Genomic DNA, 135,661 nt, shown 5'->3' with positions numbered 1-135,661 from the left:
ATGTTTAAAATATGTGACGAGATTGGTAAGAATAATGGCGTGAGTAGTATCTTCTGAGTTCTGAGTGTAAAAATGCAGGCCACTTGGTGGACTTAAAAAAGAATAATGATGACATGCAAGACTTTATAAATCATATAAGCGGTTGTAATTTGCTTTTGCGTTTGTGATCATCAAAGTGCAAGTGCCTCATCACCATACCAGTCCCCACATCCTACACCTTCCAACCAAACCCTTGTTATGTGAGAATTGATGGACAGTAACATAACCAATCATCAATCATGCTCACGCATCACCATTGGAGAGGACCAAGGACCCACTTGAAGAAAATTTGAGCTTCTAGATTTGTCTTAAAAAGAAATAATTATATTGATGATGATCATCAATAATCATCAATCGCTTCCTTTGTAATCCCAAAAGGAAGCTTTTTCAGAATCCCATCCTTCCCATCTACACATACGGACGAATAAATCTAATTACTCTAATTAGTTTGTTTTAAGTTATAGTCACTTCATAAGTGGGACCAAAAGCAAACAAGTTTATGGATTATATGTTCTCTTGTCACAGCAACTTTTCCTAGTTTATTTTTCAGACGCACGACAATATTCTTCATTAGGGTGAGCTCTTAATTTCAATTTGTAGTAGGGGTTCAATTTGATAAATATATTCTTTACAATAAATCCTTCTTTCTCCTTTAGGTCCTGCAAATTGAAACAGTTTTAAACTCTTTGATATGCCGCAAATGTGACTCCAGAAGAGGCATATATTCATCTAGAATTGAATCACCCAAAATATATGAAGCACAGATTCAGGGTATCTCAGATATCATGATGACATGAGAGATATGGACATGTTGTTTACAGGTAACATTTCTAATTCTACTCTGACAATGATCTATGTGATGTCCATTTTCTTGAAGTACAATTTTTTACTTGAACTTTTTTAATTTGATTTGTTTTGGTGATTAATTTAGGAACCTGCCACGAATGTCCATGATAAGTTGCGTGTGCTATCCCACTAACGAAGAGCAATACAATATGCTTCTGCGATAGTGCTATCCATTAATTATATGTTACAATCACCAGTCAGGTCGAAGCTGCAGGAGGAAGATGATCCGTTTAATTTAAAATTAAATAAAAATAATTTTGACAAAATTAGCTTTAAATTATTAAAAACAATATATATATCTAAATAATTAAAAAGTACGGAAATTAATATTTTAACTTTTAAACAAATAAATTGGACGTTCAAATTATCTCATATCAACTTAATGGACGGTGGACGCGCCATTTAGGTCAATCCTTCTCATCTCCTTCACCATTCATTAGTTATTGCAAAGTGCAAATGATAAATAAATCCACCGGACCATATTCTGTAGTGCATGTAAATCATATTAATTGATCCTGGGAAAGTTTGAAATTGGAACATGGAGCACCTCTCTATTTTCAAGTTCGAAATGCTCATCATGACACACAAGACATCAACTTGTGGAATTAATGGAGTACACAAATGCAGGGACAATTGCATAGCGTAGAGTCATAGGTTTGAAACTTAAACCAGCAGTTGAAATAAAACTGGGTCACGCGTCCAATTTGAGAAATTGCTTGTTGAGTAATGAATCCCAAACATGTACCACGTGTGTTATAAAAACTGGGATCGCTATTATCTGAATTTAGTAAATTTTTTTTTTTTTTAAGAATATTGTTGATATAATATACTTTCTGCTGAAAATGAGCTGGTAAATATATTTATACTATTTTTAACTTAAAAAATGCATATTATTATTTTTAAATTATTTTCGTTCCATCATTAATTATGAGATTGAAGTTAGTTTTCTTTGTCTCCTCTTTTTCTTGCATCTCTAATTAAAAATAATAATATGTTATTGATGTAAAATTTCCTTTTAAATAGTAACATTTGTATTATCCTTTGTCATTACTTTGTTGAGATAATTAACACTGTATTCTAATTAGAGACAAGGAAAAGATACTACTCAGTATAATTTTGATCCCGTCACCGTGTTGTCTTACTACGTAATTCTAAAAGTTAAAGTTTCGAGTGGTTTTGAAGATAGCTTACCTCAAAATATTAGTATACTGGGTGAGAGATTTGACGTCCACAATTGCCTTAATTACTCTATCGATATCAATCTTGTGATAATTCTTTGTATTGATATTTTATCTGATAATATTCCTTTATATATTGATAATTTTGCTCATCCATACTAGCATATATATAGTATGTAGTATCTTAATTTACTCTATAAATGGCTCTTTCTGCTCTCCAACTCTTAATAACATGCACATGCTAATTGTTATAAGTATAACATAGCCCATCTCAAAAAATCAGTGTAATAGATTACAAAGTTTCATAGCTTAATAATATCAGAGCTGATATGGCTTTCCACAGATCAGTAATGAGTGCCCTCCCAATTTGGAAAAATAATATCATATTTAAATATAAAATCCTCTGTGCAAATGCAAGGACACGTACTTTGTATAACCCAAAATAAAAAAAAAAAGGTTGTAAGTAAGGAGTTTATGTTAGTAGGAAAGAAGAGAAGTACAAACTGCAAAGCAGTGCTAAGATATATGTGTACGAGTGCGAGGCATCAGAACATGTGGTGACAAAAATGTGCTTCCTCGTTTCCAATTTAGCATTGGCCAAGCCAATTATGGTAAACCAATCAAAGCATGAAAAGGTAGGGCTTCTTTCTATACATTAAAAAACAAAGGTCAGGGTATCTTAATTTTTTGTGGCACACCTAGAAAGACCAAAGTTTTAGTCATTTTCTTCATCGACATTAGAGAAAGCCAACGCTAAATAACATTATCATATCATATTTTATATATTATCTTGCCATTAAATCAGGGTAGTTTGAGCCCTCGAAAAGATGGTTGATAATTTGATATCAATGCAATGTACACGGCATTGCTGTTTTTGTTAATGTTATAACGTAAGATTATCTAAGTCTAGGTCCCATGCAACTAAAATAAAGAGGACATTAATCTGAGACCATTATTCAATTAAACGGGAGTTTGTGTTTGTATAAGAAAATTATCAAGGATGCAACTCTGACAATGCTCAATTTTCTTTGCACATGCTCGTTACTCGGTTTTTCAGTTTGGAGTAATTATTTTCCTTTCTTTTTCTAAGAGATACTTTAATTACACTTTTATTTTCTTATTTTACAAAATATGTTTAAAATATTAATATATGTTATATTTGAGTTTTTTTAAACATAAATAGATATTATAGATTTTTGTCTTCTGTAAATGGTTCTTAACATGATTAATATAAAATTTTATACATTTATTTTTAATCGTAAATTCTAGAAGATGAAATAAAAAATTTAATTAAATTTCCAAATTGATAATATTGATATCTAAAACTTTTTTTTACCTATCAAAATGCTAAAATAACCAATAACACGTTTAAAATTAGTTTCTTGAGACATGGAAAGTTGTAAGCAAATATAAAATATAGACCATTAAGAGTCACTTTTATAATTATTTATTATTATTAATTTTATTTAATTAAAAAATTAAATTATAATTTATATTCATCTTTTAGAGAAAGAAAGTATAAACTTTGAAAACTAAATTATTTTGCAAATCAAAATTACTGTAAAAATTAAATAAGATTTTGTATTTTAAAAAATTGTGAGTTATTAAACAGAAAGTAATTTTTAATTTATGTTTTTGTTAATATTTTGTCTATTATAGATCTAGTTAAAAATTTGTAATTAATTTAAATTTATCGAATGATAAAATTTATGATTTAGCCCATATAATATTTTTAAAAAATTAATTAAAACTTTATACTTAACGAAAACGTAATGAAACTCTATCATAAAGACTCTAAAAAATAATTTAAAACTTAGAAACATTATTGTAAATTTTTAAAGTGCAAAATTTTGTTTTAAATAACTTACATAATTTAAGCACCTATAAATTAATTAATTAAACTTATTTTAAAATAAGAGAAAACAATATTATAATAAACTCTTTAATCTACACCCGGGACCACCTCCATTATCTTGTAATAAACCCCGAAGGTAGAGAGAGAAAGCCCAAGAAGATAAAATTAAGTGCTCTGCCCACAAAATGGTGGCATCCACGTCACTCACAGATCTTTTTGGCTGCTCTGAAACGTTCAACTCGAACAAAGCCAGCCACAATTGTTTATTCCAATCCCATGCTCCAATTTGTCTAATTAATTATTCCAATGAACCCGGTTAAAATAAAAATCATGGGTTTGAATTTAAAATATAGATTATATTTGCTCATCTTATATTTTCAATGATGTCGTAAGTATTGTTAATATTTTATGATATAATCTTATCTTTATCTTAAAAAATGATGTCAACAATATTCACCACCACGAATATAGTGAGTGGTGTTAGTATAAACACAGACAAATGATGCAATATTCCACTCTGCATATCAACTTATCATGTTGTTAATTGTGGTTCACTAATAATATACTGTCCTCAATTTCATATCTGTAGCATCTTTCGAATCACATAGAAACAGGCCAGCAGGCCTGAATTCTATATCCAATTAGAATTCAATGAATTCATTGTTAGTTAGTTTGCTCCTCCACTACACTGAGTGCGACCTATTTTGGATCTTTCTACAAAATCATGTTCACTCAAATTTTGCCTGGAATAATCACCAAAGCCAAAAAAGCTACATATCGGGCTATACTTACTTTTTCACATGTATATATATAGTTGGATTGAATGATTGATTAGCAAGGATCCAATGTCAAATGATATTGGTTTTAACTTGGTTTTAGGAATTTCCAGCAAATTTTTAGTTGTTCACCTCATCGAATCTTTGAAATGTGTGGTAATTAATGGTAAAGACACTGTCAAAGCCGCCACTAATTCTAAGTGGTCCAGTACCCAAAATTAAATTAAATATTTTTTGAATTGCTTAATCATTTATCTATATGTCATTATTATGAAAGAAATTATCGCCAACTTGGTTAAAAAATTTTGCTTATGAAGTTGTTATTTCTTGAAGTATATATTAATAGCATTTTCTCATATCGATTCTCAATACTTCCTATTGTATTTCAATGAAGAATGATTATTTCTTTTTGTGGGGCACCAACATCAGTAGTACTCTTTCATAGTATATATATATATATAAAGAAAATGTTAATATGATAACAGGTATTGTATAGTTCTCATACACGTTTTTAAATTTAATATTCACCACCAACTATTGGTATGATGTCATTTAATTATTCAAACGAATATATGATAAAGTGTAGGTTTTTTAATTACATATATATGATAAATATTTTCAATTTATCTATTTTTGCTTACTTTGTTGAGTTTGTTGCATTGTAAATATTTTTGAGCATTACATTACATCATCCCTTGGAGTGTTTAATTAGTCCATTACAAAAGGAGGTTTTGAATATCATGGCAATAGTTTGGATGATCCACCGTTCTTTGGTTCTACTTTAGTGGATTAAAACCGAGTTGTGTAGGAGATGTTTTAATGGGGATAGCTATTCCTAAAAGACACTATATTCATGTAGAATAATACTAGGAGAATATATAGATTATGTACTAGGATCTTAGTACATTACGGTGCAAGTGATCATCACAGTATAATTTGGACGCACGTGTGTGTTTAACGCGAAACTAAACATACCAAAAATTATGAGATAGAAGTCGAGCTTTGCCTCTTGACGCCAAAAGCATTTCCAATAGAAGGCCAAATAAGGTACCATTTGTACATTACAAAAAACAATATTATTTATTAATAATTTAATATTAAAATAATCTCTAATAGCGTATATTTTTAATAAAATTTATTTTACTATTTGATAATTTTTATTTATGAATAAATATTTCTTTTATAGTTCCTGGCATGAATCTTGGAGCAGATCCTTGCTTCGAATGAACCTAATTTGGATGATAAGTTAGTCTGGAACTAGGGATAGACTTGTTCACACAGTCTTACGGGGGCATCTATCCCCCCTAACATTTTTTCTCTCTCTTTATATATATATATTTCTAAGTAGAGATTAAATATTTTAAGAGTATTTTTTTTCTAATTTTATAACCATTGAATTTTATCAATTTTACTATTTTGAAAAGTTACAGTTAAATTACCATATTATTGAATAATTTGCGTGAAAGTTAAGTGCCCGAGAATTTACTATATTTTTGCAAACACAAAAGGTGTACACGTAGCACATCTTGTCTATAGATGCCTAATTGAAATCAACCCATTAATATTTATTGAAGATAACTTCATTTGGCGCATCCATCAACTTGGAATATCCTATTATTTAATAACCTAAACTGGCCCGACATAATACCACACTACCGCTGCTGGGGGCACCACACACAAACTATGGATGCTTAGATTTGTCTAACAATAGTTTCCATATTAATATATCAATCCATTTTCATTATTATATTTGAGAGAAAAAGGTTGCCTGTAAAACATCTTAACGATTTCCTCCTATATTCTTCAAAGTTTTGTCCCTTCTACTTTCTCTTATGTTTTCTGCCCCGGCCTTTGCAGTAGTCAAGGGACACAACACAGTATGCATCAAAGTTTTCAAGAAGGTTCATGGTTACTTCGTTAACTTAATTCCCTCACCCATTCAAGTTTTGAGTTTCGGTATCATGCAAAATATCACGCATTTGGAAACAAATCATTCGAACTCAATACCATTGATTATTTCTCCAATCCAGATTTCACACATGCATTGCAAGTGCCATTTTTTTAAAGTCAAGCTAATTTTTCTTAATTTTTTTCGCTCACGTTGCATGGTTTCATCCACTTTAGTAACTTGTATTCTGGAATTATAATTTTAGAGAGGGTTTTAGCTACCCCCAATAAAATGTTAAAGACAAAAAAAAAAGCCTTATTATTTTATATGATAATAAATGCTTAGGACTATTCATAAAGGATAATTATATGCAAAAATATATAAATAAAATATATTACACAAATTCTGTCGCTTAGTCTGAACTTGTGTTAGCTTTGAAGCACCTACAAGAAAACTTCATCTCTTCCGAGTTCAAGATACCATTAATTAAATAGAAAAAATTGTCATGGCGATAAAGCAGTGGAGAGTGGAACAGGAGATTACAAACATCTGTCTGATAAGTTCAATCCAACGTAGTGACTTTGTTTCATCACAAATGCTCAAGTCACTAAAAACAATATTAATTAAGCAGTGTGAATGGGTACAGAAAATAAAATAAAATTCCTGAGAGTTACATCGACAGATTGATCGATTACTCTGATTATTTCCATGTAATGGATGACGTCATCCTCCGAATGACATTGGGCCTAGGAACTAGCAATTGACCGAATGACCACGCGGACCACCCATGAACGGTGGATATGCGAAATTGCTTATCTATCTCAACTGTTAAACTGAAATATTTTTAAGAGTTATTTTAAACGAGAGAGTATTTAAAGTGTTATTTTTTTAGTTTAATCTTAATTTATATTTTAAATTTTATAGTTTATTTTTTATATTTCAAAAATTTTATCTCTTTACTTTAATTTTAATTAACATAATAAAATATTTATATAATATATTTTAAGATTTTATTTTAAATTAATAATAACCGTGTAATCTATAAAAAAAAAATACTAATTATAAAATAAAAAGCCCTGATAATTTCTATTTAAGAAAATAAAATAATTTTTTATTAGAAATATATGAAATTATTTAGGGGGGGACACTTGTTAATATTTGATAAACAAAAAGACAATGAGGAGGCGTATATAAATGATGGTGTTGGGTGCATGAGAGATCAACTTCCCTTGAGAGAAAATATTGGAAAATGGTTCAACAGGAAGTGCGTAAAGGGCCATGGACAGAACAGGAAGACTTGAAATTGGTCTCCTTTGTGGGCTTGCTCGGAGACCGTAGATGGGACTTTTTAGCTAAGGTATCAGGTTTGAAGGTGGAGGGAGACACTACTATTAGGCAATAATACAATAGATTATGCATGGAAGAAGCGCCCTTTAACCACCTCATTTTGTTGTAGGTTTGAATAGAACAGGTAAAAGTTGCAGGTTACGTTGGGTTAATTACCTTCATCCTGGTCTCAAACGTGGGAAGATGACACCCCAGGAAGAGCGCCTCGTCTTGGACCTTCACGCTAAATGGGGAAATAGGTTAATTCATTTGGCAACATATGTATATGCATACACATATATGTTGTTTTCTTATATATATATATATATGCTTCTTAATTATATAATATAATATATATTCTTTTTTTTTTAATTATTCACCCTTTATTTCAAATCTAATAAGAGTTACTTTGAGACATGCAGATGGTCAAGAATTGCTAGGAAATTACCAGGGCGCACAGACAATGAGATTAAGAATTATTGGAGAACTCTGATGAGGAAGAAGGCTCAAGACAAAAAGCGAGGAGAAGCTTCTAGTGTTCATTCGTCATCAGAATCCTCAAACAATCATGCAGTGGATTCACATGCTTCCAAAAAAGCCGGGGAAGAAAGCTTTTATGACACGGGTGGTCCTTGTCTCATAGGTTCAACCCAAGTTAAGATAGGAGAGGTTCAACAAGGATTCATCACCATGGATGATATATGGAAAGATATTGATATGTCAGAAGAGAAGATTCTGCAGCCAGTGTATGATGGGCACAGTGAAGAGGGTTGCAACTTCTCTTGTCCACGAGTTCCTTCTCCATCATCATGGGAGTATTCTTCAGACCCTCTATGGGTGATGGATGAAGAAAGCATGTTTTTTCCGATGAATGACCCATATTTTTCTTGCTATGCACAAGACAGTGCATTTCTAACCGGCTAATTAATGAGGATTCTTTTTCCAATCAATATTTTGTTCATATCATATGTGTGCCACTTGTATTAAGAATGTAAGTCTAACATGTATAGCATTGCATCTTTAAGCTTTTGGCAGGGTTCTCCGTTAGTGTGACCCAGCTGTAATAAATCTCGAGCATAACTGTAGTCTATCTCAATGTTTAAGTGCTTTTACTTTCAAAGACATCCAATAGGATAGCGAGTTGGTATGTTTGAATGTAAAATATCAAGCACTTGTTTGCATCTGATTAAGTTTCAATCTGATCTACACTTCTACCAATATAGCTCTTTCGTTTTTTATATTAGTAGATATACAAGAATATGCATGAATAGTCTATGCACCCTCTTCGATCAAAATCATGACATGCGTATCATTCAGATCAACCAGATAAGATAAGATGCATGTGCTGTCACGTGGCCAAAATAGACATTTGCTGATTTGGATGCTTAAGAATAAGCCATGCTTCGCAAAGCAATGAGACAAAATGCAATAATAAATTGTGGGGGCTGAATTTTCAACCTTAGGAAAATAACAATTTTTTCTTTTTTGATCTCTAATTATGCATGCTAAAAGGACAACTTTTTAGCAGAATTAAACTGAGATAAATTAAGATCGAATTTGCATATTAAAAATTCTACCCGCTATTTATGTCGGGTTATTTTTCAAACTAATCCACTAATTAACTTGGTCCAGTTTGATAGTCTTAAATTTCATATTTGAAATATTAAGTATAATATAATATCTTTAATTTATGCATTTTAAATGATTAGTTCTAAAACATTTAAAATTAACAATTTGAGATTGATATATTTGTTTTTTTAAATTATTATCAATGAATCATTGAAGTTAAATTTAATATTTTTTTATCTTAATATTTTTAGAATTCCATAAATTGCACGGATATATAATATATATTTGTTATACAATCGTGATCATTTGTCAGATAAGAAAGATACGAGACATTCAGGTGATTACCGATTAGATATTCACGTTATGTTTTCAATTCAATGGAATATTGTTATTCTTGGATCACTGATCTCAGATTCTTTTAAATAAATATTTTTTTAAAAATTAATCTTTCCTATTATATAAGTCAAGCATTTTTATCTTTAAAATTTTAAAAATATTTTATCAGCCATTAATTTTATAAAATATTTATTTTAATTATTGTTTTATATAAAAAATAAACCATTTTTAAAAAAAATCAAGAGTTAATAATTTTTTGGTTTCGATCGAGTTCTCTGAACCAAGTACAAAAGTTCACAGAAAATTTAAAAATATAGTTAATAAAATACTTTCTTTTGGAGTATATAAGCTTGTTGCTTTATGGATTCAGGTCTTCTGCTAAGAAAATATATGAAGTAGGCAAATAATGGTATATTTATACTGTTGATTTAAATTGAATTATTTTATAAATTTAGTTTACTTTAAATAAGAAATAATAGTCAATGTATTACTTTTTTACTCTTCATATTAGTCACTTTATAATATTTATTCATACTTTATCTATTTATGAGGTATATTAACTTTAAATTTTGATCATCTATAGTTGTATGATTCCATTCCAATTTTGAAACTTTGCTTAAGGAGATTAAGCATGTATTATTTGAAAAATATGTTGGTTGACGGTAACTAATTTTTTTATTGAACATCCGCACAGGCATTTTTATTTTCTTTCACTTCTTCTTTTGAAAAATCGGCGCTTTGCATTCATTAATTTGCATTGTTTAGTGTGGTGTTCCTTGGAAAAACCGACAAAGGCCTAAGCCTCTGTCAAGTGCATCGATTTTCTTCTCTTTCGAAGCTTTATTTATTTTAATTCTTTCACGTAGAGGGTCCTAAATGATTTTACCCAACGATAAAGTTTGGCTAACACTTCGTAGTTTAGAAGAAGAAATGAACACATTTAAAAAGAGATGTTACAAAACTGAACAAAATTCACGGAAATCAACATTTAAAACTAACAATGAAGCAAATTGAAGATAATAAACATAGAACATAGACTACAAACGAAGCTAGAAAAACCCAACCCACTTTCAATTGAAAAAGTGAGGAGTTTGTTTAAAATTAGCTCTAATAATCAGTGGTGGGGAGCTGTTGATAAGTATTTGGGCTAATGAAGAAAAATTGGTAGATAAGAGCAGCAATAGCAGAACCAATGAATGGGCCGACCCAATAGACCCAGTGATTAGCCCATGTCCAGCTTACAACAGCAGGCCCAAAAGAAACAGCAGGGTTCATGGATGCACCATCAAATGCACCACCGGCCAAGATGTTAGCACCAACTATGAAACCAATTGCAATTGGAGCAATAATCCCAAGGTCACCCTTCTTTGGGTCCACTGCAGTTGCATACACAGTGTAAACCAAACCAAAAGTCATCACGATCTCGAACACTAGTGCATTGGCAGCACCCACCCCAGAGGACAGTGCAAATGCAGATGTTTCCTACAACGTTAATGTAACAAACAAAAGACATATATTTAATAAAAAAATTTAGCAAAAAGCTAAAAAGGGCAAGGTCATAATGATGTTGTGTAATGGTAAGTGTTACCAATCCTCCAGTGGCAAATTTAAGGAGCAAGCATGCAACCACAGAGCCAAGCAACTGAGCAATCCAGTACAAAATGCTTCTAAAGAGAGTAATGTGGCCACCAACAAAGGCACCGAATGTGACAGCAGGGTTGACATGACCTCCAGAAATGTTAGCACCAACAGAGACCGCCACAAAAAGTGCAAAGGCATGTGACAAAGACGCTGCTACTAACCCAGATGCTGTTGCTGAACCATTGTTTGTTAATTTATCTGCCAAGGCATAAAAGAGGTCACACAGTACGTTATTACTGCATGTTCAACCAATGCAGAGTTAAATACATAAATAAAATATTAATTTTGAAATCATTAATATTTTATTAAAAAAATCATTTTTAGATGATGAAAATCATGTGTTTAGATTCATGTTAAAATTAGCAAGAATTCATCATGTTTTTAAATACACAAATTGAAAGGGCTTACTATAAGCCATGCCACAGCCTTCTCCAGCAAAAACAAAGATGAGCATTGAGATGAACTCAGCAAGGGCAGCCTTAAGCGCATCGGCTTGGCGGAATTCCGAAGAATTTCCGATGGCAATGTTGGAAATCGGCATCTTCTTATTTTCCCTCTCTCTTGTCTAAGACAGTTTCCAGCTTAGAGTAAAAGCGAATGCCTTAATTCTAGTTGTTATTTTATGTTTTGCTATGAACTTTTGGTAAATGGTTATGGATGTATTATATACTACACAACACTAGAGTTATCGGGGTACGAGGGAGGGACAAAGGACAAGGCATCAAAGAAAATTCAAACTCTTTGCCACCCCTCTATTGTTTAGGGTGTGGTGCCACGTGTACAACATGATGTGGACCAATCACTAATCACCGACCAAGCACTAATCACAGGTCCTTCAATCAATGTCCAACCTTTTGGACCCAATTAACCGACTCTTTGAATTTTAATTTACTGGCCGGTGATGTGGACCGGCTCATTGCTGTTGCCAGGGATTCATTATTACTAAAACTACACAAGTTTCATTGAAAATGAGTTCGTTTTACTTTTCTTAAAATGTTGCTTGATTTGGTGGTGTTAGTGTCCTCAATTGATTTTATGCTAACTTTTACTGTAAGGACATTGGTTAAATAATTATAAGCACAAAATTTTTATTATCAAATATTATTGATGACACTATTTTTCATTATTTTTAATGCATATTAAACCCTTAGATGCATGTAATCTATAGATACAATGGTTTTTGCATGTTTCTCTATTAAATTTTCACGTTTTAAAGAAAGGGATACTGGTTAAGAAATAAAAGATAAAAATATTTTGTTAAAAAATGTAAAAATACACTCCTATATTTTTTTTAATGCATCCTAACAAGACCTTTGAAAAAAATCAAATGATTCAAATAGTAATTTATCTTTTCTAATTTTTTTACCAGAAAGTAAATTACAATGAAGACCACGTGCTTGGTGGAGATGATGAGAGAAGAGCTAGGTATAATGAATAATGATCCTAACAAACGTGAGATATTGGTGAATTATTTTCAAGCCAGCTCCAGATTTAAAAGGTAGGGCATGGCCCAGGAAATGATTGGCTCTTATTTGGTCGTAATGTTGGAGGTATGACAAAGTTGTTTTCCATGAATGTGATCATTCCAAGCATGAAGATTAATCCTTTAAAACGTTGCTCTGAGCAGGAAATATGTAAAGTGGCGCCGCTGTAATATTGCCATGTATATTCTGTCACTGATGGATAATTTTATCACTTTTGTGTCCATAGGTTGAGGTCACTTGATGTCAATTAACGACCATATAACTTTGTTACGTAAAATCATAAGTTTTAATACTCTACGAGTTTCAGTAGTTTTCTTTTTGGATCTTTGACTGCGATATCAGAGGCAGAGGGACAGACAACGTAAGCATTTGTTGTGTGTGTGTGTGAAAATGTTGAATGATTTGTTAAGAGTTACTTGAAATTTAAGCAGGTAATGTGGGAAAAGGTGGGTTTCAGTTGGTTTGATATGAATTCTTAAGCATCTGTCATTTCCACTCATTGCTTGTAATAATGTAGAAGAGATAATTTGATTTGCTTAAAATAATAGTAATAACAAACCTGCCCTAGCTTATCAATTCAACATGAAACACTAATATAATTTCCAATTGCAACTCGTCGGTTTTGTCCAAGAATATGATGTATGAGTAGCCACAAAACACATCTCCAATTGCCACCCCCTATGGCATATAGAGTGTCGTAATTAATTTATGAGCTTATCTGTTTCTTTGTTTATTATGGACGGCTTAAAGGACGATAACTTTAAACCAAGGTTGCATCTTTTTTTTGTTCAGATCTTGCAATTATGAGAATAACTATACTCATAAACAGAAATTAGGCGATAGATATTTCGGACTTTTTCCCTCAGCCCAATAATACAACAAGGAGGCAACAATTTTCGGCAGTGATGACCATAATGTCGTGAGAGTTTTGTCCCCAAACGTTAGCTAAATATGTTTTTTATTTTCCTATCATGCTTCTTTTAATAATATAGTCTTAGTCTCTCTGGCCTACGAGCGCCACCACCTACTCCCAATGCCATATTGATTTTCTGGTTTCATTTTCTTTTAATTTCTAAGCGGAATTACGACGCTGTATTTCCCAAATTAAAGAGTAAAATAGTTTTTTTACATTTGGATGTTTATATTTCTTTCAAAAATCAAACACTTAAACTATTTTCTAGTCAAAAGTTATTTTTTTTTAAGAAAAATATATATTCACAGTATTTAAACCAAAGCTGTTGTAATGTAAAATTACTTTGTAACCTTCTAGTAATCTTATTAGTTATTACTTAATAAATACTAAATAATTTTAAGAATTTACTGAGTATATTGGCTACATATGAATCAAAATTAAACTCTTCTTAATAATAGTTACACCACTATCCGACATGTATCATAGACAATTTCTTTTTAATACTTTCAGTTTGTAAATCTTATAATATATTTTTTTATACTTTTAGTTTATATATCATATAATCTTTTATTTTTTTTAAAATGATTCATTAACCCAAAAAATATTACAATGATTTAGAGCTAAGGAAGCAGGCTACCAACCAAATCAAGTAGGCCTAATGAAGGCGATAAGCTTTAGTTATTAAATTTCAATTTGATCTAAAAATGGTGTTCAAATCCTGCAAAGTCCAATTTTAGGTTAATGCTATGTCAATTTATATATCTTATATCTTAGTCATATCATATATCATAATTTCAAAACCTATCATTTAGGATATATATATATATATATAATAAGATCCACTGATTCTGAATGTAAATTTAAAAAATTTATACAAATCAAATAATTTAACCATTTAAATTTTTTTTTTATTATTTTTTTTATATACTTTTTAAGTATCTTATAAATCTTTTAAACTTACACCTAATGTCAACAGAATCTAAACTAGATCAGCCAGCTAGAAGTAAGAAAGCCTTAGCCTCGGGTGCGGCTCTAGCAACACAATTGGTCAGAACAAGCAACCAAAATAACTAAATATGGCGCACAACAAAATCCCAAGGGATGAGTGAAGAGTTCACAGGCCAACTATCCCCACCCATACAAAAATACAAAAAATTAAGGTATGTTTGTTTTCCTTATTAAAAACAGTTTTCTGTTTTTAAAAATAAAAAATAACATAAATCTATATTACCATTTATTTTTAAAAATAGAAAACTGTTTTTTAAAAAGAAAAACAAACATACTCCAAAAATCAATGCTTCTCCACGATAACAACTTACAATCTCCACTATGTTTACATTCATAGAACAGAAACCATACTCACGATACGTGCTACTTTGATTTTCAAAGCTTGAGCTGAACTCAACTATATGCATCTAGATAATTGGCAAATAATTCATAATAAAAAATAAGCCTAAATAAATTTGAAAATTAAAATCCTTTGCTCACATCTACCCATATTGAATCCAAGCAATTGTCTATCGTGCTTTAATGTTGTGAATTTGATTCTACATTCCATGTCCGATGTCTCTCTCGCATGGATACGGATACCCCCATCATCTTGGATGAAATGTAAGCACATAATAAATAGATAAGTTGATGAAATGTTGAGAACAGAATGCTCGGCATATGCACTCATGATATAAATTGGTTTCAGATAAACTATATCACTAAGAAAATGCTGCCTAACAAAACACCCAAAGGCCATAAAAACATGATTAACACAACTATTTTCCCTCTGGTTAGCAAATTGGCATTATTGCAAAAACAAACACAATATTATCACATCAAAGTCATATTAAAGTGGATCCACTGAACAGAACAACTTAGTATGAATTTCTCAAGGACATTTAAGTAAACAGCCGAAATAGAAATAGAATCATGGTGAGAATGTATACATCTCTCTTTTATTACAATTTGTAAGAGTAAAACAAGCAAAGTTCTGACACATCTAATGCAATGTGCAAAGCAAGTGCAAATCTCCCATTCCAAATTCACCTGAAAAAATAGGAAAAGGATAATGTCCTACTAACAGGATGTAGAAATATGTACACACAGACATGAATGAGAGATGACTAGATTAACAATTGTTAAGATTTCAGACAAGCAGATAATAAATCAAAGTCTATAAAGTTCAAAGAGATAGTCATTAATCAGTTCCTCAGTTAAAGTGAAAATAATGATTAAGCAAACACAATCAAATACAAAATTATTCATATTATTGCAAAGCGATTCCTAGATCATCATCAGATAATTTCAAATGTAAAACACTTCATGATCCCTGAAACCGAAATAATACCATACTTTGATTTTCATGCAAATTATGTCAGAGACATTAACAACTTAAGATGGCCATCAATTAAATAACTTGCATCAATCAGCATGAAAATTGCATGCCCTACATAATAAGACTCAAATTACAATCAAGCTTAAGTTCCATCAAACTTCCATTGTATCATTAAGGCCACAACAAGAACAAGAGCTGAGATTAGACGGCAATGGAGCCGATACAGAAATGGGACCATGAACGCCGTGGAAAATGAACTTCAAGGGCTTTGAAATGCTTAAATGGCCATATGTGAAGTATCAAATGATACAACAACAATTACTCAAATCAACCATGTCAATTTAACAAATATCGTGCCTACACGGAGCAAAATATCAAAAGTTTCAACTATCGATCCTCTTTTGGCACAAAAATTCCAGTTCCACCCTATCGGTTGCTCAGGAAAAATAAAACAAAATAAAAAATTTTCAATGTCGGATTTGCTGCACACGAATAACCAGCTACTGTCCCGGATATAAGTCCTAAATTCCAGTGAGATCCAATCTCAAATTTCAACTCCGAGAAGCATATTCACATCAAACAGAACAAAGACAAAGAAGCGTGAAAAAAAAGCAGCTAGGGTTTGGTGAGTGGAACATTACCTCTTGTGCGCCTGAACGAATTTTGATTTTTTGGCATCCTCTTCTGCCGGGAAAAAAAGCGCGATGGAAATCAGAATCAGAACAAAAATTAAAGCTAAAAAAAAGGAATCGAGATGGAGGTGGATTTACCAGAGAGACCCAGGGAAAACTTGGTGATTAGGGTTCCGGTGATGGCGAATCCAGCCAAGAAGGGCCAGTTACGCTTCCATTCACGCTTGAAGAAAACAGGCCATGGATCGAACAACCGCATTTTTCTGCACTGCTACGCCTTCTCCTCTTCTCACTTTCTAACTGCTCCCTGCTCCTCACCCTCGCCCCTCGACTCGGACATCTAATAGCTGTTCTGCTATGCTCTCACCCTTAAACTCAGAGGCCTATGAACGGCCCAACCCAAAATTACTGTCCTAAAACAAGGCCTAGAATCAACCCAGGCCCAAAACTGTTATGTTTGTAGCCACTGGGCCTCATGCATTTTCCCCTTTTGGTCTAATCCAGATTCAACAAACAAACAAAAAACAGAAGAATTTTAAGATATATTGACAAGTTTTAAATTTTATTTTTAGATATGTTTTTATAATCACAAATTTTTTACTTCAGTATTATGTACATTAAAATTTTAATTTTTTTAAATTTATTGAATTTGTAATTTATTGGATAATACTATGAGTTGTATGTGTTTCAAGAATATAACATAAATTAGGAGTTTTGGACCAAGTAAAATACTATAAAAACGAAGAAGGTGATGTTTTAGTTGTGGAGGATGATATCAAGAAAAGATAGAAGATTTATTTTCATAAGTTAGTTAATGAAGGTCGTGATTTTATTCCACTTTTGATAGCTTGAATATCATAGGACGGACCAAAATTATACCCTTTATCAAATAATTCAGAAGCTTGAGGTAAAAAAATGAAAACAAAAAAAAAAAGACATTGAAGAGGAAAGATGATGACAGGATAGGTTAATCAAATATGGAAAGGTCTAGGAAGTGTTGGGCAGTAGTGAGAATAAACTTGTGATGTTATGCATATGTGAGTGTTGGGTATATATGCCAACGGGAAAAAAACTAGTCTATCAAAGTGTCTTGTTAAAACAAATTAGTTAACAACTGGCAGTGGATTTTTAAATTCTATATTTTGTGTAGAATGTGTATGAATTTCACAAGATTTAACAACAATGCTCCAACTTTCCCTTTTATACGGTATAAATTGATTTATAAGTAAAGATTTAAACTATAAATAACATTTTTTTAATCACTTAAAAAAATATCCCTTGATAACTCATAGAGTAGTTGCTCATAAATTTTATATTCTTGATTTTTTTAAATCCTCAAATCTTGTCTTTCCAGTTGTAATTTGTCAAAGATAAAACATATATATTGACCATCATGTTGATTCAAATAATAAGAAATTTGATTCCTTTGAAGAACTGTTTCGAGTGCGTGCGATATTATATATAACATAATACGTTAAGTGTATTTTAATGTGATATGATCGATATAATTAAAATTAATTACTTTAACTCTTATTTGTAAACATATTAAACTTCTAATAACTCATATCAAATATGGAAATAAATCAGGAATTATAAGATAATACGGTAATATTAATCATAAAAACTAATATAAAATCCTATTACTTTTTTTAAGATATAAAAAATTATAGAATATTTTTATATAATATATAAAAGTGAAAAATACATTATATTGCATTATTTTTAATTTTTTAGGTTACTTGAACTAACTTAATCTTTTTTGAATTTTTATCTGATTTAATCTATATTTAACTTAATCGCGCATTTGAATGAAGAGTTAAGTTTACTATTATTAAAGATTTATTGTATACACAAAAATTTAAACATAAAATTTTACTTAAATAATATCAAATAGTTTATCATTCGAACCAATTTCTATGGATAAACAGAGATTTACTAATAATCATTCTTTACTGTGTTCAAAATTTTATCCCAAAAGAATATCCATAGTCTGAGCAATGATTAAACATGGGGAACAAAGGCGTCTAGTTGTCTCATCATATGTGATTATCATCAGCTTGATTGTCGTTCTCTTTCTTTCCTTCGTTTAGCCCCGTTGATCCCATTTTCACCTTCACACAACCTTTGGCAATAATCATCCCCAAGCAAGCACACACTGTCGGAAATGATTATTGGTGGAGCGTTAAGTCCACCACGTTGCCTTTCTCTTGTTCAAGTTCCAGTCAATTATTGTGATATGCATTAAATAGTGTATACTCTTGACTAGTGAAGCGTCCAAAATAATTGCAATTGAAATTACTCTCTTATCGTTTAATGAACATGATTTGACTTCGATTTACTGTTCTCCCTTAAGCTCCCCTCACCTTTCTGCTTCAACTTTTTGACGATTATGATAAGGGTCGTGCTGTGGACCATAATCTATTCCATCATTTTCTATACGTATATTTATGTTGATATATATAGGTATATCTAAGTGTCTTTTGCAAGTTCCGTTTCTTCTTTTGTGATCTTGGAGTCTCAAGAAGACGCTCATGAAACGTGAATACACACTCCAAATTTTTAGATAGATAACTACAGGTTGAATAGAAAAAAAATGTAGTTATTGCACTTTTATTCTTCGTTAATAATTTTTTTCCCTCTATTAATTCAATGCTTCTAATTAATGTTTTCCGTGATATTTTCTTTTCTAAACAAAGTGCATTAATTTTTCATTTTCGTTTTCATACTAAATTACTTTATGTTAAGGGAACAACACCATATTAAAATCTCGGCTCTTTTTCTGCCGCCACCCACCTACTCATTCACCAACTTGTCTCCACGACTACGATATGCAGAGGATTCTCCTATCTGCTGGTGACGCCATAAGAAGATGTATATATAACTTTGATCATTCTGCATGTGCTGTCCAAATTTTGGACTCGCAAGCCCTGAAAGCTTTGATATTTTTAGCTTTTCCTCCTTTCTTGGGGTTGAGTCAAACCAAACTCGAACCACCTTTTTGCATGTATAATTATGGTCAAATAAATGTTGAAAATGGACCCTTGCCTTTGCCAAAGACATTGACTGTTAATCCGTTACCAATTTACCTTTTCAGAATCCAATGTTAAAGTAATCGCTTCTTATACAGACTATGGCTTGATTGATTGGTTGGTGGCATCATAACATCTATTGCATTTAACAACCCGCTTTTCAACATTTTAATTAACTCAAGATATGCATGTGGTCTACTCTAGGAGACAAATATTCTTCTTTAGGGGTAATGTGTTAAAGTGTTTGTAGACTAATTAACAAAGAAATTGTACGAATGGATGGTAAAAATATGGTAGCGGGGAATAAAATCTTTAACCACAATACAATTTATTTAATTATCAAAAAGGTGAGGCGAGAAAGATAGATAAATTGATGTGAAGCTTTTTTTACTTTGTTTGGAACGTCTCCATCGTTTCTTAAACGCAAGTGTAACCTAGAGTTGCAGACCACAACTGCAAGTTGGATTCATTTATTATTGTGTTACACACTGCGCAAGTCACCCATGTCCCACATCCGATAGTGATTTCTGCAGTTGTGGTTATCTCTCTTTTCCATCTAGTATTGCACCATCACGTTATCAACATGAAAACTCACAGTTGGAGAGAGAAACACGAGCCCGTAGCCAAATGATATTTTTGTGCAACGGGTCAGCCCATTTTATGAAGAAATATGCATAAGTTTGGGTAAGATATTTTTATTAGTTTTTACATAATACTCTAGAATTATGTAAAGAAAATCAAAAGTATATTATTAGTAAAAAGATAACTGTTGGAAAAAGTAAAAAGTATTGTATAAATTACTTCATAAAATAAATAATTATATCTTACATAAAGTAATAAAATTAAGGTATCATATTAAAAAGTATGTTGTTTTTTATTTACATCTTTTATATGAGGAACAAAACAGTGGTTGCCTAAGCCTGCACGTGCGTGGTGGCACAATGAACACGCCAAGCGTCGCGCGAGAGAATGTTCATGCGAGGGTCGCGGGTGTGTGAGGAAAACTGCTTTTGCTGACTGGATTTTCCCCAAACGTGTCTCATCATCGGGGCTCCCACGTGACTTATACCTAATCGCCATGTGCTCTCCCCCAAATATACAGCCTCGTAGGCTCATACTGTTTCTCAACCCACATTATAATTATAATGATAAAGACAACGTTGCGTACAAAATTCGGTATAAAGAACCATAATAATATGATAGAATAATCCTTCACATTAGTCCTTAACTTGTATAAATTAATCAACGTATTAAAATGATAGCGTAACATAGGACAAAACTCTTGTACCCAATGTTTAAACTCAAGTAAGCGAACGAGTGGCTCCAGGTGAGATTGAGAAAAATATTCCATCACAGTTAAGACTCGTCACATATGCTTTTGTCGTTTTGAAATTTTCGTATTCATCGTTTTTTAATTTTATCTTCCATTGAATAATGAAACTCTCTCCTATTTTTACGAGCAAGCAATGGGATTATATGCTATTCACGTCATGCTTGTTTAATTTTAATGTTCTTTCATCTCATTCACTTGTATTTTCTATTTTTTCATATTGTATTTCCATTTTTTATTTTAACTCATTTCTTATTTAGTAGAATATTAGAATATACATATTTAAAGAATGTTAAGCAATTTTTATATTAATTTTAATTATTTTTTTATGTACACATTTATTTAAGAGTCTTGGTGTTATGAAAAGAAAAAAGAAAATTCTATGATAACGTAATTATAGTTACTATACAAACCAGTTGTTATTAAATAATATTTAGTTTGAAAATTGAATAATTTTTTCATTTAACTTTATAATAAAAATATATTAAAATTATGATAAGATAGTATTAATAAGTTTTATATATAATTTTTTAAATGTCTTAACAAATATTTGTGCACAGCTGAGTCGACAGGTAAAGTCGTTACCCGTTGGTGAGGCGAGCACTGAGAAGGTAAAATCAACCGGTCTCCACTTTTGAGGACCATTCTTCTAATTCAGATGGATAAAATTACAACGATGCCCCTAAATGAATCTAACTTCTAAGCGCAGTTATCATATTTCATATTCCATAGCCCCCATAGGTTTGCTTTCCCACTACACCTCCCAAGTGGTTACGTAATTTAATGGATTGTTAGGAAAAGAGTAAATAAATTTTATAAAAAAGATATTTATGAATAATTTAATACGAAAGGAGTAATAATATTCATGTCTTATAGGACTTAATTTTAAAATAATAATATGATAATATAAATAATAACACTGTAATTTTAAAAAACTAAAGAGGAAAATTATAAACAACAGTATTATTAGTATAGTAAAAATAAAAATAAAAAGCTAATGATATTACAAAACTGATTAATAAATCATAATTTTATAATATTGTATATATTTTTTACAATTAAATTTTTACCATTCATGATTGTAGTGTTATATATATTTTATAATGTTATAGAATAAATAATATTTTATAACATTATATATATATATAATAAAAAATAAAAAAAGAGTGAGACTTTTTCCAACAACAATGCAAGGTCACACGACAAATAAATGATAAAGTGAGAAGAAGCATAAAATGAACCTGTGTAGTGGTGTAAGCATTGAAATAATACATAAAAAAGGGGGCCAAACCATCTAAGTTTGGTAGCAGTGCATGCCACACTAAGAGGGATAAGATGAAACGAGAGTCCAAGAGCTAAAAGAAAAAAACTTACATCGATTTTATGCTCTTAAGTTTCCTGGAAAGTTGAATAATTTCCTCTGTGCGGCTATGCTTCTTCAATTTTTAGTTTTTTTTTTTTAGTTTGTTATCATATTTATAATTTTTAAAAAAATTATATATTCTTTCAAGTATAACAGTCCTAAATCTTTTAATATTTTAAAATTAAAAAGATTTATATTTTTATAAATTATTAATTTTATTTTTTTATTAGTATACATCTAAGTGTAATAATTATTTTATACATGAAAGTACAATTTATGTTCTTTCAATTTATAAGATAATGTAAAAATTAATATATATATATATATATATATTTAAAATTCAATCATCTTTACTGGTCTAAAATTAAATTTTAAAATGAATAACAACACTTACTTGACCAACCCAACTTACAATTAATTTTACCTATTTCATTCTGCTGAGTTCGGGTAGGTCTCTGTTGTTTGCTTCTCCTTGATAATAATATGTTACTATGAGGACAATAATTTAGTAAGCTAAGATGACCTTCGGTGGTGCACACCTGACAGAGCATAGACTCCTAGATTGCTTGCACATGTAATCACGGACAGTGCATGTGAGCCGCTATTAGATACATTGTATAGAGATGTGTGACTTCTAATTAACAGCTTTGTCGCATGCAACTTTATTATTTATTTAGTGATCTTGGACTATTCCTTCTTCAACCAAAACTCACAGTTGCCAAAATTCTCATTAAAATATTAGCGCGTCTCATCATATATATACTTATCTTTTATTTTGACGTTGAATAAATATCCATTGCAGTCTCTTAAATATTAATTATTTTAGTTTGAATTTTGATAAAATAAATTTTTTTTAACTTTTTAACAAAATAACAATAAAAATAAAATAAATATTTGTAAAAATTTAGATATAAGGTAATAGTTTTATAAAGTACAAAAAAACATGATTGAAAAAGAATATTTACTACATTTGAACATTTTAAGTTCAATTGCATAAACAACACACATATATGGCATAATTAAAAAAAAATACACACACTATAGGCATGATATAATTGCGTTTTTTAGTATATTTTTTGTTTTTATTTACTTGAAGAATTAATTCCTTAATTTGTATGAAAATACTGTAGTTCACTAATAACATAAAGTATATGTCGTTGGTGTGTTTTAATTTTCAACAGAATGGTTTGATAATATGATAAATTGGAAGAAAGTTTAACGCCTAATAATGTTTTTCTTCTGTTCAGCGGTGATCTAAATATTCGTCATATTTATAGTATTGATAATAAATGAATGAAGTGGGTATCTTCGCTTAGATTATAATTTAGAAACAATATACTATTTTAAGCGTTTGATTTAAATGGAAACGACAAAACATGGTAGTGTGCCGATGCGGTTTGTCGGGGATTAATAAAAAAATTATGGCTTTTGAACAAAATTCTTGATCCACGTTCGTTGCCTTCGGTAGAACTCGGAACAGGGTTTTCTTTCTCATCATGTTGTTTTGTGTCTATAAATTAGAAAAAATGAGAATACGGGGAAAGTGCAAATGAAAATAAAATTTTGGCTGATAGTAAGTGCTTCATAATTGCCAATCGAATTCAAAAAGTGATTCTTATTTGAGATTTTTTTTTCCTTTTGAAAAAAAATGAGAAACAAGAATAAAAATAAAAGTTGACTTCAGTGAAAACAAGCCTTATCGGTTTATCCTTAATGTCTGTGAGCCAGCGTTAAACAACGAATGAAAATCCCTGCTTTTTTGGCCTTCGAAAATATGGTGGCAGCAGGTTTCGGCTCTCTTAATATAGTATGGAAATAATTGTTTACACAGACAACAAAAACTTGGTAAGTCAACTGTTAGATGGTTGAGTTCGAACTGAACGATCATGTAATGATGTCACACGAAGATGGAAAACAATTCACAAAAATTAAAACAGCTAGTTATAAAATCTGTGGGTTCTGTTTTATTGCAATGTGTTATCACTCATTTACATGTTATCCCATGGTTGTGTGCTAAATTTGAATTTAACTTCTCCAAAATAAAATATTCACTTTTAAAAGTAAAATAATCAAGAATTATAGACATTGATCGAAAAATAATTGCCAAAATTATGTATAAATATATAAATTTCTCGTTTTAACGGAATAAAATCTAATAAATTTAATATTTTTTTTTTGTATTTTTACACGTGGTGAATAATTGTAACAAAAGGATTTTTTTTTAAATTTTTCGAATAAAAAAGATAATTTTTAATATAATTTAAAGTAATTATATCTTTACATTTATTTTCTCTTTCACATATTATTCATTTCTCCTTTTTTAACATCCATCACATATTTTATTTTCTCTTATTTTGTATTATTTTTCTAACTTTTTCTTCTTATGCTCAGACTACTAACCTTCACTTTAAAGATGTGAACAAATTATTTTCATAATATCAAAGTATTATTTTGAATGGTTTCATAGTTTGTTAATTTGTTTTATTTTGAATTTAATGAGTTATTAATTTGTGTGCTATTAGTCATCTTATATATTAAAATTTAAACTTATCTACAAGCAGTACTCGTGATACTAAAGACAAACGAATCTTCAAGTTTTTGCGAAGTGAAACAGAGTATATATACTTTTTGCTAGAGGTGTCTAAGTACTAATTTATCGTGAATTAACAATCAGTTCAACCTATCAAAGTGACGAGTTAAGCTACTCTTAAATTAATTAACTAAAATTGAGTTGGTATGATTTGACTTATATATAATTAAGCCAAGTTATATATATATATATATATATATATATATATATATATAAAATACATTACCAATTAATACATGTTTTATTATTATTATTATTATTATTATTATCTTTAAACATTTTGACTCACAATTTAATTTACTGTGACCAATTACTATTGGGGTAATTTATTATAAATTAATTTGACAATAAATTAACTCAATCATTTACTTAGTCAAATTTGATCATGGATGGTTTAAAAATCTGTCTCATACGGCAGCAAAGTTAAATGCCTCCCCTCCCTGATATAAGAGTTTTTCCTTCATACAGTTTACTTGATAGATTCATATCATAAGCACGCAATTGTGGAAATTATAGGAAATTTAGGGGTATTTATGTAAGTTTGTGCAATATATCAAAGTAGGAGATAACGCGTTCTTTTTTCTTTTTACTAGATCCCTATAGAATCCTCCCTATAAAGTCTAGAAAAAGAGGGGGAAAAAGAATAAAGAAAGATGTTATTTAACCTTTTAGTCACACCGACACCTCAACCTTTACTAATAAACTAAAAACACAAAAAATTGTAATTTATTATTTTGTTGTTGTTTTAATTAGAGGGCCATATATAAGGAAAACTTCACGTAATTAAGTAATTGATTGGCCACAAGGACAGAAACAATAAAAGGGACACGGGTCCTAAAATAGTGGGAGAATTTTGGGGATTTTCAAATCATATCACCGAATAGAAAATGGAAAGTGGTAACTCCAATTTTTTCTACAAGGAAGGTTTTGGCATTCCTTGATTTTTCATTGATATGGTCAAGTTTCTCTGGATCTTGTTGAGAAAGTCCCCACTTTCTCTTAGTACTCTCCCATCCCATCCCTTTGTTTTGTCTCATGTGCACTCTTTTTTTCTCTATAAATAAGCTTAAACACCCAATCCTCAAACCTCCTTGCCCAACACTATTTTCCCCATATTCTCTTCTCTTTTTCTCTCACAACACAACATGGAAGATCCCTTGAGTTCCATTTTCAATTATCAAGAGGTGGGTATTGCATAGTTCCTTTCCCATCATACTTCATCTTTACTTTGCTCTCTCTATCATCCTTCACTACATCTAATAATTAATAATTCTTTTTCCTTACACGACAATTGCATTCATGTTTTTCTTTGGGTTTGTTTCGATAGTTATTGGTTTAACATTAAGGGGTTCATAGTACATTGCCTTGTTCTTTATTCACCTCTTTTCCTTCGTTACTAGCCCACGAAGTACAGTGTTTTCCCCACTTCTCACAATTATGATTTTAGGTACAGATTCTTCGGTGCTTCTTCTGTCTTTCTTGTGGATAGATGGTATTTCGTATTCTTTGAACCTCTTGCAAGAATGACATGTCACGGAAAGATTATGGAGATGTATTTCTCGGCGTTAATTTTCAGGGCCCGACGTCAATTCTTGCATTAAAAGTTGATTTCTTATTTTATTTTCTGTTCATTCTACCTTTATTTATTTTACACAAATATCTTCTTTAAAAATAGTTTTTTATTTTTATTTTTTCTTCTTTTAGAAGAAAGGATTCATCTTTGACCCCCTCTTCCCGTTATTTGTTTACCCATACTTAAACAGTTAAACCTATATTTTTGCTGTTTCTAAAATCATTATTTTTTTAAAAACATTTTGTAGCAAAGAGCCCGTGGGTATCAATTTTTTCCTTAAGTGATCAAGATTGTTGAAATATTTTTTTTTCATAATTTTAATTAATAAATATTTTAACAGCATCACTCTCTATTTTTCTTTTCTTATATATTACATTATATTATTTTTTTACCTACATTATTTCTCTCCTCTCTTCTTTTCTTATTTTTTAAGTAGGTGTATTGAATATTTTTTAAATTCTTAGTAAAAAATAATATATTAATGTATTGTTGTTTAAGATTGTTCAAATATTTATAAATGTTTTTTTATTAAAAAATAGTATTTAATATATTTTATATTCTTAAAATAATTAAAAAATATCACTTTTAGTTGTTTGTTCTTACAATTTAGATTAATTTTATAATTTTATTTTTTCTCTAATTATCACATCAGGTTTACTTATCACATTTTATACTTCCATCTCATCTATACGAAATCATTTTTCTTTTTTCTTTGGGTCCATAAGAATATGTTTTTCATGTAATATTAACATGTAGTAAGACCAAACATCATCCATGTCCATAGGTAGGCCGGTGCCAAGTCTTGCTTTTCAAAGCCCAAATAGTTGATCTTTTGTGTATACACTCCAAAGTTGTTGCTTAGTATTTGGTCAATTTCACTTTTTAATAGGGTCACGGACAACGATCGGTGTGTAACAATGTGCATGAGACATGAGTGAGACTTCTTCAACACAAAATTTTCAAACCCCATAAACTTTTTTCTTTTCTGCAGAGTTCAGAGGACTTGAGGCAGAAGCTCTTGGAAACCACACTTGAACTTGAAACTATGAAGAATGTAAAGGCAGAGCTCCTCAACCTACTGAAGATGGCTTATCAAGAGAGAGACGAAGCCAGAGAACAGCTTCGAAAACTTGTGAAAAAAATTACACCCCCCACATCAAATGTCTTTGTTGATGTTCCACCTGACAATCTCGTACTGGTTCCAACAACAACCAAAGCAAACTCGAGTATAACCGAATCCAACAGTCCCTCACACGTGTCTTCCCCCGTTGATTCCCTTGTTGAGGCAGGTTCTTCTCCTGAGTTTTCAAACATTAACGTTGTTGAGTCCCACAAGTTGGGTTATCTCAACCCTCCTTTGAGTGGCTCTGTTTCCCCTGCTTTGGCTTCTTCTGATCTTGCAACCGCTGTTATTGATTACCTTGCAAAAGCAAAAGTGTTGCCACAAAAGGGTAAGCTTCTTGAAGCTGTGATGGATGCGGGTCCGTTACTTCAAACACTCATTGTTGCAGGGCCACTTCCCACTTGGCGAAACCCTCCTACTTTGCAAGGCATGAAAATTCCACCTCTTATGGTTAAGGATTTTGGTTCCAATTCAAGTACATTGAATTTGCTTCACAAACCAACAACAATTTCATCCTCTGATCTTTCGCCACCTTGTATGCTCAACAATATTAATATTGCTGCTATTTCCTCTGCCTCACGGAGCAATGCGTGGCACGTGTCTTCAAATGCTAGTTGCAAGGGCCCATCGAGGATTCCACAAAGCCAACATCAATATTTGTTATGAAATTTCCCCCTTCTTTTTTCCATTCTGTACATGGAGTTACAAAAGTGATTGGTGTAAATGCATACCCTTATTTTTATTTTAAGTGTCAAGGTGACCATTTTAGCATTAGTTGAAGTATGAATAGTAATCCTTGTAGGAAAATTTGATTTCAGATTAGGTCCATGTTTCTTTAGTTAGCTTATCTATATATATATATATATATATATATATATATATTCACTTATTTCTTTCAGCTTTATGAAAGGACCTTTAAAAATAAATAATTATTACTCTCTAAATTTAATTGATTAAGTTGAACTAAATGTGCTAATTTCCTTTTACTTTTTACTTCCAATCTCTATACTATAACAAAGATGCATAACATCGTATCAAAACTTCTATACATATTATCTATTTTTTTTTATATTAACAATTCTTATTATATATATATATATATATATGTATATTTATAAAATATTTTTATTACTATTATAAATAACAGAATATCAATAAAAAAATAATAGTAAATTCTTAAGCATATATAACGTTGATATCATCTAAAGACAAGACTTATTAGTGAAGTAGCAGTACAATGATATATCCTCAATATTATCTCCAATGGTGCTAGGTGCTACTTAGGTTGATGTGTTCTATGTGCCAGCGCAATTTTCTTAATAATCTGGCCAATAAATTTATAAAAAAAATTGAAATCCCTTGCAAACTGTATGTACGTACCTTACATTTTCATTAATCTCATAAAAATGTCTGAAGAGGCCGTAGACGTATGTTTAATTTTTGCAATATATATGTCATTCCTCGTACTGAGTCAGTGCAACAATCTTACGCGTCTTTTGAATGGACTTAACCGTTCAAGCTCTTCTACAAACTTTGTTACTGATGATTCTATACAGCTTCAACGTGGTAACTTAGATTCCTCGCTCATAAACTCTCTTCCTTTGTGTGAGTTTAAGAAAAATGAGAGGGAACAAATAGCAATTAACGCTGATTGTGCCATTTGCTTGGGGGAATTTGAAGAAGGAGAATTGCTAAAACTTCTTCCTAATTGCTCCCATGGCTTCCATGTTTCCTGCATTGACACGTGGTTTCAGTCTCATTCGAATTGCCCCCTCTGCAGATCTCGTGTCACTCATGATTTTGTTGCTAACCCAGAATGTTCAGTTTCTTTGTACACGTTGCTACAAGGTTTGAGGAGGGAGGATTTCTCCACAGAAAGGGCTGCGCATTTCCAATCCATTCCTTCTGAAAGCCTTCAAAATTTGGAGATTAGACATGAGCCTTGCCCAGATTAAATTCTGTTAGGATGGATTTGGTGCATGCAATTAGAATTGGTTTGGTCAAAAATTTTGAATATAGAATTATAATTCTAATTCTAAATTTAATTTTAATTTCATTTTGAAATATCTAATTTGAAATAGTCGCAGGATTGTATGGAGTTTGAGTAAGAAAAATTAATTCATAAGCGGTGATAGTGATTGATGAATGGTGAGATCATGATTAACAATGACAACAAGAATGATGATAATATAGTTAGATGATATTAGCGGTTAAATATAGTAGCAATGAATGGTAGGAGTGGTAGAAAATTACATTGGTGTTATTATTGACAATAACAAGAATTAGTGACAGATAGGGGGGAGGAGTGGTAGTATAACATGACAGTGAAAATAATAGGTAAGGAGGTGACAATAATGACATTCAGTAATAGGTATGGATGGTGGTGAAAACAGTAGTGATACCAAAAACAACATTGACAGTGTTAGTAACGTCAGTAAAAAATAATTAGCTATACATAATCGAGTAATTTCAAGAATTATAAATCGAAGAGCATGGGTTAGAAATTGAAATTTTTTAATTTTAATTCTGTTAGAATTCTATGAAATTGAAATCTAGAATTGTGATTAATTTTATGAAATATTATATATATTGTAATTACAATTTAATGTCTAATTTAAATTTTAAATCCTAATGTTTTTGTCTATACCAAAGTCATATGCCAAATGGAAACTTAAAATCATTCCTGAAACTTAGTTTTAAAAGTTAACACGATGAAGTTTACAGTCTAACATATTGACACGTAACAAAAGTAGACAAGTTATCATTCATATTTTAAGCATGAAGAATCATTTTTCAAGTATGGAAGATTTGTTTTTTTTAAGAGCATGTTAGAAATGTAATAATATCATTATCAAGCCATCACATAACAAGTCAGTGTGTCTGAATTATAAGCGGTAAAATTAAATTTAAAATGAAGTTAACTTTGCAAACCTAGTTTGCAATGTGTATTTCCAATAAAATGATAAAAATATTGAGAGTAATAATATTACTATAGTTTGAATTGCAATAAAAAGCTGTAAATTTAGTTTTATGAGTACTAGTATTATTGCAATTCAAGCTACTATAATATGTGACCAAATTGTCATTAGACGTTCCTCAACTAAATATTTTACAAAACATATCTATTTGAGAAGCAAAAACAATTTGCAAACCTAAATCATGATGTGGGTTTGAGTTGCCGAACGATAATGAAAACATACTCGAGTCAATAGTCTGTTACTGATAGCTTGCACCCCCACACTTTTCTTTGTTAATCGATAAAACAGATTTCTTGTTTATTTGTTCAGTTGGGATTTTTCAATATGTTTGGAGAGTCATGGTAAGGGGGCCGGAGATGAAGTTGTATCAGATAAATGCAAATGGTTCAAAAATCAACTTTGGAATCCACCATTAATACGTAAAGATCAAATACTGTAGCCATATTTAGTATTTAGTTGATACTTGATAGAATCGAGACTCAAATAGTGTTAAAACATTCTAAATTTTCCTGGTCATCTACAATTTCTTTGGACAGAAGTCTAAAAAGAAAAATGTTTCATGTATTATTAGGTATCTTTTTTTATATTTAAGTATATTTCTGAAATGTATATTCCAGTACCCAGTTCATACAATTTTCCAACATGCAACGAAGACACATCTTTGTTTCGAATATCATCATTAGTATAACTCGCAATATCAAAACGAATCGAGGGAATGCATTTTATTAAATAAGCTAAATAAATAAATACCAACAATCCCAACGTTGTGGACCATGGAAGAAAATATTGACTAGCAAACCGAACTTCATTTCTCCTTCAATCAGTTGACCATTTTACCTTGAGCAAATTAACTACTCTCTCTTCATGTGTTATATACTCAGCATCAATACACAGTGAGCAATTTTACCTTTCATTTTTCCTGAAAAAATACAATTAACTTACAAAAACTTTAAAAGATCAACAAAAATATACTACTGTTTCTCTAAGATAAATCAAATGCACATTATATAGAAAACAAACTTTTTTTAATTTTACCACACGGAATATGTTGTGATCCTTCACAGAATCACCCTAAATAAGGCTCTGATCACAACCCTACCAATTAGTGAACAGCATAATTGAAAAAATAACCAAAATTTCTACATATAGTTCATTTTAATGACTAGAGTACATAAACCTTCAAATGGTCAATGGTAACGGCGTGAATATAAAATAAATCCAAATATATTTCAACGCATTCTCAATGAGATATTTTCATATATTTATCATCCGATATATCTAAGCCTCATCTATGTTAATGGTGCATCAAAAATTATTTCAGTATAGAATTGGTCAAAATGACATGATATGTCCATCTATAATGAAATTTTATCAAAAACTAAAATTGGAATATGATAACGGCCCATTTACTCATCAAATTGGAAATTGTAACACATGCGAATTTAATTCAAATTGAATTAAAATATATCAAATAACAAACCGCAAAATTTATAACTTAACCTTGCTTAAAAAGTCTCCCTCAATGATCACCATAAAAGTAAAACAAACATCTAAATAGAAATCGACACTAATGAAGCCTGGCATTACATTTAGATAATTCCAATCTTGTTTGCCACATCCAAGGCGTCATAATCAGGTGTCAACCTAACGTAGGCCTTCTTCGTGCCGTCAGGCCTGCAACAGAGTAATTCAAACTTAGAAATAATAGAATCTGTTATGTGCAGTTTTCTCAAATAAATTTGTTGTGTCATTTTCATGATATCCCAGTGCACAACATGAGCCCTCTGTCACCACAAGGTGCCAAGGGCCAAAAAAAGAAAAAAAAACACATATATCATATCAAAAGTTGAAAAAGAAATTGCACTATCAAATTTGTTGCCAGTATACCAATGTCATTAGCAAACATGAGTTACAAACCAGAAAATTCATAAATGAATCGCTACATACCTAATCAAGGTGTTAACTTTCTTGGCCTGGATGTCGTACATTTTCTTCACTGCATCCTTAATCTTCTTCTTGTCAGCTCTTAAATCAACAATGAAAACCAAAGTGTTGTTGTCTTCAATCTTCTTCATTGCGGACTCGGTAGTGAGAGGATATTTAAGAATCTGATAGTGATCAAGCTTATTCCTTGGTGGAGCACTGATGCGTGGGTATTTAGGATTCCTATCCTTTTTCAAAGTCTTTGGTCGATGGAATGTAACAGATGTTCGGATCTTCTTCGCCTTCTTCTTAAAGGTAGTTCCTGACTTAACTGCTTTAGCAGTTTTCAAGGCCTGTGCCTTTGGATCACTCTTCTTTGAACTATCAACTGCATTATTACTCACATTACTTACAACATAAATCACGAGAAACTGCATAATCTTCCATCAAATTCAAATAAATGACTGATTCCATTTCAATAATACTGGAACAATGAACCTTACAATTCGAACAACAATTACTAAATCTCAATCCCTACAACATTCATGGAAGCTCTAATATTAATTTTCAGACAGTTGCATTGTGAAGAAGGGTTTGAAATGCCAACACTAATGTGTGTGTGTGTGTGTGAGAGAGAGAGAGAGAGAGAGAGAGAGAGAGAAGGAAATACCCTTAGCTGGAGCCATGGGTGGGCGAAGGGGAAGAAACCCTAGATGTCAAATCTTCGCGTATACCTGAATGAAAAACAAAACGAAACTAAGGTTCGTGGAAGATATTGAACGAGACAGAGAGATAATAAAGAGCAGAGAACCACCTGTGAGTGAGAAGCAGAGGCACCACCGCACCAGCCATTTTTTAGGGTTTGACTCAGCCTTATATACGGGCTACTTATGAAATGTTTGAGTCATGCTCCATAAGCCTAGCCCATCCATATCCAAGCCCAAGACTATGACGATTATTTTTCAGTCCAGGATTTGCAATCCTTTGCAAATAAATATTACAGTTAAAGATACCCGCTTTGACAAAAATCCAAAAAACAAAGGAAATATAACTATGAAGACAAAAAAAAAAAGAAGGAGATATAATAAAACTTTTTTGCTTTATCTTTAGTTTTGTATCAACCATGTTCTCCACAACGGTTACTTTATACTAAGATGATAATAAGGAGCTGAAATCTGGTTTTAACATGAATCGTTCGAACTTTGAAATTAGTCTTTTTTAATCGTTCGACAGGGAATAGGTATTATTGAAACTAGCAGTGTGGACGAAAACAATGATAGAATTGCATTGACAAAAGACTTATTTTATACACAACTCAGGGACCGAGCCCACAGGCTAGCAAGCTTAGCTAATACATGTAAAATAACCGAAACTAAACAACTGATTATAAAAAAATATATATTAATGCACATAAAAATTTATGCAATATTGATAAATTAAAATATATTTTTATATGATCTTTAAATTAATTATTAAAAATTAATCATTTTTGCTGATATAATAATATATAAAATTTTTATATTGTGATTGTATTTTAATTAAACACTAAAAATTTAATTACCATTAAAACGCAGGTAGGTTGAAACATTTTAGTAATACCTGTAACTTTGAATTGGAGTATCTCTAGTTAAAAGTTTGAAACTTTTGAGCAGCAAAGCTGGACGTAAAGTAAACTGAATACAATTTTCACAAATGAATTTCATCTTTTAAATTGTTTTTTTTTTTTTTACAGTATACGAGAGTTGCATTTTGCCTTATTTTTGTGTAGACTATGTGTTCTCTGGTGAGTCTCCGTTATTTACAATTGAATCGTTGAATCCAGGTAGCGATCCTTGTATATCAGACCCATAAATATGACCCATTTTGGTCCTTTTTGTTTCCAAGTAGCGCTTGTTTTCCTCAGTTATTGGCGTCAATACAGGAACACGCCCTACCACTGCCAAACCATATCCTTTAAGACCAATGAACTTTGCTGGGTTGTTGGTCATAAGCCGCATAGTTCGAACTCCAATATCTCTCAAAATCTGCATATTTCATGATTATTTGTCAGTACCAAGATATATATATAGGAGCATCTCTAATGGTTTATTTATAATTTTTAAACTAATCCTACGATGACAAACTTTTTATGGTATGATATGTTGTTTAAGCAATGGTTTCTTAACAAGATACCATACCTTGATGCACTCTAATGGTACATCCTGTGAAGGTGCGATTCTTTATTGAAATAAAGCAAATTAAGGACTCAGGTTGGAATTGCTCTAAGATTAGCTTATTTTGGGAACTAAATTTTGAACTTGAAATATTTCAAGTTACTAGAAGTGGGTTAGACTTGAGAGATCTAAAGGGGTCACATAGAAAAATTGGTTGATTATTATTTAATTTAAAATACATAATGTAAGAAGGGAGAATGATTGGTAAATCTAACCTGAGCACCAATCCCATACTCACGAGCATCAACAGCTAACCCGAGTTCTATGTTTGCTTGGACCGTGTCATGACCTTGATCCTGCAGATTATAGGCTTTAAGTTTGTGACCAAGTCCAATGCCTCTTCCTTCGTGACCTCGAAGATAGACAACTACTCCTCTACCAGTTTCTTCTATTAACTGCATTGCCAAATCTAATTGGTTGCCACAGTCACATCGAGCTGATCCGAATATATCCCCAGTGAAACACTCTGAATGCACTCGTACTAGAACATCTTGCCCATTTCCTATGTTCCCCTACGTATATTTAGAAGAGAACAAGTAACTAAGAGACTATAATTAAGAAGAAATCATTCACTTGGTATATATAGTAATGTAAAAATAAATTGGAGTGACAACAAACATATGAAACTGCCCAATTAAAGTTGTTTAACCTTACTACAAATTTGTCTTTGTTAATAGCAGTTTTGTAGAGAAAATAAATATCATATACAACAAACTAGGTGAAAATTTGAATCTCTTCTCTAGAGAATTTTCTTACCTTTACAACAGCCACATGTTCAGTTCCATCCAACTTTGAGTCATAGCAATATGCTTGAAATAGACCCCATTTAGTAGGCATGCGAGAAACAGAAGTTCTTTCAACCAGTTTTTCTCTCTTTCTCCGATACCTTTAAGCAGCCGCATACAAATGACATCATTGAGTGAGTTTGATTTGCCCATAAAGCATCAATTAGAAATATTAACACAAGAGAAGGAAATCAAATAGTTTCTTAAAGTGAAGGGTACTTACTCAATTACCTTATCAAATCAGTTATTGAGACAATTGGTAAGTTGTATTCCCATGCTAATTTTCTTAACTTGGGCAAAGAAGCTATAGAGCCATCATTCTCACCAAGAAGAGCAGAGAGAACAGAAACTGGAGGTAAACCAGCCAGTGCAACCAAATCCACTGAAGCCTCAGTATGACCTGCCCTCCTAAGAACCCCACCATTTCTATACTTAAGGGGAAACACATGACCAGGTTTTCTGAAGTCTTCTGATTTAGACTCAGGAGATGACAAAGCAAGAACTGTTTTTGCTCTATCTGCAGCTGATACACCTGTGGAAGTTCCATATTTTGCATCCTACTCAGGTAAAACAAAAGAGTTTCACAACATCAATGGCTCTTCGTTAGCTTCAAATCTATGCTGCAATCTAAGTGTGTGTTTGTAAACACATTGAGAAACCTATAAACGAAGATCCAATGCAAAGGCTACAACTAGTAATGTTGAAGTGAACGTGAATCCATAGGCAGTTAAATGTCAAACATGCTATAAGATAATTTGTTATAGAAGCAGGAAAAAAGTAGGCTTCAACACTTTGATGCTTACCACTGTGATGGTAAAGGTGGGGGCAGAAGAATCTTCATCTTCTGTCTCTGGGGACATAAGAGGGAGGTTCAGTCTTTGAAGATCTTCCTCTTTCATGCCAACAGAAACAATCCCTGATCCATGCTTAATCATAAAGGCAACATCATTCGGACTTGTAAGAGATGCTGCCATTATAAGATTCCCTTCAATATCGCCATTTTCATCATCTACCACAATCACAAACTATAATAAAAGAAAATTTGCACTAGTTGTTAGATTAATCCATCATTCTCAAAACATTTATTTAAGAACTGTTTCCAAGGTTATTCATAACACATATACTTAAATACAAACATGTTTATTATTTATATATCTTAACTTATACGTGAGTTTGTTTTATAAAATAATTTTTAAATACAGAGAACAACTATTCCCAAAAATAATCAATACCTACCAGCATGCACGGAGTTCTATTAAATTTATAGGTGTTGATAGAAAAGTTAGACGATTTTTTTTTTAATCCATAAAGTAGTTTTAATTTATGCGAAAATCTTGATTCATGGTTCATTTTATTTTGTTATATGCTTCTATGAATGATTCATAGTGTTGTGTAACGCTGGTATATTTGCTAGAGTAACATAATATATGAGCATAAGACCAACCTTTCCTTGGCGTAGTGCATTAAGAGCGTGTTCGATGGAAGAGTAACCTTTAGAGGGACAATCCGGATCACCTTCGGCATCGCTAACAAAGAAATCAGTGGTTTCGGGTGTTATTTCAGCGTCTAAGGTTCTAAATGGTGCTGCTGAAGAAGATTCGTTATTTAAGGCACTTAAGAGGGAACCATTCTCATTTCTCTTTAAATCACTGTCGTCAAACACGTCTTCTACTCCAACCGCAGAAAACCCAACAGCACAACAAGGTGAGTTCCACACCCTATTCTTCCATAACCCAAGTCTTGCACTCTGATGGGTTGCATAGGATCGATGGAAGCTGTGTTGTGAATAAAAGTTTGAAGTTGAATTCAGCTAAAAGAACAATAGTTACACGAAGAGAAAGGAAATAATACCTTGAGCAAGTGATGACGTGGGAAATTAAAGGATGAGGGAATGAAGCAGAGTCCATAGGTTGAGACTTCAGAAACTGAAATAACATTAATTTGTGTTCTTATTTCATGCAACACACAATATAGAAGGAAAAAAAAAATGGACCGCTAGTTATGGATGTGTTTCTACATGGAACCGTTATCCAATATTTGTAGCTGTACTTTAGCAATGACAGAACCACCACCTTTTGTATTTTTGCTGAGCTTTAACAACGAGTGGTGTGGCCTAGCGGTTATAATTGGTTAAATATTCACATCATTTCCTGGTTTGTTTCTTGCTATGTGAAAATCAAAACAAAGAATAAAATCTTAAATATTAAAATTATAATAAAAAGTCGTCTGTAATAAACGTTTTTTAAAAATGTATCGTACGAACAATAAATATTAAAACACGTACGAATATGGTAAAAAATGAATAGTAAAAATGTTAGTTTATCAGAAAAGGGCTTTCAAGTCGCGGGACTGAAATGGGCCAAAATCCAAAAGATGGGTTGGGCCTATTGATAGAGTTGAAATCCAAATGGTAATGTAAAGCGGAAGGGTTGACAGACCAAAAAGAAAAGGGCTAGTCAAACAAATCAACCAAATCCAAGTACGGTACCGTATTGGCGATTGTGAATGGTGACGTGGCAGACTAATTCCATTAGTTTGGTTTTATTAATTAAAACTGATTTAATCTGACAGAAAAAAATGGCGCAGAAAGCGATGCTTATGAGGCTCAGTTCATCTCTCTCTTCTCTTCTCTTCTGACTTCTGAGTGTGTGACTGAGGTTTTAAGACGCATTTTCTCTCTCTTTCTCTCAACAAAATTCGATGTTGGGGGTTTGATCTCGAAGCTTAGGGTCCCACAGTGAGTTGTATTTGTGGTATGGCGGAATCATCCATCTCTACTGTTTCAGTTGATTCAAGAGACAAGAAGTTGTTGTGGAAAGGGGCATTTGCTGTCACTGGAATCATGGTTACCCTCGTCACCTATGGCGTCTTGCAGGTTTCCTCGTTTTCATTCTTTTCCTTTCGTTTCTCCCTTTTTTTCTGCATTTTCCTTTTTTTTCTTCAATTTCGTCATTGTAGAAATGCAGATTCTTGGGGGGCAGTGAGGTAAAATATTCTTGATTGGATTATTCTCATTTCTTAGTAACCTGATGCTTATTTAGCTGTATAATTTACAATCTAACACATTACTATTTACTGGCTAAATTTTGTTGGAAACTACAAAATTACTGGAGGAGATCATTAAATTAGGAATGAGACTCGCGTGTTTTTGTAATGTTTAATAAATTTTAGCCAATAACTAAAAACGTGTCATAAAAAGTGTATTAGACAGTGTTGCTAGCTTTTCTCTTTACATCAATAGTATGCGTGTGTTCATACAAGTTCGACTAAGATTTCTTTCTTTTGAATGGATAGCAATTTAGTACCAGCAAAATGCGCCACCCATTTAAGCCCGCCAAGCTATAGAGCTTAGGTTTCAAACTTTAGGCCCTAATTTACTTTGAGCATTTTAGGCGACAACCCATTCAGACTTTTCTTGATCAGGTTCGAGCTGTCTGACTCTATTTTAAGTGTAAAATGAGGGTTTGAATTTGGACTTTCTATTTTTAGGCCAGAATAAGAGGCGGCCCAATGCCTGATGTGTAGACCTTTTTGACAGAGTCCAATATTTATCCAGTAAATTATATGTAGATATTTGTTTCTTGCAGGAAAAGATCATGAGAGTACCATATGGGGCAGAAAAGGAGTATTTCAAGTATTCGTTGTTTCTTGTTTTCTGCAACCGCATCACAACATCTGCTGTTTCTGCTGGTGCTTTGCTGGTATGTTATGTATATGAGATATGCAAAAATACTGTCATGTGCATGTGTAGGTTTGATACATCTTGCAGTGTTTGAATTACAACGTAACTTTCTTGTGACTACATTTGTCCTTCATAATTTTTAATGTTTCTAACAGGCAAGTAAAAAAGCGATGGATCCAGTAGCTCCTATTTATAAATATTGCCTTGTCTCGGTATCAAACATACTAACCACAACTTGTCAGTATGAGGTGAGTGTCATACTTTCGGTTGTAAGCCCATAAGAAGTTGCTGATGTTAATGGTTATAAGTTATTAACCATAATTCTTACTACAGGCCCTCAAATATGTCAGTTTTCCTGTTCAGACTCTTGCGAAATGTGCAAAAATGATACCAGTTATGGTAGGTAGAACTTTAATACAGTACCTAATTATATAAATTTCATTTATGGTAATGACTGGCGGATTTCTATATTCATTATATTATATCATCTCTGGTAAATTCTTTTATCATTGATTTTCACCTGCTCAGTTGCTGCTACTTTTATTGATGAAGAATATTAGTGGTTGTTTTGAACAATGCTCCTTCTGTCTCTTTCTCTGGCCACAATGATGTGTGATTGTTAGTATATATGGCCCCTTTCTTTACTTAGATTGGCACAAATCCACAAAGACTAAAACTGTGAAGTTGAAGTTGAATTTTATTATTTGACCTCACAATCTTGCAACCATTCCTTTCTTAAAAATTTTGGTTGACTGCTTTTCAAATTGGTCACTACTTGACCTGGTTCTTTCTCTTACTCACCATCTTTATCTTGCAGTGGGTATATAAGGGAGGGAGGAAGCAGAATTGTTAACCTTTGCTTGTTCATAATAATAAACTGACCATGACTAGAAATAATCATTTGTCCTCTAGATTCCAAGGTGTAGCTTTAAATATGACACCTGAAATTGATTAATTAAATGATTTCAAAGTTGAAGCAGGCTATCCATGAAAGGGAGAATTCAGTGAGGAATGGAGTTGTGGTGGTGCAGAGGTTATAAAGAAAGTCCAAGAGGATACTATATGAATTTCAAAAGTTCCAGAGAATCTTTTACTAGTGAGTCAAGTTAGTTATGAATGTAAAAGGCTTGTTATGTGTATAACAAGGTATAACTTTTATTTTTGGTTTGAATATTTATTCCAACGACTTTCCTTATATTCTTCTAAATATTAGAGTATCAGAGTCTCTATGTAGTGGAGTCTTTCTAGATTGTCTGTGGAATGATGCCCACCCCTTCTCTGTTTTTCTTCATCCTACAACAAAGTTTGTTCTTGATTCCATGAACTCCATTTCCTCTTTATTGGTTAATATCTTTTGCTATTCTTGCACCTTGAATCTTTACTCCTTCTTTTGTATGTTTTACAGGTCTGGGGTACCCTTATTATGCAGAAAAAATATCAGGGACCTGACTATTTGTTGGCTTTTTTAGTTACCCTTGGCTGCTCAGTATTTATCCTATATCCGGTAATTATTGTGTTTTTGGCCCAAATTATTTTATACTGCTTTATTATCATTCTATCTTTACATGATCATTTTCTATGAAGAACTGACAATGAATATCAATACCTATACGCTACCATATTAGCATTCTTCAGTGATTTGATGTTGCATGTGGGTGGCAGTGATATAGTGTTATTTCATTTGGTAATAAAGAGAACTTTTATTGAGGACATGACAAGAAAGTTGCATGAGTGAGGATAATAACCAAAAGAAGATAACAAAGCTCTTGAATCACCCAGAATCAGTATAGAAACAGTGCTAAGAAGCTATATGCACTATTTTGTCCCAAAGAGCTGGAAGTTGTAAACTAACCCATAAAAATTTTGACATTATGTGCTTAAATGTACCAAAGCAAATAAAGCATGGATCACCTTCACAAAATTTAAGGAATAAAAGTTTCATGAAATCAACTGTTTTGGGTTGTTTAATATCATGACTAACAAAATTTTAAGTAAGCAAAATTTTGTCCTGTTTTGAGGGTAAATTTTACTCCAACTAAGACTAGGTTAAAATTTTCCCAGCTCTTATTTCAAACACTCCTTCTCACTCACTCACAATGGCAAGAGTGCCAACCATGGATAGAAAATGGCTGACGACATTGATGGCCACATCATGGCACTAGCACTAAGGCCAGGCAATGCAGATGATGGGAAAGGATCCCAATCAGTGTTTAAGTCTCAACTAATGGGAATCTAATTCTATTGTTCCAATGAGGAAGGTGCATGAAGGTGGATGCAAAATCTATTGTGGTAGAAGCCATGAATGGAGATTCATCACATTCACACACAGAGAGTTGATGACCTCAATGGAGTGAGTCTCATCTGTACTGAAATCTGTCAAAGTCTATAAGTGTTGTTGCAAAATGCAACTACAGGAAGCTTCTATGGACGATGGATTTAACATGAGTGATATGATTTTTACTTGACTTAAAAATAATGGCCAAAACACATCAAAGAAATAAATTTTCACTCTGTTGATACTTCATGAACTTTTTACTGCCTGACTCTTGGGCTAATTCCAAATGTATATAGAAATTTTGAACTTGTCATTTCACCTGATTTTCAAGCTTGTCATTGAATTCTCTAATCTCTCTGACACTACTCATTATTGGTACCAGAACTGGATCCATTTGACAATTACACAAGTCCAAACACTTCTTTGACAATTTAGTTATTAACTGCAGGGTTGACAATTTTTTTTCTGGTTCATGTTCCATTTACCAAGCATAATATAACAAATATCACTTTCTTACTCTTGAATGCTGGCAGCATTCTTTAATAAGCTAAAATATAGCTTGTGTTTTTTTTTATTGTAGGCAGGAACAGACATAAGTCCTTACAGTAGAGGAAGGGAAAATACAGTTTGGGGCGTTCTCCTAATGATTGGTTATCTTGGGTATCACTGCAGAACTTAATATCTCTTCCTGTGATGTGTGATTTTAAAAATGTCAAAAAGTAAATGCTACTTTCACTTGTTGTGACACGAAAGGTATTTTATTTGTCCAACTGTTCTCAGTTTTGGGGGGAAAAATAATAAAAGTACCGTGCCCACTTAACAATTTGAATAATTTCCTGCACATAATTTTCATTTTCCCATGTTACAAAGTTCAGAGGTAGTATCGGCAACTATATAATCATCTTGAACTGTTTCTGTTGGTTTGACCTGTACTGGTTATTTGAAGCGGCATTATATACTTAAAAACTCATTTGAAACACCTTCTTTGAGACTCTTGTTGAATGCATGATTTTACCAACTTATTTTGTGATAATCTTCAAAAGTAGTTGATGCACTCATTGAATCAGATTCTAATTTTTTGTGTATTAGTTGTGATGGCTTTACAAGCACATTCCAAGATAAGCTGTTTAGAGGGTATGACATGGAGATACATAATCAGATATTTTACACAACCTTGTGTTCTTGTATTCTTAGCCTGACAGGTTGGTTTCACTGTTTCTGACCATTACAATGAAAAATTTTATGTTGAACATTATAACTTCTCATATATTCTTGTCCATTAATGTAATATGAAGATTTATTAGCTGGGGTGTTTGATGACAAAGATTTATGATAGATAAAATTTTCTAGAAGTCTTGGATGGTGTTTGGAAAGCATACGACCTGTACCTAAAGAGTTCAAGATAAATATATTTAATACTATTTGACTCAAGCATTTAAAATGGGAACCTTTGGACTCGTATTTCTTTTCCTTTGTGGACCTTGCTTTGTCTTTTTTAATCAGTTCACAAAAGACTCCCAACTTCAAAATGAATATAAACTATCTTGACAGCCTGTATTCCAAAGTTAGCATAACCTTTCTCTTGACTTATTTGGATAGCAATTTTTTCTTTTTCTGAAATGTGAGTTCTCTTATATTTTGACATCTACGATTCTTTTTGTTTCAACTTTGTTTCTTTTCCAGCTTCATAGTTAAAAATCCATTCTTTGACATTTGAGATTTTTTATTTAGGTCTTGTCTTGCAAGGACATTTAATACCAGCAATAGAGTTTGTTTATCACCATCATGATTGTTTCTTTGACATAGCATTGCTTTCAACTGTAAGCAAACTTCCTCCATCTGTTTTAAATTTTATAAGACATTCTCTGTTTTTGTTTGTTTTAAGATTTTTTTAAATCAATAACAATCACTAATACTGTAATGTTTTCACATTTTTCCCCTTTGACTTCAAAAGCAAAAACTAAAATATTTCCCATTTTCTTTATCTTCTATTTCACTGAAGAAATTTGTTAACTATCGGGTTTCTCAGGTTGCAACAGTTAGTCAATTTTTTATTTCTTACACAATTCGCACTTTTGGTGCTCTGACATTTGCAACCATAATGACCACAAGACAGGTAATTTGCATAGAGAAATCTTATTTTCATTTTCCAGATAATAGTGTATTATTTCAATGTTTTTCATTCTTTTTATTCTAATTTTTGTAGTTGGTGAGCATTATGCTGTCATGTGTGTGGTTTTCCCATCCTCTTAGCTGGGAACAGTGGATTGGAGCCGTAAGACTCACTTTTACCTTCTCTGAATATTATGATGAATTGAGTCATGTTGCACTTGCGCAGTTGCACTATTAGATCACAGTGTCTTTTTGCACTTATTTTGAACTATGTTAGATGGATCAAATCATTTCCTTGATGTTTGATCCAATCATTTCCTTGATGAATATTGTGGCATGCATTATAATAGCAGCACATTTTCAGGTCATTGTCTTTGGCTCCCTTTATGCAAAAAGCTTCTTGAGGAAAGTGCCTCAAAAGACAACCTCCGTCCCAGTTGTTCAAACTGGGGATTCAAATAATTTGAAGGACAACCCGTGACAGAGATGGGGTAAATTTTACTGAACTGACTCCTGGTAATGTCTGAAGTGGTGGGGTGGCTTCAGTTTGAAGTTCAGAGATGAACATTCAATACGATCATGGATAGTTCGCCATTCAGAGTTGGTTTGACTTTAATCCAGACAGCACCAACTGCAACTAGATTCCCGGATTTTGTTATCACCATGACAATAGAGAACTTAAAATGAATTTCAACCCCGCATTTTTTGGTAGGGGACATCAATTATAGACTGACTATACCAAAGGATGTTTATAAATTGGAATGTGTAGAATGCGTTTGTTTGAGCAAAGTTGTTTCTTTGTTCAGTTTTTCAGAGATGTGTAGGAAATAGATAGGTTTGTCGTAATTACCAGGACCCCTTGTTTACTTAATACCATAATTGGCAATTTATTTTATGATGGTATAATATATATAAGCATACTGTGCAAAATTCTAACAAGGGGAGAACGCCGCATGCAGTGATTGGTTTTTTTGCTGCAGAAGAATGCTAGTTCTTGGGGGCGGGGAGTTAAACAATTAGTTAAAATAAACGATAGCGACATGTTAATAAACTTTCTCTTTTTTATTTAAAAAAGAAAAAAGAAAATTAGTTACGGTGATTATTTGGTATTACAACTCAAGAATTATGGATTCCGTTATCTTCCGTAGTAGTGAGAATTGATCATGGGAGGATTGAGCGTGGGAGGAAGAGGGGATTGGGGACTGGGAGAGTGGGTGGTATAGGTGTGAAGATGAAAGGAAAGGACGATGGAAGAGTTGGATATAGAAAAAAAAAAAAAGGAGGGGGGGGGGGAGAGACGAGAATGGAGGTGAGGTGAGTGAGGGAAAAGAAAAATACGAGTTGGGTATGGAGCGGAAGCTGGGAGGAAGAGAGAGAGCTGAAAGTGGTAAAATTTGTTTAAACTAAAAGAATTTTGATAAAGTAAAAAAATTTTATCGTTTTTTTTTATTTTATTTAATTGAGACTATTTTTATTTAAGTAAAAATAGAATTCAACATCTAGTTTTCACTGTAATAGGAGAAAATTCAGGTTCAAATGTTATATGGCATCTTGAACCCACAATTAAATATTAACATTTTCTCTAATAACTTGCATAGATATAATTTTAAGTTAAGTTTTACAAATGATCTCATAAATAAAATCTGATGCATCAAAGTTTCTTAAATTTTAAGATGTTCAAAACAAATTTAAATGTAAATTTTTTTAAAATTTTATTGAAATTTAAGCATACTAAATAAACAATTGTATGTGAACAACTATTTTCTCCCAACGAAATAAACACCTTGCCGATTACGAGCATAGTTGCTTTTGTTTCTTAATTTTGAAAATGTTCTTCAGTGAAAACAAGCTTTCTCCTCCAAATGCAAACCTATAGATTAAAGAATAAAAATGATTCATTTATTTTTCATTAAATAAAGATGGTTTCTACAAGTTACAGCATTTATCCGACATGGATTAATGATTATAACGAACAATTCTTTCTCCACTGACAAATATGTATTTTCATCATTACATTTCTTTTAAACAATTCAATACATAAAATCAATTTTCTACACACAATCTAAATACAGTCTGAGGATTAACATCTCGAGGCAAACAAATATTTTTCATAATTTTCCTGTAGAACAATTTTACACGATCAATTTTAGTTATACTGTCATTTTCACAACTAATCCAAACCAAAAATTTCTTTCTATTCTGAAATTATTACTTTTGACATGAAATGAGCAAGATTTGCAAATGCTAATCTAAACATAATTTACGTCCACTGTTTCCCTACAGATTAAATTCAACTTAGTTTGTATCCTTAATTATCTTTGAATGCTGAAACGACCTTGTTTTTTCCACAACTGGTTCTCTTCTACCCATCCCTTCGTCAAAAACCTCGACTCTTCTATTTGGTATTGTTGTTCTCCTCAGCTAATTCATCTGTTATCCCTTCAGCTAGTGTTTATGGAAATAGAAAAGATGTTCATTTGGGGAACCACTGAAGTATGATTGAACTCATTCAGACCGCAACGAAAAAACTCTCTTACAATCCCATAACACTCGCATGACACCTAACTTTGTTTCCGCCTCTGCAAATGAAGTGCCAGTGGCTTCTGATGGATAGGGTAACCGTGAGCCTTTATCAGCCTTGAGCTCAGAAACATCCACAACGCAGTTGGCTAATTCCTCCAAGCTCTTCCCATTCCACTTGCCTTGCACCTGAAACACCTTTGCTCTGCCAATTTCCTCTCCTCGTGCACCGACAAGCACAACATGTTGTCCAGCTTTGAAATTACCAAATTCTGGAGAACCAATATCAACAAATGGAGCCAGAGAAGGCTCAGGTTTATCACCTGAAGCTATTCTCCCAGGAATTAAAAGATCTTTGCTTGCATGTGATACATCACCTGGACTGTCAGCGTAGTCATAGGACACAGATACCGGCCCTCTTTGCTTGTCCAGGACTGAATTTTCAACATCACCTGTTGCTGCTCGAACATCCCTAGCTGTGCGAGCTAGCCTAGCTTTTCGATTGTTCAACCTGATATGACAAACATGAAATTCCATTACAAATCAAACCGGATACAAATAGATTGACCTAGCTACGATGAACACTGGCAAATTCTTAATATATTTAAGACTTCACAACCAAATAACGTGTCAATATTCTCAAATTGCATTATAATATTTAGGAGACCACTTAATGCTCTTAACTCTTGCTCCATCACCCACGCTTCATTTCTTGACACCAAATATTGTTAAATATAATTACAAGATACATGAGAAATAAGATCCATACCTAGTAATAATTTTGCTTCAGATAAGATAATAAACAAGATTCAATATAATCTTGTAAAGAAACCTTGATATATGACTTGATACTAGATGTTCTACTAAATCACATCTGATATGAACAAATAGTTCATGGTATTGGTCCTGAATTCCTACAAAGAATAGTGTATAACAAGAGGAACAAGTAACAACTTGAAAACTATATGAAAAGCTACATATAGAGGCATACCAATTTTTAAGCTGTGAAGATGTAACATCAGAACCCTGGAAAACATAACGCAGGAAAGTCTCAGGAAAATATGTCAATGAAATATTACTCGAGTGTTGAGTTGCATTCAACATACATGCTTACTTAATTTACCAGCCCATGATTGAAGTGAAGCTGCATTTCGCTGCATATCAGGCTCATCTATGAGTGCTGTCTCAATCAGTGTCACCTGTTCATCATTCATTATTGTTCGCTTTCGTTTTCTCCTATGAGAAAGTTCAATCTTTTCATCCTCTGGATTTTCCTCAACTACAACTTTCTGAGCATTATCAAGATTTTTTCCTTTTGCACAACTAGTGTCTGAACCACTTGTCTCAACATTCTGAGCATCCTTATCCATATCTCTCGCTCCTCCTGATGCTGTTTTATCAGGTATGCATTTGTCTTCTACATGATTTTGCCTATTTTGGCTTTTGCCTTGATTTGTCTCTTCAGCTCTGGTATTATGTTGGTCCATGTCTGGAAATGCAGAATTCTCAGACATTCCCTCCTTGAAGGTACCATCCTTCTTACTAAGATCAGCAGGTACTTGTCCAGTTAAAGGTGATGAGCATCCCCCTGCACTCTGAGCTTCCTACAGGAAATCAAATTTTACTTTACTTCTTAAGTTACTATGTTGAGGACAAGCTACATGGTAACCAAGTAATGGAATTTGTGAATTGTTTTATTTTGTTATTTAACAGTTAAAGGCATTTACTTGTTCTAAAGTAGAAATACTTTTAATTACATTCGTGAAAAAAACACATAGCAATACAATGAGATCATTAAATGTGCTGATAAAAAACAAAGTCTTACAAACACCTGATAATGTTCGTTGATATTGATGTTAGAAAACTTATCCCAAGATAATGACTCCTCAAATTTGCTATCCTGAGTTTTTCCATCAGAATGACATAGGCACGTTTGTGTACAAACATGAAAGTTTGTGAGTGGAGGAGAAAAAGAAATAGACCAGGAAAAGAACAACATTAACAGTTCACACTAATAGACAGATTTACCTGAACCCGATTTTCCCCAAATCCAGTAGAAGTAAATAGTGATTGCAATTCGCCAAAAAACACTCTGCCAACAATTTACAAAAACATCACCAATGATAGTATAATGCTCGATCTTAGGAGCTCAATGATTAACAGAACATATGCTTAACAAGGAAGATGAAGTGGGGTGGAGGGGAAAGAATGAGAGAGAAGTTTCCAAGAGCATATTTATTGTGAATAGTATAAAACTGAATTTTTTAAAATTCCTATTTGCTTTTTATGTTTGGTCGATCCCCACCATGTGAACTTAATTTTGAAAGATAAAAAGTTATCATCAGCATGGTGGTTATTCTATTATTTCTTCTTTCTTTTCTCTATAAATAAATTGAGTAGATATTTAACTATTTGAGATGTTAAAATAATATTTTTATTAGGAAAATGTAAAAAGGTAGTTTTGTAGTGTCCTAACTGGATTGAAGCTAATAAATAGTATGTATAAAATGGTACATAATCATATACCACAATCAGGAGAGAATGTCTCCTAACTTTTGCTAATCTGTCCACAGGACATGTAGCATACAATGATAAGGAAGATTCCCTGACACCATCTTGGGTAGACAAAAAGCTCTCCTTTTGGAGAAATAAAACAAAAAACAAACACTTCATTTCAATATAATTCTTAAAAATACTTTTTCAAAATAAAACCAAGGCACTCTTCCTCAATTAGCATCAAAAATCTTTTTCAATTTTAACCAAGTGGCATAAGGAGCTGCCATTAATGCTGTAATGCTCATGCATCATATATATATGACTGATACATGAGTGACCATTGAAATGACAAATTTAAAATCAGTCATGCTAAAGTCAAAGTGTCAAATGCTCCAACAAAATTTAAGAGAAATATAACCTTAAAAGTTGCACGTCCTCCACATTTAAGAAGTTTGGAATCAAAGACTCTGCATGACTCAACAGTGAGCCTACACGAAGTAAGGTACTTGTAAGAAATTAGCCATATATTGATCATAATTCCACAAGAATAATTATTTGAGAACAATCATTACAGAGGTTTTTGCTTGCAATGGTAGCTTTAGGAGCATCAGAAGCAAGAGAAAACCCAGGCAGCAAGTTAGATAGATCCATTTGCAAGCACTCCAGGACCTTGAGAACAAAAAGGTTCCTCTCCTGCTCTGGTGATTAAAATTACATACACCCCCCCCCCCCCCAAAAAAAAAAAAAACAAGGAGAAATGATATGTGGAAATGCAGATATCTACAAAAAAATTTGGCCAAAAAATGTATGGAATATTGACAAAGAACCAACCTTCACATATGTTGGGAACAAAACAATGAAGATTTGCAAAGAACTTGACAAATAATGATGTCCTTTGATGTGCATAAGAAGCCTTGGGCATGCTGTTAGGGATCAGGTTGAATTCCAAATTTGTAGTATTTCTTACAACCCGTGAAGTATTGTCCAAAATCCATCCAACTGCAGAAAATATATCATATTCAAGACTTGCATCCTCCTCTGTCTCTGGGAGATTAGATGAACACCAACAAGATAAAAAATCTCCATGGGAGAGTGAAACTATTGCTGTCAGAACTTTAGTCTGAAATCAGATGCAAAGGAATTAAGGAAACAGTCAAATTCCAAATCAATGATGTACATTTGACAAATCAAAGAAAATGCATATAATGCATTGGTTACAAATGAAAGATAAAACAAGAAGTGAATATGTTATGAATCCCACATTGAGTAGAATAGGAAGTTCAATATTGTGCTTCAGTCATAATATGTTAGTATTTGTTTTGAATCAAATTCAGAGTAAAGTAAACAAAATGGAATGATGCTACTACTACATAAAACTGTTTTTAAGGCATGTTGGATGCAAAGTCAGCAACATTAAAACACGTAACTCTACAATATAAAAAGAATCGACTTACAAAACAAAGTATCATGTAAGATCGAAAGTTTGAATCATCAGAGAAGATGTCAGCTAGACGCATCGCATTGAGCTGTACAAACCCCATGGGATGACTTCTGTCAGTAGTGAGATGTCCAGGATCCCTTCCAAAAGCTTTCTTCAACAAGTCAAACACCTACATCATTCCCAGCATGTAATAAGAGCAAGCAATCAAGACATTTACGTGCTTAATGACACCAATGCATGCTGCAGGCCTACATGGAACAATGTCAATTTAAATATTTCCTGAAGAACCTGTACTTCTACTCAATAATTCATATTAACATGTTATTAAGTACTCATAAATCCAATCCCAGTTATTAATGAAATGATGGGAATAGCAGAAAAAGTTAATAAGGTAATTTTCAGGCAGCAATTTTAACTAGTTATTGGCAAAATACCACTAAATTGCAGCCCTTTGTCTTCAACAGTTTGCATTTCAAGCCAACAGCAGAAAACTAACCTCTAATGCAACAGATTTAGCCAAATCTAAACTTTGTGCTGAGCTGGCTACTTCATCAAGATAAGAAATGCTTTCTGCTTCACACAAACTCAGCAGCTGAGTAAAGACAATAGTATTAGTTTTGTAATAATAAGCATAAATTATAGAGTATATAAAAGAGAAAACCCTCTGTTTAGTCCTCCAAAGTTACATGCATCACCAAGTTAGTCCTTCACAAATTTCTATTACAAAATTATCTCCTAAAAGATTTAAATTGTCAACACATTAATTTTCTTAGGAATTTGTCACCCAATTAATCTCTCAAACTTGATATATCACCATATTAGTCACTCAAAAATCTAAAACATCACCTAATTCATCCTTAAGAAGGACTATACAGAAACAACAACAAAACCTTATCTCACTAAATGAGGTCAACTACATAAATCATACAATGCCATTAAGCTTTATCAAAAAACCAAATTTTAATTAAAGACTATAGTGACAACAAAAATTCTGATACACTATTTTAGTGACAAATTAAATATTTTAATGACTAATTTGGTGATAAAATCGTGAGTCCTAAAATTGTAACCAATAAAAAAAAAAACCTTTGAAGGATTAATTTGATGACCTAAATTTTGGTAACCTCAAAGAATCAAATTGAGGATTTTCTCTACATTAAAGTTAAATGAAGAAATTTATAGCAAATTCTGCCATTGGACTCACGATAGACAGTATTTTAGCTTTTAGCCTAGAAATAGCTGCCATGATCCTAGTTGGAAAAGATGGCTGAATGTGTAACTTTAAGATGGATTGAGCGAGAAAAAGAATGCTTCCCTTTCCACATAATTCCTGTAAGTGAATGAACACACATGAACTCATGCAGTTAAATGTACGTATAAAGCATAGTGTCCTATCAATGAACCAAATTAATGAAAAAGCATTAAGTGACTATGTTGTAGGTATCCAGTTTGTCATATGTAGTATCTGGCACCTAAAACTCTGACTTGTCCATCTAACAGTATCTAGCTTCGATCGTACAACACATTAACTTGGGAGTTAGCAGATTAGTCAACGTTAAAACAGAGTGACAAAAAAAAAATTCATGAAAGAGTTTGGAAGCTAGAACTCCGAGCATTTTGTGAAAGAGTTCTCAAACGGTCAAATCTACACGTATTCAATTTGTGAGGAGAATAATAGTGTATATACTATTTAACTTAAATATGGGCATAAGAGAAGCTCTTTTGATCAATCTTACATATAGAAATAAGAACATTATTATTTGTATAGCATTAGAATTTCTAATTCAGAAATATTTAATTATAATCCTCAATTTTGATCTATCTAAGAAAGTTGTTGTCTATAGAATCCTCAATTTCTGTTCAGTTTAAATAAACAGGTGAAGGATATTACATGTGTAACAATGTAATGTTTGACAGAAAAAAGTATGAAGAATATTTTAAAAAATCTAATAAGAAACAAGCCCACGAAAAAAAGAGGTACCCATAGAGGTAGGTCACTGTTCTGTTTTAGAAAGCTATGCTAATTATCAACAGAGGTGTCAAGGAGGTATACCACCAAACAGAGAGAAAATTTCATGGTTGAGCATTTTTATCCACTTTAAAATAATTTAGTAGTGATGCTAGAGAAAGATAAAGCTACTCAAACAGTAGAGAAGATCGGACAAAATTTTGTTTGATTAAAAAAAATAGAAGCAAAGAAGTGATACAGAGGAAAAAGGATACAGAATCCTACTTAGAGAGATTAATAGGAAAACCAAAAATCAACAACCAACAGAATAAATAAAAACATTAACACGAGATCTCCAGTCCATCTGTAAATCATGTGCCAAGCACTATAATGAGTCAAAATTGAGATGCTGCTCCATTTTTGGTTGTTTTACAATTCAGGATGTGAGAAAAGAGTGGTTTTGAAGAAGAGTAAAAAGATGTAAACATGTAACAATTTTCTTTCTTGAGACAAAGTATATTCACATAACTTTTACTTGAAGATTTATCAGTGTAGTGTGGAGTATCCAATTTTAATAAATTATATTGTGATTGTGAATGAGAGGGACAAAGGATGAAACCAGGTTTCCATGCAGCCCTCATCTCCTATCCAACTTTAGAAGAATTTCCTCATATATAAACTTAGGGATATGGAGCCCCCTCTCGATGAGTTGCTCCAAATTTATGAAGAAAGGTCGTTTGGAAACCTTATTCTTAAGCAGGCGCTCCTTAAATAATTTTTGTTGGCATAATGACTGAAGAAATTGCAGAGAAGCTTCACACTGCTGGCAGAGATAATAAGCTGCTTGTTCAGCTGTAAAATTTGATTCCATTGAAATATCTTCATGATACACTATCAATGTATTCTCCAGACACCTAACAACCATGCGAACTGCTCCAAAAGCTGCATCCATAAATATGTCAACCTGTCATATAATTAACAATTAGCCATAAGACAAAAATGTATTATCAGAAAATAACATTGACTTACAGAAAATGCCATAAGAAATAGAGATTGTTAAGAGGTGTATTTGTTAGATGTAATAAAATCATTTGTGTGCTTTTACCCAACAACTTAAGCTTTTGGATAGTTGGTTCATAAGAGAGATTGTATGGGAAAAAAAATTAGCTGCTGGAAAAAATTCTAAATGCATGTAACAAGTTTTAAGCAAATGCTACTTAAATTTGTATCATGTCCTTTTCAGGGGTAAAAATCATTTTTTCACACCCAAAATTCCTTTTTTAAGTGTTTTAAAAAAATTTAAATTTCATAGACAAGTGATATTTAAGAAAAAATTATTCAAAATAGTTGAGACAGTATAAAAAGTATGAATTTATCAAATAGGACAAATGGACACTAACAGAATACTGTTTTTGAATCCAGCACCTGTAGCATTGGGTGGAGGTGAACTTGTACCTTAGGGTGCGCAAGCAATACATGAACAATATCGTGCCATTGTGTTGATAAAAACCCTGTTAATAGATATAAATTGCATGCTACAAGAGTTGAATGCATAAGGTGCATATGACTAAAAGCATGGTATTCCTGCAATATGAGTGTAAATCTCAACATAGATAGAAAACATAGAAGATCAAACTGTAAAGAACCCGACAATGAAAAACCTGTCTGTAACCACCAAGAATAATTAGTGTGTAGAAAACCAAGTCAATCAGCTTTTCCAGCATTTTCACATCATCTAGCAAAATCTGTAATCATATTCCCATACAGAGATCGAAAATCATTGTGTCACAACAATTTTCAAATTAGCAAATAAGTAAATAAATGTAGGAGACCTCAACAGGTTATTATTTTGTGAAAAAGTGACATGCATAGGATTAAATATGACCCCATACTGGTATGCACTGTAAAGAAATTAATGAAATAAAAATAAATATTCCATCCAGAAAAAATCAGTTACCTCCCTCACCCCTTAACATTTAGAATTTAAAATATATACTATACAACCAAAGTTACCACTGAATTTACTCCTACCTTTTCTCTAAAATAGGATATCCCAACTATAAAGAGAGTCAATTGATGACCAGCAAAGCATTATTTAGTACACTATGAATTCTGTTCAAACTATAGAGGTGTTTCAATAAGTATTATTCTTCAACATTTTCATAACATGTCTTTGCCGCACAAGGAAAACACAAAAAACCACATCAGAAACAGAATAGGATAAATGTTAACAGGCATTACTAATATTAACCTGCTCAAATTTAGCATTTCGGAAGGCTAAATCACACAAGGAATGCAAGAGTCGAATGCCGCATAACAAGTATCTGAACATGGCTTCATCTGTATTAGATGACATTAGAACTGTAGTAAGGTGCAATGGAAGAGATCCCGCAAGCTTTTCCATATCAATCTGTACACATTACAATAAGAAATAACAATCTGATAAAAAACAAGATATCAAATAGTATTATGATGCTGAGTATGAGACAACCTTCAGCAATGATCCTTTTCCAGTAAGGTAGTGAATAGTGAAATTTTCAGCATCTCTCAATAATTTATTAAGTTCCATAGCAGTAACCCCGTGCAATTCCTTCACTGCTGACATCAAGCCTATTGCCTGTTCAAGTAAATAAATAAAAATCATTCATGCTACAGCCATTCAGAAGGATAATGGGTGAAAGGAGAGTCTCATGAATCCAAGTTATATTTAGGTGGTAATACTTGCCTTTGCAGCACTGCTAGATGGTTCTTCCTTGGCAATCCTCATTCCTGAGAATCAGTAGGAAGACTGAAGAAGCAAACATTATTCAAATGCGATAGAAACATGTGAGACACATACATAGCACAAGTGATCAAATTGATGTGCACAACATTGAATCCTAAGATAATTGCTAATTTTAAACTTTGGAATAGAAGGTGCCAGTTCATGTCAACAATACTATATGAAGAGCTGCATATTGATGGAAGACAGTTCTTGCACCTAGAACAAGCTAGTATTTCGAAGGAAAAAATGTATCAATAAAGTACAAACCTTTTAACAACTTTTTACTGTTGCGTATTGTATAGTCATCAAAACAGATTTAGCTTCCTTTCCAAAAGGTAACATATATGTGCACTACAAGTAATTCTGAATTTGATCTTGGTCTTCAGTATGCAAAGTTATAAAGCAAGAAACATTATTTGCAAAAAATAAAATAAAGTTGCACAATGCATGTAGTAAAGAGATTTAAATCAACAATGTAAAGCAATATATCGATTCCTTTATGTCTAACGATTACAACCCCTCCTGGAAAAATCAGCAATCATATATATTTTCTCAAGATATTTAGCATTTATTCAAGAAAAAGTTTTTATTGGTCAAAATTTATGCAATGTTATTACAAAGTTTTTTTTGGGTATACCGAGGTTATCCTCTAGATGACAGACGGAGACTAATCCTTTTGAGGCGTAGAGATCACTGAAGTGGGTTTCCCATCAAAGTCTTTTATACATACGGCCAAGAATCAAACTCTTGTTGGCATGCTTAACGGACATGACTATCTACCAAATAAATAGATATTATTTAGTACGCAAATTGCTACTATCTGGGAATCTCTAACATGCACCTTAGTGTACCATGAACTTAATAACAGTACTTCTTACATCTTTACCCTGACAAAAGCAAGCTGTAAACAGGTCCTGCAAACCTTTACATTCACATCTTTAATATCATGTAGGAAATAATTTATATCCCTATGCAGTAAAAAAATTCAATCTCTATCCTCTTATGTAGTGTCGCGACTCACATGTCAACATATAACAACAGAATATTCTTAATTTTCTTCAAGAATGAGTAATATGCTGTAGGCCACCTATAGACCATCTTTAGAAGCAATTTCATAAGGAAATTCATTCAATTCTCTTAAACAAAAAATTATATCATTTAATAAACTCTCCTTTGAGCCGACAAAGGATAATCACCTTGTTAACTATCTTCATGACAAGTTCTTATCCCAAGTTTGAATCATGGGGGATTCTCGTTGATAGACGGTCTGAAATCCTACTATAAATCCCTGCTGAGATCAATGGTTTGTGCTGGCCTTGAAATGAGGAGAGCCTCCCCTCGTCCAAAGTCTTCCTTTTTTTTAATGCCAAAAAACCTCTCTTGTTTGGAATAAATTTTAATAATTTACAAAGTTTAATTGAATCCAAGGGCTTTTGGAATGCAATTAAAATCACCGAAATCCAGTTTAATTTCTAATTTTACAATAATACCCTAAGAGCGCCAATAACAACTATATGCTAAGAAGTCCTTTCTAATAATATGTAATTAAAAAAAAAAAAGGAAATATATATTTCAGATTCTAGAAAAGGAATTATGAGGATGGCCTACCTGTACCTTAGAAGATATACGCAATTGAGAAAAACCTCAAGTTGGCAGCAGTGGGAACATGATGTCCAGAGTGTAATGGAATAGGTAGTATTGTTAGGGTGTGAGCGAAACTAATAGCTCAACCTGCACCAGCACTAAGAAATAAGAAGCGTAATTCCTAATCCCAAAGCAAGAGAATAACTAAAAGGACGAGTTATAAATCAAAGTAAACTAAATCCATCATTAAACAATCTCAAAGCAAGAAAGTGAAATGCAAATGCAAATGCAGAGACTCAGAGTAGAACAAGTGAGAAGCATTTTTAATAACAAACCTGGAATGAGCAAGCGAGCAGTGGAGGATACGGTTCAACCATACCTGTTATTCAAGCACGAGAAGGTAAAAAAAAAATTGATTCAGAAAATCAACAGTTAAATTTAAAAAAATGGTAAATTTGGCACAAGCGAAGTGTAAAATTGTTACAGGAAGTAACTCGAGACAAAGAAGTTGGAAATAGAAGAGAGTGGTGGTTACGGAGGAGGGAATTAATAATATAATTATTTAAATTAAGAAAAAGAAAAAGTAGAAAACGGTGAGTGTCGTGTTGAATTGCAAGTTAGAAGAGTTGAGTGAAGAAGTTGATGCGGTGAATGGTGAATGCACTGGTAAGCGAAAAGCTAAGCGAGTCTGAGAAGAAAGGGCCTTACGAATGACTCTGCGTCTATTTCTCCAAATTACAATCGCATTATATTACTGAGCCCATTGTACAACCACAGCCCAGTTAAGTGCCCGATGCAGCTTGTAGTACGGGATAACATCAATGATTTTTTATTTTTTTTTTGGGCTACCCGAATATAGATATTTTAAATTACTGACTATTTAATATTATTTTTATATTGATCCACGTAATAATAACATAATTATTCGTATAAGTTTTAATTTAAGATGAGCGTTAATTAGCGTATTAAAGATATGGAAAAAACATTAAAAGTAAACAAATATATTATCAATGTATGTTTTTAAAATTTTTAATGAATTACGACATAATTTATATTTTTTTTATTTTTAACTAATATTTTAAAGATGTTGATTAGTTAAACTTAAAAATAATATTAAAGTTATCTTCTATTGATATTTTTGGGGAAAATCATTGATAACTATTCAAATATTTTATATTACTAACATTTCACAATTTATTAATATAAATGCCTTGAATAATAAAAAAAATTATATCACAATACATATAAAAAAGGATGAAATAGACAAAGTTTTACAAGAAAATAATAAAATAATAATTACAATTTTATGTATTTATATATAATGTGTAATTTATGAGTACAGATTTTAAAATGATAGTAATTTTAAAAAAACTAAGTAAGAGCACTTTTATCTATTCCTTTAATTGAATGTTAACTTAAATCATGAATTATTTGTAATTTATTTTTAAAATTTTATAATTTTTTTATTTAAATAATTATTTAAAAAATTTATATTTTATGTATTTTTTTATTAATAATGTATTAAATTTTCCGGTACGTAGCTATATAATATACAATTTAACTCCTGTATCATGAAACAAAAAAATATTATGGATAATGATGTGAGTTATATTTTCATTCTTCTTATAAATTAAATTAATTTAAAAAACCTAGCTCTATAAATTGCAATTTTATTATAAACATTAAAAAAGATAATGTTATTAATTACATATTCTATTCTAATATTATTAATGACTCATCTCATTTATGATATATTATATTCAAATTATATTAACCAAATAATAAATGTAGAAATAAGTTAATAGACTATTAATAAAAAAATGGATAGGAAGATATTATTTAAGCCTTGAAACATGTATTTAGTTTTGTTTTATTCCTTTATCAAACAGAGGAAAAAGAAAAAACTTGAAGCTGATCTCTCGTCTCTATCCAATCACAATCCAAAAAATAATGATTTTGATTAGGTAACGATAAGGATGAGTAACGCCAGTGGTCCCGTGGAAGGTGACTGTAACGTTTAAGTGTCACTACAACCCCTCCTTTTCTGTTGTCACTCTTTCACCTATATATACTCGCGGCCCTTTCACGCACTGAGTGTGATATAGAAATTTGAGAAGCCCCTTTTTCTCTGTTGGTGTTTGGTTCCTGAGAATCTTCGGGAAAAAGAAAAAAGAGGAATATGGAGATTGATCTTTCACCCCAGTTGCCCAAGAAGGTTTACGGAGGCAATGGTGGATCTTACTACGCTTGGTCCCCCTCTGAGCTTCCCATGCTTCGCGAAGGGAACATTGGGGCCGCCAAGCTTGCTCTTGAGAAGAATGGTTTTGCTCTTCCTCGTTACTCTGATTCCTCCAAAGTTGCGTACGTTCTCCAAGGTACATTCAATTCAATCCCATTTTTTTAATTTGTTTGATTTCTCTACTCCTTTTATAAAATAATTTTTTAATATTTTATTTCCATCACCGTCGTTTTTCGCTGTATGAATTATTTGTTGTTCTATTTTTTTAAAATTTGTTTTTAGGGTACATGAATAAAATTTCTAGTTTCATTAATATTTGAAGGTAAAATGTCTCTTGTATGAAATTTTATTATAGCTAAATTGACTGGGATTTTTTTCCCTGATGTGCGACGTATTGAATTATTGGGATCCTAAAAGTTCCTTTAATGGGGCTGTCTAAATTATATTTAAATAAGCCCATATTAGATGGAGACATTGTATTAAAAAAAATACTAATAAATACATATTTTGCATGTCATCATCAATTATTTTATGTGAATCTGTATTCTAAGTTATGAATTCATGCTGTTATAATGTATATGTGTGAACTTGTCTTCTTGGTCCAGGAAGTGGAGTTGCTGGAATAGTGCTCCCTGAATCAGAAGAGAAGGTTGTTGCAATCAAAAAGGGTGATGCCTTGGCACTTCCCTTCGGTGTTGTGACCTGGTGGTATAACAAGGAAGAAACTGAGTTGGTAGTCCTGTTCCTTGGTGACACTTCAAAAGCTCACAAGGCTGGTGAATTCACTGACTTTTATCTCACTGGTTCCAGTGGAATCTTCACTGGCTTTTCAACTGAGTTTGTGGGGAGAGCTTGGGACTTGGAAGAGAATGATATTAAGAATCTTGTTGGAAAACAATCAGGGAAAGGCATTGTGAAGTTGGAAGGAAATATAATCCTTCCTGAGCCTAAACAGGAGCATCGCAATGGTATGGCCTTGAACTGTGAAGAGGCTCCATTGAATGTTGACATCAAGGGTGGTGGAAGGGTTGTGGTGTTGAACACTGAGAATCTTCCCTTGGTTGGTGAGGTTGGATTAGGAGCTGACCTTGTAAGTTTGGATGGAAGAGCCATGTGTTCTCCAGGATTCTCTTGTGACTCAGCTTTACAGGTTACTTATATTGTAAGGGGTAGTGGCCGGGTTCAGGTTGTTGGTGTTGATGGCCGAAGGGTTTTGGAGACAACTGTGAAAGCTGGTAACTTGTTCATTGTGCCAAGGTTTTTTGTGGTCTCAAAGATTGCTGATCCCGATGGGTTGGAGTGGTTCTCTATCATCACCACCCCTAAGTAAGTCTCTCTTGCTTCTTTACCTTTTGTTGTTTGTTGCTGTTATACATCAAGTGATACTAACCCTTTATACATTGATATATTTGATTGTTAAAGGCATATTAGCCTCAACTTATGAGAGTTATAAACTAGTTTCGTAAATTATTTCGTGAGTTCTTCCATTAACAGATAGCATGACCCTTTGATTAATCCTTGTGATTCTGACTTTGGCAGTCCTATATTTACCCACTTGGCTGGAAGTTCTTCAGTGTGGAAGGCTTTATCCCCCACAGTTCTGCAAGCTGCTTTCAATGTAGACTCAGGAGTTGAGCAACTTTTCCGTTCAAAGAGAACTGCTGATGCCATTTTCTTCCCTCCACCAAATTAAGATAAATTTTCCATTGCTTGGTTGTAAAGATTCCCCATCACCATCTCAAAATAAAAGCTCCGTATGCTCTATGAACTCATTTTCTGTTGAGGAATAATTAGTGGAGTTACTTTACTGTTTTTAAATATTTCTTTCTTTTCTTTAATTTGGAATTTGAACTTACAACCTCTTCTTATTTTTACCTGCCCATGTTCTTATTCTTTTTTATATTATTCAAGATAGATGCTTGCTTGGTTTATCTTATCAAGATAGAAACAAATCTTTTATTAATCAAATCTGAACATATTTCCTGTTATTTCTTTTTGTTCAATTAGTTAATGTCGTGAAATTCTTTCTAATCAAATTTTTTCTATTTACTCGTAAACTAATGTGGTGAACTAGTTTTTGCATGACGCGAGATGTAACCTGATTACCGGCGTGCATGATTAACGTGAATAATCACTTCAGATTTACGTCTGGCTTGTTTCGACAGAGGAAAGAATATAAAGAGACGGATGAGAAATAAAGTTTGATTTTTAAATTTAATATATATTTATAAATTATAAATTAAATATTATTATTAGTTAATTGATTTTTAATAGTAAAATTTATATATTAAAAATAAATATTCTTTTTATTAATAATAAATATTCTATTATTTTAAATAGAAATGAGTTAAAAACTAGTATTTTTAAAATTAAGAAATAAAATATAAAAATTTTAAAATTAAATTTTAAAAAAATTGAATTCAAGAATTGTAATGAGAACCGATAATAATTTATATAAATATTTTCATTTAAGACAACTTCTATTTTTTTTTTTAAATGAGGAATGGGATTAAACTAAATTGATAAATTTATAAAATTTTATGATTCAAAATTTAAATTAACACCTTAAAAAAATAAATGCTGAAAATAAGAAGTTCCGTAGCATAATGAGGAAAAGAATAGCTTTTAAAAATGTTTTCGTTAGCTCTTAAAAATAATTTTATTTACAATTTGTGACTCAAATTAATATATAGAGACAGGTAAAGTTTACAGCATACCAACATTAAACACGATCCTTTATTATTGAATGTAATAAATGCTTATTAAATGTATGAATTTATATGAATAATAAATTGGAAAAAATAATTATTGCAAAATTGTCTTGGTCCGTTTAACACTTTTACAACACGTAGCCCATTTATGCATAGGCCTTCCTACTTCCTATTTAATGGATGCAGCCTCTTTTGTTCACTATTTTCAATACATATGATACATTATTCCACCTTCTTTTCAGTTGAAGATTTCCTCCTGTATGATCCATCATATATATGATGCGTTAATTACTTTTGTTCGGATAACTAGTCTACTTCAGAGACTCGTTAGCTTTAACTCACAGCTCCTTTTTTTTCATGTACCAATTTTGTTGTTGATGTATACGACTTGCTTCTATTTTATATCGACAATTTATTTTCCTATTCATACCTTTTATAATATTTTTCCTTTACAATTAAGACAATCTATAAAAAAAAAAAAGGTGATATGTGATGAGTAATTATAAAAATAATACTGTAAAATTATGTTATTATAAGACTAAAATAAGTCGTGTGTATATTCTGCGTAATGAATTCAACAGTTCCTCTCTAAATTAGATGCTCTATAACCACCATCATAATCATTGGAGAATTGGAGTGTTTGCAGCAGCTGGAAGATGCTATAAGGAATAAACATGCATGTTGTTTACTAGATGTGAAGGATACTTTCAGCTTAAAATTAATGTAATACTTACTTTAGGATTGGTGTAGTTAATGGCTTAATCCTAATAATGAAGTACACTGTAGTTGGTGTGCTTTACGCGAACTTTTTCTAGCCCTTTTAGCTACTTGTTTGAGTAGGGAAAAAGTGGGGACATGTAAAACTTCTAACACAACATTACAAGAGAGTGTGTGTTGGCTTCCGCGTTCGTTTTCAGCATATTTACGTTTGAGACGTAAAATATATTCTTAGGAGCTTCAAAATTACACACATCAAGATTAAATGGACTTGGAACCAAACATGGTAGAATGTGAAGATTGAAAGTGGAGAGTTAAATTAAATGTTATACCAAAATTTTCGGTCCCTCTCTCGTAGCTTCAAGTAAGATTAAAAAATTTTCAACACAAAAAGTAAGAACAAGGAAAAGTAAAAACCTTCCACGCTTATAGTGAGTTTGTGACAAATGTTACGATTTGTTTATAATGAGATGAGGTCAATCGTTTGATGCCAGTATTGCATTCATGCTTAGGTGTTTGTTTTCAACTTCTTCTTGCGTTTCCCTTTTCCCGCCGTCCATGATTTAGTCAAAGAAATTAAAGCAACCAAATGGGCCTCCTTGGAAAGTAAATTAAACAATCCACAAAATTAGATAGAATTCTCTTCTCTTCCACATAATGCTTTTTGTCCCATAAATTGGTTAGATTGATTCAAATTCCAAATTAAAGCAAAAACAGATGAAACACAAGGCACGAATTAACCCCACCAATATGGCAAAGGCAAAATTGATCTTGAATCATAAAGTGCATTCTGCTCATTACTGTCGTCATTGGCGGATAGGGAGGTACAACATTGAAAGAAAAAGCAAATTGAAGCCATGATAGCACGAAACTTGTCGGAATTGATTCACATCGTGGACCTTCTGATTGAATTGCTATCACCATATATAAGATTTCCTACAATAATCATTTTTTACAGTGAAGTATAAAAACAATATTGTCTAGGCACAAGATTCATTCGACAACCAATTTCACTTGTGTGTCTGAAACACATTAAAAAAAATGTAAATATAACTTTAACTAATACCATTAAAGTATACGTAAATTCATAAGAGTTCAAACTTAAATCAAACATATACTTAGAAATAAACACTAAATAAGAAAAAGCTGTCACCCATCTAACTCGACAAATTAACATTATAAGCTTGATCGGTAATCAAACTAGTAATCATACAAACAGATATATTCCAGCATAGTTGTATCAAACAACAATAGCTAACCAAGAAAGATAATTAAAAAGGGTTGATATAACGGGGAAGAAAAAATTATGCTAATTAATTAATAACTAATGTTAACCATTGAAACGTACGTAGACATAGATAGAAGCAACGGGGACAACGATATTATGGCCATAGCTGTGCATTCTTCACCTTGGAGACACTTGCCAGAACCCCTAAAGGCGTCACGTGTCCGATTATTGTTACTTTCTTTGCCTCCATATCTATACTGAATGATGTTACTCCTGCACGCAGTCAATTACGCAATTAATTAATTTCTTTCATTAACATAAATTTTAACGCTGTAATTATAAAATGTGCTTATTTTCACTCTTAAACGTCTATTACTACTTTATTTTAGATAATTTTTGTCTAAAATAATTTTCTTTTATTTTTTATAAGTGTAACTATATTATGATAATAATATTTAAAAAAGAATCTATATATAAAAGTTACAACGAACATGGAATATATTGGCAGGATAAATATTATCTAACAAATCAAGAAGATCGTGGAAACCATTGCTATTGTTACCCTTTATTGAGCATGTAATCTCACCTTCCATTTTTGAAATGTGTTTTCGAACCTTTCCTTCACAGGCTTTGCAGTGCAATGACACCCTCAAAACCACAACCTGGTTTGGTATAGGCTTGTGTGTCGTAGCCATTGCTGGGATTTTATCAGACTCAGATACCCAATCAATGAAGGGCGCGTCACTGAGGAGATGTGTAGAGGCTGATGAAGCAGTGGAATCATAAAGGTTATTGTTAACTTGAACCGAGCTTTTTCTACGTACGTTATAGTTTTGTTTTTCTGCTGAGCTTTTTCTGTGCTTCTCGCTATAATAAGGCTTAGGATTGATGGGCAATTTGGATGAACAAGTATAAGGGACGCGAAGTTGGCTTTTCCTTCGAACACTGGGGTGTCTTTTGGTGCTTCTACGTACCATAGAATGATTATTCATACCAGAGGTTACGGCGGTGGAAGCAATGGAAGAGCAGAATAGATCCATTATTCCTTTCATGACTTTGATTTGTGTACTGAGAGTAATGGGTTTCTATGCAATGGACGAGTGATGATTTTGAAGAGAGAGCTAAGGGTGTGAGTGTTAGCACAAGATTCCAAGACCTTCTTAATGAGACCAACTAAACTTGCTTTTAATTTTGAACTTAGTTGATGGTGGGAGGAAAAAGGAAATGAGAAAAAAGAAACCATTATGTCCCACTACAAAGTACTGGGCCAGATTCCTTAGGAGTTGTTTAGTTAATCCAGATCATCGAAATTGTATTTTACACAGAATCGAGAGATAAAAATTTAAATTAAAAATTATATTAAATTGCATTAAAAATCATAAAAGGGACACTTTTGATTGATTACAATATTTTTTTCCCAGTTGTTGGACTTTGGATAAGATGTTGCACTCACTTTTGCTGTGACATTTACTAGCGCGAGTTGTCAAATCAGCAAAGCTTCTTTTTAGGGACAATAACTAACTTCATTATTGACACATGATTGTTTCACATTGGGCAATGGGCTCTGTCTGTTAGGGTACTTCTTATGTTTTGAATATGATAGATGAGTGGAAGATCTTTAATTTGAATGGTCAAACGTTATATTTCCACAAAGAACTCACATTAAATAAATAACTCTCGAAATTTTGAAGATTCCCTGCCTTCACACTCAAATCTTGAATTTGAGCATTACGATTAGGCAATCTAAAGGAATAAAGCTGTTAAAGCTGCATATACTGCTGAATTATCGCTAACTTCTATCTTAAAAATGTTATGATTTCTCAAGTTTAAACTTCACCATTATATATAATGAATCATTTCGAAGGCAATTGCAACTTTTGTTAGGCAAAAGGGCATGCATGGCGTATTTATAGATTAACGATTAATTTTACATCTGTTTCCTGTCATTGATCTATATTTTAATCTTGTCAGCCTGGTGAATAAGTAATTTTAATTCATCCACTGAGATCAAACTAATAGCAAGTTTGTGATTCTTTTAGGGCAAGATTCTTTATTTCTTTTAGACAAAAACATAATCAACACACAAAGGTACTGTGAGTGACGTACTAGTGCACATGGATTCTCATTAATTTCTGCGTGGACGTAAAAAGAAACGTACCCTATCTACTTGCAATCGTTCTTTACCGGCATAGGTCCTTTGAACGTCTTTATCTGATCCTTATTTAATTACTTGCTTTAGTGGTGATTCAGACTGAGTTTAATATATAATTACGCTTTAAAAGAAGAGGGACTATGAGAATACAGAGTCCTTAAATTTTCTAATTGTTGTATATTTCTTCCCTCGACCCTCTTGAAATTGAATTTGCCGAGTTTTATTGCTTTAGATTTGGAGAATGTGGAGGAGACATGGAGCTAACTTCAATTCCTTTTATTTCATGGTAATATATTTTAGTTGAACTGTGAAAATAAGCTACCCATTACAAATGGGTTGGCTAATGATTAATAGCATAATTTAGTGAGTCGGGCTAAAAAAGTTTATATGTAATTAAAGGCTATAAAAATAGTATACAAAATAAGTAAAGTTTAATTTTTTGTAAGCTTAATTTTAATTGAATTTGATGGGATTGATTCATATTTAATTTAACCTTAAAATTTAAAGTTTAAACTCTACATGGGTTTAGGTTGACTCATTTTGTTAGCTCTATATCTTAAAATGGTAAAAAAAATATTTAAAATTATTTTTTGGATGTTACTATTTTTTTATGTCACTGTATACCGATATTACAACGTTTAAAATTAGTCATACATGAAAAGTAGCACGTTTAAAAAGAAAGTCATTTGTGTACGGTAAAAAAGGCTGAGCAGAGCTATATTTAAGAAGTCCTTTACGTTTGTCCATTGCCTTGAAGACCTTGTTAACGAGGTCCAGATCCATTGCAGTTTTACCAAAAACAAGGACCAGACCCACTGCATCTTTGACAAAAACTTTAAGGCCCAGATCCACTGGATACGCTAACCGACTCAGCTTTTGTCCTGGATTAGGGTTTTGGGGAACAAAGTAGCAGCAGAACAGAACTATCAGCTAGTTAGTTTCTCTTTCTTCCAAAACGCTTCGCGGCGACACACCAACTTTGCATTTGCAATGGGTATGAGCAAACGTCTATTTATTCAGATGCTTCTTCATCGTAATTTTTTTTCAATAGAATCATGATTTCATGTCTTTTCCATTTTGTTATTGTGATACGCAAAAGCGAGAATCAAGGTGTACGAGTTGAGGAACAAAACGAAAGCAGAGCTTCTGAACCAATTAAAGGATCTCAAAGCAGAACTTGCTCTCCTACGCGTCGCCAAGGTCACCGGCGGAGCACCCAACAAGCTTTCCAAAATGTGCCTTCTCTCTCTCTCTCTCTCTCTCTCTCTCTGAGATCAAACCATGATTGAATAGAAGTGTTTACGAATTTGAATGCATTTGTTGTGTGGATGCAGAAAAGTGGTTCGGCTTTCGATAGCGCAGGTGCTGACGGTGATTTCTCAGAAGCAAAAGGCTGCATTGAGGGAAGCTTACAAGAAGAAAAAGTATTTGCCATTGGATCTGCGTCCCAAGAAGACAAGAGCTATCAGAAGACGCCTCACCAAGCATCAGGTACCTTTCACACTCTTAATTTTAGGGAATTTTATTGCCCAATGCACTCAAATTACTGTTTGTGAATTAGTGCATAGTTGAAATGAGTTCATTTAGTAAGTATGATTTTGCTCATACAATTGCATTTCACTTTGCCTTGTCTCAGCAATAGATGATACAATTGCCTGTTGTTGGGCACCTAACGTGAAAACTATTTGCTAATTTTTGCACTTAGGCTATTCGTGAAATTTTTATCTCGTTGGTGTGATATAATGGAAGATGAATATGCAATTTAAATTTCTATACTAGTTTTGATTTGTGGGGCTCATTATTCACTAGTATGGTTTCAGAAAATGTTGTATATTTACATTTTCTGATTTCACTTTTAAATACAAAATAGCAATTTTGTTTTGATTCTGTTTCTTATTTTTCAAGATTTGTACAGAAAATACTAAAATATTTTTTTCCTGTTTTTATTATTTTATGTACAAATCTTTGAAAGTAAATAAAGGATAAAAAAAATAAAATGACAGTTTTGTAATGAAAAATAAAAACAAAAAATGTGTTTTTTGAAATCGAACAAGCCTTATATTTCCTATGATGTTTGCTATAAAACTATTGTCGTTTCTTGAGCTGCTGAATGTGATTGATATCTCTAGCGGCCTTGTAACGTGGCTGAATGAATTGGCTTTGTTTCTTACAGGCATCCTTGAAAACAGAGCGTGAGAAGAAGAAGGAACTGTATTTTCCTATGCGAAAATACGCAGTTAAGGTTTAATGTTGGATCCAAGTACGGATAATAGTTTTGGAGTCACTTTATATTTGTTATTCGACACAATTTATTTTTTCTGGTCGCTCAGTTTTTATGCTGCATCTTTCTAGTTTTAATCATCATGAAACTAAATTAAAAATTAGCTTGTTTACTCTGGTTTTTCATCAAATGAGGATTTTCAATTTCTTGCATGCACTAGGTAATCTATAATTCTATATTCTTTTGTTTACACGGTTCACTATTTACTAAATTTCATAGATCAGATTTATCAATAAACCTGACGATATCAAAATGATGATAACTTCAATGGCGTAATCTTAAACAAAACGGTACACGTGTCCCTGTTTTCTCATAAGATTTTAAATCCAAAAGTTTAATCGAGTATCGCATCTATTTGTTACCTCATTTAACTATGACTTCGTACTTGTGTTTCGATTTTGGGTAATGAGAAAAATGGTATAAATCGGCCGTTCCAATGGGCTCTCAGCTGAATGGTGTATGAGAGCTCAATTTCACCCGGCCAAGATATGGTGTTGGGCAGCCTCAAGGTTTGACATGTTTCTTTCCCTCGTGTTTCAATTCAGGGAACTGCCCTAAATCTCTCTCTACAAGTGTGATTGTGAAATCGAATGTCACCATAATTGTTACATTATCCAGGTTGAGTTCTGTGAAATTATCCAGGCTAATCTTTGGCCTGATTGGAATTGTAGAGCAAGTTATTCAAAATACACATCTTACCTAGGATCCTGCCTAAATAAAAAATGATATTTGAATTCATATATATACGAGAAATTTAATAAAAATAAAGCAAAATAACCTTAAATTACTACCATCCACAAAGTTACAGGTCACGACAATTCCAAATTCAAAACTCTTACCAGCAGCATCGTCGAAGCTGCTTCTAATTCTAGCAGCACCTGAACTCCCATTATCCTCCCCAAAAGCTCCTTTTCCACTTAAAAACAAATTTATAAACAGCTAAACAAATTAGGGGAGTGTAACCTTGCACATAATCCAAACCAGGAGGGGTTTGAAACTTTCATGTTCATGAGAGCTAAACAAAGATGAAGAAAAATCTCAAAATGAAAAGATTTAAAACTTCAATCTAATGAGTCAACTCGAAATGTGTCAGATTTCTCCCTCTTTTAGAGAAACGGGTTCAAGTAGGACTAGAAAAATGGTTCGATCTTACGATCCTAGCAAAACGAGTCAGTATGATTGGGATCGTTGAAGTAAGAAAACAAATCATAAAATCGTACGTGTAAAATCGAGATTTCAGCTATTATGTTGAAAAGGAATAATGTGTATTTAAACAAGTAGTTATCTTTTAAGAAAATCTATTAATTATCAAATATTCTGCCCTATCTTTTAGATGGAATGAAATTTATAAAAAAGTGAATTTGCAAAACGAACTGTATAACCTTCTTTTTTTTTGGGATAACTTAACATTCGCAGAACTAGGTGAATTCAGAGGTAAATTTTATGAACTTTGCTCTTCTATGATAAAGGTTTTGCTTTGTTAATGGAAAAGAAGATTTCAATTCTTGGTAAAAAAACGTAATATTTGATTTTGTAGAAGTGTACATGTTGTATCGAATATGTTAGAATTTATCTATTTTAATTTCTTTTCAATACTTGCGATCGCGTGCTTAGGAGTATTTATTAGCTGGTTTAAGCTAATGTAAAACATTAAAACCGAACTGAATAAATCAAGAACAACTTTTTTCTATTGAATTAGATTAGATTTTAAATATAATTTTAAAAATTTATATAATATGACTTATCACGAGAAACACGGAGCAATTGGAACAACGAAAACTCAGGGTGCTGATAAGTTTTGTGCTTATATAATAGTGGGCAGTGGCTGACAAATACAAACTATCTCTCATATTATTAATTAATTTGTGACCACATAAATTTCTCTCAGTTTTAATTTTTCCAGCCGACAACTGCAGGAGAGACACTTTTCTTTCCTGCTTCACATCCGTTTCCAATCATTCTAAGAGAAGTCTGCAACCATTTGTGTTGGACAATGAAGTTTGATCAATTTCAATAAGTCACATACTAAGAAATCCTCGTGAGGAAACAGAAGGATGTCTGGATGATATTCATCCCCTGGCATTTTAGCAATGGAAATAAATCACGGTAATAATTTTGTTTCCAAAATTTGTGCTTGTTTTTAGAAATATCTTTGCAAATTTCACTATATATTTACACACTTTATTGTTTATAAAATTAAACTTATAAAAATCATATAATTTATCTCCTCTAAATTTTAAAAATATGCAAAGTGAAAAATAAAATGTTTTCTATAGTTGATTTAAACTTAGATAACAAAAATTACAATACCTCACACTGACGAATATATATATATATATATCGTAATTTTAACTTATACTAATTCAATGATAAATACAATTTAGTTTTCCTAATTTTTATATTTTTTTTACTAACCATTGATCAGTGTGTCACACACTTGGAGTTAAATGGAAAAGGTCAACATAATGTACCTAAAAATAAACTTCTAATTGCTAAAGGAGTGGTTCCCATTAAATTGCAGGTTGAAATGGTTGCAGTTCCCTCTATCTTTTACGTGTGAGGAAGAAAACCCATAATCGAGTTGGCATTACCGCTTCTTCTTCGTCTTCTTTTTTTAAGTAAAAAAGTTTGAATGAGTTATATTCAAAAAGTTTATTAGAGTTAGAATTTATATGACTCAATTTAAGAAAGTACTCACATTTGCCCATCAACAAGGTTCTTATAAAGAGAAATTTTGCATAAAATGGAGTGAAATTGGAAGGACTTCTTATTCAATACATCTCATATTTGAAAGTAATGAAAATTTATACTACTATATCAATCCTTCAGATTAAATAGGCAATATATTGGGCTTATGAATCTTTTCACTAAAAATCATTTGATAAATTTAATTTTAAATTTACCGATCTAAAATTCAGATTAAGATATATATATATATTTGTGTGTCTGAAAATTAAAATATATGTTTTTATCTTAATGAATCAAATCCTAATTATCATATATTTTTAATGTTTTTCAGACATTAATTCTACCCATTAACTTTTTGTTCGTTTAAAACTTTCTCTATAAATGAGTGTTGGATAGTGTTTTAAAAATAGAAAATGGTAATTATGAGATTAGTTAAGAAATTAAAAATAAAAATATTTTATTAAAAAAAGCATAAAATTGTACAAACTTTCAGTATTTTTAATAAATTTTACTGTTTATTAATTATTTAAATCACTGATTAGCATAAAATTTTAAAATTAAAAAAATGATTCTTAATAATATATTCTTATCATATATAAATTTCAATTTTTTTACCCAAATCTTTAATAAAAATTAATTAATTATTCAATGAATATCTTCAATAAATAACTAAATTATTAATTACAAAGTGGACATAATTTCTTTTTCTGGCTATTAATTACATATACGTTGCGGCTTGGCGTTAACCGCCCAAAGCAAACAAACTTGACTACTTAACCTAATTTGATGGGCGGTGTTCGGTAGTAGCCATCAAACATATGAGTTAAACCGCTTTTAATGTCATTTAATCTCATTCTAAAAAGAAAGATAAGAGTTTTAACTTATATACATAAATATTATTTTTAAATAATATGATAATATATTATTAAATAATAATGTACAACTTTTATACAAAATAATAGTTTTTTTTTTTCATTTTTGACCTAGCTAGTTTTTGTTTTCATAAATAAAATAAAGATCCACTGAATTAAAGGTCCTAATCAGTTGTTCCAAAAATTAAACGTCACTTTTCGAGTTTTAGGTGGTTAATTTTCTCTTTTTATAGCATAAGAAAGTATTCAATCTGCAGAATATTGAACCGTTCTTATAGCTCCAATTAATAGGCGAGTAGAACATTCCATTTAATAAGATGTTATCATTACTTTATGTAAGTTAAATTACATATTTAATTTCTATAATTATGCTAGTTGACGAATTAGTTTTAGTTTCAAATATATTTACATTTTACATTTTATACAAATAGTTCTTTATGATTTAATCACCATTATTTTTACGCCGTTAAAAATTTATTGTTTGTTAAGTTATTATCATTGAATTACGTCAAAAAAATATTATGATATAGACTTCATAAATATAAAAATGAATCCATAAACAAATATTAATTATATGAAAAAATACAATGTATATTTTAACTTTTCATATATCTTGCAAACCACGTTAGCTCAAAGCGTTTATTTATAAATTATAACGGTGAATCGACAATAATTATTAATGAATCATTCCTCCCAAAGGCTTTCCTATGAAAACTTAAAAAGTTATTAGCTTCCAAACGATGTGTATCATTCTGACTGATTCATAACATTATTAACACATTATCCCACTTCAAATACCAAATATAACAATATTAGCAATATGTAACTCTGCAATGTAGTTGTTATGATAAATGAATAACAAAAACACAAGTGAATTCGACGGAACTAAAAAGTGGGACTAATTCATTTGTGCTATTGATCTTTTGACAGAGACCAAGTTGAAGTTTGAACTTTTAAATGGAATGAGTAAGACTAGACCATCTATAAATATACCCAACTTCTCGCCATTGTCTTGTCTTTACTCTTCATGCTGTTACGTACGCAGTCCCAGGCCAAGAAAAGCAAGGGTCAAACGCATCTTCACAAAGAAATAGAAAATACCTTCTAAATTATTATATACATACAAGAATGGTGGGTGATCGATCGCTGCTTTGACTTGATCAGAGTGTCATGAGCTAAGCAACTATTAACAAATGGAGAATAATTAAACATTTTTAATGTAGTTTATGTGATTGATTAACTCTTTAAAAATATGTATCGCTAATATTTCTCTTTCAACCCGATAATGAAATTTTTTATTAAAAAAACCAGAAACCTGTAATATATAAAGATCTACAATAAATAAAATTATAATATTGAGTATTATTAATATGATTTTTGATTGTTTATTCAAGTATACGTGATAGAAAAAATCGAAAAGAAAAACACTCTTCATTATACTTAGTACTAGCAACAAGAAGAAGACATGTTGCAAGCTGTACCCTACATGTCCATTGCCCTAAACCGTGGCTCTCTCCATCTTAGAGTTTATGCAAAGTTAATGTCTACATGCAGGGATGAGCAGACCTAGTGATCATCAAACACCCCCAAAATACAAATTGACGCGTTTTGTCCTTTTCGGTGCGTGCTTTCTTGCTGGATTTCAAATATTTAAAATTAATCTCTATCATTACTCAATTTTTGTTAAAAATAAATTGAGCTTTATCTTATCATATACAAAATTTATTTTTAATTTTTATAAAACTAACAAAATTTGCTTTTCATCCATATAAAATATTATTTTAGTTCATACTTAATTTAAACACAAATATTAATTTATTTCTTAAACTAAAAAAAAGTTCAATCACACCATGCAATTCAATAAGTGGGCATATTTTCATTGATTTCACAAACATTGTGAATTAATTAAATGCATGTTTTAGTTTGATGTATGAATTGATTAACTTTAAATTAATTTAAAATGATCATAATGGTCACCATAATAATAGTTATATAAAAGTGGCGCTGGATGATTTTCTTTCACTTTGTTTATTTTCATTCTAGTCCAACGCAACCTTATAGCCTGCGCTATTTTTACTTGCTTTATGTTTGATTAGACGATAGTTGTTTTGGTGGTCTTTAGCACATTGAGTGAAAAAAACCATTTTGATAAAACATAAAATTTCGATTAGAAGTACATTTGAGTAAAACCGAAAGAATGCAATATTTGTGTTTTGAATTAAAAACATCATACTAGAAGTCAAGGCAAAATAATTATTTTTTTATAAATATTAAAAAACAAATTACGTCAACATGCATAAGTTTAATTTTACAAAATTAAATTTGCAAACACCACGTACACATTTAAAATATTTAATTGTAATAGAAAAAGTGGCTGATGAACTGGAACTTTAGTGGTGATCGCAACCTCTAATTGTGTTAAATAAATTTCCTTGGTTTAAAAAGGTTAAATGTAAATCATATTCCATAAATCATTTTGCTTAAATACGAAGGTATATTCGATTAGTGTTTTAAAAATTTGTATTGATTTTATTTTTAAAGACAAAATTAATTTTTAAAGAAAAATAAACACTTTCTAAATATCCTTTTTTTTTTCTTTCTTTCTTCGGTGTCATGTGGCTTACGAGGAAAACGAGTTTATAAATTCAATGAGATTTTGTTTAATTCATGATTTTTATTTTAGGTATATTAAGAAGTAAATGAGTTTATAATACCTCCTTTTCTCTTTTATTTACTTTCTCTTTAAATAATAAAAAAAAGTATACATATTTATTATACAAATATCATTTCTCAAAATAATTTGAAAGCTAGTGGTGTGTTGTGATTGATGAAATCGTGATGAAGGATCCTTCTCTTTCATTCACTGTCTAGTCTACAGACTCTACAAAGGTCAAGGAATCTTCAGCAAATCACGTATATAAATACCCCAAAAAACCAATTGCAAACGCCGAAAGGAATAAAAATAACAACCAGAACGCATTAATTCCAGTGGCAGTTCATTTCCTACCCTCAACTCACCAAATGCCAAAAATGGGACTAAAACACATTTTCTTGTTCAAACCATCCTCACCATTACCACCTTCAATCCCTCCCACCAAAACCTTCTCCGATTCATTAATGGAAGAAGACATTGAAACCGCTCGCTCCCTCATCAACAAATGGGATCCACTTTCCCCTTCAGACCAACTTCAGTGTCCATTCCCTAAAACCCCTCCTCTTTTCAGCAACACACGCCAAGAAGCCAAACAGTACCTTGACGCCGTCAAAACCCTACAGTCCACTATGCAGTGCCTCGTCGCACAGGATTCCTCCTCCGTGAATCTCGTCCAAGCTCAGCTCTTAATGCAACTCGCCATGAAGAGGCTCGAGACAGAGTTCCATCGCATATTAGCCGAAAACAGAGACAATTTGAATCCTGAATCCGTCTCCGCCCGCTCCTCCACCGATCTAAGGAGCAGCGTCTCCGATTACGACGACGATTTTTCCGAGGACGACTTCCGCTTCGCCGCCGCCGATTCAATATCAGCGGTTGCCATGGCGAGTTTGAAAGCCATAGCGGAGTGCATGATTTCCGCTGGCTATAGCAAAGAGTGCGTCAAGATTTACGTCGCAACGAGAAAGTCGATTGTGGATGAGGCACTGAACCATCTCGGAGTAGAGAAGCTTAGCTTCTCTCAGGTTCAGAAGATGGACTGGGAAGTACTCGAGCTGAGGATCAAGCACTGGCTGAATGCCGTCAAGGTCGCCGTCGGTACTCTCTTTCACGGCGAGAGAACTCTCTGCGAATACGTCTTCAGTTCTCCGGAGAGGAAGATCGTGGAGTCCTGTTTCTCCGATATTTGCAGAGAAGGCACAACGTCGCTGTTTGGATTCCCGGAAAACGTGGCAAAGTGCAAGAAAACGCCAGAGAAAATGTTCAGGACGCTCGACTTGTACGAAGCGATCTCTAACAACTGGCAACAGATTGAGTCAATCTTCTCGTTCGAATCGACGTCTTCGATCAGATCGCATGCAATTGCTTCTCAGGTGAGGCTCGGGGAGGCCGTTCGTACGATGCTACTGGACTTCGAAACGGCGATTCAGAAGGAATCCTCGAAGACGCCGGTGCCAGGAGGCGGGATCCACCCGCTCACGCGCTACGTAATGAACTACATCGCGTTTCTCGCCGATTACAGCGACGCGCTCGCGGATATAGTAGCCGATTGGCCGCAACATCCGATGCCGGAGTCTTACTACCGCAGTGCAAATCACGAGGAGAATAATCCGTCGTCGGAGTTAGCAGAACGGATCGCGTGGTTGATACTGGTGCTTCTCTGCAAGCTTGACAGCAAAGCGGAGCTGTACAACGACGTTGCGCTCTCTTACCTGTTTCTCGCGAATAACATGCAATACGTCGTCATAAAAGTGCGCAAATCGAACCTAGGGTTCATTCTCGGTGAGGATTGGTTGACGAAGCACGAGTCGAAGGTCAAAGGGTACGTCACCAAATACGAGCGTGTGGGATGGAGCAAGGTGTTGCCGTTATTGCCGGAAAATCCAACGGCGGAGATGCCGGCAGAGCAAGCTAGGGCCATCTTCCAGATTTTCAACGTTGCATTTCGTGACGCGTGCAGGACACAGTTCTCGTGGGTTGTATCCGACCCGAAACTGCGAGACGAAATTAAAATGTCGATAGCTTCGAAGCTGGAGGCGAAGTATCGAGAGTTCTACGAAAAGAAGCGGGTCGGGTCGGAATCGGTTATTGAGTTCGAACCGTATGATTTGGGGAATTATCTTTGCGACATTTTGTGTGGGACGGGTCAATGTCAATCAGGTAGCGTTTCGTCGCATTCTCTCTCGCCCCCACATAGCTTCAAACGCCCGTGAAGTTGGAGCACTCGCCGGGAACGTCGTGGGCCCACCGTTTTTTTCTTTATTTTTTTTGTTAACACGGTAAAGACAAGAATGTGGCACAGATAAGGACAAAATACTGTATAGGATTTTGTGTACAGTACCAACAAACAAAGACAAAACATTCGTGGCATAGAGATGTCTGCAGAATGTTTTCATTTTAGGAAAAAAAAAATCAAAGGAATAAGTGAATAACCCACCGCAAGGATAGAGGAATATACAAATATCTCACAGGAAAGTGAGGAAAACAAATAAAAAACAAAGCATTCTGTAAAAAATTTTAATTATCACACTTATATTATCCCTATTTTTATTTATTATTTAAAATTTTTCATTTTAATTTATTTATCTATAAAAAAAATCAGCATAATATTGATTATTATTTTTTCTAAATATTTGTACTACCTAAGTAGTATGAAAGTCAAAGGAAATCTACTAATAAAAAATAAAGCAATAAATTTATCAATTAATTTTGATAAAATAAATTGAATTTATTATTCTTATAATTTTTTTAAAATAGATAAATAAAAATAAATATGGTATATTTTATAATGCTGTAGAAAATAGTTACGCAAACAAAATTGTATAATAAGAAACTTCAAATAAATTTAGAATTTTAAATGTGTAAACTATTCATCGAACATTAACTCTATATTCGTGCCAAATAAAAAACGAGTTACGTTATTCTATATTTTCTTTAGCTTTTTCTTTTTCAAAAAAAAAGAGAGAGGTGCATAATTGCAATAAAATTGAAGTTTTCGTGACTTTTATACAGGCCTACGCTAAAGTTTAATTTGACATAATTTAAAGGACTAAAAGAGTTATTAAAATTATCATGATAAGTTTAGGAAATTTATATTTTAGATTCATGTTAAACTTAACAAAAAGGAAAGTGAGAGGAAAGTATACTTGGTATCATATACAAAATACGAAAATATCGTTACTCTTCCTATAAAACAGTAACGGTAAAATATACGGCATGCTAATACATGTATATAAATTAGTGACTATCTCGTGTTTATATGTTTTTTTTTTTTAATTCATTTACATTTTTAAAGGTTAATAAAAAAAGAAAGTGAGAAAAATTTATAAACAAACATAATTAAATTAAATAAAACTCAAATTTATTAAAAGAGTTAAAAATAACATATGATGTTAGTTTATTAAAAAAATTGATCAAAATATTTTTCAAGTTAAGTTTTTTAAATTTAATAAATAAAAGTCAGTATAAATTAAATCAATAAAAATACATTAGTTGGAGCAAAATAAAGTTAGCTAATTTTTTTCAATTTAATCGGTTTTCAATTTATACAAATCCTTCCTACCGCAAACAGTATAGAAGTGGTAGAGACACCAATCACCATTTCCTGTTGAATTTCTGGAGCCAAGCGTAACGGAAGCAAAGTGTGTTCACTACTAAGATTCCATAACTTGTAAACCAATTAACGAAGCTGTGGAAAACCAAACGTAGAAGATCAACGATACTCAATTAAAGTCGTGTTGGGAATTTTGGTTACTTGTTTTCTGTTTTAATTTCTTTGTCTTAAAGAATTGTGGACACAAAGAATGTGCCAAATTCTCCATCTTCGATTTCCGTGTTATTTCATCGTAAATATTCATTGGCCAGCTTGTGAATAATCATTTAATTGTCTATTATTCTTTAATTGAAATTAAAATTTTATTTTAATAATATATTAATCTTTAAAATCAAATTTTATCACATGAATTAATAATATAAAATTAAAAAGATGATATCACACGGAGTGATCAATGCAAAAGAAAGGTATTCCCCGTCTATTTCTACTTCCGTGTTATTTCAATCACAGATGGATAATCAATTAATTGTTTTTTGAGAATTGTTGTTACGCATAATTCTAGCATATTATTAAGTTGATTGTTAAATAAAAAATACTTTTAAGATGATAATTTATAGAAAAAGACAACAAAACTTTACTCGAATAATATCCTTTTAAAAAGAATATCAAACAATTGACATATTTTTAGGAGCGGTTTAATCATCATAATCGTTATTTTCAATTTTGTTAGGAGTATCCGATTACATTATCAGTAGCTCAGCTATACAGTGATAGTATATTTGAGCTTTTTGTTTTTGTTTTTTCTATTCAACAAAAGGCGTAGTTTAAAAGGTGTTCGTTAAGCTGTTTTATTTCTTATTGATTCAAGGCCTATTAAGATACATATAAAAAATCATTGGCTGTGATTTTGGCTTTAAATGTCCTTCATTTGACAATGAAATGCACTATTACAACCAACGAGTTTCACTAAACTTGGGAATTTAAATTTTACATTTGAAAGTTTAAACAACAATCAGTACAAGTCCAATTAAATCAAAACGAAATATAGAAAAAAAAAAAAATTATGCGGTTATCAAAACAAAGAAAAACACCACTATTTTTATTGTAAAATTTATGTTAACCAGGTACTCATTAATTTTTCGTGAAAGTAGATGCATTTATTGATTTAATATGTAATGCATTTATTTGACTATTTAATATTATAAGTATTTTTGGAGTAGACTAAAAATTTTCATGTAACGTTTTTTATTAACTTTAATAAATTAAACATTTGTTTTTTTATAAATAAGATGGGATGCAGTATTATTGGACACAATCCAAACTCACTAAATAGAGAGAAAAATGCCCCAACAAGGCAACAAGAAACAAGCTGGGTCCACAAGGAACAGCTACCATCCATTAACTAAAAACTGGCCCAACAAGTCCATATCATTGTTTGGATAATCAAAACATGGGTTATGATACAAAATAAGCACATGGGCCAACAGCGATCTGGTTCCCTAAGAACCAGCTCGCATGTGTGCCAAAATCAATTCCTAGTCAACATAGTTTCGATCTTGACCATGAAAAAATCAAATCAACGTAGTTTCGATTCTAAAAAAACAAAACAACATAACATAGTTTCAAGTTGTCACTCTAATAGTTAAAAAAATAGCCCAGTAAATTAATGATATTTTCAATTTAATATGATTTATTTGCTGACTAAAAGAATTTAAGTTTTAATTGTCTGAAAATTACATATAAGCTCCCCTTTTATGAGAGAACCGTACTTCATAGGTTAAAAAATCTCTGGAGTCTATGGCGTACCAACTTGGAGTCGAGAGTAGGTAGTAGAATTTTCATTGTGAGGATACTTCTAGATAAACAAGCATTCTTAAATATTTATAGCAATCAATCAGCACCCACTGATAAAAGGTAAATATTTTTATTTTCTATACCCTTCATAAAATTTTAAGTTCCCTTTTTCTTGAAAAAGAAGATAAATATATAAATATGAGTGGTACATAACCCAAATGTATGAGTTTGGTTATACTAAAATTGATTTTGTTTTTAACATTAGAAGGTAAAACAAATCTAATTCAATAAAAAAAAAAAATCATTTTTTTAAAACTTTAATTAGTTTTTTACTGTTTGCATTTATTTGATCAATGTCTAAACGCGTTCAAAGTCATATCTCTTTCTATCCGGTTCCAGGTCCATATTCTACCAAACTGATGTAACTCATGGACCACTACAAGTTCTGTAACTTTCTTATTAAAAGCCGAAGCTATATTGCTTTTCTTCTTCTCGCCTTCATGCTAAAGCTGTCATAATATTTAAGAGTAATAATCTGTAAGAAGTATTGGAGTTATTATACGTACGGACACAGATAATTACTCCTAAATTAAAAAAAAATTGAGCGAGTCTAGTTAAATTTAAACAAAGTTATAAACGTACTTGTGTGTACCATGATGAAAAATTGTATTAATTAAATCAAGCAGTATTGTAAAATCTACACGGATTGAATTTAACATAGAATTAAAATTTCCCCTGCTATTTAAATCAAACTTCTTTTTCTGCTTTATTCGTATTCATGTTACCTGCACATAGCTTTAAATACATGTTAAAGAATAATTGAAGTTTTTTAATATATCTGACTTGTTATCATGATTCTGAAACGACAATTAATCGGTTCCCAAAAAGTGCATGAAACCAAAATTGGCAAACCATTGTAAACTTACATCTAACTAATATATAGTTCGGCTATGCCTAAAATTAAATCAAATGGCATCATTATGCAAGGTATAATGTTTGGCCTTTCCTCAAATTATGTACTAATAGCTCTAATTCGAGAAAATTAATGAATTTATCAAAACTATGATATACTTGATAGCCTCAATCGTTGTTGTTGGATGCACCAAACCAACGTTTCCAACCAACCACAGTGCAAGTAGAAACAGTTGCTCATTCAAAACAGCCACGAAGAAATTGACAAATCAATGAATGAATATGCCACCAATAACTGTTTCTTTCCCGTAACTACCCTTCCATTTCCATCGTTGATTCTAAACCATGTGATCTTGCATTTGCACTTTTTCAAGGTCAAAGATAAAAGAAGCGCAAATTCATTATGATTAAATATTTTTGTCTTAATAATGTTAAAGAATATGAAAAAATATTGCCCCGAAACAAAGTGATGCCAAGATCGTGATCATAAAAAAAGGAAAAATCTTCTAGCAATATTCTTGACACATCTTTGCACTTCACACCCTTCTTTTTTAAGTAGCACAAATTAAATAGAAGGCCGCAATACAACCAGAAAGGGAAAAAAGACTGTGTGTGATCGTGAGATCTTATGAAGTTTTGCATGTGACGGATATAAATATCCCTTTTCTTATCATTCAAATTCATAGTTGCATGATCTTTTATTTCATCTTAAGGTTTTGAGTTTAAACTATTCAGACTTGGACCGAATAGCTTAATAAAGATTTAAGACTGCACTGCCGCACCATGAATCGTTATAAGGGTTTACTCCATGATTGCTATATTATGTTCAATATGAAAAAGTGAATTGAGAGCATATTTACCTTAGATGTGGATTGATGTATACAAGAAACTAAATTGCTTCTTTATCATTCATGACAGACAACGACATGGAAACTCAGATGGAAACAATGAGATTATGGTTGTTTTCTTAGCCACCCCCTCATTAATTTGGCCGATAGTGTTTGGTTGTTCTTGCGCCGCTTCTTTTAAGCTTGCTGCGCTGATTTTCTCTTAATACGATGATCCGTGATTATGTTCTACTGGCTTATCTAAATGATTTTGTTAAGCTGTGTCTAGCTTGTTAAAAAAGTGTTTCAATAAAAATTAAAACATATAATGTTTTTTTATTTAAGAAATTAGAACGACTTAAAGAAAACTGATTAATATTTTTTCTTAATATGCATTTCAAAGAAAATACGTTAATATCTAATATATTTAAATTCAGTTATTTTATATATTTTTATTTAATTTTAATTTTAAATTTTGTATAAGGGACAAAATATTGACTGGTTAAATATTAATTTTATTCTTTGACAAGTGCTATAATAATTTAAGCACGTTAACAATGAATTGGACAGATGCTGAACTTGTAACAGCTTCTACTGAGGTTATTAGATTTAGGGTCGACTTAGATAGATATATGACTTTAATTTTAAGTATTTATTAATCATTATTTTGAAACAATAATTTATATTGTAAATTTAATAACAAAATTTATAATTAAAATAGATAAAAATATTTATTTTTAAAAAATAAAAATAGTTTATAAAAATGATAAAGTATTCATAAACTATTTTAAATTGACTATTATTATATTTGTATATCACATAATATGTAACTCTTATAACTGACAAGACATTATTAAACACAATTTGTTTATCAGGAAAAAAAAGAGCAATAAAAGGGAAAAAGGGTAATTTGTGATAGACTATACGCGCATATGCTAATAAAAGCGTGGTTGGGACAGTGGGGTCATATATGCAATAAACTAAGGAGACATTTTCAACGAGATTTGTACGTCTTGGATGATAATATATTTCGACATCTTCAAATGATTGACAAAACTATAAGCCTCATTGGGTAATCAACTGTTCGGTTCAGAAAGACACGGCATTAAACTTACATTAATTTTGATTTATTTTTGTTTGCATGGCATAGAGTTGACTCTAAATGAAAAGACTACTGAGCCTATCCATCCAACTATTAATTAAGTGTGGATTTAGTTAGGAATTAAAGAGTTGACTGAGACATGTCCCAAGTCTTGATCGATCGATAATGACGTCACAATCTTTTTTTCAAGTTGTCGTGTTCGTAACGAAGAGCAACCAATGGCGTGCGCGTGTGATGAGATCAATATTGCGATCATTTTCAAACTGATCCTATTTGACATATGGAGCCATATATTAACTCGACTTACGTTTGCCACAACTCTGAAAGTTCATGCATGCATGTTATTGAAGATGTTGCTAATTTCTCTTGGGACTTCAATATAGAAAGTGTTTCAAACCATTGGCGGATAATTTATCACTTTTATATGTTTTTAATTTATTTTTATGATAAAAATTTATATATCATATTTTTTAAGAATCAACGTTTAACTAAATTATCTATCTAATTCATTATTTCTAATTAAGAAAATAATTAGTTACGTTGTGAGTGTTTATTTTCAGTCAATCAAGAGGTTGTTTAAAATTTTAAAAGAGATATAATAGTTCTTACATCTATTCATACAAAACTATACATAAAAAAATAAAACTATGCCATCATTTTTGAAAATATGTCATTGTTTATTTTGTTAATTAAAAAATATTAGTTATTTTATAAATTTATGCTTTAATTTGTCTAAGTTTATATAAAAATATATTTTGTAAGAATATTATTCCTTTTTTCAAAATATTTTTATATTTTAAAATATTTATATTTTTTAATTTAAGTTATTAAATGATAATTTTTTATTGAGTTTATTTTTGTAATCTTTTACATCCCATTAAAAAAATTTACCATCAACATAATAGTCACTACTATAAATTCTTCTTTTCTATTTAAGTTATTAGTTAATTCCTAAAATCTGTAATAATTCTATCTATTAATAACTATATTATTAATTACATATTTTTATCTATTTATGTCAATCTTTCTTAACTCTTTCTTTTCCTATTTTCCTATATTTCTAATTTCTATTTTGTTACAATGGATGAAAATGAAATAAAAATGCATTAATCTTGAAAAGCTTTTAAATTTTGGTAAATATCTTAATATTAATTTGTATTGTTTATTTTTAACATTAAAATTATTAAAAGAAGTGTTAAAATAATTAAAAACTATTATTTAATGGAAATATTATATTATATTATTTTTCAAATGTGTGCATTATTTATATATTAGTAATTATATATGTAATTATTTTTATTGCTAAAAATTATATTGGTCAATGCTAATTAATTATTAGGTCAATATTCAAACCTCATACACCGATTAATTAACTAAGTACGGTCAATTCTTACCGATTCAACGTACTTGAACTTGTTACTTGATTCAGCCTTAATACTAATTATAAATTCAAATTCCTACTTTAATTTATTAGTTTTAATAATAATAATAATGATGATGACAAAGACAAGATTGACTTTAATGATAAGAAAGTGGTCCTTCGCATTGAAAAAAAAAAGTGTACGATAATTTTTATAATATTTTTCATAATTATTAGAAAGATTAAAAAAAATAGAGGAGTAATATAAGATGCGTAAAGAAATAAAAACAAATAAATAAAATAATTTTATGAAAATATTTTATGGATATTATAAATTTTGACATGAGTGTCTTGTCTCAATTATTAATTGCTAATCTTTCACCAACAATCACAAATAAATATCACAGTAAAATTATTCATTTTTAACATAATAATGGGACAACGCTCATGATGGTTGACTTAACCAGTAAGATTCAATTGTTAGCATCGATCCAAAGTTTTTTCTTTATTAGTTTTATACATTCAAGTTAGTCTTTATGCTTTATTTTTAATCTTCATATAAAAAAGTTTTAAAATTTTAACTTTTAAAAAATTATATAACTTTTTAAGTAACTTCAATAACATATAATCTTAATCATAGTCTATACATTATTATATAGTTTTAATTTATTATTCTCATTCTCGTGTGTGTGTATATATATATATATATATAAAAAATTCACTAATAAATTACATCTCTAATGGATGATGCTTGCATCCCTTGATGTTAATTGCCAAGTACCTTAACTTAAAGCAGGTCTTGATTTTAACAAGGGATTGTGTAACAAAAAAGAAATTGCTACATACCTAGACAAATTTTAATAAATTGTGCGTACTACCTAGAAGCTACAATAAAAACAAAGTCGTCACTCCCCATTCCATACTATTTGTGTGTTTAAATATGAATCAATCGTGGCTGCATGCTATTTATTTTAATCACAGAAGATATCTCTATATAATGATTTTACGTAAGATTAATGTGTCTTGTGTTCCCCTATCTACCGTATTTCTGCTTCCTTAAATGTGGATAACTATATCGGGTAACCTACTACCTGTGGCCCTTTCACTTTGTTATATGGAAATTCCACAAGTGCTGCAATTTCTTTATTACAGCGTAAACTAGCTGGCTTGTAATATAATATATTCCACCATTTGAAGAAAACTGTTGAGAGAGGGGTCCTATTTGTGGTGTAGAGACTTACAGACTCGGGAACTCATCCCTTACACATGCCCAAGGTGTGACTAGTGCTTCCTTTGTTTCATGTAATAAAAGTTGACACGAAAGCTTCAAAGAGATAAGTTTGTTGGGGGTTGAGCTATACAATAGTGTTGAGTATTGACATTTTGGTCTTAGGCCTCTTCACACGCCCAACTCATTCACCCATTACTCTCACACTCCTTTGTTATATAAAGTACCGTGTACATTTGAATTTCAAACCCATCAAATTCTTTGCAACTCTTAACTATACTCCTTCCATTCTTCCTCTTTCTCTTCCTGTGTCTTTCTCTCCCTCCCTCCCTCTCTCTCTCTCTCTCTCTCTCTCTCTCTCTCACACACACACACACACACACACAAACACTCACTCTCTCCGATGGAGTTCCTCACTTTACTTTATGGTGTTACTATATTGTACTTGTGTTTCCTGATCTGGAAGTTCTTTGATCAGAGAAGGGACCAAGAGTGTTACATATTGGACTACCAACTGTACAAGCCAAGCGATGAAAGAAAGCTTGGAACTGAGTGCTGCGGGAAGATCATTGGAAGGAACACGCACTTAGGTCTGAATGAGTACAAGTTCCTTCTAAAGGCCGTTGTTAGCTCAGGCATTGGTGAGGAAACTTATGCACCAAGTAACGTGATAGAGGGTCGTGAAGCAAATCCCACATTGATGGATGGGATCACAGAGATGGAGGAGTTTTTCTATGACAGCATTGCCAAGCTTCTAACCAGGTCAGGAATTTCCCCCTCACAGATTGATGTCCTTGTGGTGAATGTGTCAATGTTCGCTGCTATTCCTTCATTAACTTCAAGAATCATTAACCATTACAAAATGAGGCAAGACATAAAGGCTTACAACCTCACTGGCATGGGTTGTAGCGCTAGCCTTATTTCTTTGGACATCATTAAGAATATTTTCAAGTCCCAAAAGAACAAGTGTGCTCTTTTGGTGACTTCAGAGTCTCTCAGTCCAAATTGGTATGCTGGCAATGACAGATCAATGATTCTTGCCAACTGTTTGTTCCGGACTGGTGGCTGTGTCATTCTCTTGACAAATAATAGGTCCTTAAAGCACAGAGCTATCATGAAGTTGAAGTGCTTGGTGAGGACCCATCATGGGGCTAAAGAAGATTCCTATAGTAGTTGCTACCAAAAGGAAGACGAGCAAGGTAGGCTTGGGTTTTACCTTGCCAAAAATCTTCCCAAGGCAGCTACAAGGGCTTTTGTTGATAACTTAAGGGTGTTATCACCCAAGATTCTACCAACTAGGGAGTTACTCAGGTTTATGATTGTGTCTCTTATAAAAAAACTGAGGAGAAGTAGTTCACTCAAGTCTTCAGGTATGGGATCTAACAAATCCCCTTTGAACTTCAAGACTGGGGTGGATCATTTTTGCCTCCACACAGGAGGAAAAGCTGTGATTGATGGGATTGGAATGAGCTTGGATCTGTGTGAATATGATCTTGAGCCAGCTAGGATGACACTACACCGTTTTGGGAACACTTCAGCTAGTAGCTTGTGGTATGTACTGGGGTATATGGAGGCCAAGAAGAGGCTCAAGAAGGGTGACAGAGTGCTGATGATAAGCTTTGGTGCTGGCTTTAAATGCAACAGCTGTTTGTGGGAGGTGATGAAGGATCTGGGGAACACAAATAATGTGTGGGACGATTGCATTGATGACTACCCACCAGAGTCCTTGGCCAACCCTTTCATGGAAAAGTACGGTTGGATCAACAATGTTGAGGATGCAAGCACCTTCAAATTTCCTGATTCTCTTAAGTAATGTTATGTTACATTGTGTATCTCATTTTAATTAGGAGAAAAGTGAAACAAAGAATGAAACAAAAATTAAGGTTAAGGCCAAATTTTAATTAGATCTCCTAACAGGCTTCAATGTCACACCATGCAGCTTGATTAAATTTTTCTGTAAACTATACTTATTGTTGATGAATCCCTCACAGGTTCATTACCCAATAAGGTGTGCCGTTGCTAATATGACTCAAGCCTGGCACATTGTTAAAAGGGTATTGTGGTTTCCTTTTCTTAATTTTGATTTGCTTTAATAGGATATGTGATAATACTTTCCCTTTTTTGGTAAATAAAATATTGTACTTCTCTTTTAAAATGTATAATGTTCATCCATTCCTTGTGAACTCGTACAATACACGATTAGTTTTGAGGGGATGTGCATGGATTTCTTTCCTGTATTTATTTATTTTAAGAAAAGTTTGAGAGACAAAATGTTACCCATCACTTCAAATAATTAGCCTTTTTTATAACCAATGAGAGATATTCGTTATTGTCCTTTTAATTTTAAAAAATATTTTTGAGATATAAAAGTATTGATTATCGAATGTTTAAGTAATGAAGCTTGTATTCTAATGTCACGTCATACTTAATTCAAGTTTTGATTACATCCTCCATTCCGGTCAAAGTCAATCTCCTCTAAATCGACAGCACATTTGTCCTTCGTCTCTGTGCAATGGCCGATTTGAATTCGTAGAAAATGAAAGCATGTCTTATGTCTTACGTGCCTTTTCTCAATAAAGTCTGCTATTTTAGTTCAAAGCAGTTTTATGAGATCCGACACTGAGGCAGTGAAAGTTTTCAGACTTGATTAAACGTACGACAATCTCATGTGAAACACACGTGACCAGCTTTTATAATAATCTCCGTTTAAACATAAGAAGGAAAATGAGAAATATTAAATAATTTATTTGATAAATTTTTAAAACGATAAATTATGCAATAAAAAAATTAATTTAAATAAATTTATCCTTAATGAAATACTTACAAAGCATGATATATTTGGCAATATTAATTACAAGGAGAATGTGAAACATACATAAATGGGGGAGAGTTAATGCGAATTCTTTGAAAAGGGAGTAGTTAACACTACGCTAGTGAGACAGTATCCTTGTCACTGTAGCGGGGCAAAAGAAAACTGACAGAAAAATAAAACAGGGCAACTCTTGCATACACCTCAGAAATTATGGTCCCCTTAAGCTTCAATAAGAGATGTTGAATTTACGTTACAAAGTACATTATGACTGAGGACTTGCTAAATAGGTAAAATGCTTGAAATTCGTAGAAACAGAACGTGGTCCCTCTAAAAAGATAGGAATTTGCAAAGAAACCCCAGCTTTTAACGTGTTTCTCTCCCCCTCACTGGTAACAACCACACACCCTTTAGCCAGCGTTACTCAATTAAATCCACCACCATCCTTGAAGGCGTCAATGGGTACTAGGTTTTCGGTGCTGCCCTTCTGGCCCATTCGTTACTTCATTAATAAATTACCCAACGTCAGGTTTTGCGACTCTCGCCTTTAGAAGATTGGGAATGATTATGACCGGTGATGAATTTTAATTATCAATTCATGCTCAATTCATAATCATTTATTGGTACTTAGTTATAAGCACCAGCGTAGAACTAATCTTAAATGTGTCATGTTGAATTAAAACATATTTAACCTTTGTGTTGGATTACTTATGAATGTTCTGTTTTTTAAAGTTTACATATTGAATGTTAATGAAACTTGAATGCTAAATATTAAATAATTGTCGTAAAAACAGATGCAAAATTGAGAAGTGGAATGGAGCATATGGTTCATGAATTGGGTTTGATAATGTTGTGCTGGGAAACATTCGCATATGGAAAAACCATGTGATGGACCCCAGGACTAGACAGGACAGCACCAACTGGCCTCAACAAACATGCATTAAATTTCCAACAGCTTATAAGAATTTACTTTCATAGTTGAAACTGCAGGTTTGAGTTTATAGTGTTTGCCCATCGTACAAGTTTTCAACTGTTATAAGTCACCGCTTGGTGAATTATTTATACTAATATATTGTAGTTAATTGTACCTTGTCAGATTTCTAAATTAAATTTGCACCCAACATGGCCGCGATGATCTGATCATAGCACACATATCATTTGGATTAGTTTCTGCTATATATTACACCATTTTGTGGATGCTGTTCATGTATTCTCTCTCTTTCCTTTCCCTCTCAAATTTGGAAAAACACCTCATTTCATATTTCATTTATCATAGATATTGCTTCCTTTTATCATATAAATAGGGAAAAAAAACCCGTTTATGTCATGGAAAAACAACGACCAATGGGAGAGAATTTTTTTCTATGAATAAATAATAAATAAAAAAATTCATTCCACTAAGCTTTATCTGATTAATGCGTATATCTTTAGATTTGTTGTCTTGAAATCAAAACCTATGTAACCTATTAAAATTGGATTTGATTCCTTTAGAAGGTGGGATTAACTTTAAACAGTAAATGATAAATTATAATTATTGATTAAAAAATCTAGGAGTGAAATTGTGAGTTAAATTTATGAACATATAATAGATCATATGATTATTTAAATTTTAATTGTTAAATTTTCATGTAATAGTCGTATATAACTCATTACTTTACTCTTTAAAATGAATTTCTTCGTTTAAAATAGTTAATTCCAGTATTATTATTAAATAATGCGATGAGTGATTTAAGAGTAGGAAATATACCTTTTAAAAAACATGTGGTGGAACATTACTAAGACACTACCTATTATTAGACAAAAACTACATTTTAATGCTGCTAATTAAAAAGATATGTTCTTCTTTCAGATTATGTATAATTTAAAGAAACTCTAATAAATTCAGAATTTGTGTTGTCTTTGATCTCGAATAACGTTAATAAAAATCAATAATTGTCTTTGAACAGAAAATTATGTATGTAACTAATGAGTATCAAGTGAAGTGTGTGAATATATTTATAAAAAAAATGTAAAACAATAAATTAAAAATTATATAAAATCATTTTAATTGATAAATATTTATTTCAATGGTGATTTACTAATATTATATTATATATAATGTTGATCGAAGTTATTTAAGTTTTGATTAATAAAATTGTGACAATGTAATTTCTCCATTATTTGAAAAACATTAAATATGTATTTAATGTAATGTAAAAGTTCATAACATGCATAATAACAGGAACCAAAACACATACTTTATGAGAAGAGAGAGCATAAAATAACTATACAAAAAAACAAGAACAAAAACTCAAACGTAACCATAAGTGTGGATTTTACAGGATTTATATTCCCTGTGATAAAAACAAGACATACTCGAGGCATATGAGGAACGTGTAGATTGAAGAATGTAGAATTATCCAAGAACACACTGCTATGATCTTGACTGTAATTTTATTATAGGATAAAACGAGGTGAGTTAAGCTAGATTTTTTGGGGGGGGGGGGGGGGGGGTGATGACTTTTTTTTGGAAATCTATAATTTGAGTCTCATTTATTTATCAAATGAAGACCTTTTTTAAGATTTAAAATTTTAAAATTCTAATATAATCTTAGAGCCTATGAAAAATTATATTTTATAATAAGATGTTTTAATTCAATATATAAACCTACTTCTAAATAGGTTAGTAATCCCCAAATTTTATATAAGTAAACTAATAAAGTTTCAAAATATTACATTAAAAAAATCATATAAAAAATAGTTTTGAGGTCAAAATAATAACAATATTACTATTGTTGTATTTAATTATATATAAGCTGACATGCTATGTTTAAAAATAATTTTCAATGACTTATAGCTTAATTATATTTACTAAATAGAATGTTTAAAAATATATTAATATACTTAGAAAATAACATTTAAAAATTTATACTATCAGTACATTTTAATTAAATTCTTTAAAATTTTCAAAAAACAATGAGACATGCTCGTATATATAAATGCATACGTCCGTGATGAATAAATAAAAAACCGCAACAATATCTGAGAGGCATAGAGTAATATGGTCTGACAAATGCAATTAAAAATATTAATGACATTTTTTAATATAAATTTTTAGATATATTTGTTATTATTAATTTAAATTGATAAAAAATTAAGTTTAAAAATTATTTAATAATTTTATATTTTAGTTAAAATAAAATAATTTATTTTAAAAAATATTATTAACACTCTTCAAATTATATAAACATAATACTCTACATGCACTTAAATTGTTTTTACTAGCCCTTTTCTTAAGAAAGTAACAAATATTTGTTTAAAATATAATATTTGATTTTATTAATATTAGTATAATATTATCATAATTTTTAATAAAAATTCCATTTAATAAATTTAAACTAATGTCTTAAAAATATTGATTAATAACAATCATAGTATGTCTGACTAATTAGTTATTATAGATTAAAAAAAATACACACATTAAAAGTATAAATTTTAGAGGAAGAGAAAGTCAACTGCACAACTATATAACGTGTCATATAAATCGCTTACAACAAACTCACATGTGTCTGTCAATTGCCAATTTAAACTCACAATGATAAAACCCAAGTTAGGTACACCATTGTCGTTGTTGCGCCTCATAGGCCATTAATGATAGTAATGGGCAATGTTTTACTCTTTTTTTTTAAGTCTGACTAAAGTAAAATATATTATTTTTAAAATTATATCTATATAACTAGTGACATTATTTATATGTTTATACTTGAATTGATTATTTGTATTTAAGTTAAATAAAAATCTAAAGCTTGAGTACGTCTTTGTTTTAAAATTAATAAAATAAGTAATATTTCAGTGAACAATTTGATTATGAAGAATTAACAATACTCACCATCAAAACTTTTCATGATAATATACTTCAAAAGTTTTATGCAATTAATATTAATAATATACAAATTTATACAAGTAACAATGTTAAATATTTGTTCTCAACTCATTGTATAGTTTTTCTCTCTTTTTTTTTTAATTTTAACATTTGTAAAGTAAGTATTAAAATATTCACACATTTTCATATTTTTTTGTAAATAAAACCACGACAAAACTCGTTTAGCAGTATCTTTTTCTTGATGTGGGTAATTTTAACATGAACTCGATCATTTTGAATTCAATTACAATCTATGAGACTATGACCATTCCAGCAAACACATATTTATAATACAAGTTTAAATGTTATTATTTTTAAAAATATGTAAAAATTTTAAATAAAAATATACCGAATAAAAAAAATTTAAACTCATATCATTTAATAAATTCAACTAAATAATAAGAATATGTTATTATCGTCAACTTCTTGAAATGAAAATTTTAATTTTTTTATAATACTTTATTAATTTTGAAACCTTTGTAAAGGGAACATCAAATTCAAATAAATATATACTTTGTTTAGGAATTTGAAAATGAACAATTTAAAGAGTAAAAGAGAAAAAAAAATTATTTTTTTCCTTCTCCTCATCTTAAATTTAACTTTCAAACAAAATTTTATTAAATACTCTTTAATTTAGTAATTTTGAACATAAATTTTTAAAAGTTTCAAAATTTTATAAAAGTTCTTGCTCATATTTAAAAATTTTCAAATAAAAATTATTATAAAATAAAACACTTTTCTCTTAAAATTTACTCTACAAGAAGTCTTAGCGTTTTAATATTTTAAACATTAACTCTGAAAATTTTTGTAAGAAAATATTATTTCTTAAAATAAAATAATCGGCTTTGGAAATGGAAAGCAGAGCTGCAAGATCAGAGAACGTCATGTTGGTGTAGAAAATGACTTGATTCTTATGAGTTATCCTTCCGAAATAAAAAAACAGAATAACATATTAACATGAAGCATTGAAGCAGAGCAGAATAATGAAAAATTCCCAAAACACAGGTGGGCACCCAATAAGAAGCAGAGGGGAGAATGGTAGAGAATAACCATTAATTTAACAACATATTACTAATTTAATTTAATACAAATAATTTAACAAACAAAGTATTTTTGTGATAATAATTACGATAAAAAATATTATTAACAATATTTTTATTAAATTAAATTTTCACCTTAATAATATGTACTTTCTTTTAATGTCGACTTTTTTTTTGTTTTTGAATTATCCAGGTGAAACCCGTCTTAATTACAATGACACTGGCATGACATGAGCTGTGCGGTCAACAAAGTCAACAAAGTAATAAATGTTTGTAAACCTAGGTATTAGGTAACCAATCAGTTGGCCGAAAGTTAAAATATACACACTTCAAATCTTTTTATCTGTTTCCTTTTAAAATTCATTTATTTATTTTAAAAAATGACATAACATTATTAATTATTATCATTACAATTATATTGTTATGTTTACTTAATTTTCTCTCGTTTATATATATATATATATATATAAATAAAAATATTGAGTGCGTTATTTAGTATGTGTATTATTATTTCAAGTAAATAAATAAATAAAAATAGATCAAATAGATCTCTCGTGAGTGTTAAACACAAAGCATCTTACTGTTGGGAATGGAAACTAACGCTAAAATTGATGTTTGGAAATACGAGTCCTAATGCGTTTTTTTTCTCTCTCTCTCTCTCTCAAATGTGGATATAGATGTAAAGGTAGTGCCCAATATGAAGCCCAGTGGATTTGAAGCTTCTTTATATACCCAACTAACCCACCATTGATCTTTTGACCAAAAATTACGACCCATGGACATTTCCAAATACTAGCCTTGCATAATTTTGGGTCTAATATGGTTTTGTCAACTATTGATTTTGCTCAAGAGAAATATAGTGAGGAGGACACAAAAGTAATAGTATTTAGACCGTTTAAAGTACATTTAACTTAAACGACTATTACAGTTGTGAACTTCAATTTAAAACACTCACTTATCCTGCTCAATCAGTCAATATTAACAACCCTAAAGAGGGAAACAATGGACATCTACCAAGTCAATCTTTTATATTTATCTATTTATGATATGACCGCCATGTTAATTTTTATTGTGCAAATTTTTAATGTATCACACTATTTATATTAGAATAAGATTGTTTCATGGTAAGAGTGGATTTGGATACACAACTTACTCAAATATTTATTTAATAAATAATTTTTAAACAATAATTTATATTATAAATTTTAGAAAATTAACTTGCAATTAAGAATCGTAACTTATAAATTATTTCTCATAATCACTTTGAAGACACTCTTCTACCAGTGACGATAATATCATAGAGTTACGAAACAGCAAAGAGTGGAGTTGTATTATTGAGTGAGGACGCACGTGCACAAGATGTTCCTGTATTACGTTGTACTGGTTACTGTGCTCCTTAATTGGGCATCAATCGCTGGACAAGAACGATGGAAAAGGTATCATTGAAAAGTGTTATTCGGCGGTCTTGTTTGGATGTTTCTTCAATTTTCAATTTAGTGCAAACCTTTATTGACACCCCTTTTTAATCAGTTCAGCTTTCTTGACCTTTTAGCATAAATAAACATGTAGGTTCTAGCAGTAACATACTATTGCAAAGGTCCAAGTGTGACCTCGATTATTGCTTTTTTCACGTTCCATTTCCTTTGATACATTTCGATTTGGATCCTTTAATAATAAAAGCCTTTCTTCCACACAAAGAAAAAGAGCTTCTAGATCTTTTTTCCCTTTCCTCTTTATGTTCCTAGCTTCCATGTTACTAGCAAGTTGAGCAAGTTAATAATTTCATACTCTTTCCTCAATAAATATTTATACGCAGAAGATGTCTTAATTATAATATAAACGGTTAATGTCTTTATTTTATCATAAACATGAAAAAGGACTTTGTACGAAGTGGAAAAAGAATGATGAAAAGGATTCGATATTACGTTTGCCACATGAAACGGTGATTTCATTTCTTATTTTATGTTATGAATGACTTTTTATATGTTTGTTGACAAAGAAGGGTGACGATTACATTAGACGAGCAACACGCTTTATAATTAGGAATTACCACTCCTTGCCAAAAGAGTGAGCTTGGATCAGATTTAAGAGAAAGGAAAAAATAAAATCAAACCTTAGTTTAATTTTGTTTTAAATAATCATTTTGCTTAACAGAATAAGAATGTATACAAATTTAGATTGGCTGAGAATTGGAATCAAGTTATTGAGTTGATTGTGTGTATGCATAATATAAATTTCGTGAATGTTTAATTTATTTCCTTCTTCTTCTGTAGAAATTAAGATTGATCACACCCTCTAAAATTTTGAATTGATAGAATAGGAAAAAAAACATAAAATGAGTTAATATTGTTTAGAATATCTAAAATAGAATAAATTTAATAAATTTATTTTATTTAAACATTTATATCTATTTTTATTTACCAAGAGGGATATTAAGATAAAAACTCTTTAAGATTTTTAATTTAATTATATAATTTCGTTCATATATTATATTAAGATTTTAATATAAGCCATATTTAATATTAAAAAGATAGAAGTGTTTTAATTTAAAATTGAAAAACTCACTTTTTTAAACGTTTTAAATAATTTTTAGCATAAAGCTCTTATATATAATTAAATTTATTGTTATAGGTTATCAAATAAGTCAAACGCAAAGTATTTAGTAGAGTTAAAAAAGATGTAATTGGAACAAAATTGAATGCAAGATCCCGATGTTTTATTTTTTAATAGACACATATTAGCAAAAAAAATAAATTTTAAAAATATATTAAAGAATTAAAACTTACAAATAATAAATTTTAAAATAATAATAAAATATTTTTAAAAAAATTTAAATTTTTTTCATATTTTTATAATTTTGTTATATATATATATATATATATATATATATATTCACATGGGTATGAACACATGTGAAATTACTGTTTTTCAGAGAAAATGACAGAATTAAAATCCAATTTGTAATAATAACGTGTGATGATGACCGTTAGGAATGACGTCTTGAATAGCGTCAGTCCAAAGACTAATACGGAAAAGAAGAGAATAACGATGAAACACAACACTATGTCAAATAAACGCCGTCAGTGTCACGTGGACTGCTACTTGTGTCATATCCAAACAAATCTGCGGGGTCTAATTTCTAGTCCACTGGAAGGAGACTTTTGCAATAAAGTATAATCTAACCAAATTTGTGTATAACAATTTTTACAGTTAAGAAATAGAAAAAAAATTAGAATTTTTACAAATGTCTTTGGAGTCCAGCTTAATAATAACTCAAATAACTGCCGTAGTAACCTAAGCTACGGTTAAAGTAAAATGACTAAAATAACAATTTCGATTTACAAATACTAAAACAATTTCAACACCTATTTAATTATTTTTCTTTATTTTTAATATTAACATCTTAGAATTAAGTTTCATTGTAACAATGCCAGAAGTTGCCAGCTTTCACTTTGCAAGGAAAAAGAGAAAAAAGCGTATAAATATTCGATCACATGGGCTAATATAGGAGTCTGCATGCTACGACCAAACGTACTAATGTACTATAAAACACACGGTCGCTAAAAAATGCTTGTGTTTCAGTAGTGTAATTTTCCTTTGAGTAACATAATCTAATATTATGAACAAAATAAAAGTTCATTTGACAAAGTTTTACCCTATTGTGAGTCACAAAGTAACTCTCAGAAACCGGTGCAACTTAAAAATATACGTATGTAGAGTGGATCATGCAATTATTACACTTAAAGTGAGATTCTTCCTTTTGCACCGCAATAAACACGAAACTAGGCCAATTAAAGTTCATTAATTAGGTTATTCTTGTAATTGACTCATCCGCACACATATTAAAAAATCGAAAATTTTCGTTCAGATATTGGCATTGCAATCATTGCAGATAAATTAATTTTTGTTGTAATGAGATTATTTTCTCTCTTCTAATCTTATTTTTCTAACCTACAAAATATTATACAAAATAAAAATTATAACATTAAATATTACTAAAGCATTAAATTATATTTAATTATGTGATTTGTAATAAAAATTTACTATATATAATTTTTTATTTTATACCATAAGAAATTATGCATGCTATATTTTTATAAACAAAATTATAACAATTAATACTATTAAAATATTAAATTATGTTAAATTATTCAATTATTAATAAAAAATTACTATATATAATTTATATCCTATACAATATTACACATGTAAAAAATAAAAAGAAAACTGGTTTATACTAAAAAAAATCAGAAAATTAGTTTTTTTCCAAAAAAGTGGAATTGTTTTTTTTTTTTGGAACTTGTGCATATTTAAAGAAACGCATCAAACTAATGATTTCGATTTTGTATAGTTTAATTGCAAGCATTACACCTGAAATATGTAAAAAAAAAAAAAAGTTGGCATTAAGCCATGGCATGAACATGATCATCACTCGCGCCCCTAAAATTCCAATTGCGCGTGGTTCTGTTATTTCCGTTTTTGTTCATTGGCCACCACTTAAGGTTTAGCCTCTCTCTCTCTCTCGCGTTCCTTTGTAGCCTTCGCTATATTTGATTCTTAAACATAGTTAATATATTTTTTCTATTATTTTTCTGGTCTAATCCCGACATCATCATTCCTCACAACCTTTGTAAAAGTTGTTCCATTATCGGTGAGCTTGGTGCGTGTATTAGGATCTGCCTCTGATTTAGATTGACATTAAGTTGTTGCTGTTGTTGTTGCTTACATGTGCCTTTCATGTTTCATTTCTTAATCCTTGCTGCTTCTAATATCTTTGTCTCTTCCTCCTGCAAAATATTTTTTTGCTTTTTCTCGGTTTCTCATATTACTTTTGCACACCTTATTATATTATATACACACATATATCTCCTGAATGTTCCTTACAGGGTCTAGTGCCAAGCTCATCATTCTTTCCTCAAAGCTTCCGTCAAAAATCACGTATTCATGGTGGTAGAAGGAGCCTTGCAAAAGGGTTGAGGTTCTTCCTTCAACCCCAGGTCAAATTCATCATCAAGCTTGTTCCTTTGGTTTTCTTTCACATACAATAATTGTTCTTTTTTTGTCTTTTTCCAATTTCTGCTTCCTGGGGTATGGGTTGCTTCTTTACAAGACTCTCTCTCTTTGAAGACAATAATAATGCAATTAAAAACATATCCAGGTGCAATGTTTTTAACCCGTTTTTTCTTATTTTGAGCAGACACAGGCAGAAGAGAAGTATCAATTTTTTCGGAAATCAGAAGAAATAAATAAATAAAATTATAATATATATTGATTTGGATGATCCTCCCCGTTGAGTTGCTGTGGATGAAAGAAGCTAGTGTTGATCTGGGATTTTGGTGAAAGGAAGAGAAGAAGGTTTAAACATAGTAATTGGCATCCAAAGAGGGTTATTTTGTAGGTTAGTGAATGCAAAATGGTGACACCATCTGTGCAGCCAGTAAACACCCCAAGGAAGAAAATGACGAAACAATTGACAGGAAAAAGGGATGATACCCCTCTGCATTCTGCAGCAAGAGGAGGGAATGTGGATGTGATGAAGGAAATCCTTGTGGGAACTGATGAGGCTCAATTGCATGAATTATTAGCAAAACAGAATCAAGATGGAGAAACAGCCCTTTATATTGCTGCTGAATATGGTTACATTGATGTGGTGAGGGAGATGATTCAATACTATGATCTTGCTGATGCTGGAATTAAAGCTAGAAATGGTTTTGATGCATTGCACATAGCTGCCAAACAAGGGGATTTAGGTATGCTTGTTTGCATAGTTTGTAGCTAGCATGTGGTTTTCAGAGGGAATCTCAGTTGCTTTTGCCTTGTTGCAGATATACTGAAGATACTTATGGAGGCTCATCCTGAATTGTCAATGACTGTGGATCCATCCAACACCACAGCTTTGCACACTGCTGCAACACAAGGGCACACTGAGATTGTGAAATTCCTATTGGAAGCAGGAAGTAGCCTTGCAACCATTGCTAGAAGTAATGGGAAAACGGCTCTTCATTCTGCTGCCAGAAATGGACATTTGGAGGTTGTGAACGCCCTTCTTGAGAAGGAACCTGGGGTTACAACAAGGACTGATAAGAAGGGTCAGACAGCACTTCACATGGCAGTGAAAGGACAGAATCTTGAGGTGGTGATGGCATTGATAAAAGTAAATCCTTCATCTATAAACATGGTTGATAATAAGGGAAACACTGCGTTGCATATAACAACCAGGAAGGGTAGGACTCAGGTAAATTAGACTGTGCTTGTCATAATTACGTTAAAATTTACTCACAAACTTAATGCATAATGTGTTCTTTTCTACGTTTGCCTCTCGGTCACTGAAAACTATTTATCCTCAGTTTGATAGTATTCTCTAGTTCCGGAAACAAGCATCTTGAGTTACACACTTAGACCTGTGTGCTTGTTTGTGACATCAAAAGAGAAGTGAAAAGAATCTAGGTTTGGCTCACATTTGGATTGAATTCTGATTTATTATTTGCTTTCTCACATTTGAAGGTTTGCTTCATACAAATAAACTGCTAGCATAAGAGAAAGTTGTAAAGGCTAACAAAATCATTAATAAATTTGTTTGTGCAGATTGTGAAGTTGCTTTTAGGACAGAAGGAAACGGATACAAAAGCTGTGAATAGATGTGGTGAAACTGCAGTAGACACTGCTGAGAAAACGGGGAACCATGATGTGAAAGCCATTCTGCTGCAACATGGTGTTCAGAGTGCCAAGATCATAAAACCACAAGGCACAACAACAGCTACAGCACGTGAGTTGAAACAAACTGTAAGTGATATAAAGCATGAGGTTCATCACCAGTTGGAGCACACTCGCCAAACTAGAAAACGTGTTCAAGGAATTGCCAAACGTATCAACAAAATGCATTCTGAAGGCCTCAACAATGCAATAAACTCCACAACTGTGGTGGCAGTCCTAATTGCCACTGTTGCCTTTGCCGCTATTTTCACTGTCCCTGGTCAATTTGTTGATGACCCAAACAATATTCCTCCAGGGATGTCCCTTGGTGAAGCAAATATAGCCCCACAAGCTCCATTCATCATTTTCTTTGTCTTCGATTCCATTGCCCTCTTCATTTCTTTAGCAGTTGTGGTAGTGCAAACCTCGGTTGTGGTTATAGAAAGCAAAGCAAAGAAGCAGATGATGGCCATAATAAACAAGCTAATGTGGCTAGCTTGTGTTCTTATTTCTGTGGCCTTCTTGGCATTGTCATTTGTAGTGGTGGGAAAGGAGGAGAAGTGGCTGGCCATTGGAGTGACTATTATAGGGACAACCATAATGGTCACAACCTTGGGCACTATGTGTTACTGGGTTGTTAGGCATCGCATTGAGGCCTCAAATTTGAGGAACATTCGGAAATCTTCATTGGCAAGCAGGTCAAAGTCTTTTTCAGTGTCGGCCTTTTCAGATTCTGAGCTACTAAACAATGAAAGAATGTATGCTATTTAAGTGACTAACCTGTTCAGGATTCCCTCTTGCTTTTTTGCAATTTAAAGCACTAGGCCAGATAGAACTATATCCAACTAGAGTGAAACTTCCAATTGTATATATATCTCAAGAAATGGTTAATGTTTATACTTTGCTTAACAAATCAAAATAGTAAACAGTTGTCTCCTTCCGCAAAAATAGATAAATAAATCAGTAAGCGTTTACAAAGAAGTGTTTCTCCAATTGACCTTGCTGAGACTACTTGATTTGTACCGTGTTGAGGTTGAGGAGTAGGTTCAGCCCATAATAACCGATCGTCCTGCTACGACGAGTTTGTCGCTCTTATGGAACTTTTTACAGTTACAGTAATTACTGCAACATTTGTTAAACCATGTATTATTTAGATGTTGGATGCTGTTACTGTGGATAGTCTAGCTAAAATAAACAACCAAATGAAACTATAAATACAGTTCCGTTAAGTTGTTAATCAGCATTTAATACATAATTTCACTACTCACTACTATTCTTAAAGAGGGCAGCGGTGGGTTTCCCGTATGCTTCATCACAATAATCATCCGAGTCGTCGCTTTCTTATGAAGATATAGCCTTTGTTACAGTCACATGGGCATCAAGGAAACCGCATAATGTTAACCACTAATCTACAAATCGCATTCATGCCCCTGGAATGGTTTGCAATATATTAATGAACTAATGGACTCATGCCCGTTCAGCTATTTTTAACGAGAACCGAATCAGGAAAAATAAAAAAGTCGTCAGACATGATGTTTACCTACTAAAGATGTAGTTGTTTCATGAATTAACCATTCAGCTCATTACTACTAAGGTGGTCACATAAAATGTCTACAGCTATCGTGTTGTGTATAGAACTGATTTAGATGATAAGCTAAATATGCATGACTATATCAATGGCATGTGCTGCTGCAGATTCATGACTTCCAGGGTCGTCTTCTGGCACTTAACTGTTTCTTTAATTTGTTTCTGAATTTTGTTGGTGCTAGTGTTATCATTTACTTACATAAGAAACTAACCCATTTTCTTTCCATATTTGCAGGCCACATTCCTCCTGAACAGATTAAGATAATATTTAATGAAAATTACAGGATGACAAATGAAACTCACTTAATAAGGAATAAAACCCATATAATTTCATAAGTTTGAATAAACTTAAGCAATAGTAAAGTGCATTTGAATCAGCGTGCATTTAATTTTAAGAGACAAAAGTGAAGTTTGTTAACCATTAATATGAAACTTTTGAGTAAATGTTAACAAATTTATTGTTATGTACAGGGAAAATCAACTTTCTCATCAATGGCTGCTGATTTTTTTATTATTTATTTTTAAAAAAAACCTCTTTCCTCTCTAAAATGAGCTCACGTTCAAGAGCACATACTAGACACTGCGTCGAATCTATTCTGTGCGCATTGGGCAGACATCCATATCCGCCACTGCCAGACAACCAGGTTATCCTAACGTCTGTTATTTTAACCACACATTATTATGGCTGAGAAAAAAAAAGGGATAACAGCTCTCAAAGCATCAAGATTTAAGAGGATGTAAAAGAAACGCCAAATTGAAGGAACACTGATGATGCAAAATGACTTGCGTCCTAACAAATTAAATCCATAAATAAAAACTTCACATATCAGGTTTTCTTTCCCAGTCAATGTTGAGGCAAAGGCGGTCTCTTTTCCACCATTTCATAATGAAGAACTAAATTATCCTGCAAGAAGGTTGTCCATTAGGCCCAAATAGGACAATTATATTGGAAAGAAAAAAGAGAATGATAATATATAACTTGGGGGGTGCGTGTGCATGTATATGTTCACAAAAACAAACCTTAAGGACTATTTCGAAAGCGATTGGGTCAAAACAGTGGTAAGATCCTCGTTCGTATGTGTTTGTTTTGACAAGTGGCTCCAGGTTGGGAACTCTCATAAACCAAAAACGATGCTCTTTATGATAAAACCAGCCTCGTTTGTAACTGACAGCAACAACCCTGCCTTGTTAATAACCATTGCTTTGATAAAACAACAAGAATATTAAGAGAATAGCAATTTATAAACTCCTGGCAAAATATTCTAATTCAAGATTAATCCCGTGGATGCATGGATAGCAATTTTCAAAGAGTGGTTAATGTTTTATAACTTAAATAAACCACACTCGTACAATTAATTATTCCCAAATTGAAATTTTTGTTGCCAAGAATCCCTGACATATAATAATCCTAAAATAATTCAGAAATAAGTCTAAATAATCCAAAAAACAACAGAAAACAAAAAGGGTGCATGTGAGCGAATGCGTACAGTTCATTTGCTGCATATAGTTGTGCTTCATCTTTGGGCATGCTGCAATAAAAGATCAATTTTACTTAATTGTAATACCAAACAACTCAATGTTAAAGTGAATAAAGATCAGTTTTCAAAGAGCACCTGTAAAATATGTAAAACAACGTTTCCACCGTAAACTTCGAAAAATAACCTTGCTGCATAACAGAGAGACTCAGGCTCAATTAACAAAAATAAGGGCAATGAAGTTATAAAGCACAATAAAGAACATCTCACATGTAGAGCAGGAGGCTGTTTGGCATAATAACATTGTAGCACACTGAACTCTGGATCACCCTTGGCTGGTTCATCAGACCATGGAGACCCAAAAGTTTTGTGAAGATTTTCCGATGAATTCAAATTTAACCCAAGTGTTGTAAGATCAATTCCAAGAGCAAGAGATGTCAGATCAGGATCACTCATCCTGATGACACTTAACAAGCCAAGTAAACCAAATGGATCCGGACTAGATTGTGCAGTTTGCATAGACTTCATGCTCGGATCCCTAAAAGACTGATTTACAGCTGACATTTGCTGAAGGCGGAACTGGGACTGATTCTGGTGTTGTTGATATTGCTGGATAAGCTGGTCATATGAACCCATACCAGAAACCGCATTTGGAGAATTTAGAGGCCTTAGTCCAATGCCAGGAGGTCCACTGGTCTAAACCAAAAACAAGAGTCATAAGAATCTCAGGAACTTGCTTTGGCGGGAGTAAACAATGTCAGTTCAAATGGGCATACCCATTTCAGTGTTCCAGTGCAAGTTAAAAATAAAGAGTTGGATTCCATATAAAAACAATTGCCTTGGTTACAGAATTAGAAAACTCACAGACCTGAGCATGATATGTTGAGTGTGAAGATGGAAAAATATCTGTTCCATGCAGATGGAGAAGATCTTGATTGTTTACGGATGAAAAGGAGACACCATTGCCACTGACAGAAGGGGCATGCTGCTGTTGCTGTTGTGTACGATGTGAAGGATATGATCCCCCTAAACTGAAACCAGCAGACCTACCCATCTGCATATTGAAGGCAAACAAGATTGACAACAAATTTTGAGAATTTATACTATCATAAACATGAATATGTATATCAGAAAACATATCTTATATTTTTATTCTTTTGCAACATGAAACTCACAGAGAAATGTTGAGATTGCATCATTGACACAGTACTGTCGTGAAGTTGTTCTTTCTGGTGCATATCCATAGCAAAATCTGCATTACCACCTGCATACAAATACTACGGTAAAAAACAAATGCTAAAGTCAACTTACTAACCTCAACTCAATTAGAGTTCTCAGTTCTACGAACAAAGTTGACCAAAAATCATTAGAATGTCATCACATACAGACAACTACTCAGATGTGATTCACAGCAAGCCATCAAAGACTTCTCAGTGCAAACTTGAAATATCTTTAATTCCTTTACAACAGCAATAGAAACCAGTAAAGCATTCTCACTAAATGTATGACACAGGTCACACAGATATATACAAAACATAAAGCAAGGATCCGTTGTAGCTATCAAAACCAATCAGAAGAACGAGGACAAAACAATGATGCACACATCACAATTTTAATAAGCACATGCAAAAACCTAATGACGTTAAGCACAGAAAGCAAACATAAAGAAGTCCTTCCAGTTCCACAAGAAAAGGCATAAATTTCATTTACATTCTTTAATCTCCAAAACAGGAAAATAATATAATTGAGCTGCCAAATTTCCCCCAAGAGATGCATAACCAATTAGCTCACATATATTAACCAAACAATATACAACACCTTTGAATCCAGGTAAAGCTGGGAAATCTTCATTTTGAATGCTAAATTCTTGGTTTTGTTGGACAATGGGACTAACTCCAAGACCCTGTTTTCGTAAAGAACCTGAAATTTATAGTTTACATTATTCTTTGTTGAAGAAGGTGAACAATGTATCAAGCAAAAAAACATTTTCCTTCACACACCCAACTGTCCTTGAGGCCCACCAGCAGAACTAGGACGGCTTGTCAGTTGAGGGAAATCATTGATGTCAAAAGGTGAACTGTCACTGGAATTCACATCATTCAACATCCCCAAAGAGTTCAAATTGTTTACTGTTTGAACATGGCTTTGTGAAAGCTGACCTCCTGCACTGGGATAGGGATTTCCTAGCATTGAAATTACCTGTGGAGATCCTGCATAAAAAATTTGTTGTCACCACAAAGTAGCATATTTAATCTATATATCAAATAAACTCAATATTAAAGGGAATTAAATACTTAGCACAATTAAACATTTTATATAAATCTAAAATAAAGCACTTCTTTAACAGGCATTTCAAGTACATTTTGCTACTTTAGTGACAGATCAATATATAATATTCAAACATCACAGCAAGAAATAAATTTTATATCATTTGGCAGAACAAAGGAAATAGTATAGCGACATAAAAGAGACAACAATTTCAAAGCAGGTATAGTGGTAGACTGACAAGCAACAGCGAATGCAAACAGAAAGATGATCACAATCTAGACCTATATTATCAAGAGTTGAAAAGTGAAATCAATTGCATATTTGTTTCTCTTGAGAGGACAATAGTCCACCAGCACTGTCAATGGATGCACCATGTAGAACTCAGAAGGGCATGGCATTCAGAGATCCCATTGAAAAACACCCATGGAATGACATCTTCAGGATAGTGGCATTATGACACCTGCCATGTGCAGGACAATGAAAATGCCAACTATGGCACATGCCCTTATTAATGCTCTCCGTTTCTTCTGAAATTCTGGGTGATTTTTGTTCAGAGACCACTTTATTTCATAATGGCCACTGTAATCCACCTTCACATCAGGGCAGTTTTGGGGCCCGCCTCCATACACCAACAATAACACTGTAGTCCAGACTCAATAATATAGGAAGAAATAAAAATTCAACAACTATTATAAGGGTTTTAAATTTTGAATAATGATAATTTATGGAAAGGTTTGTCCAATGATCACAGCTGAAAGAAACAATATTATGTTGACCAGTAAATGTTGCAAGTGACTAATTTCAAGGCACTCAAACCAAAGTAGTCAATCTCAGATAGCAACGCAAACCAGCCAACTTCAAAAACGCTATAGTAGAGATAACGGTAGCAGGATGACAGCTATTCTGAAGTTCAAATACACACATATAAATGCTGAAAAATATAAATTAATGCACAAATTTGGAACAAAACAAAAAAGGAAAACTCTAATCAAAGAAGGAAATAAATAACAAACAGTGAAGGGTGCAAGAGCAGCCATTGCTTCTACTTGAAACTTTGAAATTTGAAACATAATAGAATAGGAGAATCAAAACAAAGAAGGAAATAAAAACACAGAGAAGAAAAATAAAAAAATATTCAATCACAGCAAAATGTGTAGGTTCGCCAAAGATGTAGAAGATGACTAAAAAGTATCTAAGTGACGTCGGAAGATTCGCTGAACTTGAAAATGACCAAAGATGAAAAAAATGACTCAAAACAATCTAGGTCACATTGGAGACTTCACCAAAGACGACGAAGATGACCAGAGAACGTCCCTGACGCATTAGAAGCCTCGTCAGAAATGAAGGCCACCAAAAGCAGTGGAAACGTAAAGATCAGACATGAAATGAGAGGGAGAGCTAAGAAATGAAATGAGAAGCTAGGGCTCGCAAAACAGGTAGGGAGAACATTAGAAAATAAAGGAGGGAAAATCTCAAGATTGTCCCTATTAAGATGTCCCACATTGATTAGAAATAGAGTCAATATACCCCTTATAACTTATAAAGGCTAAGGTAATCCTCTTCTTGTGAATTAGCTTTTGGGAATGAATTAGGCCCAAGTTTCTTATCATGGTATTAGAATCTATCCTGTTTAAATGTTGGGCTACTCATAGATATCCAATTTTGTTGGGTTCCACTCGTGCAATGTAAAGTCCTGCAGATTTCACGCACCAGGTGTCCAATTTTGAGCGTTACGGAAGTGTGTTAAGATATCCCACATTAGTTAAGAGTAGAACTAATATACTCCTTATAAAGGCTAAGGTAATCCTCCTCCTATGAGCTAGCTTTTGAAAGTGAATTAGACCTAAGTTTCTTAACAGCCCCCCTTAAAAGTCGCCCAATGTTTAAAAAACAAAGAGGAGGTTCAGAATTTCAAAAAGGATAGAATAAGGGCCTTGACAGCCACTCCTCTAAACCGCAACGCTATTGAGTCTCCATAGCAACGCTACTAACTACTATGACTCAAGCAACTTGTCATCCAATGCTTTTAAAGAAGATAACATAGAAAGATGCATCCAAGATAATCAATTTAGTAAAATATGAAAAGTTCTTCCTTAGAAAGGAAGGTAGTAATAGATTTCCCTGCATATAGAAAATTTACAGGTAAAAGAAAAATGAAAATTTTAAATCACTTTAATGTCAAAACTCAACCTTTTTGGAAAAAATCTCAACTAAACACAACATAACCCTTGCATAATCAGATATTTCTTAGGGGAAAAGATTATTGACACACTGCTTCAATGCACTAGTGATTACCAAAACACATACCTTGCGGAAGCACACCACTCATCAAACGATTCTGTCCTTGTATACCTAAACCAACAGATCCAGCATTTCCACTTAAATTTAGACGAGAAGCAAGACCTGGAATGGACAATCCTCCAGAGCTTATCCTTCCAATGTTCCCTGCACCAACCATATTTCCCATAGAGCTTGTGATTCGAGGACCTGCACTTCCCAAAATTGGGGATACTCCCAATCCTGGAACAGCATTTCTGTTACCAATTGCAGCAGAAGTTGGAAGAATCCCAGGAATAGAACCAGCAACTCCATTTGTGCTACTACTAAATCCAGGATTTCCTACAACACTTATACCTCCTCTACTGTTGATTCCTGAATGTCCATGGGAGCTTCCATGAGATAACTGCAAATATGATAGACAAAATATTTCAAGTTATAGAATAGTAAAAACAAAATGAAAGACAACAGAGTTAAATATGCTCAAGATATTCAAATGCATTCACCTGTGACAGAGCAACAGGTAGATTATTTGATGCAAATCTTCCACTAGAAAGGCTTGATGTAGGTTGTTGAACTCCCCCAGTTGGAATGCTATTTATTGTTGAGTTTCTCGATGTAAGTGTACTGGGCATGTTGGGTACATTAAAGGTCCCATGAATGTTGTGCAATCCTTGAATAGAACCTGCAGCAAGTACCTAGAAATTATACAACTAAAGGAGGGGCAAAACGGATTGACTCTAGCAAAATTTGCCCACCAGAGTGATGAAAAACGGGGGAGGCTACACCAGACTGACCAGAGAATGACGTGGCAAAAGACCGCCCAGCACCATCTGGAAGATTTGAAGCAGACCCGTTCAGAGAAGACTGCAAACAGAACTCTGTTACAATTTAGTTCCATGGTAGATATGTGCCAGACGATAAAATCAATATCTTACAAGAAACAACAACAATATGAAAAGTTACAAAAAAATTTGTTCATTCTATTTGATGTATTCAACATGCCTAAGGCATGAAATATTGAAGAGACAGGAATTTAGTTCTTAATTGGTTTTCAAGGCAATCAATCATATGCTAACTAACCATACATAAAAAAGCAACTGCCACTAAATTGCAAGCATAAAATAGTTTCACTCATCATACAAAGTCTAAGCAAATATAATGATTCTATTAAAGTGCCAATGAATAGCAAGCATTAAATGGTTTGCGCCCCTCAAGTTGATTGGCAATCACCCCACACACATTGACTCTTCCTTCCACTTGGACGCTCTGGTTGCAGAAAAGAGAAACACATTTAAAGATTATCATGTGATGCAGTTATTTTTATGTTATTCTGAGAAATTTTAGAATTTCGTCTTATGGAGGAAATCTTTCATTACTTATATTTAATATGTTCTTAGTAAAACATTAGCATGTTAAGATTTCCTATTTTGATTCAATTACGAGTTCATAATTTAGGAATTTAATATTTGATCAGTATTCCTTTTGCATAATTGTAGGACTGACATTTCCTTTTCCTCATAGAGCATCTGAAATCCTAGTCAGAGTCTACCCAAGAGTACTCTAGGTGTATTGTTCTACATCACTCCAGTTCTGCTCTCACTAAATACTCTTAAATTTGAATAGGTGCCACTTTCCTCCTCATATATATCTTAAATATTGAAATTCTGATTTATCAAAATGTTTGTTAAACATTCTGATGACCAGAAAAATTGTAATATACACATCAACATGAAACACTATAAACCGGGTACATTTTTGTTTAACGGCGTATTTCAGCCAAAGATGCTCTGTAATCCACTATAGAATTCAAAGCACACCACTATGCATGGAATGTAAACATCATGTTCCAAAGACCAATGACCAGAAATGAAGAGGAGATTAAACTTGCATAATTGCATTTAATGAAAATATACAAGCTGGAACTTCAAAGTAAAAATCGATCAATCAAGGAAAGAGTCATACTCATACATATCCCAGCATATAAGCCATTTACTTTAATATAGTAATTGAAAAAAAGTATTCAATGACAGAAAATTGAAATTCTCAATTATAACAATTTGGTAGCCATGATAGCACAAACTGAGTAAAGGGCCAAATAAAATATTTAACATAGTCTCTTGCTTTGCAGGACTTAAGGGAATACATTAAGTAAGCCCGACATTGCATGAATTTCAAAACGTCGTGCCAAAAGTCATTCCTGCGCTAAAAAACAGCCCTCCCTTGTATTCAGTGCCAACAGAAGTGTGAACAATCTGAAGAGCCTGTCCTGACAACCAATCAACAACCTGAATAAAATAAATTCAGTTATAAACAACTAAGCATCCAAGTCTATAATAAAGTAAGCATTATAGTTCAAGCTCAGTAAATTTCATTGTTTCACTTAGCCGTATCCCCAAGGTTATCAAAGATAAAAACATGTCTTATTGATTTTTCATTGGATAAAAGATGAAAGAACATAGCATGACCATTTTAGCTGGTCGAAGGATATGCACACTTTAGAAGCAACATTTTAAATCAATTAGCAATTTTCAAATGCTCAACAATAAAAAAATAAGCACGAAGAATAAAACATAGTTGAACAGATTGCGCACAACTGATGGATGGCATCACCATACATCAATAGCAATGAAATATAAACACTCCAAGGGTTTAAACAATCGCAACGTTAATGAAAACGAGATTCACCAGATTGTTATGCATAGTCCTCCGGTTATTTACCACTGATCCAAACATTTGAACATAAATTAATCAACCATCAAATTTTACACTCCTCGTTTCATTCATAATTTAAAGTGAAAATAAATAAACCACACTAAAATTCAAGTGCGGAACCACAAAATCGAGTGCCTCCAAGAAACCTAATAGCCAGCGCTATAAAATTATGTCAGTGCATAAAAGCTTAACCAGTGTAACGGAAGGAGAATCGGAAACAAGGAAACGATGAAGTGAATTGGATTAACAAGCGCCAAGAGAAAGAAAAAAAAACACAGGAGGGAGAGAGAGTACCTGAAGAACAGAGATCAGCGATAAGGTTCTGAGTCAAAGACCGAGTTGGAGTGCCCTAAATCGGAACTTGAAAGCGATAGAAAGAGAGAGAAAGTGGTGAGTATAAAAGCTTCCCTCTAGTTGGGTTGGGTTAGGACGATAAAGCATAATAATTATGTAGTAAAGTTTGGATGCGGCGGGGCCTAACAGCGATTTCAGATTCGCTATTTCTATGTTTTTTCAGATTCGCTATTTTGGACCTTGTACGTATAAAGCTTTTCAGTTGAGACATAACTTTACAAAATTAATTGAAAGCGGAAGAAAATGCTTTCCCTTTGGATTAAAAATAATGACAGGTTATGAGTTTATGATTAAGTGCTATGTGTTTTTGAAAATTTTAATATTTAAAATCTGCAAAAGAAATTGTTAGATGCACCATTTTTATGGAGTATTTAGCAAAACGAATTTAATTTTTATCCGAAAAGATAAACGACATGTTAATGTGATAACACAGTCCCGTGTAAAGAATTTAGATTTGCAATAATGTTTTGCATTGCGAATGACTTTACAGATACTCTAATGCATATTTATAATTACTTTAAATAATAAGTAATGGCGAGTTAACAACGGTTGATTTTATTTTATTTTTCGATACAACAACAAAGGTCGATTTAGTTGATAAGAATCTAATTGAAGAGTGATGAATAAGCGTATTTAACAGTAAGTATTTAATAAAAAATGACAAATATTCAATATTTTTAAGTAATAAAAAACATTAAATGTTTATTCTATATATTTTAAAAATACTTGTCATTGTTCTTATAAATTACCAGAGCAATCTATTTTGGCCAAAGCTGACAGTTAAGTGTTATATGAATAATAATTTAATTTAAATGTATTAGTAATTAGTAATATATTAAACAATTCGTGGTATTATTTAATCACGTATAATTATATAATTTAATGTGCTATACGTACTATCAAATTTATTAAATAATAGTACGTTAAACTAAAAAAAACGAAATATTGTCATTTTGGTCCTCAAAATATTGGAAAATGGCTCTGGAAAATAGTTCCAGCCCCGTTGATTTGGAAAGTCACCGTATGCGTTATTGAGAGATCACTCCCGCGTTTATTCACTGCAAGACTGATTTTTTTTCTTAAACGTATATTTAGATTCGTACGTTTTTTGGAATACAAATATAAAATAATATTTTAAAAAATATCATAAATAGTACACAATTTTATTATTTTAAAATAGAAAATTAGCTTCACTTTTTAAACTTCCTTAAGAAACAACCATCGTGCATTGTAGATTACTCCCTGTTGAATATGTAACCTAGTTTAGGTCAGAGTAAAAAAAAGGTAGGACAAACTTCTGTTGAATAATAATAATTATATATTTTAATGTATTAGACGAGTATTTTTATATATAATATAGATTTGAATAACGATATAAGAAACAAAATATTATTATTGAACCAGTCTTAACACTCAAGATTAAAAAAAAAACTGCAAAAGATATTTAAAAATCATGTTAAAAGAGTGATAAAAATATAATAAAAGTGTCTTAAATGTATTTTTATTTTATTTTTATATTTCAATCAGTATCTTCAATATTTGTCTTTATTTTAATAATTATTTTAACGTGTTTAAAATATATGCAATGAAAATTAATTTATAATGATTTTTTAATACAAGAACCAGTCTTAAGACTCGATATTTAAAAAAAACTGCAAATAAAAATCATGTTAAAAGAGTGATAAAAATATAATAAAAGTGCATTAATAATATTTATTTTTTTATATTTTAATCAGTAACTTCGATATTTATCTTTATTTTAATAATTAAAGTGTCTACGGATATGCAATAAATTTTAATTTATAATAATTGTTTAATAAAAGCACACAGAATGTTATATCAATAACAGTAAATATTATAATTTAAAAAATTTATTTTTATACGACCTTTAATCCATATTAAAATAAATTTTAACATAGTATGAAACACATTTATCGGTCAATTTTTTAAAATTGAAAAATCCATTGCCTTATCATTACATCATTATCCATATGGGAAGAAAGAACAATGCGATTAGGTCCAAAACAGTCTACATCAAATACACACGGAAACGCACTCCTATAAATAATAAATCATTTTAAATTCCGTTTGTCATACATTTGTTTATATTTTTAAAACTATATATATATATATATATATAATATTTACATTTAAATAATAATATGATAATGACAAAATGGTCCTAGTTGACTACGAAATGCAAGTGGTTTTCACGTTCTGCATTCTTACAGAGCAAATGGGAATGTCCTACATGGACATGGAAGTTTCTGATGTCGGTGGTCTATGGTCATTCTATTCTGCTCCCACGATCCCACTTGGTAATGGTGAGTACTTGCCCTTTATTCTTTCCAAGTTTCACACTTCATGTTGTTTTTAGATTTTTCAAATGTAGATGTATTATACAAAAAAAAAAATGATAAAATATAAAAACAAGCGCAAATGTTTAAACACGCTGCTCAGATTAATATATATATAAAAAAATGTTCAGATAATTAAATTGAAGGAAACAACACTACAACAAAATATTTATAAAAATTCCTGTTATATAATGTTTTTGTAAACTTATTTATAACAAAATTATAAAATAAAATAAACAATGTAATAACAAGAGACGAAAATATATACATAAAAAATGTTGTAAGAAACTGTGTTAAAAATATTTCAATGCATATTAAAGTATAACTCCTTGGACACATGACCTTTTTTTTGGTATTTTCAGTTAGTAAGGCTTAATGATTTAAATTTTAAATTTCAATCTTACTTATCCTCTTTTAAGGTGTTTGAGTAAACAAAAATATTTAATACTTGAAATATAAAAAATTAGCATGAAACAACCATATAAATATATGTATACAAGTTAAACAAACTTTTTGTAGGTCAAATTACCCTGTCTCCTTATAATAATATTTTCACATAATTATAAAATATTTTATAATAAAGATCAACAATACTTCCTGAGATAAATCATATAAAAGAACCCATAAAATAATATTATTATTGTCATTCTGTCAACTCCATGTGCAATGAAATAAATTTTGTACAAAATTTCATTATAAAATATTCAAATAGCAGTAATATTTTTTTTATCAATCAAAGTTACTTCATCCCACCTTATCTAGTGTACGTGTAGTTTAAGACTGAATAAAATTAATTTGGAATCATCAGATATAATTAAAATATATGCATAATTAATTTAAATTATATTTTTATTAAAATTTAAACAAGTCTTCATTTATCATTTAGATTTTTAAATGTAACTAGACTCATTACTTGATTCTGAAAATGTACTTAGAATAAATTTTAGTAAAGAATGTTTGATTACCTTTATCAAAAGGATAGAATTAAAAAAACGGGAGCAATATGATGAAATAATTGTTTATATTATTAATACAATGAATTATTTTTCTAACAATTCTTTTTAATCTTATGCACTTAAAGCATAGTAAGATTATTTCTTAAATTTTGTTAAGTATAGTTGATTAAAAAAAGAAAAAAACAATTACTAAAAATAATAAATATTAGGTTTGAGACCATAAACGTTATTTCATATTCCTACATTTTTACATCTCAAATTGGCCGTATATGTTAACAATTTTTAATAATTATTTCTAAAAAGAAAAATCTGAATACACGTTTGTATTTTCTGATTCTATTTGTTTTGCCCTAAATTAGCGGCACGAATAACGGAAGGTGCAATGGGACCCGACCCAATACGGCACGAAGTTGCAGCAACATATTTTTTAAATATAGTTTTAATTACTAATTTATTAAAAATTATAAATATATGAAAAATAATTAAATTAAATATATAAAATTATTTAAATATAAAACTCACAATTTAATTAATAAAAAATATGTTTAAAATTGTGTTACTGAACATTTTGTTTTTGTACGACGCACCCTGGTTTCACCCTTCGTGGCCAGAGGGTTTTGAAAAACGAAAACAATATTTTAAAGAACAAAGGAAGGGATAAGGGTCATCAGAGGGGGGTCCATATACGCTTGCCAGGTGCCAACCAGCGAGCCATACAGTTTGCAGGCCCATGCCAAAAACAATAAAAACTATAAACAATAATTATATCATCAATTTTTCTAATTTTTTAAAATATATTTTTGGCATCAATTCAAGTTTATTAAAATTATAAAAATTGTTTTTTTCTAGTTTCATAAATTTTATTTACAATTTTTAATAAATTACAACCCTAATTAAAAATAAATTTCGGACAATCTTTTTAAGTTAAATACATATATCACCTTCCCCACACGTTACCTATTATCTCCTCTATCATGCTCACCCTCCAAACTGATCGTAAAGTGAATAAATGATAATATACTTTATGTTAAATTAATTAAAAGTCTGTTATAATTTCAATTATGAAAATTTAAAATTAAATATATGTTATTTTCTACTATTAGAGATAATTTACTAATGGAAAAGGTTTCTTGCTTCTTGAGTTAAATATCAAATTTTCGATTTAATAAATTTTTAATTATAATTTGTTTAAATATAAAATTTGCTCGTGTATTTTTATTACGTATGAAAATAAAATCCCCATGTTCTTTCGGTGATTCACTTTGGGAAAAAAAAAAGTATTCAACGTTGATGTGTAAATAATAAGAAAGTGACTAGAGATATTTACATATTAGCATCGTCATTTTCCCTTTTTGTCAGTTGAAATAAATTTAAAACATATTTAAACGCGTGCTTTTTATTTTTTCTCAAAACAATTATTTATAGAGACGGATTAAAAAATTAAGATAAAAAATTAGTAAATTTTTAAATAAAGATGGTTTTGAAAAATTAAATTGTTTTTTATATAAATTCAAGACTATTAATTAATTGTAACAATGTTTTAATATTTATGAATTTGTTATAATTAGTTTGTAACAAAGTACGGAAAGAATAAAACCAAGCGTTATCGCTTCAATCAGAAGTCTAAAATAAAAAATCAATGTTAAATCATTAGTATTTATTTTTCAATTTCACTGTAACTATTTTAGTAATAAACAAAAGATGAGATGGAATTTACTTCGCTCCGTGGACTGCAGTGTAAATGTTTTAACAAATCGGCAATGTCTGGTAATAACCTTCAAACTTGACATGGAGTAAGAATTTATTGTATTTCTCCACAAAGAAAGAGGGCACATTCACTAATTACTTCCTGGCCTTGGATAATAAGAAATAAAAATAAAAAATATTAATTGAATGAGTAGAACTATTTTTTTTAAATGAGTGAAAAAAAAGTAAACAAACAAATTGTAAAAAAATTATTTTCTATGATAATAATATATAAATAAATTTAATAAAAAATAAGACTTTTATGTAACATTTTTTAATATTTAAAATTTATAATATGTTGATATTATTTTAAAAATTATCTAACACTAAAAAAATTTAATGAAAGTCCCTTTTTACTTTTTCAGTATTCATTTCACGGGTATAGGAAAGTGATTTTTTTTAGACTCACTCTTCTATTTTTTCTCTCTCACTAAAATACAAAAAAAATCTAAACGAATTAAAACTTTACTTTATGCAAAATCAGTTCCCTCAACTTTTTTTTCCTTATAAAATTACTTCATCCACACAAACTCCCAAGGGGGGTATTGTAAATTAATCTTACTAACTTTTTTGAAAATTTGTCTTTGATGGTGTCTGACAAACTTCAATTTTACGTGACTAAGATTACACTTTGATTAGATTTAGATTTCATATGTCCATTTCCTGGGATTTGGCAAGGTTAGCAAGACTATCTTGCTTGATTACTTTCACATGACCTTCCCACCTGTTATCTGGTTCATCCATGCTCATAGGTAAACGTCAATTTTTTTAATACAATAATAAAGTTCAAACTACCTTTTAAAAAAACCATATGATTAAACAAATTCAACGGCCTTTTCTTATTCCTCGTCGGTTCCTCACCTTACTAAAAAATTATTATAATTGTAATAATAATGTGATAAATGTAGTCAATTTCATCTGCCAAATATGATTTAATTTATGTTGTAATAGTGATATTATTTTCATCAACTCTTAAGATTTTTTAAATATTAAAAATATTAAAAAACATTCATAACATTTTTAATATAACAACAAATACTTTAATTGTTTAAAATTAGTCTTTATTAACACTTTCCTTATAATAATTATAATTATAGCCAAAAATCTTTCTTTTTCTGTTTTTTGCTCTCGAACAAGTTACCTAAACACACTCACCTCACCTATCTCAAATTGTTTAATCTCTACTTGCATCACATGCTCTCATCGAAAAGTCTTGCAACCAACCCTTTTGAGTTTTGATCCTGTTCCCACCGTTAATGTCCTTTCTCCCTCTCTCTATTTTATTTTCTAACTTGGAAAAAAAAATTATGAATATGTCAATAGCTAAGGTTGTCATCAAGATTATTCCAGCTTGTGCTGAGCTAGATTCTTGCTGAACATGGGTTTGTTCTTCTCTTGCCAGTATTTTTATTAACTTTTTCTTTGAAAACAACAAAAGGGTCACTTTAGATTTCTCTTATGCTCTCTGTAGTGTCTTGGTTCAAACTGGTCCTGTTGGAGCTGTAAGAGTAATAATAAAGGTTCAATCTTCTGTCCTTGTTCTCCCTCTACTTCTGTGTGCTTGACTTGTGTGGTTTTGTGCTTGATAAGTAGAAGCTCACTACTTTCTTTTCCTGTTTGTACCAGAGATCTTCATAAGATTCGACTAGCTTCAGAAAGAGAAAAATTTGAAAGAGAAAAAAATCATTCCCAGTGGTGTTCATTTTATTTCTAGATGCCATAATGATTGATTGGAGTAAATTTAGCTTCTTTATCTGTGCTTTATCTATCTTGCCCTTGGTATGCTTCTGTGCCACCTTTGTTCCGGTAGATAATTATCTTATAGATTGTGGAGCACCTGCAAATACTTCTGTAGATGGCCGCAATTTCATAGCTGATAGTTTATCTAAGGATCTTCTTTCCACACAACAAAATATTCTTGCCACTTCCTCCTTAAAATCAAATGCCTCTTCCTCTGATGATTCACCTCTCTATCAAACTGCAAGAATCTTCACTGGATCATCAAAGTACACTTTTCCTATTCAGCAAAAGGGGAGACACTGGATCCGTCTCTATTTCTTTCCATTCACTTATCAAAAATACAATTTGAGTGCTGCAAATTTCTCTGTTGCAACCCAAAACTATGTGCTTTTTAGTAGCATCAACATGCAGAAAAATCCTGTTATGAAGGAATACTCGGTTAATGTGACCTCAGACACTCTTGTTATCACCTTTACCCCTTCTGATAATTCCACTGCTTTTGTGAATGCCATTGAAGTTGTTTCTGTTCCTGATGATCTCATTGTTGATGATGCTTCTGCGTTAGATCCATCAGCAACCTACTCTGGGTTGGTAACACAGGCACTGGAGACAGTTTGGAGGGTTAACATGGGTGGTCCAAATCTGTCCCCTTTAAATGACTCCCTCCAAAGAACTTGGGTTCCTGATCAAGGTTTCCTTTTGCAACCTAACCTTGCCTCATCTGTTTCAAATATCGATGCTGTTAATTATGAGCCAGGCGGGCCAACGAAAGACACTGCTCCAGCTACTGTTTATGGTACTCTTACACAGATGAACTCGAGCGGTGATCCCCGTAATATTTTCAATTTGACATGGCAGTTTGATGTGGAACCCGGATTTCAGTACCTTGTTCGACTTCACTTCTGTGATGTAGTCAGTAAAGCTCTCAATGAACTCTACTTCAATGTTTATGTTAACTCCTTGTTTGCTGTCCAGAATCTTGATCTCAGTATTATAAGTAATAATAATTTGGGTGCTCCATATTATAAGGATTTGGTTACAGCCTTAGCTGTCAGCAATAAACTTCGCGTAAGTGTTGGCCCTACTAATTTAAATAAGGGCTATCCTAATGCCATTTTGAATGGGCTTGAGATCATGAAAATGAACAATTCTATGGGCAGTCTTAGCTCAGCAGGAGCTCCTGTGGCTATTACCTCGGGTTCAAGTTCTAAGAAAGTTGGCGTGATTGTGGGTGTGACTATTGGGGCATTTAGTGCAGTGATCTTGGCTGGAGTTTTCTTTGTACTATGCAGGAAGAGAAGACGGTTGATACGACAAAAGCAGTCAAAGACATGGGTTCCTTTGTCCGTCAACGACGGAACTACTACCCATACCATGGGAAGTAAATATTCTAATGGCACAACAATAAGTGCTGCTTCAAACTTCGAGTACCGAGTCCCTTTTGTGGCAGTTCAGGAGGCTACAAACAATTTTGATGAGAGTTGGGTTATTGGGATAGGTGGTTTTGGGAAAGTGTACAAGGGAGAATTAAGTGATGGCACAAAAGTGGCAGTTAAGAGGGGAAATCCACGGTCCCAGCAGGGGCTAGCAGAATTCCAAACTGAAATTGAAATGCTATCTCAGTTCCGTCATCGTCATTTGGTGTCTTTGATTGGGTACTGTGATGAAAAGAATGAAATGATCTTGATCTATGAATATATGGAGAAAGGAACTCTCAAGAGTCATCTATATGGTTCAGGTCTCCCAAGCTTAAGTTGGAAAGAGAGGCTTGAGATATGCATTGGATCTGCTAGAGGACTTCATTACCTTCACACTGGCTATGCTAAAGCAGTTATTCACCGTGATGTCAAATCTGCCAATATCCTACTTGATGAGAACCTAATGGCTAAAGTTGCTGATTTTGGATTATCAAAGAAGGGGCCTGAAATTGACCAGACACATGTGAGCACGGCTGTCAAAGGGAGTTTTGGGTACCTTGATCCTGAGTATTTCAGGAGGCAACAACTAACAGAAAAGTCAGATGTGTATTCATTTGGGGTAGTTCTGTTTGAAGTTCTTTGCGCAAGACCTGTCATTGATCCATCCCTTCCTAGAGAAATGGTAAACTTGGCTGAATGGGCAATGAAATGGCAGAAGAAAGGACTGTTGGAGCAAATCATAGATCCAACACTTGCTGGCAAAATCAGACCAGATTCTCTTAGGAAATTTGGAGAAACTGCTGAAAAATGCTTGGCTGACTATGGTGTTGACAGGCCTTCTATGGGAGATGTCTTATGGAATTTGGAGTATGCTCTCCAACTTCAAGAGGCTGTGGTTCAAGGTGATCCTGAAGATAACAGCACCAATATGATTGGTGAACTCTCTCCACAGGTCAACAATTTCAACCATGATGCAAGTGTTTCTGCTGTACAGTTTGAAGGTTCAAATGTGGATGATCTATCTGGTGTTTCTATGAGTAGGGTGTTCTCACAGTTGGTGAAGTCTGAGGGTAGATAGATGGCTTTGAATATCCTATCTTCTAATTTCTGTATTACAGTACCCTTCATTTATGATTTTGTTATTTGTCTTCTGATCAGTAGTTCTCTGCCCCGACATGTTCATTAGGCACTTCGTAGATTTGTAAAGAAAGATTTGAGTTAATGAAACATGTTTGCATAATTGGTATGAGAGGAATCTCCTTGTTAAATCTTTGACATGCGAGGTTTGAATTGGACTATTTTGAAACTTCAGGGTAAGTTGTGCAACTATTCAGATGTACCTTGTCAGCAAGAGAAATGCCTGAATCAACAAGTTTGGCAATGTTATCTGATTAAACTACCATGAAGAGTTGGGTTACATGTTTTGGTTTTGTATCATTTATATTTTTGTGACCAGAGAGGATGTGATAAGAGTAGCATGCAGTTTCTCTGATATAATTCAGCATGCTGTATTTTCATTTGTTATTATGTATTTGCTGTTAATATGAGTTGCATGGTTTATTATATTTTGGGAGTCATTTACTTTCCTCCATTTTATTTCTTATGTATTTGCTGTTAATACAGGCTGCATGGTTTAAATCTTTATACATTGGCAATGTACCTTTTTATTCATTAGCATTTACAAATAATGTGGTATTGATACTTTTAACCTCTTTCGTGGATATTTCAAGAATCAATTTCTCTTGCAGTTAAAACTTTTCTTTCGGTAAGATATGTCATTTTCCTTTATGTGTTGCAGGTACTCACCTGATTCCAGTTTTCAAAGCTTTGATTCTTTTAATTCTGTTCTTACTAATAATTATAAAAACACTACCTTATATTTACTTTGTTCCATATTTTTTAAATAGTTGGAGTAAAAATAATAAAAATGGAACTAAAAGCATTTTCGTTATCTTTAAGTAATATAGTACAGGAATGATAAAAACACCGAAGACCGGAACATATAAAAGCATTTTCTTATTTTCATTCTTTTTTAATGATTTATATATTTTAAATTTCCTATGCTTGTAAGATTTATAATTTTCTCTATTGTTGCATAATCCAATTTGAAATTCTGAAAAGCCGAAGTTTTAGGACATTCTTCCGATATTTTTATTTTCCGACAATAATATTCCTGTCATTCTTTTTCTGACAAGACTCAATGTTTGAATTTAAGGGTGTGCATACATTGAAAGATGATATAGACTGAAGAAGACAATATATAAGTTCTTATTTCTGTGATTAAGCTTATTTATTGAAATAATTATTTGTTTTAATCTTTTTGACATAGTTTTTAAACTAACATTTATTTCCTAAAAAACAATCTTTCACAATCAAACATGTGTTAAATAATTAACTTACAAACTCAACTTTTTATTTCGTCTGTTGTTTAATGGCTGTTATAGGATATAAAAATGTCTCAAATAAAAGTTGAATAATTAAACGAGAAAGATAAAACGACCCATAAATAAAACCATTGGTAAGTTCATGCATTTGCAAAATATGCATAGAATAACCAAGAAATTTCTCAAGTTGCAAATGCTAGAAAAATAATTGTCATGATAAGTATTATTATGTCCATTTTTACCATTAGAAAATGAAGCAATAGAATGCATAACCTATTCTTCTCCCTGCGCATGATCAAAACCAAAATATAAATTCAAGAAAAGATGTTTTTGTTGGCTCTATTTGGTTGGCCCATCCCTATCACGAAAAATGTTATTATTTTCTTTTTGAGGGGTCAGAGATGCTAATAAGGAAATTCATGACTAGATGAACCAATTTACAGGCACCTCTGCCACCACTTCCACTATCTTCTACTAACCTCTCTTTTCACCTACTACCAATGCCACTAAAAGCACAACACCACCAGAGTCTAAAGCATTGCTCTCCCTATAATTTTTTTTAGAGAATCTCTCATCCTCAATTAAACTATGCTACTGAGAATCAAATTTCTAAACATTAAACTTTCAGAATAAAATATTTAAATACATATAATATTTATTTATTTAAAGATTGTAGAATGTTAATCAAGAAGGGAAAGATCAGTAACTGTATTTATTTATGATGAGAAAGTTTTATTTCCATAAAAGTAGAAAAAAAATTATTCTCTGCTATCTAAACATAAATTTTATTTCAATATTAATTTTTCAAAAATATTAAAATATTTCTTATATCAAATGTCACTTTACAATTGACACGCGATAGCTGTTATTACGTACGGCAATACATGAACTCAAATGTCTCACTTCAAATTAATTTATCCCAATCTCAATTATTTTTTGAATTGTGTACTGGTCATTATTTAGCTAATAGCCAAGTATAAGGTTTGTAGATACAAGTGGTGATGAATTAGTTTAGCTTGCTTTAAAAATCAATGTCGTAAACTTGATTCATTTTTTTTTTAAGTTTGGTTTATTTAAAAGCTTACTCTATACTGAGACCTGTTAAATAAGTTTATAAATAAATATTTTAAAATTTAATGAACTTAAACTTATATATAAATTAACGAGTTAAAAATTTTAAATAAATTAATGAATATATAATTTAAAAATATTATAATGAAAATATAATATAATAATAAAAATAATATTATCATTGTTTTAGTTTTATTTGTTTTAATTCAGTGACTTGTTAAGTCTAAACACTTAAAAGCTTACCTTTTATTAAATAATTTAAAAAAAAATCTTAACATGATTTATTTAGCAAATAAATTCAACATGACATAAACATATGAGCTTGATGTAAGCTAAACGAAACTAAACTCTGAATAAGTAGTTTAACTTATTTACATCACTTATTATTTGCTTCTAGCTCTAGGAAAATGGATTCCTCTATGTAAGTTGGGAAAATTATCTTTTTGTACAATATTAATTATTACATATATTGGTGTTTTCTTTATACTTATTTATTACGTGCCAGTGTGTTTCGTTTACATAAAATAGTTCAAATATAAGAGTAAAAAAAAAAAAGAAATATAAATTAATCGAAGAGGGAAAAAAAAAGTAAACTAGTTAAAAATGTCAACTTCAATGATAAAATTATACTAAATTGTGGCTCCGGAGAGAGGTGAATGTTAAAATAAGGCCTTGAAACATGTTACATGTTTCATGCAGAATGAATTCATCTAACTATCATAATAAAAATAAAACCAGAGTTAGTATTATGATAAAATAATTTTATTAAAAGAGTTCAAATATAATTATTAATTTATTTAAATAAAATTATAACAAATGGAAATATTATTAAAAATATTTAAATTAAAATTTCAAATAACTGATATTAAATTTTTTAAATTAATAGACAGAAAATATTACTAATGCAATATCTTTTTACCCTACTTGTCACCACGTGCCTCTGCCGGCTATTACGACGGCAATTCCAACGACAACATTAGCCCTAATCCTTCCACGCATAGGCAATCGTATCTTTATCAAATTAAATCGTTACTATAAAAAGAGAAATTTAGATCTTCTTTTGTTGATTAATAAAGATAAGATAAGGTTGTGTAAACATTAAGAGGTTATTTAAAAGTAATTAAAAGTAAAAATATTAATATAATAAGATAAATGAAAATGTCCAAAATTTGATAAAACTGTTTTCTTAAATAATTTATTAGACTTTCCTTGCAAAATTAAAAAATTATGTTTTTAATTACTTTACACCAACTCTTAATAAAACACTCGTTCTAATTGATTATAAGACTTATTAACTATAAAAAATTATTTTAAATTCAAATCATACAATAATTAATTTTCATCATTTAATCATACATACATAATTAATACCAACTAATCATATAGCTTATATTATAATATTAATTTCTCAAATTTGTTAGACCTATATGAGGTGAATACATTTGTACAACCAGAATACTTGTAATATAATCACTCGTAGGAACTTAAAAAGGACATTCATAAACACAGTAATGACACGTACGAAGTAACGATAATATTAATTTTTATTCAAATCTCACGCATGATCACAGGTGAAAACAGCTGTAGCATCATGATTTGAGGAAAGGTGGTCTGAGAGAAGATTAGAAACGATGATGAGGCACATGAACCTTGGAAGAGCAAGGTAGAAAGGTGTGAAAGATTGAGAAAGCAGCATCAGTGACATTCTTGGCCCTCCCAAGAACCTTATACTTACCCTTGAAATTTAATCTATTGCTAGCACAAACCACACTCTCCTTGAGTGTGATCAAACACTTGACGGTCTTCTCAGGGATACCCACTTTCTTCTTTGAGAATTTATAGCTCCTCAAGTACTTTTGCCTACATGAGAGACTATCAATTGCTCTACTATGAGGACCCACTTCATTAATAGACTTCACTGTCTTCACAAATTCTACATCAGATTCTGGCCACTTGTAGAGGTTTAAGAAGGTTGGTCGAACGGGAAGATTTGTATCATTGACACAGTTAGATATGCAAACTGAGGCCATAGCTTTTGGGAAGGATTCCAGAGCATACTACCCTAATTCCACTGCTTACATTGTGAGAGGCATGGGATAGTATATGACTAACCTTAAGCTTTGCTTTTTATATAGTCCAATTCTTAGTCACCAAAGAAATAATACAGTCCAATTGTATGTACAAGATAAGTGCGAGGGGATGTGACAGAATCAGTTTTTTTAATAATCGAACTATAATATGGATATTCCATGTCAACCTGTCATTAGCAATGATATTTTAGCATTGTCAATGCTGTAATCTGCTAATAGACTATCCCAACAATGCTTCTCCAAGGAGTTAAGAACATTTTTCGGATTTCATAAAATCTTTAAATGCTCTCATTAAATTTCTCATTATCAAATTGATTCCTTTACAAAACAAATCTTGCAATCATGAGACAGAATAAATTAAGACGACGCTTGATCCATAAAAAATAATTATTAATTTATTTTAAATTTTAAAGAGTATTAGTTTATTTTTTATGTATTAATTATTAAATTTTGTTCTACTTTTATTATGGTCAAATTCTTTTTTTTTTGTCCAGCCCAACATAGCCCCCTAATCAACCGGGCCAAAACTGAGTACTCGCACTATAAGTGTCCAACCTGTTTGCACTTTCATATCTATCCGCAGCAACAAACAAAGCTACTGTGGCAGCCCAAATCACTTATGACATTGGGGCCGTCCCCTGCGCCAAGTGACAATATACCCCACACGACCCTGATCCAAACCCCACCCAACAAAAAAAATCCACCTGAGAATTTTCTTCTCCGTTGACTCAACATGTCTACCTTCAATTTTGGGGACGTTATGTGCTATAAATTTCATCAATCGTGTGATTTTTCAATGGAAAAATTGAACTAAAAAACCAAGGGATCCTAATTTAATCTTGGAACCTAAGAACCAAAAACATTTCAACATAAACCACACAAATTTTTAAACATAGGTTCTCATTTCCATTCCTCATTCTCATTTGTTATTATATTTCACTTGTTTTGTTATCAAAACTTCTATTATCCTCAAAGTTACGTCTATACTCATGAGCCAATAAAAATAAAAAGGAAAACAGAAGAGCTAGAAGGCACAAAAAACAAGCGAAGAACCATCAAATAGAGAACTGAAAACAGAAATGATTCTACATTGCAACAGAATAGTTACATCACTGATTTGCCACGAGCTAGCAAACTACCTATAACACAAAGCATGCTCCTAATTTGTTTTTTTCTCTTACTCCAAACAGCACTAACAATCCAATCCAGCCCATGAGGCCCAATCGTTGCAATTTCTTTCTTGACAGCAAGACTTCTCCTCACCAAGAAAAATCGCAGAGGCAAGAAAGCATAGAAAACGAAAACCCTAACCCCCAAATCCATAGAGGGTCCTTCCCTGCCTCTTGAGTGCATAGACAACATCCATGGCAGTGACGGTCTTCCTTCTAGCGTGCTCCGTGTAAGTAACGGCGTCACGAATCACATTCTCCAAAAAGATCTTCAGAACCCCTCGAGTCTCCTCGTAGATCAAACCGCTAATACGCTTCACGCCACCCCTACGAGCCAAACGCCGAATCGCTGGCTTCGTAATTCCCTGAATGTTATCACGCAACACCTTACGGTGTCGTTTCGCTCCTCCCTTTCCCAAACCTTTGCCTCCTTTTCCACGGCCAGACATCTTGTTGCTTAAGACTTCGATTAAGTCAAACCAAAACCTACATACACAAACTACAAATTTTAGCAATGAAATTTATGAGGAGAAAAAATCATTATCATAAGATAAAAATTATAACAAAGAAGCAACCAATTTACCTGTAGGAGGAAGAATTTGAAAGTAGAAACGAGAAACTGAGTTATGGTAAGAGAAGAAACTTGACGCGGATGCACTTTATAGGTGGTGGTGAGAGTGAGGGTTACTGTGTCGATCCGTGTGATGCTTTCTCCGAGGCATTTTGGGCGGTTGATTGATTTCTTATGTACGGTTTAGATCAGATAAGAGACGGAAGCGGATCGATGACGTGGATGTGGTCGTTCTATTGCTACGTTTGAAAAAAGTGCTTCCTATTGTTGGCGGGTTAGGTCCCGCGGATTTCATCCTTTTTCAGGGATGGATGCCGCGAATCAAACAGTGCCTAGCAATTTTGTTGATAAAAAAGTTACTTTTTAATAAATATTAATTTATTTTAATTAACATTTTATTATTTACCTAATAGAACGTTCAAAAACATATTCTAGATATTTTACATTAGTTTAATATTTAATGTTATCACGAAAAATTATAACTATATATATATATATAGGATTGATTTCAAACATAAGCAAAATAATTTATAAGAATTATCATTACACTAAAACATAAATTGTGTTTAGTACATGTGAATTTACGAAAATTTGTTTGCTCAAAATATGAAAGCTTGATATATAAAAACACAATGAGATAAACATATACCACATTTTTATTTTATTTTATGTTTAACATAATAAATTAAGTATATTATGATTTTTTAATGAAATTTTGCAAAATAAAAATAGAGTAAAATATATCATATGATATATGCATAAAGTCAAATCATTATACGTTAGAAATAATATAATTATATTTTAAAATAATTTATTAATTATTAATTTTATTATTCTAATTTAATTATCATTATTAATCATATCTTCAGTTATATGTAACTTTTATTTGTGCAATTATAATGATTAAAATATTTTAATCTTTTGAGAAAACTGCACAAAATATGCATATATTTTTATTATATTTATTTCTCTAAGTTATGAGTTGATGGAGCTTACTAGTTATTGAGAGTTTTGTACATTCAAATAATAAGAGTATGTTGTATTCTAAATAATTTTTTATTACAACGAAATAATCTTTAAGGATAGTGTTTTACACTCTTCAGACTAAATTATTGATTAGCTACTTCGTATCATTTTCATAACATTATATCGATAAATAAGCCTAAAAATTATGATAAGTTAACATTTTTTTCTTATTATATTTCAATTGATAGACAAATGCTTAATGTCACCAATAAAAATTGCCACTAATATTATTAAATATAATTTTAAAAAGTTAACTGCAAAATATAGATTTAATTTAGATTAAATTTTTAATTTAAATATAAATTTATTATAAAATTATTTCATTTTAACTGAAACAAATTATCATCTAAAATATACGAAAATAATGCATTATATATTTACATAACATTACAATAATTTTGAGTAATTTTTTATATCAAAATATAATAAAAACGACATAAATATATTATAATTGTAGTTCAGATCATTGTAATTTAATTTTTTAAAAATATTAATTAAATTAAATTGAAATATAATATATATATTTTAAATTAGTTGGATTAAATTTTAATTTTAATAAATACAATTATGTAATATTCTCTCACAATAATAATGATTTGTTATATGTTTTGTAAATTAAAGATTGAAACAAAATAAATAAATAAGTTGAAATATAAGATAAAGAAAGATATTTTACTTGTTTGATGTAAGAATAGAAAAATGAAAAAATATATATTAAATTTAATTATAAAAAATAATTGAGTTAAAAAAATAATACTTTTATCCTTTAAAATAATAAAAAAAAAATTCCACATCTCTTCCCTATTTTCTTTAAATATTTTTTCTTTATTAATAATTGTTACTAAAAAAGTCATTTCCATCTCCCTTGTTTCTCCGTCCTAACATCTATATCTCTTCCTTCTTCCCCCTGTCTTACCTTTCTTTCTTTTAAATCTTCAATCCTAACAAAACATTGAAAGCTTTTTTTCTTTTCTTTTTTTAAGTTTCGCTGAAGTCACGAGGGGATGCTTCTCTAAATTATTCAATTAGAAAAATAATAATCAATGCTATTTTTTAAGGAAACATGAAAAAAAATTAATGAAAATGGTATGTTTTTATATACAGTATTGATTTTAGTAATGTGATTTGAGTTGAAATAAGATTTCTTTTATAGAGACTGAATTGATAAAAAAACTTTCAGTTGAAATGAGTTATAAACTTGTTATATATTCAGTTAAAAATAATGTTAAGAGATCTCGTAAATTAGAACTTCTAACAAGAAAAATTAATATCTACTTCAATTTTATACTATTATTAGTTTATATATAATTTTTTTTAATTAATTTTACTTTTCTTTATTTTATTAGATTTTTTTATATATATACATATAAGTAAAATCTTTTTATACTAATTTATTTAATTTATATTTAACGGATAATTATTGAATATAAATTAAATAAAAATTTTAAATTAAATCTAAAAATCTTTACACTAATATAAATTATATATATATATATATTTATTATCTCAAACATATTTATAACTTAAAAAAAAATTAATGATTTAAAAAATTAACGTTTCTTAAAAAATTGCATATTAAAATTTTTTGAAAAAGAAGAGTCAAATCAAACTTTACTTTAGTGAAGATGAATTGATAAATCAAAATCAAGTAACAAATTTTGATGCCCTTGTCTATTTTTTTTAAATAGTCATCAACCTAATTTTATCCGTTTCATCTTTTTTTTAAAAAAATTTTGAAAATATAAATTAAAGATTTAAGATAACTATGCATTCTAAATATCAGAGTCATATATTTCTTGTTTTTTTAATAAAAAATATAAATTCATGGTGAAGCCAAATAAAATATTTGGAAACATGTTTTTGTCTGTTAGAGTGTAGAAAATAAGAGGTTTTAGGTGCTGCCATTGCCAAAACCCCTGTGCAGCCACAGCCATGGGCTACTTCGACCTGAACATACCCTACCCTGAACCTTCACCCGCTAACAAGGCCACATCACAAAGCAATCGCACGAAACTAGTGGTGAAGGCCATGGAGTTAGGTTACACCGGAATCGCTTATAACCGCACTATTAAGGGCGTTATGTCTGATCAACACCGTTGTTCCATCTCTCCCCTTTCTCTTTCCACTCTCCTTAATGTCGTTCCGTTTCTCTCTCTATCCGCAAAGCTCCACCGTCAGCTTCTCGGAATTCCGTTATCAACTCCGTTCCGTCAATACACGCGCCTCACCGTTTGCGTCGATAGCCCCTCCCAGGCTCAGGCGCTCAATTCTGGTAACCCTATTTTGAAGACCTACGATTTGGTCGCCGTTAAGCCGTCGAATCAGACCGCGTTTGATCTCGCCTGTGAGAGAATGGAGGTTCGTTAAATTTCGCGTTTATGATCGATTATTGAAAGTTAAATGTGCATTGTAGTTCAATTGTGATTGTGTATTGGTTTTGAATTTTGATGTTGAAAATTATTGCAGGTAGATATTATCTCAGTTGATTTCTCAGCTAAGTTACCTTTTAGATTGAAGCAGCCTATGGTTAAAGCAGCTACTCAGGTTTGTTCTTGAGTTTTGGCTTCTGATTTTCTGAAAATACAAAAAATGGAGCTAAAAATTAACACGTTCTTATTGATACACAGCGTGGGGTTTGTTTTGAAGTCACGTACTCAGGTCTTTTTGCTGATATTCAAATTAGGAGACAGTTAATTTCCAGTGCCAAGGTGATTGCCACTTCCCTGTGAATTCGTTGGAAGATTTTTTATCGTTGCTGATTTGTGTACTTCGCTTCTCGTAGTGTTTTTGATATTATTGGCAAGTCATTTGTGTATGGCTTTTTTAATAAATTTTGTGGCATCGTTTAGTAGACATACTTTCACGCTCAAACAAACATTTGTATCACGAGTCTTTGTTAAGATGGTTCTCTTTTTATTAAGTTGAGTCGGTGAAATGTGTTTTGAAGCCTGATAGGTTGTTAAAAGTTTTTAGGGATGACACCTCTACTTTGTGTTTTACCAATTAAGAAAGATTTAACATTTTGAATTGAATGTGTACTTAGAGTTCCTATTGATGAAGGAATATGTGGAATTCCCCTCCTTTATGCTCGAAATAGGTTAATTAACAATTGTGTAGCCTGAACCTGTCAAGCAAAGTCTAGACATAGAGACAAACTTGTGCTTGGTTCTGTATGTGCGTGAATGGGCATATACTTAATAGCTATCGCTTATTGTTTTAAGCTAAAAGCAATTGTCGACATGGTAGGTAAGAGATTCCTTGTGGGCTGGAAGGAACCAATTAGTTCCTGTGGTAAAATATGTATATATAATATAAAACACCTGAAATTACAAGACTTGTCCACAAAATTTTTCTTTTGATCCTCAGTACCTTTTGTCATACAGTTCTTATTATCTTATTACCCCATATCTGGGTTTTACTCTCCTGTTAGAGTAGGATCTTATGCTGTGTGTGTCTATCATTAAACCCTCTTACAAGTATAGTCTTACAAATAGAGTTAAGGCCTATGATTTTGACAACCTTTTATGTGATTATAATTACATCATTGAAACATGTACAAACTTACATGCTGATTAAACATGTAGTTGTTGATGGATTGGACTCGGGGACAAAACATAGTATTTTCAAGTGGTGCTCCTTCAGTGAATGAGCTTAGAGGACCTTGTGATGTTGCAAACTTGTTGTCATTGTTTGGACTCTCCAAGGAGCGTGCTAATGCAGCAATTTCTAAAAATTGTAGGTATGGAATCTGCTAAAATCCTTTCTTGTTGTTTGGTTCTTTGGTAGATAATGTTTAAGATGTCTTGAGTATCGTTCTGATTGGTTTGCAGGATTCTTTTAACCAATTCTTTAAAGAAAAAGCGATTTTACAAAGAGGCAATAAGAGTAGAAGTTCTATCATCAGATGTAGCATCTCATTCTAAGGAAGATCAGTATCAAGAGTTAATGAAGTGGGATCCTATCTCCAGTGAAGGTGATATTCTGTTGGATCACTTGGAAAAATCTCTTTCAGCCTCCTGTAAAGCATCAAAAACTACAAAAGCCATTGACTTTGTTTCAGTGGTTGATAGCCTTCCATCTAAAGGTTTTGAAATCAATGATCTGTTACCTGCAAATAGTGCTCTATCTGTTTGCCCAGATAATACGGTAAAGTTCCCACTTGTTGCTGAAAACCTAAATCAGTCAACATCTATATCTAACAACTTAACCGAGCAACCCCACAAACTTGATGTTTGTTTCAAGCAAGACGAAAACTCCTTATCAGATGCTATAAATACATGTCATGTTTTGAATCATGACAATATATTTGAGAAAAATATATATAGTGGAATTACTGAAGCTTTCAATATTAAGGAGATAGACAGTCCAACAAATGCCACCAGGTTAGAGCTGAAAAAATTTATTGATTCAGATGTCCCGACAGATAACATGGATAAATCTTTTTTAGCCTCCTGCCAAGCATCAAAAACTGCAAATGCCACAGACTCTGTTTCAATGGCCGAGAGCCCTCCAGCTCATGGTTCTCAAATCAAGGATTTCTTACCTGCAAATAATGCTTTCCCTGTTTTCCAAGATAATAAGGTAAATTTTGTCCCTGTTGCTGGAAAAGTAAATCAGTCTACACCTGTTCCTAACAGTTTAACTTTGCAGCCCAACCAACTTGGTGTTAGTCCTGAGCAAGATGAAAGCTCTCAACCACTGAAACAAAGCGACAAGTTTTTGGAGAAAAATATACGCGGTGCAACAACAGAGGCTTTCAATTCTATGGAGATAGACACTTCAACAAATGGCACAAAGTTAGGACTCAAGTATTCTGTTGATACCGATGTTGGGTGTATCCTGGTTGAAGCAAAAGCGGTTGATTCACAATCAGACACGAACATGCCAAGCAAAATGTTGGAGAATGTAAAACCACACAAGAACAAGAAACTGCATGGATCTTCAGAAGATGCAGAAATAGATGATGCACACAATATTGATCATAATAACAAGAAAGGTTCTGATCTCAATTTAATTGAAGAAATTGACACGATGTGCGAAACTTTGCCAAATAAAGATTTATTAAAAATTGCAAAGCAAACGGTGTTGGAGTTTAACTCATCTGCTTCTGAAACTTCAATGGAGGATGAACAATTAAACATTGAGGATACGAATGCAGTTCAACATAATGAGATGCAACAGCCAACTTCTTATGATGAGATGAAAGTGGAAGATAATTCCACAGTTGTAGAACATTCATCGCCAGAAATTATAATGAAAGATAAAAATCTTGGTGAAGTGAGCTCTGATTCTGAACAACTTGCCATGGTTTATTCTGTATCAGGTATCCCATTCATTGAATCTTTAATTGGTTATTCAAAGCTATATGTCAAATTTTGAATCTTTCATGTAGTTTGACCTGTACTTATCCCTTCATTTCCGTGACTGTGTTATTTCTCATAGCTTCCCCTGTAAGTGCATATTTTCCACTTGCATGTTTCCACTGAGTTTTGTGATGCATGTCTAATTGAGTATATTTCTGCTATCATCAGGTCGATTGAGGGAGAAGCGAAGGACATCTCGTGGACCAATTTTATTCCCCTTCAAGCGTTTGTTGAATCCGATGCTATTTAAGAAGAAAGGCAAAAAAAGTAAAAGCAGAACTAAGCTAAAATAATCTTTTTCTTTTGTTTCTGGATTATTATTGTTACATGGCTTAGGTATGAACTAATTCTTTATAATGTATATTAACGCTACCACATGGACTGGCATTATACTTGCTTGCCAACTCATTTTAATTTTTTTTAAAGTGAATTTTAACTATAGGCAAGATGTTGAAATATATTTGATAACAACCGTGATTAGAAAGAAATATTTACAATTCCATTCCTTTTTTTTATTGCTGATCGTTTAAATTTTTAAATGATTTATAAGATTCATGTACAAATTTATTTGGTTTATATCGTTCTTTAAATTATTAATATAGTAATTAATGATGGAACGGAAGATTTTGGAAAAACAGAATTTGAAGTTTTGAACACCAAAGTGAGGAGTCTCCTCTTATGATAAACAATATAGATACGGGCTTTTAATTTGCTAGTATCATGTCAATAATAACGGTGAATATTAGGAATTTTGACTTACAACCAATCTGCGTCTTATCAGAAACTAGGACTGCATAGACGACTAGGATTTTTTGCTATGGATTTATTTACTTAACAAGTGATGGCACCTAGGCCTCGGTCAGTGTCGCGTGTTTAATATACATGGAATTGATATTTATAGAATGTATTTATCATTTTTGTTCCTGTGATAAGTATGATTTTGTATCCTGGAATATTGGTTCCATTCTTCTATTCATCGAATTGACATTAAGCCATTAACACATTTCAAGCTTTAATTCCCATAGTTATAGCATTAGTGATTGCTTTCGTGTAGCTAGTGAATGTGGGAATGGTCATTTTTGGCAGAATGAAATGAGTATTATTGTTTTTAGTTTTTTGATGTATACATCTAAAAAAAATAAACAAAATCAACTCCATTTAAGAGTGAAGCAAACGCTGGAAGTGATTTTGTGTGAGGGAAACATGCATCTCATAATTGATCAGTGTTGCTTCTGGCCGATTTCTTCTAGCAGTCTTATTGGGTTATGCTTGCGAGGGTTTAATACCTTTTCAACAATTATTCGGAATCAAATTCGCCTCCTGTGACACATTGTAATGTAAGAATAAGATTGAGCTTAATTTGGGTGTACAATTTATGTTCAATGGTTAAAAAATAATTTTATTAAAATTAATTTATCTAATTTTAATACAGAAATTCTTAGGGATTAGTGGTGCTAATTGATTTGAATTTATTTTTACAAGGTGGGCATGAGTTGAAGTCCTGTTGTGAAATTATGATTGAACGGAAACCAGGATGTGAAAAAACTTTAAAGGTTATTTATTGATAGTTGTCAAACTCGTTCTTTTTTACGTGCAATTCATGTTTGTACTAGTCATTAATATGCTTTCTTTGTTTTCTTTACTTGGCCCTAGACTTTGGACTAAGAATGATTATTTCATTCAAGGATATTCTATAATCTTTTTTATTTTTAAATTTTTGGAGAAGTCCTATTTTCTGCATTTTCATAATCTGCAGTTGCTTCGCCATATCCAATAATTCTTGGACCGTCAAGATCGCGCACATTTAGATATATTAAAAGAGTAAAATGGCTTCTGACAAAAAAAGAAAAGAAAAAGGAAGAGAGTAATATGGGTGGTGACTGATGGATAAACTCATTTTTTAAGGTATTCATATTTGTGATTGTCATTTGCCAGTAGATTTCCACGCATGCGTTGCTTTAGGAATATCCTTGCCGTATAATCGATATTCTTTTATTAGTTCTGATCTGATGAAAGAGCACTAACTAGTGGTATGTTGGAATGAGGTTTCTGGGAGCATGCTTTAGATTAGGTTTTCTCAATAAACTACCGTATCTAATCTTGAGTAGATACGTTTGAGTTTCTTTTAATTAAATTCATTAAATGATATGTTAACAAAAGATTGGAAATAGTGTACCAAAATAAATTTTATTAATGAAGTATTTATAGTTTGAGGTAAATGCTAATTATTTCTTATATTACCATGGTTAAGGAATTATATTAATTTTTTTTATTAAAAATGAAATAATTTACTTTTTTCCCCAATAACTATTTATACATTTTAAACATAATTTAATCAAACGTGACTTTTCACCCTAAGAACATTTTTTATTTACTGATTTTGTAACTAGCAGGATTTATAATTGAATAATTTCAAATCTTTTTACCTTTCATTCTTATAAATCTTTCTATTTAAAAAAATATACTAAATATCTGATATTTTTAAGATGATAAATACATGTACTTTTCATGTAATACTTGTTTTATAAAGTATGTTGGAAAACAATTAGAAAAATATAACTAATTTTTTCAAAATTTAATTGCAAAATGCAAGATCGTTTTATTTTCTTCCAGATATGCATTTGTGATCCTTTAAATTCGTGTTAATTGTTACTCTGAATCGTTATTATGAAAATTGAATTGTACTGGTTTTATTGAAAATTGGGTTTGTTTGTTGGGGATGCAGTTCTTTTAATTATAAGAAATAATTGATTCATTAAAAATAAAAAATTAATTATTCATTATAAATTTATAATATTTAAAAAAAATACTTATAATAATAAATATGATCACGTTGCTTCTTTTTAACTCTTTGCTGGTAACTATACCTTATTGAGTCACATGTAAAATCATGTAGGTCTTATATCTATCTAAAGAATCTCTTATACATAATGTTATGAAACATAATAAATTTTAATTAATAACAAATAATGTATTAAAAAACTATAGTAAAGAATATGTTATTTTTACTTATCTCATATAGCTTTATTGCAATTATTACTTTCAATTTTTTATCTCGTTCTTTTATTTCAAGTGTTCTCTGGTTTGTCCCCGTCCCAAAAATATTTATCCAATAAACCTAATTTCTTTCGATAAATCTGCCCATTTGTTATTGTTTTATACTATAATTTAATTAAACGTATTTCTTGCAAGCAAAAATTTCATGGTTTTTATATCATCTAAGGATGACTTAATTAACGAATCACAAAGTATATTGTTATGAAATTATCAATCTTTTACTTGTTGGCAGAGTCTCCTTTTGAACATAACCCTAGATGGTGAAAGAATATGCGATTCTCTGCATTGGAGAAAAAGAAATAAAGAGTAAGAAGGAGAAGGGAAGTTTCCAACTAGTGGACGGGACCTAGTACACCGGCAAAACTGATATTGGTAGCCATGTGATGTTAATATATTTTTGTTATTACTATAAATATATAACTTTGATGGTGCTTTTTTCTTGGGTGACACTTGTGTTTTGACGGTGTTGTAGTAGTTTTGATTTTGGAGTGGCCCTCCTCACATGATCTTTTTACTTAATCAACTCGAGTCATCATGATTAATTAAGAAAAAAACCTTTTCCAACCTTGTAGGTGTTGCATTATATAGCTAGCTCGTAGCTCATTATAATGCCATCCATTATCCGTATATCATGCACTTATTTATTCTTTCTTCTTCAAGGGTGGGGCTCCCATAATTGAGCAACCACCCTGTGGTTTTCTGCGTCCAACAATTCATCGTATGGGGTAGAAAGAAAACC

At 31.6% G+C, this 135,661-nt stretch overlaps 19 protein-coding genes and 1 non-coding gene across 35 annotated transcripts; 11 read left to right on the top strand and 9 right to left on the bottom strand.

Annotated features, from left to right (window-relative positions):
- Positions 1–7,830: 7,830 nt before the first annotated feature.
- Positions 7,831–8,832, top strand: LOC113854518 (transcription factor MYB59-like). Its single transcript, XM_027485534.1, has 3 exons — positions 7,831–7,967; positions 8,039–8,168; positions 8,331–8,832. Exons 1-3 carry the CDS (start codon positions 7,832–7,834, stop codon positions 8,830–8,832), a joined length of 768 nt encoding a protein of 255 aa, XP_027341335.1. The 5' UTR covers position 7,831.
- A 1,903-nt stretch (positions 8,833–10,735) lies between these two features.
- Positions 10,736–12,088, bottom strand: LOC113854063 (aquaporin TIP1-1-like). The gene is made up of 3 exons (XM_027484896.1): positions 11,863–12,088; positions 11,402–11,652; positions 10,736–11,295 (listed from the first exon to the last, which is right to left on the bottom strand). The coding sequence occupies exons 1-3, from the start codon at positions 11,993–11,995 to the stop codon at positions 10,921–10,923; spliced, it is 759 nt and encodes a 252-aa protein (XP_027340697.1). The 5' UTR covers positions 11,996–12,088; the 3' UTR covers positions 10,736–10,920.
- A 3,268-nt stretch (positions 12,089–15,356) lies between these two features.
- LOC113856051 lies at positions 15,357–17,128 on the bottom strand. 2 transcript variants are annotated; one of them, XR_003502858.1, is made up of 3 exons: positions 16,948–17,034; positions 16,819–16,861; positions 15,357–15,888 (listed from the first exon to the last, which is right to left on the bottom strand). XR_003502858.1 is itself a non-coding variant. In XM_027487673.1 (2 exons), the coding sequence occupies exons 1-2, from the start codon at positions 17,066–17,068 to the stop codon at positions 16,815–16,817; spliced, it is 168 nt and encodes a 55-aa protein (XP_027343474.1). In that variant the 5' UTR covers positions 17,069–17,128. The 2 variants fall into 2 exon arrangements, 1 of the variants encoding a protein (XP_027343474.1); XM_027487673.1 differs by lacking the exon at positions 15,357–15,888 and having other exon boundaries at positions 16,815–16,861; positions 16,948–17,128.
- A 12,095-nt stretch (positions 17,129–29,223) lies between these two features.
- Positions 29,224–29,772, top strand: LOC113855963 (RING-H2 finger protein ATL66-like). Its single transcript, XM_027487592.1, has one exon. The coding sequence runs from the start codon at positions 29,224–29,226 to the stop codon at positions 29,770–29,772; it is 549 nt and encodes a 182-aa protein (XP_027343393.1).
- Positions 29,773–32,188: 2,416 nt separating this feature from the next.
- Positions 32,189–33,580, bottom strand: LOC113855053 (60S ribosomal protein L23a). Its single transcript, XM_027486501.1, has 4 exons — positions 33,533–33,580; positions 33,389–33,452; positions 32,743–33,106; positions 32,189–32,469 (listed from the first exon to the last, which is right to left on the bottom strand). Exons 2-4 carry the CDS (start codon positions 33,402–33,404, stop codon positions 32,385–32,387), a joined length of 465 nt encoding a protein of 154 aa, XP_027342302.1. The 5' UTR covers positions 33,405–33,452; positions 33,533–33,580; the 3' UTR covers positions 32,189–32,384.
- Positions 33,581–34,296: 716 nt separating this feature from the next.
- LOC113854809 (monofunctional riboflavin biosynthesis protein RIBA 3, chloroplastic) lies at positions 34,297–37,771 on the bottom strand. Of its 2 annotated transcripts, none has more exons than XM_027486045.1 (7): positions 37,568–37,771; positions 37,161–37,491; positions 36,520–36,741; positions 35,948–36,273; positions 35,688–35,817; positions 35,147–35,443; positions 34,297–34,742 (listed from the first exon to the last, which is right to left on the bottom strand). In XM_027486045.1, exons 1-7 carry the CDS (start codon positions 37,651–37,653, stop codon positions 34,488–34,490), a joined length of 1,647 nt encoding a protein of 548 aa, XP_027341846.1. In that variant the 5' UTR covers positions 37,654–37,771; the 3' UTR covers positions 34,297–34,487. The 2 variants fall into 2 exon arrangements, with proteins under 2 accessions (XP_027341846.1, XP_027341847.1); XM_027486046.1 differs by having other exon boundaries at positions 34,450–34,742; positions 35,187–35,443; positions 37,568–37,725.
- A 538-nt stretch (positions 37,772–38,309) lies between these two features.
- On the top strand, positions 38,310–44,686 carry LOC113854860 (UDP-galactose/UDP-glucose transporter 5-like). Its single transcript, XM_027486139.1, has 11 exons — positions 38,310–38,591; positions 39,304–39,417; positions 39,554–39,646; positions 39,732–39,797; positions 40,804–40,902; positions 42,254–42,333; positions 42,763–42,875; positions 43,405–43,493; positions 43,703–43,789; positions 43,880–43,948; positions 44,150–44,686. The coding sequence occupies exons 1-11, from the start codon at positions 38,472–38,474 to the stop codon at positions 44,264–44,266; spliced, it is 1,047 nt and encodes a 348-aa protein (XP_027341940.1). The 5' UTR covers positions 38,310–38,471; the 3' UTR covers positions 44,267–44,686.
- A 1,064-nt stretch (positions 44,687–45,750) lies between these two features.
- On the bottom strand, positions 45,751–57,261 carry LOC113853647 (nodulin homeobox-like). 4 transcript variants are annotated; one of them, XM_027484138.1, is made up of 22 exons: positions 57,247–57,261; positions 56,874–56,917; positions 56,151–56,685; positions 55,222–55,334; positions 54,916–54,978; positions 54,682–54,807; positions 54,442–54,600; positions 53,852–53,935; positions 53,646–53,774; positions 52,936–53,154; positions 51,447–51,572; positions 50,739–50,834; positions 50,256–50,411; positions 49,633–49,921; positions 49,374–49,499; positions 49,220–49,289; positions 48,334–48,397; positions 48,137–48,205; positions 47,412–47,909; positions 47,297–47,331; positions 46,683–46,816; positions 45,876–46,577 (listed from the first exon to the last, which is right to left on the bottom strand). In XM_027484138.1, exons 5-22 carry the CDS (start codon positions 54,955–54,957, stop codon positions 46,291–46,293), a joined length of 2,709 nt encoding a protein of 902 aa, XP_027339939.1. In that variant the 5' UTR covers positions 54,958–54,978; positions 55,222–55,334; positions 56,151–56,685; positions 56,874–56,917; positions 57,247–57,261; the 3' UTR covers positions 45,876–46,290. The 4 variants fall into 4 exon arrangements, 3 of the variants coding, with proteins under 3 accessions (XP_027339939.1, XP_027339938.1, XP_027339937.1); XR_003502680.1 differs by lacking the exon at positions 57,247–57,261 and having other exon boundaries at positions 45,751–46,577; positions 47,420–47,909; positions 56,563–56,685; XM_027484137.1 differs by lacking the exons at positions 53,852–53,935; positions 56,151–56,685; positions 56,874–56,917; positions 57,247–57,261 and having other exon boundaries at positions 45,954–46,816; positions 55,222–55,281.
- Positions 57,262–58,680: 1,419 nt separating this feature from the next.
- Positions 58,681–60,509, top strand: LOC113856079 (glutelin type-D 1-like). The gene is made up of 3 exons (XM_027487720.1): positions 58,681–58,913; positions 59,383–60,103; positions 60,317–60,509. Exons 1-3 carry the CDS (start codon positions 58,718–58,720, stop codon positions 60,468–60,470), a joined length of 1,071 nt encoding a protein of 356 aa, XP_027343521.1. The 5' UTR covers positions 58,681–58,717; the 3' UTR covers positions 60,471–60,509.
- A 3,078-nt stretch (positions 60,510–63,587) lies between these two features.
- Positions 63,588–64,485, bottom strand: LOC113855962. The gene is made up of 2 exons (XM_027487590.1): positions 64,020–64,485; positions 63,588–63,706 (listed from the first exon to the last, which is right to left on the bottom strand). Exons 1-2 carry the CDS (start codon positions 64,483–64,485, stop codon positions 63,588–63,590), a joined length of 585 nt encoding a protein of 194 aa, XP_027343391.1.
- A 1,997-nt stretch (positions 64,486–66,482) lies between these two features.
- Positions 66,483–67,970, top strand: LOC113855385 (60S ribosomal protein L35-like). The gene is made up of 4 exons (XM_027487010.1): positions 66,483–66,579; positions 66,685–66,820; positions 66,920–67,076; positions 67,759–67,970. Exons 1-4 carry the CDS (start codon positions 66,576–66,578, stop codon positions 67,831–67,833), a joined length of 372 nt encoding a protein of 123 aa, XP_027342811.1. The 5' UTR covers positions 66,483–66,575; the 3' UTR covers positions 67,834–67,970.
- A 6,486-nt stretch (positions 67,971–74,456) lies between these two features.
- Positions 74,457–76,376, top strand: LOC113855961 (exocyst complex component EXO70H1). The gene has a single exon (XM_027487589.1). The coding sequence runs from the start codon at positions 74,457–74,459 to the stop codon at positions 76,290–76,292; it is 1,836 nt and encodes a 611-aa protein (XP_027343390.1). The 3' UTR covers positions 76,293–76,376.
- An 8,864-nt stretch (positions 76,377–85,240) lies between these two features.
- Positions 85,241–86,668, top strand: LOC113856393 (3-ketoacyl-CoA synthase 12-like). Its single transcript, XM_027488190.1, has one exon. The coding sequence runs from the start codon at positions 85,259–85,261 to the stop codon at positions 86,666–86,668; it is 1,410 nt and encodes a 469-aa protein (XP_027343991.1). The 5' UTR covers positions 85,241–85,258.
- A 10,519-nt stretch (positions 86,669–97,187) lies between these two features.
- Positions 97,188–100,069, top strand: LOC113853983 (ankyrin repeat-containing protein At5g02620-like). The gene is made up of 4 exons (XM_027484744.1): positions 97,188–97,265; positions 97,803–98,355; positions 98,431–98,840; positions 99,191–100,069. Exons 2-4 carry the CDS (start codon positions 98,019–98,021, stop codon positions 100,067–100,069), a joined length of 1,626 nt encoding a protein of 541 aa, XP_027340545.1. The 5' UTR covers positions 97,188–97,265; positions 97,803–98,018.
- Positions 100,070–101,324: 1,255 nt separating this feature from the next.
- On the bottom strand, positions 101,325–110,146 carry LOC113853981 (probable NOT transcription complex subunit VIP2). 8 transcript variants are annotated; one of them, XM_027484740.1, is made up of 15 exons: positions 109,915–110,144; positions 109,052–109,193; positions 107,664–107,772; positions 107,412–107,590; positions 107,263–107,311; positions 106,936–107,148; positions 104,361–104,570; positions 104,179–104,280; positions 103,536–103,624; positions 103,229–103,414; positions 102,631–103,056; positions 102,499–102,551; positions 102,373–102,414; positions 101,906–102,050; positions 101,474–101,789 (listed from the first exon to the last, which is right to left on the bottom strand). In XM_027484740.1, exons 2-15 carry the CDS (start codon positions 109,067–109,069, stop codon positions 101,730–101,732), a joined length of 1,881 nt encoding a protein of 626 aa, XP_027340541.1. In that variant the 5' UTR covers positions 109,070–109,193; positions 109,915–110,144; the 3' UTR covers positions 101,474–101,729. The 8 variants fall into 8 exon arrangements, with proteins under 8 accessions (XP_027340537.1, XP_027340539.1, XP_027340541.1 ...); XM_027484741.1 differs by having other exon boundaries at positions 107,703–107,772; XM_027484736.1 differs by having other exon boundaries at positions 101,325–101,789; positions 106,936–107,311.
- Positions 107,664–107,744, top strand: LOC113856734. The gene has a single exon (XR_003502969.1). It is a non-coding gene; the product is annotated as a small nucleolar RNA snoR35 (small nucleolar RNA).
- A 6,064-nt stretch (positions 110,147–116,210) lies between the features above and the next one.
- Positions 116,211–119,931, top strand: LOC113854030 (receptor-like protein kinase HERK 1). Of its 2 annotated transcripts, XM_027484836.1 has the most exons (3): positions 116,211–116,415; positions 116,505–116,553; positions 116,660–119,931. In XM_027484836.1, exon 3 carries the CDS (start codon positions 116,756–116,758, stop codon positions 119,267–119,269), a length of 2,514 nt encoding a protein of 837 aa, XP_027340637.1. In that variant the 5' UTR covers positions 116,211–116,415; positions 116,505–116,553; positions 116,660–116,755; the 3' UTR covers positions 119,270–119,931. The 2 variants fall into 2 exon arrangements, with proteins under 2 accessions (XP_027340637.1, XP_027340636.1); XM_027484835.1 differs by having other exon boundaries at positions 116,229–116,415; positions 116,505–119,931.
- Positions 119,932–123,268: 3,337 nt separating this feature from the next.
- LOC113855960 lies at positions 123,269–123,676 on the bottom strand. The gene has a single exon (XM_027487588.1). The coding sequence runs from the start codon at positions 123,674–123,676 to the stop codon at positions 123,269–123,271; it is 408 nt and encodes a 135-aa protein (XP_027343389.1).
- Positions 123,677–124,823: 1,147 nt separating this feature from the next.
- On the bottom strand, positions 124,824–125,551 carry LOC113854339 (histone H4). Of its 2 annotated transcripts, none has more exons than XM_027485281.1 (2): positions 125,489–125,551; positions 124,824–125,391 (listed from the first exon to the last, which is right to left on the bottom strand). In XM_027485281.1, exon 2 carries the CDS (start codon positions 125,352–125,354, stop codon positions 125,043–125,045), a length of 312 nt encoding a protein of 103 aa, XP_027341082.1. In that variant the 5' UTR covers positions 125,355–125,391; positions 125,489–125,551; the 3' UTR covers positions 124,824–125,042. The 2 variants fall into 2 exon arrangements, with proteins under 2 accessions (XP_027341082.1, XP_027341083.1); XM_027485282.1 differs by lacking the exon at positions 125,489–125,551 and having other exon boundaries at positions 124,824–125,258; positions 125,310–125,354.
- A 2,820-nt stretch (positions 125,552–128,371) lies between these two features.
- Positions 128,372–132,346, top strand: LOC113854937. 2 transcript variants are annotated; one of them, XM_027486282.1, is made up of 7 exons: positions 128,372–128,860; positions 128,969–129,046; positions 129,130–129,210; positions 130,087–130,241; positions 130,333–131,083; positions 131,153–131,825; positions 132,034–132,346. In XM_027486282.1, the coding sequence occupies exons 1-7, from the start codon at positions 128,435–128,437 to the stop codon at positions 132,156–132,158; spliced, it is 2,289 nt and encodes a 762-aa protein (XP_027342083.1). In that variant the 5' UTR covers positions 128,372–128,434; the 3' UTR covers positions 132,159–132,346. The 2 variants fall into 2 exon arrangements, with proteins under 2 accessions (XP_027342083.1, XP_027342081.1); XM_027486280.1 differs by having other exon boundaries at positions 128,381–128,860; positions 130,333–131,825; positions 132,034–132,201.
- Positions 132,347–135,661: the final 3,315 nt, after the last annotated feature.

The sequence above is a fragment of the Abrus precatorius genome, unplaced genomic scaffold (assembly GCF_003935025.1).
Source record: "Abrus precatorius isolate BTA unplaced genomic scaffold, Abrus_2018 Scaffold11, whole genome shotgun sequence".
Classification (NCBI taxonomy): Eukaryota; Viridiplantae; Streptophyta; class Magnoliopsida; order Fabales; family Fabaceae; genus Abrus; species Abrus precatorius.
Note: the sequence above shows the minus strand (reverse complement) of the source record. Positions and strands in the feature narration are given on the sequence as shown.

Coding starts and splice junctions, on each gene's coding strand:
- LOC113854030 (XM_027484836.1), top strand. CDS start 116,756: ATGATTGATTGGAGTAAATTTAGCTTCTTTATCTGTGCTTTATCTATC.
- LOC113853647 (XM_027484136.1), bottom strand. CDS start 54,957: ATGAGGATTGCCAAGGAAGAACCATCTAGCAGTGCTGCAAAG. Junction 49,290..49,373: donor CATTGCAAGCAAAAACCTCT/GTAATGATTGTT, acceptor TACTTCGTGTAG/GCTCACTGTTGAGTCATGCA. Junction 48,398..49,219: donor GAGGACGTGCAACTTTTAAG/GTTATATTTCTC, acceptor AATTGTTGGCAG/AGTGTTTTTTGGCGAATTGC.
- LOC113854937 (XM_027486280.1), top strand. CDS start 128,435: ATGGGCTACTTCGACCTGAACATACCCTACCCTGAACCTTCACCCGCT. Junction 128,861..128,968: donor TCGCCTGTGAGAGAATGGAG/GTTCGTTAAATT, acceptor AAATTATTGCAG/GTAGATATTATCTCAGTTGA. Junction 129,047..129,129: donor TGGTTAAAGCAGCTACTCAG/GTTTGTTCTTGA, acceptor ATTGATACACAG/CGTGGGGTTTGTTTTGAAGT.
- LOC113853981 (XM_027484736.1), bottom strand. Junction 104,281..104,360: donor TGGGCCTCAAGGACAGTTGG/GTGTGTGAAGGA, acceptor TATAAATTTCAG/GTTCTTTACGAAAACAGGGT. Junction 101,790..101,905: donor CTTTCGAAATAGTCCTTAAG/GTTTGTTTTTGT, acceptor ACCTTCTTGCAG/GATAATTTAGTTCTTCATTA.
- LOC113854063 (XM_027484896.1), bottom strand. CDS start 11,995: ATGCCGATTTCCAACATTGCCATCGGAAATTCTTCGGAATTCCGCCAA. Junction 11,653..11,862: donor AGGCTGTGGCATGGCTTATA/GTAAGCCCTTTC, acceptor ATGCCTTGGCAG/ATAAATTAACAAACAATGGT. Junction 11,296..11,401: donor AATTTGCCACTGGAGGATTG/GTAACACTTACC, acceptor TTAACGTTGTAG/GAAACATCTGCATTTGCACT.
- LOC113856393 (XM_027488190.1), top strand. CDS start 85,259: ATGGAGTTCCTCACTTTACTTTATGGTGTTACTATATTGTACTTGTGT.
- LOC113855385 (XM_027487010.1), top strand. Junction 66,821..66,919: donor CCCAACAAGCTTTCCAAAAT/GTGCCTTCTCTC, acceptor GTGTGGATGCAG/AAAAGTGGTTCGGCTTTCGA. Junction 67,077..67,758: donor GACGCCTCACCAAGCATCAG/GTACCTTTCACA, acceptor TGTTTCTTACAG/GCATCCTTGAAAACAGAGCG.
- LOC113856079 (XM_027487720.1), top strand. CDS start 58,718: ATGGAGATTGATCTTTCACCCCAGTTGCCCAAGAAGGTTTACGGAGGC. Junction 58,914..59,382: donor AGTTGCGTACGTTCTCCAAG/GTACATTCAATT, acceptor TTCTTGGTCCAG/GAAGTGGAGTTGCTGGAATA. Junction 60,104..60,316: donor TCTATCATCACCACCCCTAA/GTAAGTCTCTCT, acceptor TGACTTTGGCAG/TCCTATATTTACCCACTTGG.
- LOC113855053 (XM_027486501.1), bottom strand. Junction 32,470..32,742: donor AAAGTTAACACCTTGATTAG/GTATGTAGCGAT, acceptor ACTCTGTTGCAG/GCCTGACGGCACGAAGAAGG.
- LOC113855962 (XM_027487590.1), bottom strand. CDS start 64,485: ATGAAAGGAATAATGGATCTATTCTGCTCTTCCATTGCTTCCACCGCC. Junction 63,707..64,019: donor ACACATTTCAAAAATGGAAG/GTGAGATTACAT, acceptor GACTGCGTGCAG/GAGTAACATCATTCAGTATA.
- LOC113855960 (XM_027487588.1), bottom strand. CDS start 123,676: ATGGCCTCAGTTTGCATATCTAACTGTGTCAATGATACAAATCTTCCC.
- LOC113854339 (XM_027485281.1), bottom strand. CDS start 125,354: ATGTCTGGCCGTGGAAAAGGAGGCAAAGGTTTGGGAAAGGGAGGAGCG.
- LOC113854860 (XM_027486139.1), top strand. CDS start 38,472: ATGGCGGAATCATCCATCTCTACTGTTTCAGTTGATTCAAGAGACAAG. Junction 42,334..42,762: donor CTAATGATTGGTTATCTTGG/GTATCACTGCAG, acceptor TTTGTGTATTAG/TTGTGATGGCTTTACAAGCA. Junction 43,790..43,879: donor CCATAATGACCACAAGACAG/GTAATTTGCATA, acceptor TAATTTTTGTAG/TTGGTGAGCATTATGCTGTC.
- LOC113853983 (XM_027484744.1), top strand. CDS start 98,019: ATGGTGACACCATCTGTGCAGCCAGTAAACACCCCAAGGAAGAAAATG. Junction 98,356..98,430: donor TGCCAAACAAGGGGATTTAG/GTATGCTTGTTT, acceptor GCCTTGTTGCAG/ATATACTGAAGATACTTATG. Junction 98,841..99,190: donor CCAGGAAGGGTAGGACTCAG/GTAAATTAGACT, acceptor TTGTTTGTGCAG/ATTGTGAAGTTGCTTTTAGG.
- LOC113856051 (XM_027487673.1), bottom strand. CDS start 17,068: ATGCGGTTGTTCGATCCATGGCCTGTTTTCTTCAAGCGTGAATGGAAG. Junction 16,862..16,947: donor GTTTTCCCTGGGTCTCTCTG/GTAAATCCACCT, acceptor TTTTCCCGGCAG/AAGAGGATGCCAAAAAATCA.
- LOC113855961 (XM_027487589.1), top strand. CDS start 74,457: ATGGGACTAAAACACATTTTCTTGTTCAAACCATCCTCACCATTACCA.
- LOC113854518 (XM_027485534.1), top strand. CDS start 7,832: ATGGTTCAACAGGAAGTGCGTAAAGGGCCATGGACAGAACAGGAAGAC. Junction 7,968..8,038: donor TTTGAAGGTGGAGGGAGACA/CTACTATTAGGC, acceptor ATTTTGTTGTAG/GTTTGAATAGAACAGGTAAA. Junction 8,169..8,330: donor CACGCTAAATGGGGAAATAG/GTTAATTCATTT, acceptor TGAGACATGCAG/ATGGTCAAGAATTGCTAGGA.
- LOC113855963 (XM_027487592.1), top strand. CDS start 29,224: ATGTCTGAAGAGGCCGTAGACGTATGTTTAATTTTTGCAATATATATG.
- LOC113854809 (XM_027486045.1), bottom strand. CDS start 37,653: ATGTTATTTCAGTTTCTGAAGTCTCAACCTATGGACTCTGCTTCATTC. Junction 36,742..37,160: donor ATGCACTACGCCAAGGAAAG/GTTGGTCTTATG, acceptor CTTTTATTATAG/TTTGTGATTGTGGTAGATGA. Junction 35,444..35,687: donor AACATGTGGCTGTTGTAAAG/GTAAGAAAATTC, acceptor AAATATACGTAG/GGGAACATAGGAAATGGGCA.